At 41.3% G+C, this 144,179-nt stretch overlaps 5 protein-coding genes and 3 non-coding genes across 14 annotated transcripts; 2 read left to right on the top strand and 6 right to left on the bottom strand.

Annotated features, from left to right (window-relative positions):
• Positions 1 to 52,104: 52,104 nt before the first annotated feature.
• On the top strand, positions 52,105 to 61,214 carry LOC117397921 (TELO2-interacting protein 2-like). Its single transcript, XM_034917770.2, has 8 exons — positions 52,105 to 52,252; positions 52,860 to 53,553; positions 54,636 to 54,822; positions 56,451 to 56,543; positions 57,412 to 57,596; positions 59,192 to 59,335; positions 59,627 to 59,789; positions 60,922 to 61,214. Exons 2-8 carry the CDS (start codon positions 52,874 to 52,876, stop codon positions 61,033 to 61,035), a joined length of 1,566 nt encoding a protein of 521 aa, XP_034773661.2. The 5' UTR covers positions 52,105 to 52,252; positions 52,860 to 52,873; the 3' UTR covers positions 61,036 to 61,214.
• A 633-nt stretch (positions 61,215 to 61,847) lies between these two features.
• On the bottom strand, positions 61,848 to 70,526 carry LOC117397860 (protein MAK16 homolog). The gene is made up of 10 exons (XM_059008540.1): positions 70,297 to 70,526; positions 69,752 to 69,801; positions 68,531 to 68,640; positions 67,522 to 67,586; positions 66,851 to 67,002; positions 66,314 to 66,368; positions 66,031 to 66,105; positions 65,626 to 65,736; positions 63,072 to 63,137; positions 61,848 to 62,618 (listed from the first exon to the last, which is right to left on the bottom strand). The coding sequence occupies exons 1-10, from the start codon at positions 70,309 to 70,311 to the stop codon at positions 62,385 to 62,387; spliced, it is 933 nt and encodes a 310-aa protein (XP_058864523.1). The 5' UTR covers positions 70,312 to 70,526; the 3' UTR covers positions 61,848 to 62,384.
• An 877-nt stretch (positions 70,527 to 71,403) lies between these two features.
• On the bottom strand, positions 71,404 to 71,507 carry LOC117397982 (small nucleolar RNA U13). The gene has a single exon (XR_004543844.3). It is a non-coding gene; the product is annotated as a small nucleolar RNA U13 (small nucleolar RNA).
• Positions 71,508 to 73,436: 1,929 nt separating this feature from the next.
• On the top strand, positions 73,437 to 93,716 carry LOC117397923 (immunoglobulin superfamily member 11-like). Of its 3 annotated transcripts, none has more exons than XM_059008537.1 (7): positions 73,437 to 73,598; positions 81,356 to 81,513; positions 83,387 to 83,585; positions 83,770 to 83,925; positions 88,412 to 88,548; positions 89,057 to 89,219; positions 92,382 to 93,716. In XM_059008537.1, exons 1-7 carry the CDS (start codon positions 73,541 to 73,543, stop codon positions 92,492 to 92,494), a joined length of 984 nt encoding a protein of 327 aa, XP_058864520.1. In that variant the 5' UTR covers positions 73,437 to 73,540; the 3' UTR covers positions 92,495 to 93,716. The 3 variants fall into 3 exon arrangements, with proteins under 3 accessions (XP_058864520.1, XP_058864521.1, XP_058864522.1); XM_059008539.1 differs by having other exon boundaries at positions 73,439 to 73,598; positions 88,412 to 88,534; XM_059008538.1 differs by lacking the exon at positions 92,382 to 93,716 and having other exon boundaries at positions 88,412 to 88,534; positions 89,057 to 90,156.
• On the bottom strand, positions 74,170 to 74,272 carry LOC117397983 (small nucleolar RNA U13). Its single transcript, XR_004661629.1, has one exon. It is a non-coding gene; the product is annotated as a small nucleolar RNA U13 (small nucleolar RNA).
• Positions 76,479 to 76,582, bottom strand: LOC117397980 (small nucleolar RNA U13). The gene has a single exon (XR_004543842.3). It is a non-coding gene; the product is annotated as a small nucleolar RNA U13 (small nucleolar RNA).
• A 698-nt stretch (positions 93,717 to 94,414) lies between the features above and the next one.
• On the bottom strand, positions 94,415 to 110,272 carry LOC117397942 (zinc finger protein 391-like). Of its 5 annotated transcripts, none has more exons than XM_059008533.1 (3): positions 110,148 to 110,272; positions 101,177 to 101,615; positions 94,415 to 99,623 (listed from the first exon to the last, which is right to left on the bottom strand). In XM_059008533.1, exons 2-3 carry the CDS (start codon positions 101,592 to 101,594, stop codon positions 98,821 to 98,823), a joined length of 1,221 nt encoding a protein of 406 aa, XP_058864516.1. In that variant the 5' UTR covers positions 101,595 to 101,615; positions 110,148 to 110,272; the 3' UTR covers positions 94,415 to 98,820. The 5 variants fall into 5 exon arrangements, with proteins under 5 accessions (XP_058864516.1, XP_058864515.1, XP_058864517.1 ...); XM_059008532.1 differs by having other exon boundaries at positions 110,177 to 110,272; XM_059008534.1 differs by having other exon boundaries at positions 110,191 to 110,270.
• A 7,020-nt stretch (positions 110,273 to 117,292) lies between these two features.
• On the bottom strand, positions 117,293 to 134,664 carry LOC117962992 (myeloperoxidase-like). Its single transcript, XM_059008439.1, has 14 exons — positions 134,601 to 134,664; positions 134,356 to 134,449; positions 133,368 to 133,543; positions 129,655 to 129,787; positions 129,018 to 129,147; positions 128,705 to 128,911; positions 127,874 to 128,231; positions 126,588 to 126,748; positions 125,505 to 125,763; positions 124,984 to 125,154; positions 124,438 to 124,675; positions 122,740 to 122,945; positions 122,365 to 122,411; positions 117,293 to 120,776 (listed from the first exon to the last, which is right to left on the bottom strand). The coding sequence occupies exons 1-14, from the start codon at positions 134,662 to 134,664 to the stop codon at positions 120,294 to 120,296; spliced, it is 2,727 nt and encodes a 908-aa protein (XP_058864422.1). The 3' UTR covers positions 117,293 to 120,293.
• Between the last annotated feature and the right edge of the window lie 9,515 nt (positions 134,665 to 144,179).

Genomic DNA, 144,179 nt, shown 5'->3' with positions numbered 1-144,179 from the left:
ACGTTTACAAACGAGAGGAGGCCATTCGGCCCAGCGTGCTTGTTTTGTTGTTAGTAGCTTATTGATCCCAGAATCTCATCAAGCAGCTTCTTGAAGGATCCCAGGGTGTCAGCTTCAATAACATTGCTGGGGAGTTGGTTCCAGACTCCCACAACTCTCTGTGTAAAAAAGTGCCTCTTATTTTATGTTCTGAATGCCCCTTTATCTAAATCTCCATTTGTGACCCCTGGTCCTTCTTTTTTCAGGTCGAAAAAGTCCCTTGGTACGATATTGTCCATACCTTTTATAATTTTGAATGCTTGAATCAGATCGCTGCATAGTCTTCTTTCTTCAAGACTGAACAGATTCAATTCCATTAGCCTGTCTGCATATGACATGCCTTTTAAACTCAGAATAATTCTGGTCACTCTTCTTTGCACTCTTTCTAGAGCAACGTGACCAGAACTGAACACAATATTCTAGATGAAGTCTTATTAATGCATTGTAAAGTTTTAACATTACTTCCCTTGATTTAAATTCAACACTTTTCACTATATATATCCAAGCATTTTGTTGCCCTTTTTTATAACTTCCCCTCATTGTCTAGATGAAGACATTTCTGAGTCAACATAAACTCCTAGGTCTTTTTCATAGATTCCTTCTTCAGTTTCAGTACCTCCCATACAAAATTTATAATGGGCATTTTTACAATATTTATTATAGTTTCCATGAGTTTACATATAATCGAAGTCAGGCTTATTGGTCTGTGGAAGGTTAGTACAAATTACAAAGAACTGAAAAAAAACACCTTCGCGTTGTATTTGTTATGATTTCTATAAGATAGTTTGTGATATAAAAAGAGGATTGTTTCATATTGGTAGGACTGGTCCATTGTCAGATTTTCACCTTCTGTTTACGGTCGCTAATCGGCACTATTGTCACAGTATCGAGTGACGTCCGCAGCATTGTAATTTGAAAAGATAAATAAAGCTCCTTGGTTTCCGCCGGGCGCGGTGGCGCACGCCTGTAATCCCAGCTACCGGGAGGCTGAGGCTGGAGGATTGCTTGAGCTCAGGGGTTCTGAGCTGCAGTGGGCTATGCCGAGCGGGTGTCCGCACTAAGCTCGGTATCGATATGGTGCTCGCGGGGGAGCCCGGGACCACCAGGTCGCTTAAAGAGGGGTGAACAGGCCCAGGTCGGAAACGGAGCAGGTCAAAGCCCCCGTGCCGCTCAGTAGTGGGATCGCGCCCGTGAATAGACACGGCAGTGCAGCCTGAGTAATACAGTGGGACCCAGTCTTTTGCTGTATTTATGTTGTTTACATTATGCAAGCGTTTTGTAATATATCATATTATCAGCCAACACAGTTCAAATAAAATAAAGCAAAAATGCTATCCGTCTTGCTTTACTATAAGATTCGGTACCTTTTATTTACAAATGAACCCCTACAGTATAATGTTTAAAATGATAATTGGACAGTACTTTTACTGTATGTACTGTAACACGTTTTTAAATTGGTCAGTTTGTGTCATGCCTTTATTTTTGCAGTATTAGATTTGACAGTACCTCTGTAAACCAGCACACTGTATGATCCGGCACAATGTTCCAGTCCCAAACGATACCGGATTAGACAGGTTTTACTGTATAACTGACAAAGATTTGAATATAGAAAGGCTACATGGACAAGCAAGCAGGTCTGATGCATAGTAAGAGCTCGGTTGGCAGGTGTTTATGCACTGTTCACAAGTTACTAAAGTGACTTTTATTATCGCAACTTATTCAGTATTGTATGGCAAGAGAAATCTCTGTGCCGGTCTCTATTTATTGAGATTCCAAATCCTAGTATCCTTAAATCCTTAAACTAAAAAACACTTGATGCAAATTCACTAGAGGCAGCATAAAGTATACCTCTCCATCGCTAGTTTAAACCTTGTCTCGGATTGTTTCCTCTCAAAAGACGCATCTGCTTGTACTGTACACTCAATGTGCCTTGTAGTTATTAAAGCCTGCAGTAATATAGGCTAGATCAACAAAGTGTCTTTATACACCATCTAGTGCACAGCAGGGCACTGCCAGCAAAAATAAATGGAAATGTGTTTGTAAAGTGGCAGATCACTAGCCTTTATTATTATTTGTTTATTTAGCAGATGCCTTTATCCAATGCGACTTACAGAGACTAGGGTGTGTGAACTATGCATCAGCTGCAGAGTCACTTACAACTACATCTCACCTGAAAGACAGAGCACAAAAAGATTAAGCGACTTGCTTAGAGTCACACCATGAGTCAGTGGCTGATGTGGGATTTGAACTGGTGATCTCTTGGTTACAAGCCCTTTTCTTTAAACATTGCACCACACAGCCTCCTTATCCAGTGTCACTTATAATTGTTACAAGATATCACATAATTTTTACATACAATTACCCATTCATACAGCTGCTGCTTTTTTTTTTAACTCAAGCAATCTAGGTAAAGTACCTTGCTCAAGGGTACAGCAGCAGTGTCCCCCACCTGGGATTGAGCCCAAATCCTCCGGTCAAGAGTACAGAACCCTAACCACTACTCCACACTGCTGCCACAGCAGTTAAAAGTGTTTAGAAGAGTATGAAGCTTGTGATAAAAGACGTGTGCAGTTCACAGCTGATGGCCCTGGGATGCTTCATGAGGGTTGGAGCTCACAGCCATTAGGATGGGGCTAGGCATTTTGCGGTGTTATGTGAAAAAGATTTCTAGGCTGTTTTTGCTGATGGTTCAATGCTGCCCTCTGGTGGTACAATAAAGGAACTTAATTATTTTAACAAAACGATCAGTTTATTTTGTTGTTACTGCAGCTATAACATGAGATTATATATTGTAATAACTTGTTTGAAGAGATAGGAGATGACTGTATTTATTGTATGCATGTATGTATTTATAACAATGCTTTACTGAGCATTTGAGAATGTACAACAGTGAATGGAATAGAATACAATGGTGCTTACAGGTACCGTGCAAGTGCTGTGACAGTATACTTGGGAAAGAAGAATACTGTAGGTTAAGAACATAAGAACAAGAACATTTACAAACGAGAGGAGGCCATTCGGCCCAGCGTGCTTGTTTTCTTGTTAGTAGCTTATTGATCCCAGGATCTCATCAAGCAGCTTCTTGAAGGATCCCAGGGTGTCAGCTTCAATAACATTGCTGAGGAGTTGGTTGAAGACTCCCACAAGTCTCTGTGTAAAAAGTGCCTCCTATTTTATGTTCTGAATGCCCCTTTATCTAATCTCCATTTGTGACCCCTGGTCCTTGTTTCTTTTTTCAGGTCGAAAAAGTCCCTTGGTACGATATTGTCCATACCTTTTAGAATTTTGAATGCTTGAATCAGATTGCTGCATAGTCTTCTTTCTTCAAGACTGAACAGATTCATTTCCATTAGCCTGTCTGCATATGACATGCCTTTTAGACTCAGAATAATTCTGGTCACTCTTCTTTGCACTCTTTCTAGAGCAACGTGACCAGAACTGAACACAATATTCTAGATGAAGTCTTACTAATGCATTTTAAAGTTTTAACATTACTTCCCTTGAATTAAAATTCAACACTTTTCACTATATATATCCAAGCATTTTGTTGCCCTTTTTTATAACTTCCCCTCATTGTCTAGATGAAGACATTTCTGAGTCAACATAAACTCCTAGGTCTTTTTCATAGATTCCTTCTTCAGTTTCAGTACCTCCCATACAAAATTTATAATGGGCATTTTTACAATATTTATTATAGTTTCCATGAGTTTACATATAATAGAAGTCAGGCTTATTGGTCTGTGGAAGGTTAGCACAACTTACAAAGAACTGAAAAAAAAACACCTTCGTGTATTATTTGTTATGATTTCTATAAGGTAGTTTGTGATATAAAAAGAGCATTGTTTCATATTGGTACGACTGGTCCATTGTCAGATTTTCACCTTCTGTTTACGGTCGCTAATCGGCACTATTGTCACAGTATCGAGTGTGACGTCAACAGCATTGTAATTTGAAAAGATAAATAAAGCTCCTTGGTTTCCGCCGGGCGCGGTGGCGCACGCCTGTAATCCCAGCTACCGGGAGGCTGAGGCTGGAGGATTGCTTGAGCTCAGGGGTTCTGAGCTGCAGTGGGCTATGCCGAGCGGGTGTCCGCACTAAGATCGGTATCGATATGGTGCTCGCGGGGGAGCCCGGGACCACCAGGTCGCTTAAAGAGGGGTGAACCGGCCCAGGTCGGAAACGGAGCAGGTCAAAGCCCCCGTGCCGCTCAGTAGTGGGATCGCGCCCGTGAATAGACACGGCAGTGCAGCCTGAGTAATACAGTGGGACCCAGTCTTTTGCTGTATTTATGTTGTTTACATTATGCAAGCGTTTTGTAATATATCATATTATCAGCCAACACAGTTCAAATAAAATAAAGCAAAAATGCTATCCGTCTTGCTTTACTATACGATTCGGTGCCTTTTATTTACAAATGAACCCCTACTGTATAATGTTTAAAATGATAATTGGACAGTACTTTTACTGTATGTACTGTAACACGTTTTTAATTTGGTCAGTTTGTGTCATGCCTTTATTTTTGCAGTATTAGATTTGACAGTACCTCTGTAAACCAGCACACTGTATGATCCGGCACAATGTTCCAGTCCCAAACGATACCGGATTAGACAGATTTTACTGCATAACTGTCATAGATTTGAATATAGAAAGGCTACATGGACAAGCAAGCAGGTCTGACACATAGTAAGAGCTCGGTTGGCAGGTGTTTATGTACTGTTCACAAGTTACTAAAGTGACTTGTATAATCGCAGCTTATTCAGTATTATATGGCAAGAGAAATCTCTGTGCCGGTCTCTAATTATTGAGATTCCAAATCCTAGTATCCTTAAATCCTTGGCTCGTCTATAAAGAAACTGTGGCAGATCTAGCCTATGTTACATATATATATATATATATATATATATATATATATATATATATATATATATATATATATATATATATATATAGGGAAGGGTAGAACTTTAGAGAAGCTCCTGAACTCAGGTGAATACACCTCAAGCTTATAAGATATGTGCGTTACAGACATTATGCACTGAAACATTATTCCTGAATGTGTCAATTACCGCAGTACCCAACCATTGCACAGTTGATTGTGATACAATCTGATTGGCGCTGTGGTAATAGCCTTGCATTTGTTGCTGCCACAGTACTGTTATTATAATAGTAGCAGTTAAAGGTGTTTTGAAGGGTATGAAGCTTGTGATAAAAGACGTGTTTGGTTCACAGCTGACGGCCATGGGATGCTTCATGAGGGTTGGAGCTCACAGCCAATAGGATGGGGCTAGGCAGTTTGCGGTGTTATGAGAAAAAGATTTCTAGGCTGTTTTTACTTATGGTTCAATGCTGCCCTCTGGTGGTACAATAAATGAACTTAATTATGATACAAAACGATCAGTCTAATTTGTTGTTACTGCAGCTACAACATGAGATTATATATTGTAATGACTTCTTTGAAGAGAAAGGAGATGACTATTTATTGTATCCATGTATGTATTTATAAGAATGCTTTATTGAGCATTTGAGAATGTACAACAGTGAATGGAATAGAATACAATGGTGCTTATAGGTACCGTGCAAGTGCTGTGACAGTATACTTGGGAAAGAAGAATACTGTAGGTTAAGAACAAAAGAACAAGAACGTTTACAAACGAGAGGAGGCCATTCGGCCCAGCGTGCTTGTTTTGTTGTTAGTAGCTTATTGATCCCAGAATCTCATCAAGCAGCTTCTTGAAGGATCCCAGGGTGTCAGCTTCAATAACATTGCTGGGGAGTTGGTTCCAGACTCCCACAACTCTCTGTGTAAAAAAGTGCCTCTTATTTTATGTTCTGAATGCCCCTTTATCTAAATCTCCATTTGTGACCCCTGGTCCTTCTTTTTTCAGGTCGAAAAAGTCCCTTGGTACGATATTGTCCATACCTTTTATAATTTTGAATGCTTGAATCAGATCGCTGCATAGTCTTCTTTCTTCAAGACTGAACAGATTCAATTCCATTAGCCTGTCTGCATATGACATGCCTTTTAAACTCAGAATAATTCTGGTCACTCTTCTTTGCACTCTTTCTAGAGCAACGTGACCAGAACTGAACACAATATTCTAGATGAAGTCTTATTAATGCATTGTAAAGTTTTAACATTACTTCCCTTGATTTAAATTCAACACTTTTCACTATATATATCCAAGCATTTTGTTGCCCTTTTTTATAACTTCCCCTCATTGTCTAGATGAAGACATTTCTGAGTCAACATAAACTCCTAGGTCTTTTTCATAGATTCCTTCTTCAATTTCAGTACCTCCCATACAAAATTTATAATGGACATTTTTACAATATTTATTATAGTTTCCATGAGTTTACATATCATAGAAGTCAGGCTTATTGGTCTGTGGAAGGTTAGTACAACTTACAAAGAACTGAAATAAAACACCTTCGCGTATTATTTGTTATGATTTCTATAAGGTAGTTTGTGATATAAAAAGAGCATTGTTTCATATTGGTACGACTGGTCCATTGTCAGATTTTCACCTTCTGTTTACGGTCGCTAATCGGCACTATTGTCACAGTATCGAGTGTGACGTCAACAGCATTGTAATTTGAAAAGATAAATAAAGCTCCTTGGTTTCCGCCGGGCGCGGTGGCGCACGCCTGTAATCCCAGCTACCGGGAGGCTGAGGCTGGAGGATTGCTTGAGCTCAGGGGCTCTGAGCTGCAGTGGGCTATGCCGAGCGGGTGTCCGCACTAAGCTCGGTATCGATATGGTGCTCGCGGGGGAGCCCGGGACCACCAGGTCGCTTAAAGAGGGGTGAACCGGCCCAGGTCGGAAACGGAGCAGGTCAAAGCCCCCGTGCCGCTCAGTAGTGGGATCGCGCCCGTGAATAGACACGGCAGTGCAGCCTGAGTAATACAGTGGGACCCAGTCTTTTGCTGTATTTATGTTGTTTACATTATGCAAGCGTTTTGTAATATATCATATTATCAGCCAACACAGTTCAAATAAAATAAAGCAAAAATGCTATCCGTCTTGCTTTACTATAAGATTCGGTGCCTTTTATTTACAAATGAACCACTACAGTATAATGTTTAAAATGATAATTGGACAGTACTTTTACTGTATGTACTGTAACACGTTTTTAAATTGGTCAGTTTGTGTCATGCCTTTATTTTTGCAGTATTAGATTTGACAGTACCGCTGTAAACGAGCACACTGTATGATCCGGCACAATGTTCCAGTCCCAAACGATACCGGATTAGACAGGTTTTACTGCATAACTGTCATAGATTTGAATATAGAAAGTCTACATGGACAAGCAAGCAGGTCTGACACATAGTAAGAGCTCGGTTGGCAGGTGTTTATGTACTGTTCACAAATTGCTAAAGTGACTTTTATTATCGCAGCTTATTCAGTATTATATGGCAAGAGAAATCTCTGTGCCGGTCTCTATTTATTGAGATTCCAAATCCTAGTATCCTTAAATCCTTAAACTAAAAAACAATTTATGCAAATTCACTAGAGGCAGCATAAAGTATACCTCTCCATCGCTAGTATAAACCTTGTCTCGGATTGTATCCACTCAAAAGACGCATCTGCTTGTACTGTACACTCAATGTGCCCTGTAGTTATTAAAGCCTGCAGTAATATAGGCTAGATCAACAAAGTGTCTTTATACACCATCTAGTGCACAGCAGGGCATTGACAGCAAAAATAAATGGAAATGTGTTTGTAAAGTGGCAGATCACTAGCCTTTATTATTATTAGTTTATTTAGCAGATGCCTTTATCCAATGCGACTTACAAAGACTAGTGTGTGTGAACTATGCATCAGCTGCAGAGTCACTTACAACTACATCTCACCTGAAAGACAGAGCAGAAAAAGATTAAGCGACTTGCTTAGAGTCACACCATGAGTCAGTGGCTGATGTGGGATTTGAACTGGTGATCTCTTGGTTACAAGCCCTTTTCTTTAAACATTGCACCACACAGCCTCCTTATCCAGTGTGACTTATAATTGTTACAAGATATCACATAATTTTTACATACAATTACCCATTCATACAGCTGCTGCTTTTTTTTTAACTCAAGCAATCTAGGTAAAGTACCTTGCTCAAGGGTACAGCAGCAGTGTCCCCCACCTGGGATTGAGCCCAAATCCTCCGGTCAAGAGTACAGAACCCTAACCACTACTCCACACTGCTGCCACAGCAGTTAAAAGTGTTTAGAAGAGTATGAAGCTTGTGATAAAAAGACGTGTGCGGTTCACAGCTGATGGCCCTGGGATGCTTCATGAGGGTTGGAGCTCACAGCCATTAGGATGGGGCTAGGCATTTTGCGGTGTTATGTGAAAAAGATTTCTAGGCTGTTTTTGCTGATGGTTCAATGCTGCCCTCTGGTGGTACAATAAAGGAACTTAATTATTTTAACAAAACGATCAGTTTAATTTGTTGTTACTGCAGTAGAACATGAGATTATATATTGTAATAACTTGTTTGAAGAGAAAGGAGATGACTGTATTTATTGTATCCATGTATGTATTTATAACAATGCTTTACTGAGCATTTGAGAATCTACAACAGTGAATGGAATAGAATACAATGGTGCTTACAGATACCGTGCAAGTGCTTTGACAGTATACTTGGGAAAGAAGAATATTGTAGGTTAAGAACATAAGAACATAAGAAAGTTTAGAAACGAGAGGAGGCCATTCGGCCCAGCGTGCTTGCTTTGTTGTTAGTAGCTTATTGATCCCAGCATCTCATCAAGCAGCTTCTTGAAGGATCCCAGGGTGTCAGCTTCAACAACATTGCTGGGGAGTTGGTTCCAGACTCCCACAACTCTCTGTGTAAAAAAGTGCCTCCTATTTTATGATCTGGATGCCCCTTTATCTAATCTCCATTTGTGACCCCTGGTCCTTGTTTCTTTTTTCAGACCGGAAAAGTCCCTTGGTTCGATATTGTCAATACCTTTTCGAATTTTGAATGCTTGAATCAGATCTCTGCATAGTCTTCTTTGTTCAAGACTGAATAGATTCATTTCCTTTAGCCTGTCTGCATATGACATGCCTTTTAAACTCAGAATAATTCTGGTCACTCTTCTTTGCACTCTTTCTAGAGCAACGTGACCAGAACTGAACACAATAGTCTAGATGAAGTCTCACTAATCCATTGTAAAGTTTTAACATTACTTCCCTTGATTTAAATTCAACACTTTTCACTATATATATCAAAGCATTTTGTTGCCCTTTTTTATAGCTTCCCCTCATTGTCTAGATGAAGACATTTCTGAGTCAACATAAACTCCTAGGTCTTTTTCATAGAGTGCCGTTAAAAAGTATTTGCCCCCTGTCTGATTTTCTGCATTTTGCATATTTTTGACACTGAATGTTATCAGATCTTCAACCAAAACCTAATATTTGATAAAAGGGTCCCTGAGTGAAAAAATAACATAAAAATTTGATACATATTTCATTTATTTATTAAGAAAGTTATGCAACACCCAATGCCCCAGTGTGAAAAAGTAATCGCCCCCTTAGACTCAATAACTGGTTACGCCACCTTTAGCAGCAATAACTGCAACCAAACGCTTCCCGTAGTTATTGATTAGTCTCTCACAGCGCCGCTGAGGAATTTTGGCCCACTCCTACATGCATAACTGCTTCAACTCAGTGACATTTGTGGGTTTTTGAGCATGAACTGCTCATTTCAGGTTCTGCCACAACATCTCAATGGGGTTTAGGTCTGGACTTTGACTAGGCCATTTCAAAACTTTAAATTTCTTGTTCTTCAACCATTCTGATGTAGACTTGCTTGTGTGTTTCGGATCATTGTCTTGCTGCATGACCCAGTTGCGCTTCAGCTTCAGCTCACGGACGGATGGCCTGACATTCCCCTGTAGAATTCTCTGATACAGAGCAGAATTCATGGTTCCTTCAATGATGGCAAGGCGTCCAGGTCCTGATGCAGCAAAACATCCTCAAACCATGACACTACCACCACCATGCTTGACCGTTGGTATGAGGTCCTTACTGTGGAATGCAGTGATTGGTTTTCGCCAGACATAATGGGGCCCATGTCGGCCAAAAAGTTCCACTTTTGACTCATCTCTCCATAGAACATTGTTCCAGAACTCTTGAGGATCATCCAGGTGCTTTTTGGCAAACTTGAGACGAGCATTCATGTTCTTCTTAGTGAGCAATGGTTTCCGCCTTGCTACTCTGCCATGAATCCCATTTTTGCCCAGTGTCTTTCTGATGGTGGATTCATGTACACTGACCTTAGCCGAGGCAAAAGAGGCCTGCAGATCCTTGGATGTTGCTCTAGGGTTCTTTGTGACTTCCTGGACTATTTTATGCCTTGCTGTTGGAGAGATTTTGGCAGGACGGCCACTCCTGGGAAGATTCACTACTGTTCCAAACTTTCTCCATTTGGACAATATGGCTCTGACTGTGGTTCGGTGGAGCCCCAGAGCCTTACAAATTGCTTTGTAACCCTTTCCAGACTGACAGGCATCAACAATTTTTTTCCCGGAGGTCTTCAGGAACTTCTTTTGTTCGTGGCATGATGTGCCTCTAGAACCTGTGTGCTGACAACTTCACTCTGATGGTAAGGGCCAAAGTTAGTCAGATTTCTAGTGGGCAGGGCTGGTCCAAATCAGGCCTGGTTGTTAACCAAAGTACTCAAACAGCTGACCCTAATTATCCCTTTAATTGAGTTGAGTTAACTAGGGGGGGCAATAACTTTTTCACACCTGAAGATTGCATGTTTGATTACCTTGCACACCAAACAAATGAAAGAAGCACCAAACTTTGGTGTCATTTTTTCTCTCAGACTCTATATATACTACAACCCACAACAAAATCTGACCAAATACAACGTGAAAAATGTGCAAAAATGCAGAAAATCAAACAGGGGGCAAATACTTTTTCATGGCACTATCGATTCCTTCTTCATTTTCAGTACCTCCCATACAATATTTATAGTGGACATTTTTATTGCCTGCGTGCAGTACCTTACACTTTTTTCTATTAAATGTCATTTGCCATGTGTCTGCCCAGTTCTGAATGCTGTCTAGATCAGTTTGCTTACTATACCATAATCTAAGTCATTAATGTAGATTAGGAAGAGCAGATGACCTAATACTGATCCCTGTGGTACTCCACTGGTTACCTCGCTCCATTTTTGAGGTCCTCAGTACTTTCTGTTTTCTACATGTTAACCACTCCCTAATCCATGTGCATGCATTTCCTTGAATCCCTATTGCGTTCAATTTGAGAAGTAATCTTTTATGCAGCACTTTCTCAAAAGCTTTCTGGAAATCTGAATAAAACATGTCGTATGCTTTGCAATTATCCATTGTCGGTGTTGCATCCTCAAATAAATCAAGCAGGTCAGTTAGACACGATCTCCCTTTCCTAAAACCATGCTGACTGTCTCCCAGGATACTGTTACCATATAGGTAATTTTCCATTTTGGATCTTATTATAGTTTCCATGAGTTTACATATAATAGAAGTCAGGCTTATTGGTCTGTAGAAGGTTAGTACAATTACAATGAACTGAAAAAAAACGCCTTCGCGTATTATTTGTTATGATTTGTATAAGATAGTTTGTGATATAAAAAGAGGATTGTTTCATATTGGTACGACTGGTCCACTGTCAGATTTTCACCTTCTGTTTACGGTCGCTAATCGGCACTATTGTCACAGTATCGAGTGTGACGTCAACAGCATTGTAATTTGAAAAGATAAATAAAGCTCCTTGGTTTCCGCCGGGCGCGGTGGCGCACGCCTGTAATCCCAGCTACCGGGAGGCTGAGGCTGGAGGATTGCTTGAGCTCAGGGGCTCTGAGCTGCAGTGGGCTATGCCGAGCGGGTGTCCGCACTAAGCTCGGTATCGATATGGTGCTCGCGGGGGAGCCCGGGACCACCAGGTCGCTTAAAGAGGGGTGAACCGGCCCAGGTCGGAAACGGAGCAGGTCAAAGCCCCCGTGCCGCTCAGTAGTGGGATCGCGCCCGTGAATAGACACGGCAGTGCAGCCTGAGTAATACAGTGGGACCCAGTCTTTTGCTGTATTTATGTTGTTTACATTATGCAAGCGTTTTGTAATAGATCATATTATCAGCCAACACAGTTCAAATAAAATAAAGCAAAAATGCTATCCGTCTTGCTTTACTATAAGATTCGGTGCCTTTTATTTACAAATGAACCCCTACAGTATAATGTTTAAAATGATAATTGGACAGTACTTTTACTGTATGTACTGTAACACGTTTTTAAATTGGTCAGTTTGTGTCATGCCTTTATTTTTGCAGTATTAGATTTGACAGTACCTCTGTAAACCAGCACCCTGTATGATCCGGCACAATGTTCCAGTCCCAAACGATACCGGATTAGACAGGTTTTACTGCATAACTGTCATAGATTTGAATATAGAAAGTCTACATGGACAAGCAAGCAGGTGTAACACATAGTAAGAGCTCGGTTGGCAGGTGTTTATGTACTGTTCACAAGTTGCTAAAGTGACTTGTATAATCGCAGCTTATTCAGTATTATATGGCAAGAGAAATCTCTGCGCCGGTCACTTTTATTGAGATTCCAAATCCTAGTATCCTTAAATCCTTGGCTCCTCTATAAAGAAACTGTGGCAGATCTAGCCTATGTTACATATATATATATAGGGAAGGGTAGAACTTAAGAGAAGCTCCTGATCTCAGGTGAATACACCTCAAGCTTATAAGATATGTGCGTTACAGACATTATGCACTGAAATATTATTCCTGAATGTGTCAATTACCGCAGTACCCAACTATTGCGCAGTTGATTGTGATACAATCTGATTGCCGCTGTGGTAATAGCCTTGCATTTGTTGCTGCCACAGTACTGTTATTATAATAGTAGCAGTTAAAAGTGTTTTGAAGGGTATGAAGCTTGTGATAAATGACGTGTTCGGTTCACAGCTGATGGCCCTGGGATGCTTCATGAGGGTTGGAGCTCACAGCCATTAGGATGGGGCTAGGCATTTTGCAGTGTTATGTGAAAAAGATTTCTAGGCTGTTTTTACTGATGGTTCAATGCTGCCCTCTCGTGGTACAATAAAGGAACTTAATTATGTTAACAAAACGATCAGTCTAATTTGTTGTTACTGCAGCTAGAACATGAGATTATATATTGTAATAACTTCTTTGAAGAGAAAGGAGATGACTGTATTTATTGTATCCATGTATGTATTTATAACAATGCTTTACTGAGCATTTGAGAATGTACAACAGTGAATGGAATAGAATAAATTGGTGCTTACAGATACCGTGCAAGTGCTGTAACAGTATACTTGGGAAAGAAGAATACTGTAGGTTAAGAACATAAGAACAAGAATGTTTACAAACGAGAGGAGGCCATTCGGCCAGCTTGCTTGTTTTGTTGTTAGTAGCTTATTGATCCCAGAATCTCATCAAGCAGCTTCTTGAAGGATCCCAGGGTGTCAGCTTCAATAACATTGCTGGGGAGTTGGTTCCAGTCTCCCACAACTCTCTGTGTAAAAAAGTGTCTCTTATTTTATGTTCTGAATGCCCCTTTATCTAAATCTCCATTTGTGACCCCTGGTCCTTGTTTCTTTTTTCAGGTCGGAAAAGTCCCTTGGTTCGATATTGTCCATACCTTTTAGAATTTTGAATGCTTGAATCAGATCGCTACATAGTCTTCTTTGTTCAAGACTGAATAGATTCAATTCCTTTAACCAGTCTGCATATGACATTCCTTTTAAACTCAGAATAATTCTGGTCACAGCATTTTGTTGGCCTTTTTTATAGCTTTCCCCTCATAGTCAAGATGAAGACATTTCTGAGTCAACATAAACACCTAGGACTTTTTCATAGATTCCTTCTTCAATTTCAGTACCTCCCATACATGATTTCCAGTCCACGAGAGTAGATGTTAAAACTTCATGCTGATTTGAACTCGGCTCTTGCCAAGATAAGCACCAACTAAGACGTAGCTTTACAGTAAACTAATGTGATCCATAGGTGTCTCCATCCATTTGCGCTTCCTTCCATATGATGATGTAGATATCATTCTGCCTGGTGTTGATGGCTGAAGTGTAATGCTGGCTCCAGGGATCAGCTAATTTTGCCTCCCTAGTGCATCAGCACACACAACGGCTGCGATGCTGGCTCCAGGGATCAACCATGGTGCGGTCTCCCCAGCACATCAGCATGACAACCGTCTCAACCACCTCCACTGGGTAAACCCGGACTCTCCATCCTCGCTGTTCCGCTTCAGTGGCTATTTGAGCATACCGCAGTTTCTTCCTCTCATACGCCTCATCTACAGCATCCTCCCATGGCACTGTTAACTCTACCAGGGGAACAAGGCGTGCTGATCCAGACCACAAGACAATGTCTGGTCGAAGGTTAGTGGTGGCAATCTCAGGTGGAAAAATAAGCCGTTGACCAACATCTGCCAGCATTTTCCAGTCTCTAGCAGCTTCCAGTTGTCCTGGGCGAGGATTGGTTTTAACACCTTTTCTTGGCAGTTGCTCGCCAGAATTTCATCACGCAGCTTCTTGAAGGATCCCAGGGTGTCAGCTTCAATAACATTGCTGAGGAGTTGGTTTCAGACTCCCACAACTCTCTGTGTAAAAAAGTGCCTCCTATTTTATGATCTGGATGCCCCTTTATCTAATCTCCATTTGTGACCCCTGGTCCTTGTTTCTTTTTTCAGGTCGAAAAAGTCCCTTGGTACGATATTGTCAATACCTTTTAGAATTTTGAATGCTTGAATCCAATCGCTGCATAGTCTTCTTTGTTCAAGACTGAATAGATTCATTTCCTTTAGCCTGTCTGCATATGACATGCCTTTTAAACTCAGAATAATTCTGGTCACTCTTCTTTGCACTCTTTCTAGAGCAACGTGACCAGAACTGAACACAATAGTCTAGATGAAGTCTCACTAATCCATTGTAAAGTTTTAACATTACTTCCCTTGATTTAAATTCAACACTTTTCACTATATATATATCAAAGCATTTTCTGCCCTTTTTTATAGCTTCCCCTCATTGTCTAGATGAAGACATTTCTGAGTCAACATAAACTCCTAGGTCTTTTTCCTAGAGTGCCGTTAAAAAGTATTTGGCCCCTGTCTGATTTTCTGCATTTTTGCATATTTTTGACACTGAATGTTATCAGATCTTCAACCAAAGCCTAATATTAGATAAAAGGGACCCTGAGTGAACAAATAACATAAAAATTTGATACATATTTCATTTATTTATTAAGAAAGTTATGCAACACCCAATGCCCCCGTGTGAAAAAGTAATCGCCCCCTTAGACTCAATAACTGGTTACGCCACCTTTAGCAGCAATAACTGCAACCAAACGCTTCCTGTAGTTATTGCTTAGTCTCTCACAGCGCCGTGAAGGAATTTTGGCCCACTCTTCCATGCATAACTGCTTCAACTCAGTGACATTTGTGGGTTTTCGAGCATGAACTGCTCATTTCAGGTCCTGCCACAACATCTCAATGGGGTTTAGGTCTGGACTTTGACTAGGCCATTTCAAAACTTTAAATTTCTTGTTCTTCAACCATTCTGATGTAGACTTGCTTGTGTGTTTCGGATCATTGTCTTGCTGCATGACCCAGTTGCGCTTCAGCTTCAGCTCACGGACGGATGGCCTGACATTCTCCTGTAGAATTCTCTGATACAGAGCAGAATTCATGGTTCCTTCAATGATGGCAAGGCGTCCAGGTCCTGATGCAGCAAAACATCCTCAAACCATGACACTACCACCACCATGCTTGACCGTTGGTATGAGGTTCTTACTGTGGAATGCAGTGATTGGTTTTCGCCAGACATAACGGGGCCCATGTCAGCCAAAAAGTTCCACTTTTGACTCATCTCTCCATAGAACATTGTTCCAGAACTCTTGAGGATCATCCAGGTGCTTTTTGGCAAACTTGAGACGAGCATTCATGTTCTTCTTAGTGAGCAATGGTTTCCGCCTTGCTACTCTGCCATGAATCCCATTTTTGCCCAATGTCTTTCTGATGGTGGATTCATGTACACTGACCTTAGCCGAGGCAAAAGAGGCCTGCAGATCCTTGGATGTTGCTCTAGGGTTCTTTGTGACTTCCTGGACTATTTTATGCCTTGCTGTTGGAGAGATTTTGGCAGGACGGCCACTCCTGGGAAGATTCACTACTGTTCCAAACTTTCTCCATTTGGACAATATGGCTCTGACTGTGGTTCGGTGGAGCCCCAGAGCCTTACAAATTGCTTTGTAACCCTTTCCAGACTGACAGGCATCAACAATTTTTTTCCCGGAGGTCTTCAGGAACTTCTTTTGTTCGTGGCATGATGTGCCTCTAGAACAGGGGTGGGCAATCCTGGTCCTGGAGGGCCGGTGTCCCTCCTGGCTTTTGTTCCAACTGTGCTCTAAATTACTTAATTAGACCAATAATTGGTAATAATCAGTACAATTAAGTAATTTAGAGCACAGTTGGAACAAAAGCCAGGAGGGACACCGGCCCTCCAGGACCAGGATTGCCCACCCCTGCTCTAGAACCTGTGTGCTGACAACTTCACTCTGATGGTAAGGGCCAAAGTTAGTCAGATTTCTAGTGGGCAGGGCTGGTCCAAATCAGGCCTGGTTGTTAACCAAAGTACTCAAACAGCTGACCCTAATTATCCCTTTAATTGAGTTGAGTTAACTAGGGGGGGCAATAACTTTTTCACACCTGAAGATTGCATGTTTGATTACCTTGCACACCAAACAAATGAAAGAAGCACCAAACTTTGGTGTCATTTTTTCTCTCAGACTCTATATATACTACAACCCACAACAAAATCTGACCAAATACAACGTGAAAAATGTGCAAAAATGCAGAAAATCAAACAGGGGGCAAATACTTTTTCATGGCACTATCGATTCCTTCTTCATTTTCAGTACCTCCCATACAATATTTATAGTGGACATTTCTATTGCCTGCGTGCAGTACCTTACACTTTTTTCTATTAAATGTCATTTGCCATGTGTCTGCCCAGTTCTGAATGCTGTCTAGATCAGTTTGCTTACTATACCATAATCTAAGTCATTAATGTAGATTAGGAAGAGCAGATGACCTAATACTGATCCCTGTGGTACTCCACTGGTTACCTCGCTCCATTTTTGAGGTCCTCAGTACTTTCTGTTTTCTACATGTTAACCACTCCCTAATCCATGTGCATGCATTTCCTTGAATCCCTATTGCGTTCAATTTGAGAAGTAATCTTTTATGCAGCACTTTGTCAAAAGCTTTCTGGAAATCTGAATAAACCATGTCGTATGCTTTGCAATTATCCATTGTCGGTGTTGCATCCTCAAAAAAATCAAGCAGGTCAGTTAGACACGATCTCCCTTTCCTAAAACCATGCTGACTGTCTCCCAGGATACTGTTACCATATAGGTAATTTTCCATTTTGGATCTTATTATAGTTTCCATGAGTTTACATATAATAGAAGTCAGGCTTATTGGTCTGTAGAAGGTTAGTACAATTACAATGAACTGAAAAAAACGCCTTCGCGTATTATTTCTTATGATTTCTATAAGATAGTTTGTGATATAAAAAGAGGATTGTTTCATATCGGTACGACTGGTCCATTGTCAGATTTTCACCTTCTGTTTACGGTCGCTAATCGGCACTATTGTCACAGTATCGAGTGTGACGTCAGCAGCATTGTAATTTGAAAAGATAAATAAAGCTCCTTGGTTTCCGCCGGGCGCGGTGGCGCACGCCTGTAATCCCAGCTACCGGGAGGCTGAGGCTGGAGGATTGCTTGAGCTCAGGGGCTCTGAGCTGCAGTGGGCTATGCCGAGCGGGTGTCCGCACTAAGCTCGGTATCGATATGGTGCTCGCGGGGGAGCCCGGGACCACCAGGTCGCGTAAAGAGGGGTGAACCGGCGAAGGTCGGAAACGGAGCAGATCAAAGCCCCCGTGCCGCTCAGTAGTGGGATCGCGCCCGTGAATAGACACGGCAGTGCAGCCTGAGTAATACAGTGGGACCCAGTCTTTTGCTGTATTCATGTTGTTTACATTATGCAAGCGTTTTGTAATATATCATATTATTAGCTAACACAGTTCAAATAAAATAAAGCAAAAATGCTATCCGTCTTGCTTTACTATAAGATTCGGTGCCTTTTATTTACAAATGAACCCCTACAGTATAATGTTAAAAATGATAATTGGACAGTACTTTTACTGTATGTACTGTAACACGTTTTTAAATTGGTCAGTTTGTGTCATGCCTTTATTTTTGCAGTATTAGATTTGACAGTACCTCTGTAAACCAGCACACTGTATGATCCGGCACAATGTTCCAGTCCCAAACGATACCGGATTAGACAGGTTTTACTGCATAACTGTCATAGATTTGAATATAGAAAGTCTACATGGTCTACAGGTGCCCACTTGAAAACCCCAGAGATGTACCCTACTTAGCTCAATCCGCTGATGCGCTGGGGAGGCCGCACTTTGGTTGATCCCCGGAGCCAGCATCGCAGCCGTTGTGTGTGCTGATGCGCCAGGGAGGCAAAATAAGCTGATCCCTGGAGCCAGCATTACACTTCAGCCATTAACACCAGACAGAAGGATATCTACATCATCATATGGAAGGAAACGTAAATGGATGGAGACGCATATGGATCACATTAGTTTACTGTAAAGCTACGTCTTAGTTGGTGCTTATCTTGGCGAGAGCCGAGTTCAAATCAGCATGAAGTTTTAACATCTACTCTCGTGTAATGGAAATCATGAAGATCTGGATACGTCCAGTGACTGCTGTGAATAGTGCAGCTGGCAACAAGGGAAAGACCTTGTGACAGCCTGGAGAGACAGCTGACAGGAGGAAAGAGACCCCATTGGGGCTGGTAAGGGTTAGCTACCCTTGTCGGCAGTATCCAGCTCTGTGTTTACAGGATGCTGGAGACACCCGCCCAAGGCTTCTATGAAATTAAAGAGAAAAATACCCCTAGAGTCTGCGAGAGCGGGGGCGGAAGATGACTCAACGTTGGACAACACGGTTAACGACTTAGGAACGGAAACGGATATGAGTATGGAGAGTACTTCACAAAAGACTAGTTCAAGATCTGCAGTTAACAAAGACATGGAACTCCAGGTTTGTGTCTGCGGCTGGAGCAAGGCGACAACGGTCAGGGGTTTGAAGATTCATCAAGGGAGAATGAAATGCTTGAGGGAGAAGGGACAAGGGCCTCGCATTGATCAGTACTTCTTACGAAGTCAGTCAAGTCAGTCGAATGAAATCCAGCGACAGGAAGCAAACCACAGTTCGCAGGATATCAGCACCCCTGTCATAGATGTGAGGAGGACTTGCATGGACACAGTTAGTGATGAACCTAATGATCCTTGTGAACCCGGTCAGACAAACCAGCATAAGAGAGAAAAGAACCTCAACGGGCACAAGCCTGGAGTTAAATGGCCAAGAGCTTGTGAGAAAACTGCATGGGACACAGTAAACACAGATCTCTGCGTTGCATTGGAAAGATTAAGTGGAACAGTTGAAAAGAAGCTGGATAAATTTGGGGACATCATCTACGCATATGGAAGTGAGAGGTTTGGAGTTGAAAAAAGGAAGGAAAAAGTACAAACTATTCCTGGAAAGTCTAGACGGCAGCAGAAGATTGAACGCTTAGTTAGAGAAAGGAGACAGCTGAGGAACCAATGGAGAAGAGCAGAACAAAGTCAGAAGGAGGGACTCAATCTCTTACAAAGGGTCATAAAAGATAAGCTTGCAACATTGCGCAGAGCTGAGCGCCTACGGAAACGCTACAAAAAGAAGGAGCGTGCGAGAGCTAACTTTTATAAAGACCCATTCAAATTTGTAAAGAAGTTATTCACCAGTGAGAAGAATGGCACACTAAAAGCATCTAAGGTTGAGCTGGAGAGATATTTGGAGGAAACACATACAGATTCAAAAAGGCAGGAGCCTATGTCAATTCCGTCAGACATCCCACCTATCAATCCACCAGAATACCAAATGGAGGACTGTGCACCTAAGTGGAAAGAAATAGAGCAAGCTGTGAAAAAAGCAAGGGCTTCATCATCTCCAGGGCCTAATGGAGTTCCATACAGAGTGTACAAGAGTACTTCAGGAGTTCTACGAATTCTGTGGAAATTGATGAAAGTGGCATGGGAAAAACAGGTTGTACCAAGAGCATGGCGCCGAGCAGGTGGAGTCTTTATACCTAAAGAAAAAGATTCTACAAGCATCAGTCAGTTTCGTCCCATTTCCCTATTAAATGTAGAAGGCAAGATTTTCTTCAGCATTATTGCTCAGAGATTGTCAGCTTACCTATTAAAGAACTGCTTCATTGACACTTCAATACAAAAAGCGGGCATTCCAGGTTTCCCAGGTTGCTTAGAACACATCAATGTGATCTGGCAACAAATTCAATCAGCTAAAAAGGAGAGGAAGGAGCTCCATGTGACATTCCTGGATTTGGCTAATGCATATGGTTCAGTGCCACATGAACTACTTTGGGCAGCATTTGATTTTTTCAGTGTACCGATGACAATAACAAATTTAGTGAAAGCCTATTTTGGAGATTTGCAATTCAGTTTTTCAACTTCAGAATTCAGCACTACATGGCAATGCCTAGAGGTTGGAATAATGGCAGGATGCACCATTTCTCCACTGGCTTTTACCATGGCAATGGAAGTAATCATTAGGGCATCAAAATGGGTAGTAGGAGGAGAGCGCTTGGCTTCTGGAATGCAACTACCACCAATTCGAGCATACATGGATGACATGACAACCATGACTACAACAGTAGCCTGCACTAATCGATTATTGGGCAAATTAACCAATAACATTGAATGGGCACGAATGCAATTCAAGCCCACTAAATCAAGGAGCATCTCTATAATTAAAGGCAAAGTAGTAGATAAAACATTCTTCATTAATGGTGAGGCAATACCAACAGTGTCTGAGAAGCCAGTGAAGAGTCTTGGGAGATGGTACGACAGGGATCTAAAGGACACAGTTCGTGTGGGAGAAGTTAGACAACAAGCAGTGGAAGGGTTGAAGAGCATAGACAGCTGCGCTCTACCAGGTAAACTAAAACTCTGGTGCTTTCAGTTTGGTCTACTGCCGAGGTTGCTGTGGCCACTGACTGTGTACGAGGTTTCTTTGACAACAGTAGAGAAGCTGGAAGCTTTAATCAGTTCATACATCAGGAAATGGTTGGGAGTTCCACGCTGCCTCAGCAGAGTGGGACTTTATGGTAAAGGAATACTGCAGCTACCAGTCTCTGCTCTAACCGAGGAGTTTAAGTGCGCCAAGGTCAGACTGGAAATGACATTAGTAGAGTCACGCGATAAATGCGTAAGGGAGGCAGCACCTGTGTTGAAAACTGGAAGAAAGTGGGCGGCAAAGAAAGCTGTGGAAGATGCAAAGGCTGCCCTTCGAATTGGTGATATCATGGGGCAAGTTCAGCATGGAAGAGGGGGTCTTGGTTTCAGTTCAACTCCTCCTACATGGCACAAGGCGGCCCCAGCTCAAAGAAGGAAGCTGGTAGTCAACGAGGTGCAAAAGCAGGAGGAGAGGATGAGGTGTATAAAGGCCATTTCCCAGGCCAAACAGGGAGAATGGATGAGATGGGAGAGTGTGGAACAACGCAAGATTGGCTGGCAAGACCTATGGTCAATGGAACAGAGCAGGATCAGTTTCCTCATCAGGTCAACATATGATGTTCTCCCATCACCACAGAACCTAAACCTCTGGGTAGGAGAGGATCCCTCATGTCCTTTGTGTTCATCACCTGCAACATTAAGGCACATTTTGACAGGATGTAAGGTGGCTCTTAGCCAAGGACGGTTTACTTGGCGCCATGACCAGGTGCTGCGATGTTTGGCCTTAGCATTGGAAGACAAGCGTAACATGACCAATAAGTTGCCACCTGTTCCATCAAAACATTACACACAAAAGACAACATTCCTCCGCCCAGGAGAGCAACCACCAAGAAAAGGTGTTAAAACCAATCCTCGCCCAGGACAACTGGAAGCTGCTAGAGACTGGAATATGCTGGCAGATGTTGGTCAACGGCTTATTTTTCCACCTGAGATTGCCACCACTAACCTTCGACCAGATATTGTCTTGTGGTCTGGATCAGCACGCCTTGTTCACCTGGTAGAGTTAACAGTGCCATGGGAGGACGCTGTAGATGAGGCGTATGAGAGGAAGAAACTGCGGTATGCTCAACTAGCCACTGAAGCGGAACAGCGAGGATGGAGAGTTCGGGTTTACCCAGTGGAAGTGGGTTGTCGAGGATTTGTGGCACACTCTACAACCCGGTTTCTCAGAGACGTCGGATTCAGTGGCCAAGAGTTGCGTCACACAGTGAAGAACTTATCTGAAGCAGCAGAGAGGAGCAGCAACTGGCTGTGGTTGAGACGGAAAGATTCTGGCTGGGGACAGGTAAGTAAGCTGGGCTGAGTTGAGTGGGGGACGGAGGGGGGTGATGCTGGGACGCCAGAATCACCGTCGAGCCCTCTTGAGGTGTCGTGGGCTAGTCGACGAAACACTGAGGATGGAAGGTGCCCACTTGAAAACCCCAGAGATGTACCCTACTTAGCTCAATCCAGACGGTTGTCATGCTGATGCGCTGGGGAGGCCGCACTTTGGTTGATCCCCGGAGCCAGCATCGCAGCCGTTGTGTGTGCTGATGCGCCAGGGAGGCAAAATAAGCTGATCCCTAGAGCCAGCATTACACTTCAGCCATTAACACCAGACAGAAGGATATCTACATCATCATATGGAAGGAAACGTAAATGGATGGAGACGCATATGGATCACATTAGTTTACTGTAAAGCTACGTCTTAGTTGGTGCTTATCTTGGCGAGAGCCGAGTTCAAATCAGCATGAAGTTTTAACATCTACTCTCGTGTAATGGAAATCATGGACAAGCAAGCAGGTCTGACACATAGTAAGAACTCTTTTGGCAGGTGTTTATGTACTGTTCACAAGTTGCTAAAGTGACTTTTATTATCGCAGCTTATTCAGTATTATATGGCAAGAGAAATATCTGCGCCGGTCACTTTTATTGAGATTCCAAATCCTAGTATCCTTAAATCCTTGGCTCCTCTATAAAGAAACTGTGGCAGATCTAGCCTATGATACATCTATATATATATATATATATATATATATATATATATATATATATATATATATATATATATATAGGGAAGGGTAGAACTTAAGAGAAGCTCCTGAACTCAGGTGAATACACCTCAAGCTTATAAGATATGTGCGTTACAGACATTATGCACTGAAATATTATTCCTGAATGTGTCACTTACCGCAGTACCCAACCATTGCACAGTTGATTGTGATACAATCTGATTGCCGCTGTGGTAATAGCCTTGCATTTGTTGCTGCCACAGTACTGTTATTATAATAGTCGCAGTTAAAAGTGTTTTGAAGGGTATGAAGCTTGTGATAAAAGACGTGTTCGGTTCACAGCTGACGGCCCTGGGATGCTTCATGAGGGTTGGAGCTCACAGCCAATAGGATGGGGCTAGGCAGTTTGCGGTGTTATGTGAAAAAGATTTCTAGGCTGTTTTTACTTATGGTTCAATGCTGCCCTCTGGTGGTACAATAAAGGAACTTAATTAATATAATAAAACGATCAGTTTAATTTGTTGTTATTGCAGCTAGAACATGAGATTATATATTGTAATAACTTCTTTGAAGAGAAAGGAGATGACTGTATTTATTGTATGCATGTATGTATTTATAACAATGCTTTACTGAGCATTTGAGAATGTACAACAGTGAATGGAATAGAATACAATGGTGCTTACAGGTACCGTGCAAGTGCTGTGACAGTATACTTGGGAAAGAAGAATACTGTAGGTTAAGAACATAAGAACAAGAACGTTTACAAACGAGAGGAGGCCATTCGGCCCAGCGTGCTTGTTTTGTTGTTAGTAGCTTATTGATCCCAGAATCTCATCAAGCAGCTTCTTGAAGGATCCCAGGGTGTCAGCTTTAATAACATTGCTGGGGAGTTGGTTCCAGACTCCCACAACTCTCTGTGTAAAAAAGTGCCTCTTATTTTATGTTCTGAATGCCCCTTTATCTAATCTCCATTTGTGACCCCTGGTCCTTGTTTCTTTTTTCAGGTCGAAAAAGTCCCTTGGTACGATATTGTCCATACCTTTTAGAATTTTGAATGCTTGAATCAGATCGCTGCATAGTCGTCTTTGTTCAAGACTGAATAGATTCAATTCCATTAGCCTGTCTGCATATGACATGCCTTTTAAACTCAGAATAATTCTGGTCACTCTTCTTTGCACTCTTTCTAGAGCAACGTGACCAGAACTGAACACAATATTCTAGATGAAGTCTTATTAATGCATTGTAAAGTTTTAACATTACTTCCCTTGATTTAAATTCAACACTTTTCACTATATATATCCAAGCATTTTGTTGCCCTTATTTATAACTTCCCCTCATTGTCCAGATGAAGACATTTCTGAGTCAACATAAACTCCTAGGTCTTTTTCATAGATTCCTTCTTCAGTTTCAGTACCTCCCATACAAAATTTATAATGGGCATTTTTACAATATTTATTATAGTTTCCATGAGTTTACATATAATAGAAGTCAGGCTTATTGGTCTGTGGAAGGTTAGTACAAATTACAATGAACTGAAAAAAAACACCTTCGGGTATTATTTGTTATGATTTCTATAAGATAGTTTGTGATATAAAAAGAGCATTGTTTCATATTGGTACGACTGGTCCATTGTCAGATTTTCACCTTATGTTTACGGTCGCTAATCGGCACTATTGTCACAGTATCGAGTGTGACGTCAGCAGCATTGTAATTTGAAAAGATAAATAAAGCTCCTTGGTTTCCGCCGGGCGCGGTGGCGCACGCCTGTAATCCCAGCTACCGGGAGGCTGAGGCTGGAGGATTGCTTGAGCTCAGGGGCTCTGAGCTGCAGTGGGCTATGCCGAGCGGGTGTCCGCACTAAGCTCGGTATCGATATGGTGCTCGCGGGGGAGCCCGGGACCACCAGGTCGCTTAAAGAGGGGTGAACCGGCCCAGGTCGGAAACGGAGCAGGTCAAAGTCCCCGTGCCGCTCAGTAGTGGGATCGCGCCCGTGAATAGACACGGCAGTGCAGCCTGAGTAATACAGTGGGACCCAGTCTTTTGCTGTATTCATGTTGTTTACATTATGCAAGCGTTTTGTAATATATCATATTATCAGCCAACACAGTTAAAATAAAATAAAGCAAAATGCTATCCGTCTTGCTTTACTATAAGATTCGGTGCCTTTTATTTACAAATGAACCCCTACAGTATAATGTTTAAAATGATAATTGGACAGTACTTTTACTGTATGTACTGTAACACGTTTTTAAATTGGTCAGTTTGTGTCATGTCTTTATTTTTGCAGTATTAGATTTGACAGTACCTCTGTAAACCAGCACACTGTATGATCCGGCACAATGTTCCAGTCCCAAACGATACCGGATTAGACAGGTTTTACTGCATAACTGTCATAGATTTGAATATAGAAAGGCTACATGGACAAGCAAGCAGGTCTGACACATAGTAAGAGCTCGGTTGGCAGGTGTTTATGTACTGTTTACAAGTTGCTAAAGTGACTTTTATTATCGCAGCTTATTCAGTATTATATGGCAAGAGAAATCTCTGTGCCGGTCTCTATTTATTGAGATTCCAAATCCTAGTATCCTTAAATCCTTAAACTAAAAAACAATTTATGCAAATTCACTAGAGGCAGCATAAAGTATACCTCTCCATCGCTAGTATAAACCTTGTCTCGGATTGTATCCACTCAAAAGACGCACCTGCTTGTACTGTACACTCAATGTGCCCTGTAGTTATTAAAGCCTGCAGTAATATAGGCTAGATCAACAAAGTGTCTTTATACACCATCTAGTGCACAGCAGGGCATTGACAGCAAAAATAAATGGAAATGTGTTTGTAAAGTGGCAGATCACTAGCCTTTATTATTATTTGTTTATTTAGCAGATGCCTTTATCCAATGCGACTTACAGAGACTAGGGTGTGTGAACTATGCATCAGCTGCAGAGTCACTTACAACTACATCTCACCTGAAAGACAGAGCACAAAAAGATTAAGCGACTTGCTTAGAGTCACACCATGAGTCAGTGGCTGATGTGGGATTTGAACTGGTGATCTCTTGGTTACAAGCCCTTTTCTTTAAACATTGCACCACACAGCCTCCTTATCCAGAGTGACTTATAATTGTTACAAGATATCACATAATTTTTACATACAATTACCCATTCATACAGCTGCTGCTTTTTTTTTTAACTCAAGCAATTTAGGTAAACTACCTTGCTCAAGGGTACAGCAGCAGTGTCCCCCACCTGGGATTGAGCCCAAATCCTCCGGTCAAGAGTACAGAACCCTAACCACTACTCAACACTGCTGCCACAGCAGTTAAAAGTGTTTAGAAGAGTATGAAGCTTGTGATAAAAGACGTGTGCGGTTCACTGCTGACGGCCCTGGGATGCTTCATGAGGGTTGGAGCTCACAGCCATTAGGATGGGGCTAGGCATTTTGCGGTGTTATGTGAAAAAGATTTCTAGGCTGTTTTTACTTATGGTTCAATGCTGCCCTCTGGTGGTACAATAAAGGAACTTAATTATTTTAACAAAACAATCAGTTTAATTTGTTGTTACTGCAGCTACAACATGAGATTATATATTGTAATAACTTGTTTGAAGAGAAAGGAGATGACTGTATTTATTGTATGCATGTACGTAGTTATAACAATGCTTTACTGAGCATTTGAGAATGTACAACAGTGAATGGAATAGAATGCAATGGTGCTTACAGATACCGTGCAAGTGCTGTGACAGTATACTTGGGAAAGAAGAATATTGTAGGTTAAGAACATAAGAACAAGAAAGTTTACAAACGAGAGGAGGCCAATCGGCCCATCTTGCTTGCTTTGTTGTTAATAGCTTATATATCCCAGAATCTCATCAAGCAGCTTCTTGAAGGATCCCAGGGTGTCAGCTTCAATAACATTGCTGGGGAGTTGGTTCCAGACTCCCACAACTCTCTGTGTAAAAAAGTGCCTCCTATTTTATGATCTGGATGCCCCTTTATCTAAATCTCCATTTGTGACCCCTGGTCCTTGTTTCTTTTTTCAGGTCGGAAAAGTCCCTTGGTTCGATATTGTCAATACCTTTTAGAATTTTGAATGCTTGAATCAGATCGCTACATAGTCTTCTTTGTTCAAGACTGAATAGGTTCAATTCCTTTAGCCTGTCTGCATATGACATGCCTTTTAAACTCAGAATAATTCTGGTCACAGCATTTTGTTGGCCTTTTTTTATAGCTTTCCCCTCATTGTCTAGATGAAGACATTTCTGAGTCAACATAAACTCCTAGGTCTTTTTCATAGATTCCTTCTTCAATTTCAGTACCTCCCATACATGATTTCCAGTCCACGAGAGTAGATGTTAAAACTTCATGCTGATTTGAACTCGGCTCTTGCCAAGATAAGCACCAACTAAGACGTAGCTTTACAGTAAACTAATGTGATCCATAGGTGTCTCCATCCATTTGCGCTTCCTTCCATATGATGATGTAGATATCCTTCTGTCTGGTGTTGATGGCTGAAGTGTAATGCTGGCTCCAGGGATCAGCTTATTTTGCCTCCCTAGTGCATCAGCACACACAACGGCTGCGATGCTGGCTCCGGGGATCAACCAAAGTGCGGCCTCCCCAGCGCATCAGCATGACAACCGTCTGGATTGAGCTAAGTAGGGTACATCTCTGGGGTCTTCAAGTGGGCACCTTCTATCCTCTGTGTTTCGTCGACTAGCCCACGACACCTCAATAGGGCTTGACGGTGATTCTGGCATCCCAGAATCACCCTCCTCCGTCCCCCACTCAACTCAGCCCAGCTTACTTACCTGTACATCAACGTTTCTTTCTTTCTATTGTGCTTGAGATCCCCAGCAAGAATCTTTCCATCTCAACCACAGCCAGTTGCTGCTCCTCTCTGCTGCTTCAGATAAGTTCTTTACTGTGCGACGCAACTCTTGGCAACTGAATCCGACGTCTCTGAGAAACCGGGTTGTAGAGTGTGCCACAAATCCTCGACAACCCACCTCCACTGGGTAAACCCGGACTCTCCATCCTCGCTGTTCCGCTTCAGTGGCTAGTTGAGCATACCGCAGTTTCTTCCTCTCATACGCCTCATCTACAGCATCCTCCCATGGCACTGTTAACTCTACCAGGGGAACAAGGCGTGCTGATCCAGACCACAAGACAATATCTGGTCGAAGGTTAGTGGTGGCAATCTCAGGTGGGAAAATAAGCCGTTGACCAACATCTGCCAGCATTTTCCAGTCTCTAGCAGCTTCCAGTTGTCCTGGGCGAGGATTGGTTTTAACACCTTTTCTTGGTGGTTGCTCGCCAGAATCTCATCACGCAGCTTCTTGAAGGATCCCAGGGTGTCAGCTTCAATAACATTGCTGAGGAGTTGGTTGAAGACTCCCACAAGTCTCTGTGTAAAAAAGTGCCTCCTATTTTATGTTCTGAATGCCCCTTTATCTAATCTCCATTTGTGACCCCTGGTCCTTGTTTCTTTTTTCAGGTCGAAAAAGTCCCTTGGTACGATATTGTCCATACCTTTTAGAATTTTGAATGCTTGAATCAGATCGCTGCATAGTCTTCTTTGTTCAAGACTGAATAGATTCAATTCCATTAGCCTGTCTGCATATGACATGCCTTTTAAACTCAGAATAATTCTGGTCACTCTTCTTTGCACTCTTTCTAGAGCAACGTGACCAGAACTGAACACAATATTCTAGATGAAGTCTTATTAATGCATTGTAAAGTTTTAACATTACTTCCCTTGATTTAAATTCAACACTTTTCACTATATATATCCAAGCATTTTGTTGCCCTTTTTTATAACTTCCCCTCATTGTCCAGATGAAGACATTTCTGAGTCAACATAAACTCCTAGGTCTTTTTCATAGATTCCTTCTTCAGTTTCAGTACCTCCCATACAAAATTTATAATGGGCATTTTTACAATATTTATTATAGTTTCCATGAGTTTACATATAATAGAAGTCAGGCTTATTGGTCTGTGGAAGGTTAGTACAAATTACAATGAACTGAAAAAAAACACCTTCGCGTATTATTTGTTATGATTTCTATAAGATAGTTTGTGATATAAAAAGAGCATTGTTTCATATTGGTACGACTGGTCCATTGTCAGATTTTCACCTTATGTTTACGGTCGCTAATCGGCACTATTGTCACAGTATCGAGTGTGACGTCAGCAGCATTGTAATTTGAAAAGATAAATAAAGCTCCTTGGTTTCCGCCGGGCGCGGTGGCGCACGCCTGTAATCCCAGCTACCGGGAGGCTGAGGCTGGAGGATTGCTTGAGCTCAGGGGCTCTGAGCTGCAGTGGGCTATGCCGAGCGGGTGTCCGCACTAAGCTCGGTATCGATATGGTGCTCGCGGGGGAGCCCGGGACCACCAGGTCGCTTAAAGAGGGGTGAACCGGCCCAGGTCGGAAACGGAGCAGGTCAAAGCCCCCGTGCCGCTCAGTAGTGGGATCGCGCCCGTGAATAGACACGGCATTGCAGCCTGAGGAATACAGTGGGACCCAGTCTTTTGCTGTATTTATGTGTTTACATTATGCAAGCGTTTTGTAATATATCATATTATCAGCCAACACAGTTCAAATAAAATAAAGCAAAAATGCTATCCGTCTTGCTTTACTATAAGATTCGGTGCCTTTTATTTACAAATGAACCCCTACAGTATAATGTTTAAAATGATAATTGGACAGTACTTTTACTGTATGTACTGTAACACGTTTTTAAATTGGTCAGTTTGTGTCATGCCTTTATTTTTGCAGTATTAGATTTGACAGTACCTCTGTAAACCAGCACACTGTATGGTCCGGCACAATGTTCCAGTCCCAAACGATACCGGATTAGACAGGTTTTACTGCATAACTGTCATAGATTTGAATATAGAAAGGCTACATGGACACGCAAGCAGGTCTGACACATAGTAAGAGCTCGGTTGGCAGGTGTTTATGTACTGTTCACAAGTTACTAAAGTGACTTGTATAATCGCAGCTTATTCAGTATTATATGGCAAGAGAAATCTCTGCGCTGTCACTTTTATTGAGATTCCAAATCCTAGTATCCTTAAATCCTTGGCTCGTCTATAAAGAAACTGTGGCAGATCTAGCCTATGTTACATCTATATATATATATATATATATATATATATATATATATATATATATATATATATATATATATATATATATATAGGGAAGGGTAGAACTTAAGAGAAGCTCCTGAACTCAGGTGAATACACCTCAAGCTTATAACATATGTGCGTTACAGACATTATGCACTGAAACATTATTCCTGAATGTGTCAATTACCGCAGTACCCAACCATTGCACAGTTGATTGTGATACAATCTGATTGGCGCTGTGGTAATAGCCTTGCATTTGTTGCTGCCACAGTACTGTTATTATAATAGTAGCAGTTGAAAGTGTTTTGAAGGGTATGAAGCTTGTGATAAAAGACGTGTTCGGTTCACAGCTGACGGCCCTGGGATGCTTCATGAGGGTTGGAGCTCACAGCCAATAGGATGGGGCTAGGCGGTTTGCGGTGTTATGTGAAAAAGATTTCTAGGCTGTTTTTACTTATGGTTCAATGCTGCCCTCTGCTGGTACCATAAAGGAACTTAATTATGATAACAAAACGATCAGTCTAATTTGTTGTTACTGCAGCTACAACATGAGATTATATATTGTAATAACTTGTTTGAAGAGAAAGGAGATGACTGTATTTATTGTATCCATGTATGTAGTTATAACAATGCTTTACTGAGCATTTGAGAATGTACAACAGTGAATGGAATAGAATACAATGGTGCTTACAGGTACCGTGCAAGTGCTGTGACAGTATACTTGGGAAAGAAGAATACTGTAGGTTAAGAACATAAGAACAAGAACATTTACAAACGAGAGGAGGCCATTCGGCCCAGCGTGCTTGTTTTCTTGTTAGTAGCTTATTGATCCCAGGATCTCATCAAGCAGCTTCTTGAAGGATCCCAGGGTGTCAGCTTCAATAACATTGCTGAGGAGTTGGTTGAAGACTCCCACAAGTCTCTGTGTAAAAAGTGCCTCCTATTTTATGTTCTGAATGCCCCTTTATCTAATCTCCATTTGTGACCCCTGGTCCTTGTTTCTTTTTTCAGGTCGAAAAAGTCCCTTGGTACGATATTGTCCATACCTTTTAGAATTTTGAATGCTTGAATCAGATTGCTGCATAGTCTTCTTTCTTCAAGACTGAACAGATTCATTTCCATTAGCCTGTCTGCATATGACATGCCTTTTAAACTCAGAATAATTCTGGTCACTCTTCTTTGCACTCTTTCTAGAGCAACGTGACCAGAACTGAACACAATATTCTAGATGAAGTCTTACTAATGCATTTTAAAGTTTTAACATTACTTCCCTTGAATTAAAATTCAACACTTTTCACTATATATATCCAAGCATTTTGTTGCCCTTTTTTATAACTTCCCCTCATTGTCTAGATGAAGACATTTCTGAGTCAACATAAACTCCTAGGTCTTTTTCATAGATTCCTTCTTCAGTTTCAGTACCTCCCATACAAAATTTATAATGGGCATTTTTACAATATTTATTATAGTTTCCATGAGTTTACATATAATAGAAGTCAGGCTTATTGGTCTGTGGAAGGTTAGCACAACTTACAAAGAACTGAAAAAAAAACACCTTCGTGTATTATTTGTTATGATTTCTATAAGATAGTTTGTGATATAAAAAGAGCATTGTTTCATATTGGTACGACTGGTCCATTGTCAGATTTTCACCTTCTGTTTACGGTCGCTAATCGGCACTATTGTCACAGTATCGAGTGTGACGTCAACAGCATTGTAATTTGAAAAGATAAATAAAGCTCCTTGGTTTCCGCCGGGCGCGGTGGCGCACGCCTGTAATCCCAGCTACCGGGAGGCTGAGGCTGGAGGATTGCTTGAGCTCAGGGGCTCTGAGCTGCAGTGGGCTATGCCGAGCGGGTGTCCGCACTAAGATCGGTATCGATATGGTGCTCGCGGGGGAGCCCGGGACCACCAGGTCGCTTAAAGAGGGGTGAACCGGCCCAGGTCGGAAACGGAGCAGGTCAAAGTCCCCGTGCCGCTCAGTAGTGGGATCGCGCCCGTGAATAGACACGGCAGTGCAGCCTGAGTAATACAGTGGGACCCAGTCTTTTGCTGTATTTATGTTGTTTACATTATGCAAGCGTTTTGTAATATATCATATTATCAGCCAACACAGTTCAAATAAAATAAAGCAAAAATGCTATCCGTCTTGCTTTACTATACGATTCGGTGCCTTTTATTTACAAATGAACCCCTACTGTATAATGTTTAAAATGATAATTGGACAGTACTTTTACTGTATGTACTGTAACACGTTTTTAATTTGGTCAGTTTGTGTCATGCCTTTATTTTTGCAGTATTAGATTTGACAGTACCTCTGTAAACCAGCACACTGTATGATCCGGCACAATGTTCCAGTCCCAAACGATACCGGATTAGACAGATTTTACTGCATAACTGTCATAGATTTGAATATAGAAAGGCTACATGGACAAGCAAGCAGGTCTGACACATAGTAAGAGCTCGGTTGGCAGGTGTTTATGTACTGTTCACAAGTTACTAAAGTGACTTGTATAATCGCAGCTTATTCAGTATTATATGGCAAGAGAAATCTCTGTGCCGGTCTCTAATTATTGAGATTCCAAATCCTAGTATCCTTAAATCCTTGGCTCGTCTATAAAGAAACTATGGCAGATCTAGCCTATGTTACATATATATATATATATATATATATATATATATATATATATATATATATATATATATATATATATATATATATATATAGGGAAGGGTAGAACTTTAGAGAAGCTCCTGAACTCAGGTGAATACACCTCAAGCTTATAAGATATGTGCGTTACAGACATTATGCACTGAAACATTATTCCTGAATGTGTCAATTACCGCAGTACCCAACCATTGCACAGTTGATTGTGATACAATCTGATTGGCGCTGTGGTAATAGCCTTGCATTTGTTGCTGCCACAGTACTGTTATTATAATAGTAGCAGTTAAAGGTGTTTTGAAGGGTATGAAGCTTGTGATAAAAGACGTGTTTGGTTCACAGCTGACGGCCATGGGATGCTTCATGAGGGTTGGAGCTCACAGCCAATAGGATGGGGCTAGGCAGTTTGCGGTGTTATGAGAAAAAGATTTCTAGGCTGTTTTTACTTATGGTTCAATGCTGCCCTCTGGTGGTACAATAAATGAACTTAATTATGATACAAAACGATCAGTCTAATTTGTTGTTACTGCAGCTACAACATGAGATTATATATTGTAATGACTTCTTTGAAGAGAAAGGAGATGACTATTTATTGTATCCATGTATGTATTTATAAGAATGCTTTATTGAGCATTTGAGAATGTACAACAGTGAATGGAATAGAATACAATGGTGCTTATAGGTACCGTGCAAGTGCTGTGACAGTATACTTGGGAAAGAAGAATACTGTAGGTTAAGAACAAAAGAACAAGAACGTTTACAAACGAGAGGAGGCCATTCGGCCCAGCGTGCTTGTTTTGTTGTTAGTAGCTTATTGATCCCAGAATCTCATCAAGCAGCTTCTTGAAGGATCCCAGGGTGTCAGCTTCAATAACATTGCTGGGGAGTTGGTTCCAGACTCCCACAACTCTCTGTGTAAAAAAGTGCCTCTTATTTTATGTTCTGAATGCCCCTTTATCTAAATCTCCATTTGTGACCCCTGGTCCTTCTTTTTTCAGGTCGAAAAAGTCCCTTGGTACGATATTGTCCATACCTTTTATAATTTTGAATGCTTGAATCAGATCGCTGCATAGTCTTCTTTCTTCAAGACTGAACAGATTCAATTCCATTAGCCTGTCTGCATATGACATGCCTTTTAAACTCAGAATAATTCTGGTCACTCTTCTTTGCACTCTTTCTAGAGCAACGTGACCAGAACTGAACACAATATTCTAGATGAAGTCTTATTAATGCATTGTAAAGTTTTAACATTACTTCCCTTGATTTAAATTCAACACTTTTCACTATATATATCCAAGCATTTTGTTGCCCTTTTTTATAACTTCCCCTCATTGTCTAGATGAAGACATTTCTGAGTCAACATAAACTCCTAGGTCTTTTTCATAGATTCCTTCTTCAGTTTCAGTACCTCCCATACAAAATTTATAATGGGCATTTTTACAATATTTATTATAGTTTCCATGAGTTTACATATAATAGAAGTCAGGCTTATTGGTCTGTGGAAGGTTAGTACAACTTACAAAGAACTGAAAAAAAACACCTTCGTGTATTATTTGTTATGATTTCTATAAGGTAGTTTGTGATATAAAAAGAGCATTGTTTCATATTGGTACGACTGGTCCATTGTCAGATTTTCACCTTCTGTTTACGGTCGCTAATCGGCACTAGTCACAGTATCGAGTGTGACGTCAGCAGCATTGTAATTTGAAAAGATAAATAAAGCTCCTTGGTTTCCGCCGGGCGCGGTGGCGCACGCCTGTAATCCCAGCTACCGGGAGGCTGAGGCTGGAGGATTGCTTGAGCTCAGGGGCTCTGAGCTGCAGTGGGCTATGCCGAGCGGGTGTCCGCACTAAGCTCGGTATCGATATGGTGCTCGCGGGGGAGCCCGGGACCACCAGGTCGCTTAAAGAGGGGTGAACCGGCCCAGGTCGGAAACGGAGCAGGTCAAAGCCCCCGTGCCGCTCAGTAGTGGGATCGCGCCCGTGAATAGACACGGCAGTGCAGCCTGAGTAATACAGTGGGACCCAGTCTTTTGCTGTATTTATGTTGTTTACATTATGCAAGCGTTTTGTAATATATCATATTATCAGCCAACACAGTTCAAATAAAATAAAGCAAAAATGCTATCCGTCTTGCTTTACTATACGATTCGGTGCCTTTTATTTACAAATGAACCCCTACAGTATAATGTTTAAAATGATAATTGGACAGTACTTTTACTGTATGTACTGTAACACGTTTTTAAATTGGTCAGTTTGTGTCATGCCTTTATTTTTGCAGTATTAGATTTGACAGTACCTCTGTAAACCAGCACACTATGATCCGGCACAATGTTCCAGTCCCAAACGATACCGGATTAGACAGGTTTTACTGCATAACTGTCATAGATTTGAATATAGAAAGGCTACATGGACAAGCAAGCAGGTCTGACACATAGTAAGAGCTCGGTTGGCAGGTGTTTATGTACTGTTCACAAGTTGCTAAAGTGACTTGTATAATCGCAGCTTATTCAGTATTATATGGCAAGAGAAATCTCTGCGCCGGTCACTTTTATTGAGATTCCAAATCCTAGTATCCTTAAATCCTTGGCTCCTCTATAAAGAAACTGTGGCAGATCTAGCCGATGTTACATATATATATATATATATATATATATATATATATATATATATATATATATATATATATATATATATATATATATATATATATATATATATATATATATATGTATATATATATATATAGGGAAGGGTAGAACTTTAGAGAAGCTCCTGAACTCAGGTGAATACACCTCAAGCTTATAAGATATGTGCGTTGCAGACATTATGCACTGAAATATTATTCCTGAATGTGTCAATTACCGCAGTACCCAACCATTGCACAGTTGATTGTGATACAATCTGATTGGCGCTGTGGTAATAGCCTTGCATTTGTTGCTGCCACAGTACTGTTATTATAATAGTAACAGTTAAAAGTGTTTTGAAGGGTATGAAGCTTGTGATAAAAGACGTGTTCGGTTCACAGCTGACGGCCCTGGGATGCTTCATGAGGGTTGGAGCTCACAGCCAATAGGATGGGGGTAGGCAGTTTGCGGTGTTATGTGAAAAAGATTTCTAGGCTGTTTTTACTTATGGTTCAATGCTGCCCTCTGGTGGTAGAATAAAGGAACTTAATTATGATAACAAAACGATCAGTCTAATTTGTTGTTACTGCAGCTAGAACATGAGATTATATATTGTAATAACTTGTTTGAAGAGAAAGGAGATGACTGTATTTATTGTATCTATGTATGTATTTATAACAATGCTTTACTGAGCATTTGGGAATGTACAACAGTGAATGGAATAGAATACAATGGTGCTTACAGATACCTTGCAAGTGCTGTGACAGTATACTTGGGAAAGAAGAATACTGTAGGTTAAGAACATAAGAACAAGAACGTTTACAAACGAGAGGAGGCCATTCGGCCCAGCGTGCTTGTTTTGTTGTTAGTAGCTTATTGATCCCAGAATCTCATCAAGCAGCTTCTTGAAGGATCCCAGGGTGTCAGCTTCAATAACATTGCTGGGGAGTTGGTTCCAGACTCCCACAACTCTCTGTGTAAAAAAGTGCCTCTTATTTTATGTTCTGAATGCCCCTTTATCTAAATCTCCATTTGTGACCCCTGGTCCTTGTTTCTTTTTTCAGGTCGGAAAAGTCCCTTGGTTCGATATTGTCAATACCTTTTAGAATTTTGAATGCTAGAATCAGATCGCTGCATAGTCGTCTTTGTTCAAGACTGAATAGATTCATTTCTTTTAGCCTGTCTGCATATGACATGCCTTTTAAACTCAGAATAATTCTGGTCACTCTTCTTTGCACTCTTTCTAGAGCAACGTGACCAGAACTGAACACAATATTCTATATGAAGTCTTACTAATGCATTGTAAAGTTTTAACATTACTTCCCTTGATTTAAATTCAACACTTTTCACTATATATATCCAAGCATTTTGTTACCCTTTTTTATAACTTCCCCTCATTGTCAAGATTAAGACATTTCTGAGTCAACATAAACTCCGAGGTCATTTTCATAGATTCCTTCTTCAATTTCAGTACCTCCCATACAAAATTTATAATGGACATTTTTACAATATTTATTATAGTTTCCATGAGTTTACATATAATCGAAGTCAGGCTTATTGGTCTGTGGAAGGTTAGTACAAATTACAAAGAACTGAAAAAAAACACCTTCGCGTTGTATTTGTTATGATTTCTATAAGATAGTTTGTGATATAAAAAGAGGATTGTTTCATATTGGTAGGACTGGTCCATTGTCAGATTTTCACCTTCTGTTTACGGTCGCTAATCGGCACTATTGTCACAGTATCGAGTGACGTCCGCAGCATTGTAATTTGAAAAGATAAATAAAGCTCCTTGGTTTCCGCCGGGCGCGGTGGCGCACGCCTGTAATCCCAGCTACCGGGAGGCTGAGGCTGGAGGATTGCTTGAGCTCAGGGGCTCTGAGCTGCAGTGGGCTATGCCGAGCGGGTGTCCGCACTAAGCTCGGTATCGATATGGTGCTCGCGGGGGAGCCCGGGACCACCAGGTCGCTTAAAGAGGGGTGAACCGGCCCAGGTCGGAAACGGAGCAGGTCAAAGCCCCCGTGCCGCTCAGTAGTGGGATCGCGCCCGTGAATAGACACGGCAGTGCAGCCTGAGTAATACAGTGGGACCCAGTCTTTTGCTGTATTTATGTTGTTTACATTATGCAAGCGTTTTGTAATATATCATATTATCAGCCAACACAGTTCAAATAAAATAAAGCAAAAATGCTATCCGTCTTGCTTTACTATAAGATTCGGTACCTTTTATTTACAAATGAACCCCTACAGTATAATGTTTAAAATGATAATTGGACAGTACTTTTACTGTATGTACTGTAACACGTTTTTAAATTGGTCAGTTTGTGTCATGCCTTTATTTTTGCAGTATTAGATTTGACAGTACCTCTGTAAACCAGCACAAGCTTATTGATCCCAGAATCTCATCAAGCAGCTTCTTGAAGGATCCCAGGGTGTCAGCTTCAATAACATTACTGGGGAGTTGGTTCCAGACTCCCACAACTCTCTGTGTAAAAAAGTGCCTCCTATTTTATGATCTGGATGCCCCTTTATCTAATCTCCATTTGTGACCCCTGGTCCTTGTTTCTTTTTTCAGATCGGAAAAGTCCCTTGGTTCGATATTGTCAATACCTTTTAGAATTTTGAATGCTTGAATCAGATCGCTGCATAGTCTTCTTTGTTCAAGACTGAATAGATTCATTTCCTTTAGCCTGTCTGCATATGACATGCCTTTTAAACTCAGAATAATTCTGGTCACTCTTCTTTGCACTCTTTCTAGAGCAACGTGACCAGAACTGAACACAATAGTCTAGATGAAGTCTCACTAATCCATTGTAAAGTTTTAACATTACTTCCCTTGATTTAAATTCAACACTTTTCACTATATATATCAAAGCATTTTGTTGCCCTTTCTTATAGCTTCCCTTCATTGTCTAGATGAAGACATTTCTGAGTCAACATAAACTCCTAGGTCTTTTTCATAGAGTGCTGTTAAAAAGTATTTGCCCCCTGTCTGATTTTCTGCATTTTTGCATATTTTTGACACTGAATGTTATCAGATCTTCAACCAAAACCTAATATTAGATAAAAGGGACCCTGAGTGAAAAAATAACATAAAAATGTGATACATATTTCATTTATTTATTAAGAAAGTTATGCAACACCCAATGCCCCAGTGTGAAAAAGTAATCGCCCCCTTAGACTCAATAACTGGTTACGCCACCTTTAGCAGCAATAACTGCAACCAAACGCTTCCTGTAGTTATTGATTAGTCTCTCACAGCGCCGCTGAGGAATTTTGGCCCACTCCTACATGCATAACTGCTTCAACTCAGTGACATTTGTGGGTTTTTGAGCATGAACTGCTCATTTCAGGTCCTGCCACAACATCTCAATGGGGTTTAGGTCTGGACTTTGACTAGGCCATTTCAAAACTTTAAATTTCTTGTTTTTCAACCATTCTGATGTAGACTTGCTTGTGTGTTTCGGATCATTGTCTTGCTGCATGACCCAGTTGCGCTTCAGCTTCAGCTCACGGACGGATGGCCTGACATTCCCCTTTAGAATTCTCTGATACAGAGCAGAATTCATGGTTCCTTCAATGATGGCAAGGCGTCCAGGTCCTGATGCAGCAAAACATCCTCAAACCATGACACTACCACCACCATGCTTGACCGTTGGTATGAGGTTCTTACTGTGGAATGCAGTGATTGGTTTTGGCCAGACATAACGGGGCCCATGTCGGCCAAAAAGTTCCACTTTTGACTCATCTCTCCATAGAACATTGTTCCAGAACTCTTGAGGATCATCCAGGTGCTTTTTGGCAAACTTGAGACGAGCATTCATGTTCTTCTTAGTGAGCAATGGTTTCCGCCTTGCTACTCTGCCATGAATCCCATTTTTGCCCAGTGTCTTTCTGATGGTGCAGTCATGTACACTGACCTTAGCCGAGGCAAAAGAGGCCTGCAGATCCTTGGATGTTGTTCTAGGGTTCTTTGTGACTTCCTGGACGATTTTACGCCTTGCTGTTGGAGAGATTTTGGCAGGACGGCCACTCCTGGGAAGATTCACTACTGTCCCAAACTTTCTCCATTTGGACAATATGGCTCTGACTGTGGTTCGGTGGAGCCCCAGAGCCTTACAAATTGCTTTGTAACCCTTTCCAGACTGACAGGCATCAACAATTTTTTTCCCGGAGGTCTTCAGGAACTTCTTTTGTTCGTGGCATGATGTGCCTCTAGAACCTGTGTGCTGACAACTTCACTCTGATGGTAAGGGCCAAAGTTAGTCAGATTTCTAGTGGGCAGGGCTGGTCCAAATCAGGCCTGGTTGTTAACCAAAGTACTCAAACAGCTGACCCTAATTATCCCTTTAATTGAGTTGAGTTAACTAGGGGGGGCAATAACTTTTTCACACCTGAAGATTGCATGTTTGATTACCTTGCACACCAAACAAATGAAAGAAGCACCAAACTTTGGTGTCATTTTTTCTCTCAGACTCTATATATACTATAACCCACAAAAAAATCTGACCAAATACAACGTGAAAAATGTGCAAAAATGCAGAAAATCAGACAGGGGGCAAATACTTTTTCATGGCACTATCGATTCCTTCTTCAATTTCAGTACCTCCCATACAATATTTATAGTGGACATTTTTATTGCCTGCGTGCAGTACCTTACACTTTTTTCTATTAAATGTAATTTGCCATGTGTCTGCCCAGTTCTGAATGCTGTCTAGATCAGTTTGCTTACTATACCATAATCTAAGTCATTAATGTAGATTAGGAAGAGCGGATGACCTAATACTGATCCCTGTGGTACTCCACTGGTAACCTTGCTCCATTTTTGAGGTCCTCAGTACTTTCTGTTTTCTACATGTTAACCACTCCCTAATCCATGTGCATGCATTTCCTTGAATCCCTATTGCGTTCAATTTGAGAAATAATCTTTTATGCAGCACTTTGTCAAAAGCTTTCTGGAAATCTGAATAAACCATGTCGTATGCTTTGCAATTATCCATTGTCGGTGTTGCATCCTCAAAAAAATCAAGCAGGTCAGTTAGACACGATCTCCCTTTCCTAAAACCATGCTGACTGTCTCCCTGGATACTGTTACCATATAGGTAATTTTCCATTTTGGATCTTATTATAGTTTCCATGAGTTTACATATAATAGAAGTCAGGCTTATTGGTCTGTAGAAGGTTAGTACAATTACAATGAACTGAAAAAAAACGCCTTCGCGTATTATTTGTTATGATTTGTATAAGATAGTTTGTGATAAAAAAGAGGATTGTTTCATATTGGTACGACTGGTCCATTGTCAGATTTTCACCTTCTGTTTACGGTCGCTAATCGGCACTATTGTCACAGTATCGAGTGTGACGTCAGCAGCATTGTAATTTGAAAAGATAAATAAAGCTCCTTGGTTTCCGCCGGGCGCGGTGGCGCACGCCTGTAATCCCAGCTACCGGGAGGCTGAGGCTGGAGGATTGCTTGAGCTCAGGGGCTCTGAGCTGCAGTGGGCTATGCCGAGCGGGTGTCCGCACTAAGCTCGGTATCGATATGGTGCTCGCGGGGGAGCCCGGGACCACCAGGTCGCTTAAAGAGGGGTGAACCGGCCCAGGTCGGAAACGGAGCAGGTCAAAGCCCCCGTGCCGCTCAGTAGTGGGATCGCGCCCGTGAATAGACACGGCAGTGCAGCCTGAGTAATACAGTGGGACCCAGTCTTTTGCTGTATTTATGTTGTTTACATTATGCAAGCGTTTTGTAATATATCATATTATCAGCCAACACAGTTCAAATAAAATAAAGCAAAAATGCTATCCGTCTTGCTTTACTATACGATTCGGTGCCTTTTATTTACAAATGAACCCCTACAGTATAATGTTTAAAATGATAATTGGACAGTACTTTTACTGTATGTACTGTAACACGTTTTTAAATTGGTCAGTTTGTGTCATGCCTTTATTTTTGCAGTATTAGATTTGACAGTACCTCTGTAAACCAGCACACTATGATCCGGCACAATGTTCCAGTCCCAAACGATACCGGATTAGACAGGTTTTACTGCATAACTGTCATAGATTTGAATATAGAAAGGCTACATGGACAAGCAAGCAGGTCTGACACATAGTAAGAGCTCGGTTGGCAGGTGTTTATGTACTGTTCACAAGTTGCTAAAGTGACTTTTATTATCGCAGCTTATTCAGTATTATATGGCAAGAGAAATCTCTGCGCTGTCACTTTTATTGAGATTCCAAATCCTAGTATCCTTAAATCCTTGGCTCCTCTATAAAGAAACTGTGGCAGATCTAGCCTATGTTACATATATATATAGGGAGGGGTAGAACTTAAGAGAATCTCCTGAACTCAGGTGAATACACCTCAAGCTTATAAGATATGTGCGTTACAGACATTATGCACTGAAATATTATTCCTGAATGTGTCACTTACCGCAGTACCCAACCATTGCACAGTTGATTGTGATACAATCTGATTGGCACTGTGGTAATAGCCTTGCATTTGTTGCTGCCACAGTACTGTTATTATAATAGTAGCAGTTAAAAGTGTTTTGAAGGGTATGAAGCTTGTGATAAAAGACGTGTTCTGTTCACAGCTGACGGCCCTGGGATGCTTCATGAGGGTTGGCGCTCACAGCCAATAGGATGGGGCTAGGCAGTTTGCGGTGTTATGAGAAAAACATTTCTAGGCTGTTTTTACTGATGGTTCAATGCTGCCCTCTGGTGGTACAATAAAGGAACTTAATTATGATAACATAACGATCAGTCTAATTTGTTGTTACTGCAGCTAGAACATGAGATTATATATTGTAATAACTTCTTTGAAGAGAAAGGAGATGACTGTATTTATTTTATGCATGTATGTATTTATAATAATGCTTTATTGAGCATTTGAGAATGTACAACAGTGAATGGAATAGAATACAATGGTGCTTACAGGTACCGTGCAAGTGCTGTGACAGTATACTTGGGAAAGAAGAATACTGTAGGTTAGGAACATAAGAACAAGAACGTTTACAAACGAGAGGAAGCCATTCGGCCCAGCGTGCTTGTTTTGTTGTTAGTAGCTTATTGATCCCAGAATCTCATCAAGCAGCTTCTTGAAGGATCCCAGGGTGTCAGCTTCAATAACATTGCTGAGGAGTTGGTTGAAGACTCCCACAACTCTCTGTGTAAAAAGTGCCTCCTATTTTATGTTCTGAATGCCCCTTTATCTAATCTCCATTTGTGACCCCTGGTCCTTGTTTCTTTTTTCAGGTCGACAAAGTCCCTTGGTACGATATTGTCAATACCTTTTAGAATTTTGAATGCTTGAATCAGATCGCTGCATAGTCGTCTTTGTTCAAGACTGAATAGATTCAATTCCATTAGCCTGTCTGCATATGACATGCCTTTTAAACTCAGAATAATTCTGGTCACTCTTCTTTGCACTCTTTCTAGAGCAACGTGACCAGAACTGAACACAATATTCTAGATGAAGTCTTACTAATGCATTGTAAAGTTTTAATATTACTTCCCTCGATTTAAATTCAACACTTTTCACTATATATATCCAAGCATTTTGTTACCCTTTTTTATAACTTCCCCTCATTGTCAAGATGAAGACATTTCTGAGTCAACATAAACTCCGAGGTCATTTTCATAGATTCCTTGTTCAATTTCAGTACCTCCCATACAAAATTTATAATGGACATTTTTACAATATTTATTATAGTTTCCATGAGTTTACATATAATAGAAGTCAGGCTTATTGGTCTGTGGAAGGTTAGTACAACTTACAAAGAACTGAAATAAAACACCTTCGCGTATTATTTGTTATGATTTCTATAAGATAGTTTGTGATATAAAAAGAGCATTGTTTCATATTGGTACGACTGGTCCATTGTCAGATTTTCACCTTCTGTTTACGGTCGCTAATCGGCACTAGTCACAGTATCGAGTGTGACGTCAGCAGCATTGTAATTTGAAAAGATAAATAAAGCTCCTTGGTTTCCGCCGGGCGCGGTGGCGCACGCCTGTAATCCCAGCTACCGGGAGGCTGAGGCTGGAGGATTGCTTGAGCTCAGGGGCTCTGAGCTGCAGTGGGCTATGCCGAGCGGGTGTCCGCACTAAGCTCGGTATCGATATGGTGCTCGCGGGGGAGCCCGGGACCACCAGGTCGCTTAAAGAGGGGTGAACCGGCCCAGGTCGGAAACGGAGCAGGTCAAAGCCCCCGTGCCGCTCAGTAGTGGGATCGCGCCCGTGAATAGACACGGCAGTGCAGCCTGAGTAATACAGTGGGACCCAGTCTTTTGCTGTATTTATGTTGTTTACATTATGCAAGCGTTTTGTAATATATCATATTATCAGCCAACACAGTTCAAATAAAATAAAGCAAAAATGCTATCCGTCTTGCTTTACTATAAGATTCGGTGCCTTTTATTTACAAATGAACCCCTACAGTATAATGTTTAAAATGATAATTGGACAGTACTTTTACTGTATGTACTGTAACACGTTTTTAAATTGGTCAGTTTGTGTCATGCCTTTATTTTTGCAGTATTAGATTTGACAGTACCTCTGTAAACCAGCACACTGTATGATCCGGCACAATGTTCCAGTCCCAAACGATACCGGATTAGACAGGTTTTACTGCATAACTGTCATAGATTTGAATATAGAAAGTCTACATGGACAAGCAAGCAGGTCTGACACATAGTAAGAGCTCGGTTGGCAGGTGTTTATGTACTGTTCACAAGTTGCTAAAGTGACTTTTATTATCGCAGCTTATTCAGTATTATATGGCAAGAGAAATCTCTGCGCCGGTCACTTTTATTGAGATTCCAAATCCTAGTATCCTTAAATCCTTAAACTAAAAAACAATTTATGCAAATTCACTAGAGGCAGCATAAAGTATACCTCTCCATCTCTAGTATAAACCTTGTCTCGGATTGTATCCACTCAAAAGACGCATCTGCTTGTACTTTACACTCCATGTGCCCTGTAGTTATTAAAGCCTGCAGTAATATAGGCTAGATCAACAAAGTGTCTTTATACACCATCTAGTGCACAGCAGGGCATTGCCAACAAAAATAAATGGAAATGTGTTTGTAAAGTGGCAGATCACTAGCCTTTATTATTATTAGTTTATTTAGCAGATGCCTTTATCCAATGCGACTTACAAAGACTAGTGTGTGTGAACTATGCATCAGCTGCAGAGTCACTTACAACTACATCTCACCTGAAAGACAGAGCAGAAAAAGATTAAGCGACTTGCTTAGAGTCACACCATGAGTCAGTGGCTGATGTGGGATTTGAACTGGTGATCTCTTGGTTACAAGCCCTTTTCTTTAAACATTGCACCACACAGCCTCCTTATCCAGTGTGACTTATAATTGTTACAAGATATCACATAATTTTTACATACAATTACCCATTCATACAGCTGCTGCTTTTTTTTTAACTCAAGCAATCTAGGTAAAGTACCTTGCTCAAGGGTACAGCAGCAGTGTCCCCCACCTGGGATTGAGCCCAAATCCTCCGGTCAAGAGTACAGAACCCTAACCACTACTCCACACTGCTGCCACAGCAGTTAAAAGTGTTTAGAAGAGTATGAAGCTTGTGATAAAAGACGTGTGCAGTTCACAGCTGATGGCCCTGGGATGCTTCATGAGGGTTGGAGCTCACAGCCATTAGGATGGGGCTAGGCATTTTGCGGTGTTATGTGAAAAAGATTTCTAGGCTGTTTTTGCTGATGGTTCAATGCTGCCCTCTGGTGGTACAATAAAGGAACTTAATTATTTTAACAAAACGATCAGTTTAATTTGTTGTTACTGCAGCTATAACATGAGATTATATATTGTAATAACTTGTTTGAAGAGATAGGAGATGACTGTATTTATTGTATGCATGTATGTATTTATAACAATGCTTTACTGAGCATTTGAGAATGTACAACAGTGAATGGAATAGAATACAATGGTGCTTACAGATACCGTGCAAGTGCTGTGACAGTATACTTGGGAAAGAAGAATATTGTAGGTTAAGAACATAAGAACATAAGAAAGTTTAGAAACGAGAGGAGGCCATTCGGTCCATCTTGCTCGTTTGGTTGTTAGTAGCTTATTGATCCCAGAATCTCATCAAGCAGCTTCTTGAAGGATCCCAGGGTGTCAGCTTCAATAACATTACTGGGGAGTTGGTTCCAGACTCCCACAACTCTCTGTGTAAAAAAGTGCCTCCTATTTTATGATCTGGATGCCCCTTTATCTAATCTCCATTTGTGACCCCTGGTCCTTGTTTCTTTTTTCAGATCGGAAAAGTCCCTTGGTTCGATATTGTCAATACCTTTTAGAATTTTGAATGCTTGAATCAGATCGCTGCATAGTCTTCTTTGTTCAAGACTGAATAGATTCATTTCCTTTAGCCTGTCTGCATATGACATGCCTTTTAAACTCAGAATAATTCTGGTCACTCTTCTTTGCACTCTTTCTAGAGCAACGTGACCAGAACTGAACACAATAGTCTAGATGAAGTCTCACTAATCCATTGTAAAGTTTTAACATTACTTCCCTTGATTTAAATTCAACACTTTTCACTATATATATCAAAGCATTTTGTTGCCCTTTCTTATAGCTTCCCCTCATTGTCTAGATGAAGACATTTCTGAGTCAACATAAACTCCTAGGTCTTTTTCATAGAGTGCTGTTAAAAAGTATTTGCCCCCTGTCTGATTTTCTGCATTTTTGCATATTTTTGACACTGAATGTTATCAGATCTTCAACCAAAACCTAATATTAGATAAAAGGGACCCTGAGTGAAAAAATAACATAAAAATGTGATACATATTTCATTTATTTATTAAGAAAGTTATGCAACACCCAATGCCCCAGTGTGAAAAAGTAATCGCCCCCTTAGACTCAATAACTGGTTACGCCACCTTTAGCAGCAATAACTGCAACCAAACGCTTCCTGTAGTTATTGATTAGTCTCTCACAGCGCCGCTGAGGAATTTTGGCCCACTCCTACATGCATAACTGCTTCAACTCAGTGACATTTGTGGGTTTTTGAGCATGAACTGCTCATTTCAGGTCCTGCCACAACATCTCAATGGGGTTTAGGTCTGGACTTTGACTAGGCCATTTCAAAACTTTAAATTTCTTGTTTTTCAACCATTCTGATGTAGACTTGCTTGTGTGTTTCGGATCATTGTCTTGCTGCATGACCCAGTTGCGCTTCAGCTTCAGCTCACGGACGGATGGCCTGACATTCCCCTTTAGAATTCTCTGATACAGAGCAGAATTCATGGTTCCTTCAATGATGGCAAGGCGTCCAGGTCCTGATGCAGCAAAACATCCTCAAACCATGACACTACCACCACCATGCTTGACCGTTGGTATGAGGTTCTTACTGTGGAATGCAGTGATTGGTTTTGGCCAGACATAACGGGGCCCATGTCGGCCAAAAAGTTCCACTTTTGACTCATCTCTCCATAGAACATTGTTCCAGAACTCTTGAGGATCATCCAGGTGCTTTTTGGCAAACTTGAGACGAGCATTCATGTTCTTCTTAGTGAGCAATGGTTTCCGCCTTGCTACTCTGCCATGAATCCCATTTTTGCCCAGTGTCTTTCTGATGGTGGAGTCATGTACACTGACCTTAGCCGAGGCAAAAGAGGCCTGCAGATCCTTGGATGTTGTTCTAGGGTTCTTTGTGACTTCCTGGACGATTTTACGCCTTGCTGTTGGAGAGATTTTGGCAGGACGGCCACTCCTAGGAAGATTCACTACTGTCCCAAACTTTCTCCATTTGGACAATATGGCTCTGACTGTGGTTCGGTGGAGCCCCAGAGCCTTACAAATTGCTTTGTAACCCTTTCCAGACTGACAGGCATCAACAATTTTTTTCCCGGAGGTCTTCAGGAACTTCTTTTGTTCGTGGCATGATGTGCCTCTAGAACCTGTGTGCTGACAACTTCACTCTGATGGTAAGGGCCAAAGTTAGTCAGATTTCTAGTGGGCAGGGCTGGTCCAAATCAGGCCTGGTTGTTAACCAAAGTACTCAAACAGCTGACCCTAATTATCCCTTTAATTGAGTTGAGTTAACTAGGGGGGGCAATAACTTTTTCACACCTGAAGATTGCATGTTTGATTACCTTGCACACCAAACAAATGAAAGAAGCACCAAACTTTGGTGTCATTTTTTCTCTCAGACTCTATATATACTACAACCCACAAAAAAATCTGACCAAATACAACGTGAAAAATGTGCAAAAATGCAGAAAATCAGACAGGGGGCAAATACTTTTTCATGGCACTATCGATTCCTTCTTCAATTTCAGTACCTCCCATACAATATTTATAGTGGACATTTTTATTGCCTGCGTGCAGTACCTTACACTTTTTTCTATTAAATGTCATTTGCCATGTGTCTGCCCAGTTCTGAATGCTGTCTAGATCAGTTTGCTTACTATACCATAATCTAAGTCATTAATGTAGATTAGGAAGAGCAGATGACCTAATACTGATCCCTGTGGTACTCCACTGGTAACCTTGCTCCATTTTTGAGGTCCTCAGTACTTTCTGTTTTCTACATGTTAACCACTCCCTAATCCATGTGCATGCATTTCCTTGAATCCCTATTGCGTTCAATTTGAGAAGTAATCTTTTATGCAGCACTTTGTCAAAAGCTTTCTGGAAATCTGAATAAACCATGTCATATGCTTTGCAATTATCCATTGTCGGAGTTGCATCCTCAAAAAAATCAAGCAGGTCAGTTAGACACGATCTCCCTTTCCTAAAACCATGCTGACTGTCTCCCAGGATACTGTTACCATATAGGTAATTTTCCATTTTGGATCTTATTATAGTTTCCATGAGTTTACATATAATAGAAGTCAGGCTTATTGGTCTGTAGAAGGTTAGTACAATTTACAATGAACTGAAAAAAAACACCTTCGCGTATTATTTGTTATGATTTGTATAAGATAGTTTGTGATATAAAAAGAGGATTGTTTCATCTTGGTACGACTGGTCCATTGTCAGATTTTCACCTTCTGTTTACGGTCGCTAATCGGCACTATTGTCACAGTATCGAGTGTGACGTCAGCAGCATTGTATTTTGAAAAGATAAATAAAGCTCCTTGGTTTCCGCCGGGCGCGGTGGCGCACGCCTGTAATCCCAGCTACCGGGAGGCTGAGGCTGGAGGATTGCTTGAGCTCAGGGGCTCTGAGCTGCAGTGGGCTATGCCGAGCGGGTGTCCGCACTAAGCTCGGTATCGATATGGTGCTCGCGGGGGAGCCCGGGACCACCAGGTCGCTTAAAGAGGGGTGAACCGGCCCAGGTCGGAAACGGAGCAGGTCAAAGCCCCCGTGCCGCTCAGTAGTGGGATCGCGCCCGTGAATAGACACGGCAGTGCAGCCTGAGTAATACAGTGGGACCCAGTCTTTTGCTGTATTTATGTTGTTTACATTATGCAAGCGTTTTGTAATATATCATATTATCAGCCAACACAGTTCAAATAAAATAAAGCAAAAATGCTATCCGTCTTGCTTTACTATACGATTCGGTGCCTTTTATTTACAAATGAACCCCTACAGTATAATGTTTAAAATGATAATTGGACAGTACTTTTACTGTATGTACTGTAACACGTTTTTAAATTGGTCAGTTTGTGTCATGCCTTTATTTTTGCAGTATTAGATTTGACAGTACCTCTGTAAACCAGCACACTATGATCCGGCACAATGTTCCAGTCCCAAACGATACCGGATTAGACAGGTTTTACTGCATAACTGTCATAGATTTGAATATAGAAAGGCTACATGGACAAGCAAGCAGGTCTGACACATAGTAAGAGCTCGGTTGGCAGGTGTTTATGTACTGTTCACAAGTTGCTAAAGTGACTTTTATTATCGCAGCTTATTCAGTATTATATGGCAAGAGAAATCTCTGCGCTGTCACTTTTATTGAGATTCCAAATCCTAGTATCCTTAAATCCTTGGCTCCTCTATAAAGAAACTGTGGCAGATCTAGCCTATGTTACATATATATATAGGGAGGGGTAGAACTTAAGAGAATCTCCTGAACTCAGGTGAATACACCTCAAGCTTATAAGATATGTGCGTTACAGACATTATGCACTGAAATATTATTCCTGAATGTGTCACTTACCGCAGTACCCAACCATTGCACAGTTGATTGTGATACAATCTGATTGGCACTGTGGTAATAGCCTTGCATTTGTTGCTGCCACAGTACTGTTATTATAATAGTAGCAGTTAAAAGTGTTTTGAAGGGTATGAAGCTTGTGATAAAAGACGTGTTCTGTTCACAGCTGACGGCCCTGGGATGCTTCATGAGGGTTGGCGCTCACAGCCAATAGGATGGGGCTAGGCAGTTTGCGGTGTTATGAGAAAAACATTTCTAGGCTGTTTTTACTGATGGTTCAATGCTGCCCTCTGGTGGTACAATAAAGGAACTTAATTATGATAACATAACGATCAGTCTAATTTGTTGTTACTGCAGCTAGAACATGAGATTATATATTGTAATAACTTCTTTGAAGAGAAAGGAGATGACTGTATTTATTTTATGCATGTATGTATTTATAATAATGCTTTATTGAGCATTTGAGAATGTACAACAGTGAATGGAATAGAATACAATGGTGCTTACAGGTACCGTGCAAGTGCTGTGACAGTATACTTGGGAAAGAAGAATACTGTAGGTTAGGAACATAAGAACAAGAACGTTTACAAACGAGAGGAAGCCATTCGGCCCAGCGTGCTTGTTTTGTTGTTAGTAGCTTATTGATCCCAGAATCTCATCAAGCAGCTTCTTGAAGGATCCCAGGGTGTCAGCTTCAATAACATTGCTGAGGAGTTGGTTGAAGACTCCCACAACTCTCTGTGTAAAAAGTGCCTCCTATTTTATGTTCTGAATGCCCCTTTATCTAATCTCCATTTGTGACCCCTGGTCCTTGTTTCTTTTTTCAGGTCGACAAAGTCCCTTGGTACGATATTGTCAATACCTTTTAGAATTTTGAATGCTTGAATCAGATCGCTGCATAGTCGTCTTTGTTCAAGACTGAATAGATTCAATTCCATTAGCCTGTCTGCATATGACATGCCTTTTAAACTCAGAATAATTCTGGTCACTCTTCTTTGCACTCTTTCTAGAGCAACGTGACCAGAACTGAACACAATATTCTAGATGAAGTCTTACTAATGCATTGTAAAGTTTTAATATTACTTCCCTCGATTTAAATTCAACACTTTTCACTATATATATCCAAGCATTTTGTTACCCTTTTTTATAACTTCCCCTCATTGTCAAGATGAAGACATTTCTGAGTCAACATAAACTCCGAGGTCATTTTCATAGATTCCTTGTTCAATTTCAGTACCTCCCATACAAAATTTATAATGGACATTTTTACAATATTTATTATAGTTTCCATGAGTTTACATATAATAGAAGTCAGGCTTATTGGTCTGTGGAAGGTTAGTACAACTTACAAAGAACTGAAATAAAACACCTTCGCGTATTATTTGTTATGATTTCTATAAGATAGTTTGTGATATAAAAAGAGCATTGTTTCATATTGGTACGACTGGTCCATTGTCAGATTTTCACCTTCTGTTTACGGTCGCTAATCGGCACTAGTCACAGTATCGAGTGTGACGTCAGCAGCATTGTAATTTGAAAAGATAAATAAAGCTCCTTGGTTTCCGCCGGGCGCGGTGGCGCACGCCTGTAATCCCAGCTACCGGGAGGCTGAGGCTGGAGGATTGCTTGAGCTCAGGGGCTCTGAGCTGCAGTGGGCTATGCCGAGCGGGTGTCCGCACTAAGCTCGGTATCGATATGGTGCTCGCGGGGGAGCCCGGGACCACCAGGTCGCTTAAAGAGGGGTGAACCGGCCCAGGTCGGAAACGGAGCAGGTCAAAGCCCCCGTGCCGCTCAGTAGTGGGATCGCGCCCGTGAATAGACACGGCAGTGCAGCCTGAGTAATACAGTGGGACCCAGTCTTTTGCTGTATTTATATTATTCAAGCGTTTTGTAATATATCATATATTGTCTTTGCACTATTAACCACAAAGCAGAAATAAAATAAAGAAGAACCGGAAAGGCATTTTCACTGCATCCTTCCTAACAGTGCAGAACGTACAAAATATAATGTTAGTACAGAGTTTCCAACAGATGTCGCTGTTTACAAGCATAAACATATTACTTGAAGTTACATTATTTTATTTAATAGATTCAGCTCACCGGGTAATATTTCAGAGGTGGCCACAGAACAATTGATGTATAAGTCAGTTTCATATTGTACATTAATAAAGACAAGGTATAATATTTCAAAGTGCGCTGATTGATCAGGTTACATTGGTGAAATAGTCTGAGATTCAGGCTCATGCACCATAATAGGAGCATTGGAGCCAATATGGCGGAACAAGGATGCAGTTTCATAAAAAAAAAATCTATAAATAGCAAGGTTCTTGTGGTTTCATCGTTGTTTCCAGTGGGGAATCATTAAAAAGTTGCACATCCTGTCCAAGTCATGTGTAGTAATCTTGCTGCATGATAAACACGTTTAAATGTATGTTATTTACGTGAAACATACTGACGCCGCATAACAGCTAAGACACTGAGGTAAACAATTTGTGCTTTCTAATGATTTTACTTGTAGAACATGTGTGCCACTAATTTATTACGCTAGAACTAGCTCGCTGGTCTAACGTGTTGTGTTGTGTAAAAAAATAAAAAAAAAATACTCGTACGTTGATGCTCAAACCGATGTTTTTATTTTAATGATGTGTCTAACCCTTTAAAAAACACACACACTACAACTTCTTATTAGACGCTGTGACTTTTAGTACGGCCACATGCGCACAGTTCACTGCATTGAACTACATCCAGAAACATTGCAACACATATTGCAGAAATGTTGCAGTATTTAAAGGAATGTTTACAGCTATTAGGTGATCGTCAAGTTGTAATTACGATGACGTTAAATATTAATTAATGTCGGTATTTTATGCCAAGGCTTTTGAGAAATATGAACTGTTAACAACTGTGGCACTAATATATATATATATATATATATATATATATATATATATATATATATATATATATATATGTTTATTTGCTTATTTGATTTTTGTTTTGACGTTTCATTTACCTTTTCATTTTTAAATGTAATGTTACATTTCTACATGTACTGTAACTAATGCAAAACCCCTTCTGTATGTTGCAGATTACTGCTTAACAATGGATCTGCCTGAAATACTGAACAGGCTCCAAATCTCAGGTGAGACAGAAGCCCCAAGTCCCAGCCTGCTCCCGGGACCCCCTGTGGCCACAGTTTTATCCCAGATTCAGGAGTTACTCCAAGCCGGGAAGTCCTCCAAAACCAAAGAAGATATTCTACAGGACGTCATGCGCTTATTCGAAACCGCAGATAGCCTTTGGCTTTTCTCCAGCTGCTGCCACAGTGAAGGTCCTGACTTGGGTAAAGTGTACGTGGGTTTTACTGGCACGCTTGTCCAGTATGCTGCACTTCCACACTGTGAGACAGACAGCGGGGAGTTGTGTGAGAGCTGGTATAGCTCAGTCCCTGGAAAGGCTTGCACTGTGGCTGGCGTGCTTCTCCGGCTGGTGAGGAGGCTTGGAGCCTCTAATGTTGTACTGCCCTGCGGAAGCACAGCAGCTCCTGTAAGGTCGCTTGTACGCAAGCTGCTGCCCCCTGTCTTTGTGTTTTCTGCTGCACACGTGCAGGGTCTTCCCTGGACCGATGCGCAGTCAGAGCTTGCTGCACGGGAGCTCCTGGCTGCTTCAGTGCAGACTGCGGGCTGTGAGACTCTAACTGAACTGCTTTGTGGAAAGACAAGCGGTGACGATGAAGGGATTTTGGGGCCTGTCTTGGAACTCCTGAAGCCAGAGATGCAGAAGTGAGTAGGACTTATTTTTAAAGGTTCTTTGTTTTGGAAGTAACTTGTGTTTTGTTTAGTTTTCCTGTGATTTTTTGTTTCAAATGGAAAGTTTCATGTGAAACCACACGGTGGTAATTGAACCAAAATATATTCAGACAGTTGCCGTTTCTAATTTTCATTTCCTATTCCAGCAAGAAATTGCTTCTGAAAGTACATCATGAGTGAGGTGGGGAACAATATCACTGTTGCACAGGCTTTGGTACAAATTCTTCATTTATGGGCTTCAGTGCACAGGCAGGGTTCTCCCCAAGCATTTTCAGCAGGGTGGGCTGCCCCACTTGCAAGCACGGTGAAAAATAAATCTCGGAACCACATGACAGCTCTGAGACAACTCCCCGCTGTCTGTCTCACAGTGTGCTGCTGTGTTACATCTTGACACTGCATTTAATCAATCAGAGTTGAAGGCGGGGGGAGGGGGGTAGAAATGGCTTTTTTTACAGCAAGGAATTGGGTGGTATGATGTGCAAGCTCTGGCAGAAACACAAACAAGATCGCAAAGGATCAGGGGGTAAATGGAGCAGTGTAGCCTGGGTATGAATCAGGGTGGATTATTATTCAATTTCTTATTATTATTCAAATTATTTGTCTTATTATAAATTTAAGGTAAGGCCATTTTATTTTGCTGTTTAAAAGTGCTCCCGGCTATACAGAATTCCCAGACAGGATAACACTAATATCCTTTCCCACTACAAAGAGGACTTGAAACTCACACTAGCCCTGCACCCAGCCCCTGGTTTCAGAACTTTCTTCCTTTAGGTATATTATTGAAATGATGCCAGGATTTTAAATAATTAGGCCCCTGGTGAATCTGTAAGTTCTTCATGCAGCTATAAAGAAGGAAGAATTTATCAAACTCATGACTGATTTAAATGTACTTAATTCAGGGTAGTTGTGAAAACCAGGATTGTTTATTTACAAAATAAAAATAAAAAGATCCTGTTTGCTACGAAAGAACTTCAGTTCCACTTGCATGTGTTTCCAGGATTTAAAGATTCAATTTGGTTCAGTTAGAGGATTCTCTATTCTCAACATTCTTTCAGAGAGACCTGGAAGCTGAACCAAGCCACCAAGCACGTGTTCTCGTGGACCCTGATTCAGGTGAGCCGGCCCTGGCTCTGCTCTTACCTGGACTGGGTCTTTCCCCCGTCGCTGCTCATCTCTGACGACTACCGCACTGAGAACAAGGTCCTGGGGGTGCACTGCCTGCACCACATCGTCCTCAATGTCGTGAGTTCAAACTTCACCACCACCAGTGCCATCTACCTACGGGGGTCATTTTCAAGCAAACAAACCCTTAGCTGATTCGGGCAGCAAATTTGGGGTGCATTTTTGCTGTCGGCAGACTCCCTCTTCAAAACTCAGGAAGCATAAGAGCCCTTGTGTTTAAGCAATGCTATGCATTAGTCTTAGATAAATCTTCTTAAATTGATTGAAAAACTGCACTTATTTGAGCAATCTTAGCGTTATGTTATGTTGTTGGTTACTTGATGTTTTACTAAGCTTACAACAATGCACTTGACCTTTCCTTCATGTGCAGTAGTTATTAGGGCCCTGTGGTCCTAGACTGCAAGTGTCCATACAGTTAGAGTAGGGCTGTCAGTTAAGCCTCAAAATAGCAATCGATTATTTGGCCACACAAAATATAATCGTTTGAGTAAATATCGATGATTGTACCGTACATGTTCAGTGCACTCCTCTTCCTGCGGCGTTGTTATTTTAATATCAGTGCTGTTTAGTAAAAGCTTGTGCACAACAATTGAATGCGAGGGGTAATCACGCCTTGGTAGCGTCAAGAGAAGAAAAAAAACAACAACATTCACAAGCCTAAAGCAAGTTTAACATACTACAGGAGTGTTACTAAAATATTTATTCCAAACAGATTACAGTACTTGTATGTAGTCTATATAAACTAGACACGAGTTTATGAAAAACATTTTTTTTTTTTTTTATTCAGCGACAGCTGCAGCATCACGCATTGCATCTTGTTAATACTGTACCACCTAACCTTCACTATCTGTGAAACACACTGCGGAAATCCCTGCCAATAATAATAATAATAATAATAATAATAATGTACAACGCAGCACGCTTTTTTGTGTGTTTGTTTATATAGTGAAAATACAGAGGGGCGTGCTTACAAAGCATTTTCAAAACTGATTCGCTGGTAGGATGGGACCAGCAAATCAGAAGCTTGTTAACACAAGCAGAAAAAGAAGAGCACGCCCACTGCTTGTCTGGCAGAAATACTGTAAATAGCAAGGCAGGGCGTTCGGTGCAGTGTCGTTGATAAACTTAAATAACGTTATTATGCGTGTTACAAAAATGTAATTATTGAATCGATTATCCAGTATCTATATCGATGTATATAATGAGGAATGGAATCGATCAAAGAATCGATTTTCGATTTAATTGCAGCAGCCGTAAGTTATAGTCACTGTGTCATCCTTTATCACCAATGGCGTACATCAATAACTTTTCACAGAGTAAACAGTTCCAGAACTCAATTGAAAAGTTATTAGAATTACAGAACAACATGTTATTGGCATTTTGATCAGTAGCTAATAATTTTAGCTAAACACCTTAAAGTTAAGAATTGTCATTTTTTTGTACGGTCCCCTTGCCTTTGTATGATGTTTGTAATCCTCATGAGAACAATTGCAAACATCATATAGATGTGAGGGAATAGTGAGTAAAAACAAAAACAATACAGTATCCTTTTACTGAGCTACTACTGTAGAGGTTCTATTGGGAGGCGTTTCAGTTTTAAAGCAATGTTTTAAAGCAAACTAACTTTGTAGCCTTTCCTAATAAGAGTGCTTTAATGAGCACATGAGTGATTTCCACCTTTGTTTCAGCCTGCAGCTGCTCTGCGGCAGTTCAACAGAGCCCAGGTGCTGTATCACGCACTCTTCAACCACCTCTACACACCGGAGGCACAGCTCATACAGGTACAGCAGGCATGTGTGGCTACCATTCGCCGTGCACAATGCAATCCTTTTAATAAGTAATATGACCCCAGTGAATTTCACTGTCTTTTTCTGTGGCGTTGACAAACACGGCCATTAGCCAAACTGGTTTTCTTAATAGGGTCCATCCAGGATTGATACCCCCTCATTGTTCACAGTGAGGATCACATCCAATATAACAGAGCAGTGCTGCCCAAACCCAGTCCTGGAGAGCCCCTATCCAGCAGGTTTTATAGGTAACCTTTAATCATCAATTTCTTAACACCTGGAACAATTTCACTGTGATCAATTAAGCAGGTGATTTATTAAATTCATTTATTAAAGTCATTTTGAGATCATTTGGTACAAAAAATGAACTACCCTTTTCAGCCCTCAATGGCCTGGATTACATGCTGGGAAAATGTCATGACTTATCTGTCTACTGTCATGACTTATTTAAGGCGGTACAGCTGAATTATTTTAGATAATTTTGGTTTGTTTAATTTAACAATTCCTGCTTTGAAACTTCATGTTGTATTTGATTTTTGTATAATGTATTACATTTGTATTCAAACATAAACCAAAACTAACTAAAATTGTAATCCAGACCGTACCACCTTAAATAAGTCATGACAGTAAACAAGTCATGACATTTTCCCAGTATGTAAACTGGCCCAATGACCAGAGTTCCCTTAATTGAACAAGTTACTTGCTTAATTGATCAGTAACATCCATGTGTTCCCAGTCTTTAGAAATTAGCAATTTAGGGTGACCTACAAAACTTCCTGGATAGGGGCTCTCCAGGACTGTGTTTGGGCAGCACTGTAATAGACTGTCTTTAATATTAAATTGCCTCTCTGCCCCACCCCAGGCTGTTCTTCCCTGTCTCTTAGACCTGCTCTCTGTGCTAGAAAAGCCCCCCCAGAAAGCAGGGGATCCAAGGAAAGCCACCCGCTATGATGAGGTCCTGAGGCTGGTTCTGACTCACATGGAGATGGAGCACAAGATCCCCCTGCGGAGGGTCTACGCCAGGAACATCCCGCCCTTCATAGACAGGTGAGCAGCAGAACTAACCCTAACCCAGCCCAAACCCTAACCCAGCCTAAACCCTAACCCAGAGCTAACCCTAACCTAGCCCAAACCCTAACCCAGAGCTAACCCTAACCCAGCACTAACCCTAACCCAGCCGAAACCCATCCCAAACCCTATCCCAGCCCAAACCCTATCCCAGCCTAAACCCTATCCCAGCCCAAACCCTGACCCAGAGCTAACCCTAACCTAGCCCAAACCCTAACCCTAACCCAACCTAAACCCTAACCCAGCCTAAACCCTAACCCAGCCCAAACCCTAACCCAGAGCTAACCCTAACCCAGCCCAAACCCTAACCCAGAGCTAACCCTAACCTAGCCTAAACCCTAACCCAGAGCTAACCCTAACCCAGCCCAAACCCTAACCCAGCCCAAACCCTAACCCAGCCCAAACCCTAACCCAGCCCAAACCCTATCCCAGCCTAAACCCTATCCCAGCCCAAACCCTAACCCAGAGCTAACCCTAACCCAGAGCTAACCCTAACCCAGCCCTAACCCTAACCCAGCCCAAACCCAGCCCAAACCCTATCCCAGCCCAAACCGTAACCCAGCCCAAACCCTAACACCCTGTCCTTCATAGAGAGGTGAGCAGCAGAACTAACCCTGACCTCCCACTCTTCATAGAGTGAACAGCAGAACTAACCCTAACCCACCCTTCATAGAGAGGTGAAAACTACAGTTGCACATTTACTTTATATTAAGCCTGCTGCTGTTTGCTCTCAAGGTGTATCAACCCCTAATTAGCATTGCAATTCAATAAAAATGTGTGAAATACTGTGAATTCAGGAATTTTAAACACATTAATTAGCTTAAATGCAGTTGGATGCATGTTCACGAAGATCACTATATAAATGAAATCAGCATGGTATTGTATAATATTGCATCTCGGTCAGCTTACTCTCTGGCTTACCCTGGGCAGGTCACTGCGCGAGTCTTGGAGATCATCGGAGGCCGGAGACCGACTGACTCAGCCAGTCTAAATGAAATGAATAGTGCGCTTTATTAACAGAATAAAACCACAATAATACAGGGTTGTAGTCAGCACTGCAGGGCCTGTCCCTGTGACTAGGGCCCTCCGTGTAGTACACTCCAATGGCTGCACAGTCCAGCAGTACCTCTCCCTACCGCAGCTGGGGACTCGGAGAACGCGGACACTCCCGCGCCGGGTTTTTACAGCAGGGCTCCGTCCCGCCAAAAAAATGTAACAATTTAAGACTGAGGAGGGAGAGCTTGGAGTTTTCAACACAAAAACACAACCAATAGATAAATCGACAATACAAACACAGGAGACTATTCAAAAACACTAGACCCCTCTAGTATGACAATATCAAGGTGATTTTGATACACAAATCCTCTATTTATTTATAAATCAGTGCAGATTTGTTGCATCCATTATGAAACTGAGAATGACTATATGGTTTCACATTTTGAAAATGTATTTTTCGTTGCAGCATTAAGCTAAAATAATCAGAGGACCCATTTATATTTCTATGTTCTTCTAAATACTCTCCACATGTTTGTTACAATTATATATTTAACAATATCACTGTTCACACTTGCCAGACTGGGAATTTTGATTGTTCGTCATCTGAAACGGCTGGAGAGGGTGATTGTGGGATACCTGGAAGTTTATGACGGACCAGAGGAAGTGGCAAGACTTTACACACTGCAGGCTCTAGAAAACACAATACAACATGCCTGGCCTAGGTACAGAACAACTATGTGTGATTGTAAATATTGGGAAAATATATTATTGCACTGCATGTGTAATTCTCAGGAAAAACATTGAGTTGAGGGACTTTTACTAGAAAAAAAAGATTCTGATCAAGTGCACGAAAGAGTGAAGTTTTTAGTGTAAAACTCAACAGGATTGTGGGACACCGGAACTTTAAAAGAGGCAGCTTTGACAACTGGCTACTTTTATCTTCCATTTACAAATGGCTAAAGTTTTGGTTCCAGATGCTTTTTAATCCTACCATTGCAATTCTTTCTGTACAGAATGGCTTCCAGGTTGGATGTGCTTGTGAAGTCCCTGTTGAGGCTGATTTACGATGTGTGCACAGACTGCAGCCCCACCCCACAGGCAGTGAAAGAGGACCTGCTGCAGCGAGCAGCGCACTGTCTCATTCTGCTGCACCGCTGCTGCGACCACGAGCTGCAGGTATCAGCTACCTTACACAGACACACAGGATAAATGTGCATGCAGCGCTCCAGATGAGCTGCGTCCCTGCCGGTGTTACGCATTAGAAAATCCGAGATACGCACTCAATTTAAATTTAATGCGTACAAATACGCAGACCAATTTTGCTGCTCAGCTTGTCTGCCTCCCCTCCCGTCTCCCACTAACAACTACATCTCCCAGAATACAATGTCTTCAGTAACTAGGAAACTACACCAGACAAACCAACCCAACAAACATGATCTAATCTCTGGCTAGCCCTGTTGTCTTTGCAGCCAATCACAGTAAGAATAAGGAACATTTCAAGTTACACAGGTTGAAGTCCAGCTACAAATCCAACTGGAACCATCATCAGGCAACCACTAAAAAAAGGTGCCTATAATATTAAACAAATTGTTTTATAACTTATTAATGCATTTCCTTATTTATCTGTATGGATTTATACAGAAGTTAATATGTTCACTGAGTTCAAGAATGTAATGTTAAAATGTAAGTTATTTTTCTGTGCTTATATATATATATATATATATATATATATATATATATATATATATATATATATATATATATAATCATATTGGCAGTGGTCAATAAATGCCTACCCCATTATCATTAAAGATTGTACAGTATTTATCAAGATTACTCATGACTTCAAGGTAATGTTGCATTTTACTCGCTCAAAAATTTGTGGTTAAGTTACTCCCATACCCAAAACCTTATGTGGAGCACTGTGTGCACATCTACAAAAACTCATTGAAACTTGCTGTCATATTTAGTGCTTATGCAAAGTTTGTTGTCCATGCGGACATCGGGACGAGCTTGAGATTCTTTGCCCTACTGTGCAGCTGCACTGCACCACACCGTTTAAAACTGACATAGTTCAGGTTTATAAACCCATGTTGAAAATCCCACATCTAATAGTATTAGTTTAACAAAAAACAAAACAAGCAAGTTCCTTACAGCTCCTAACTGCACTCATTGGTGGTTTAAAGTAACAGTATACACAGGGCTGATCGATGGAAGAACATGTTCACCAGTAACAATAAATTATCATTTAGTGTGAACTTGAGTGTGGGGGCACTGCAGCTTTAATAAGAGATGTTTCTCTTTTCAGACGGTTCTTGCAGGAGTTCACAGCACCTGCCCTGAAGCAAGAGTGTTGGAATGCATTGAGAAAATTCAGCAGGATGTTCGAAGACAAGAAGCAAATGTGGAATGGTCTAACTGAACTGTAATGTGAATTAATGTCTAACCCAGTAGACAGAATGTCATTTCTGTGAAATGGAAACAACTGTAATTGCACTTAAAAATATCTGCTCAGTGATGTACAGTAGCATGTGTATCTCGAGTGCGGAGGACTTGTAACACAAATATTGTTGACCTGATCAACAAAATAAAAATGCTTTGACAGAATGTGTTTCATTTTTGCAGTTATCAGCCTGCCATTTCTATTCTGTGCAAACTGTCTAATAAACAGGGTACTTCTGTATAGATCCTAACCAAAGCTTTACAAATGCAGGGCAGCATCTCAGAACAAATTCCCATGCAAAGCTTCATGAAAATCTGAGTGGAGCCATGCAGCATCTTCTTATTTTTCATTTTATCAGGTTTCCAATTAAACTCCAGAACTCATACATAAGTTAAATCTCGACTATGACTAATTCTGATTCTAGAACTACAGCATCTATGTGAATGCAACATGCAGGAGCTTTACCACTCTCTCCCCGTCGGGGAATGACAAAATAAGATGATACTGATCACAGTGTTGGTATTCTATGTGCACACACAGACATGAGGGTTTATCAATTGTTTCCAAAAATCAATCATTCATGTTAACAGGAAAATTCACATCAGCTCTGTTTCGTTTACTCGGACACCCGCATGCAAAAATGAACTAACCAGTCCAACTTATTTTAGGGTTACAAAAACAGAATGTTTTGGATAAATGAAAATATAAACCATCGTAACACATTTATGACTGTTCACTTTTCACAATATGGGATCTCAATTATGAGTGGGATGTATGAATATACCAAAATATTTTCAGATAAAGAAGTGTGTTTTATTTAGTCACCTTCGGAAACAGGGAGCCTTCCACATGCTGGGGAACCGAAGACAGAAAACCAGTACTGAAATAACGAGCTCAGTGTGAACCTGAACACATCTGTAGCACCTTTTTGCAATTTATTTTTTTTTAACTGCTATGGTTTTGGAAAATAACTTGGTTGTTAATAACATCTTAAATGAAGCAATCAGCAAAAATAGACATTGCACAATAATTGTTATTGCTAAGATTTAGCAAAAGAAACGCCAAGTTTTTTTTTCAAGGTCGACATGTAAATAATACATGCAACTAAACAGGTGCAGCCCACTCTGAAAGTTTTCATACTGGTACTGTGTCGACAGAACAAAAATTATAAAAGGGCTTGAATACCAAATGAAAAAAAAGCAGAGGCTGGCCGCATTATTAAATGAGTATGATGTAATTCTACCATGGAGTCTAAGAGCCCAGTGATATCCTGTGGGTCCGGGAGGCAGTGTGACTGGATACACAGGACAGGATGTGCACACAGTGCATTATGAAGCTTTCTCTTTGGCAGGCGGTTCAGTCTCTTTCTCGTATTCGATCTCCACGTACGCTCGCTTCTTCCTGATCCCTCCTTTCAGAGGTGCCTTGCCCTTGGACTTCTTGCCCTTTGCAGACTCGCCCTCCATCTCCACTTCCTCCTCGCTCGCAATCTCCATTTCAGACTCCTCATCGCTGGATTTCTCCTCCTCTTCATCACTGCTGCCCTTCAGTTTATTCATTTCCTGAAAGAAACGTTGTTTTCAGTTTGGAATGCCTGGCCACTGAGAATACACCCTACCCATCACTCAGCCACATATGTTTCATGCACTCCATAGAGTTTATACATATTTATTTATCTTATTTTTTATTAAAAACAAAGAAACAACCTGTAAAGACAGTTTCTCCCAGTTTAGTTTTCAATACATAAACCCAAAACAGAAAACATTACCTTAATACCAGCAAACTGGTGAGCAGAAATAAATATTAAAAATATACACTAAAATCTCAACAATAGAAACATAAGTAGGCAGCATACAGTACAAAAATACAATAAACATGCTGTCATAATACTACCAAAAGACACACAAACAGTGTCCTGTCAGTTATTACCTTAAACTTCAACTGCTTTTGATATAGGTGTTTCTCCAGTATCAAACCAGACCCAGTTTTATTAAGATAATGATGTTTCTTTTTACCTCAAAATCACTTAGGTCGCTCTCATCTACATCGTCATCTTCCACAAACTCCCTCTGCCCAACATCCTGCAGAGAAGAGGGGAGAGTCAGAACGTGCTGTAAAACAGTACCTTCCGAAGAGCTCTTCAGGGTGTATGTGCTCGACGAGAAACACATTTATGAAATAGTTAAAGAAATGGATCTTAACATTTCAGTATGCCTATCCCCCTCCCAAGAAATGTGTTTTCTAAATATTAAAAAAACATTTCTTCATTCACATTTAGAACATTTTATAACAATGTTATATAGATCCAGTTTTGCAGTCACTCGGCTCATAAGTAAGGCTACGATTTTGGCACGGTCATTTTCAGTAAATTTCACGGGCGAGGTGCGGCAAAAAAACAAGAATTCGCGGAAAGGTCACCAAATACATGTAGTTTTAGCTACATCAACATACAAAAGAGCTTTCAAATAGTACAAATAGTACACAGAAACCAATAATATAAAGACTGTTGCTTTTGACTACTGCCAAGTTTAAATGTTACAAAACTTACAGTACACACTTCAGACTCGAGGGTCTCTGATACTGTGCAACAAGTAGGACTTGCAGTCTTAACAGATCGTCAAACCTTTCACTTGTCATTCTAAAATACCTAAAATATCTCTCACTGTCACATACCAACATCTGTCTAATTAATGTCTGAAATTCCCCCTTTCGGGTTCTCTCTTGGTTGAGAGGATGGATGTACCAACGACGTCGCTTTTGAGGTACAAACTTACTCAGCACATCTAATTAAATGTCAAATGTATCCAATTTCGTGAATGTAGTATAAAGTATGAACAGCAGCTGCAACCACTCTGCGCAGTCCAAAGAACCGAGACACGATGCGTCCCTCATACAGCAATCAGTGAAGCTGCACAGCTTTTATACCTGTCTGCGACTGATGTATCGCATTCATAAGAACATAAGAAAGTTTACAAACGAGAGGAGGCCATTCAGCCCATCTTGCTCGTTTGGTTGTTAGTAGCTTATTGAACCCAGAATCTCATCAAGCAGCTTCTTGAAGGATCCCAGGGTTTCAGCTTCAACAACATTACTGGGGAGTTGGTTCCAGACCCTCACAATTCTCTGTGTAAAAAAGTGCCTCCTATTTTCTGTTCTGAATGCCCCTTTATCTAATCTCCATTTGTGACCCCTGGTCCTTGTTTCTTTTTTCAGGTCAAAAAAGTCTCCTGGGTCGACATTGTCTATACCTTTTAGGATTTTGAATGCTTGAATCAGATCACCGCGTAGTCTTCTTTGTTCAAGACTGAATAGATTCAATTCTTTTAGCCTGTCTGCATACGACATGCCTTTTAAACCCGGGATAATTCTGGTTGCTCTTCTTTGCACTCTTTCTAGAGCAGCAATATCCTTTTTGTAACGAGGTGACCAGAACTGAACACAATATTCTAGGTGAGGTCTTACTAATGCATTGTAAAGTTTTAACATTACTTCCCTTGATTTAAATTCAACACTTCTCACAATATATCCAAGCATCTTCTTGGCCTTTTTTATAGCTTCCCCACATTGTCTAGATGAAGACATTTCTAAGTCAACATAAACTCCTAGGTCTTTCATAGTTCCCTTCTTCAATTTCAGTATCTCCCAAATGATATTTATAATGCACATTTTTATTGCCTGCATGCAATACTTTACACTTTTCTCTATTAAATTTCATTTGCTGAAGTATATCTCTTTCATACTTCAGCTGCGACAGAAGTATGAACCAGGCTTTAGTTGTCCACGATTTTGAAAGAAACAGCATGTTGTAAAGAAAGCCTGTAGACAGACAGGCGCGGCACGCAAGGCATTTTGCCGCCTGTATCGCTGCCATTGCTTTAATATGGAGATGGACAGATCAGCGCGGCACGATACCTTCCTGTAGCCAATCTGATACTGTGTCCCAGGCTTAAGTCGGTTAACTTCTGTTCTCCGATGCATTTGTTCTTCTGTCTTTACAGAAAACGGTTCACTCACACTTTGTTGTATTTTAGCTGTCATGCTTGCTCGCTCATCTGTCTCATTCGCTGACCTACATCACTCCACCTAAATGCCGTGTGCATACGCAACCAAACAATTTACAGATACTCGCAGACTTGGATTTTCAGTGCATGACATTCTGCATTGTTTAAAAGAAATAAAGGAAGCCCCTAATCAAATGTGTTTTTACATCCATTTCCAAGATTTCACGGACTTTATTCAAATTTCCGATTTCTGTGACAAAATCACAGCCTTACTCATAAGCCTTTATAAGCTTTTAATATTACTAACATATATTGGCAAAAGAACACCACATCCTAAATTATCATGGCAATCTATCCCAAGGATTATTTAAATTATGCTATTCTAAATGCAGTTTTTAAAAATAACAAAATATAAACAACTATGATTACTGTGTGCCAGACACGGCATAAAATGCCAAACCATCAGTTATCTTTATTGCAGTTGTTAGTTTTGTTATTTGGTACTTTTAATGAAGTGTTGATTTGATTATTCCCACACTTGGTGGCAGTACTGGATTCTCACACTCACCTCATCATCCTCCTCCTCTTCTTCCTCAGATGAATCTGTTTCAATGTCTGCGTCCTGCTGCTCCAAGGCCTTGTCGAATGCATGGCTTGGGAAATTGTAGATATCTCCATACTGAAACCCACAAAACAAACACAATGTCACGCCCGCTGATTAGCTACAGGCAACATGAACCTCACTGCACTGCACCGCAGCTCTGGTGATTAGAACAAATGAAAGGACTGGAGAGCCGTCAGCCAAACTTCAAATACACAATACTTCACTTGACAGCACGGGCAACTGCCATAACCATGTAGCATGATGTGAAACCAAAACAGAAAATATCGAAACAAAATCCAAAAATGAGAAAAACAGGGTTACAAGGGTGTCCTTATTGTGTCCTGTTTGAATGCAAGGTGCTGTCCTTACCGTGCCCTGTTTCAATCGCTCAAGCAGTTCCTTCTCAATCGCATTGTCCAGCTGAGCTGCAATAAGAGCCTTTTCCTAAAACAACAGAGAAATACCAACAAGTAGTATTGAATACATAATATACCAGCATGTGGTATTGAATACACAATATAATCTCTAAAATGGCAACAATTAGTCCAGTGGTACAGTTATGAAACAGATAATACATTACTTAAGAACATTCCCTTTATTCCAACCTATACCTAAATAATACAAAAATCACAATCATCATCATCATACATACCTCTCTTCTTTTCTCTCTTCTTTCCACTTTCCTGCTCAGAGGAACAATTTTTCTCCTAGAAAAGGACATATGCCAATACATTAGGTTCTATTGTGCACTTTGATTTTTAGCTATGGCCACAAGTTTTGCATCACCTAGAATTTTAGGATTGAGACATAGGACTACAAAATGACATCGCAAAAGTCTACTGGAAGCCATAATAGTAGTACAGTATTTCATGTTAGATTTCAAAATGTCACATTTTTCAATTTGTCCGTTTTTCGTTAAGTATATGGAAAACTACAAAGCGGTGTGTAATTCAATATGTTAACGTAACATTATTCAGCAGGTTAACATTCTACTTTATGAAGCAAAATGTGTTAATTCTATAGGGCAATGCAAGACTTTTGGCCATAGCTGTAGATATATTTCAAATTTCAAAGCCTGAAGAAAAGGCATCTAGACAAAACATGTGTCACTGAAGTTTCTTTTAGTATTCCTACATTCAGCACTATCGAGTTTGTAAATGCAATGGAAGCAGGTCGTTGTCGTACTCACTGTCGTTTCAGGGTGAGCTTGCGGATTCGGATGAGGTACTGTGTGATCTTGGTGAAGCGCTGTTTACACTTGTGTCTGAGGAAGCGAGGCCAGTAGATGAGATTTATATCTATCTGTTCCAAAGCCTTCTCGTAATTCTTGCTCAGCTTTACCTAGAAAGGGAAAACAGTATGTGTAGCCACACTGTGGTTAGACCACTAAACGAGCACTAAAATGGTATTCATCATTTTGTGTGTCTTGATTATTTATTGTAATTCTGGTCACCTAAAATGAAAGCATAAGCACCCTTTTTACTGAGATGTAATGTTCCTTTCTCGAACTTCATTTGCTTTCTTTTGCAATAATCTCAGAGCTGCAAAGGGATGGGCTTTGAAGAAGGTTGTGAGAACTGAATTTATTTAGCCTAGATCAAACAAGAATTAAGGATGGACTTAATGGAGTCTTGAAAAATGTATCAAGAGCTGACAAAGTTAACCCCAGCCATTTAAACGCAGAACAAATATTAGGACCAGAGGACACAGTTCGAAATTAAGTGGAGACAGACTTAGGACAGAGCGTAAGAGACACTTCTTTACACAGTGGTAAGGGTATTAGGGTTTTAACAGAAACATTTACTTGTACTTCTAATTAAGACATTATAGTGCCAGTGTAGGAACAGCATCAAAACTTACCCTTTCCCACATTCTTGCTGGAAAAGCAGCTCTTTCTATGACCTTCATATATAAGAAGCACTGGCCTGGAAATAAAACATGTTTAAAAACGATTAACACAATCCCATGTGTATACTACACTGCAGCATCTGAATAGTGTAATGAATGTAATCAATACATGACGGTGAAACTACCAAACGAAGATCTTCAATGCTTTGCTAGTAGAGTATTCCAAGTTACCTGGGAATTTTTGCATTTCAACCCCAAATTCCAAGTCAATGCCATTATAAATTTACAAACAATACCACATCTGACCATTTTGCAGACTCCCTAAACTGATATATGTGTGTAATATCTTACAAAAAAATAAAGATTTCATATGAGCAGTTGTGAGAGATGCACATGTTATAGCAAACATATATGTGCTTTTAAAGAAGGTGTATCTGGTATGATCCTAAGCTCTCAGTTCCCATGCCTGACTCTCAGCCAGTCTGTTCCACTTGCTCTTCAGGTTATTTCACCGGGTGTCTGAGTTCTATGCATGTCAATCATAAGGGGAAAAAGCTGGAGGGTTACTGACAGGAAAGAAGGCAATGAAGGGGTGGAAAACCAGAGCAGGTGAAATACACAGATAGTCTATTATACTCTCACTTCATTGAAGAAATGCATGCAAACTGGGACAGGATGCAGGTACGACTCCTATTGCATAGCAGTTTCGCACATTCCAGGTTTTACTATTAGCTTAATTATCAGTGTATAGGTAGCAAGCTCAGGAATGTCTTAATAAACTCATAGTAAAATCTGGAATGGATCAAACTGCTATACAGTGGGAGTCTTATTTCCATCCCAGTGAGAGCTTTGCATAACCTTGAATGGTACCAAATGGTATCAAATGAAGACACGTGTTTGCTGTAACATGCTTCTTTGAAAGCTGATGGAGGTGCAGAACAGGTAGTACATATGGAATGATGTATTTAGCTCGAATCCCTGGACAGTTCATTATATAAGAAGTGCCAGCAGCAGTGCTTACCTTTCTCCTCTTTGATTGTGGCATACTGGCTGTTAGCCAGGGGACACGATGATCGGTTACACAGGCCTGTGATGTTGTATTCATTCCGACAAAAGTTCTGATTTTTTGTTCTAAAATGAGGAAAATAATAATTAAGAACTTGGATTATCATGTTGCCTATAAATATATAATTAATATTATTTGTTTTATTGCTTTTGTATTCTTTATATCATTAATGTTTATTTGATAATTAATTAATTACGTTATACTCAAGACTTGTTACCATTTGGCTCCATCACCACTGATGTTTGTCTACATAGTTTTTACATATTTTTTGTAAATTAATATCAGTGTTAATTTTTATTATTGTGGCTTCAGTAGATCTATATGAATTGAAATAGTCTAATCAATAGATTAGAATTCAATAATTAACAATATGATGTATTCCTGCCATTATCGTTGCTATTTTTCTGTAACTTGTCCTATAATTCAACTATATAATAGTATTTAGCAATACATTCCCTCTAATGTCTATCAACATATTAACATATTAATTGGTCTGGGTACATGTTGTTTTGTCTTTAATTGAACCCCTGTTGTTTTGTCTTTAATTGAATTAAGATCTTAAATACTCCGGTGTTCTCCATTCGGGAGCACGGAGGATGGTCACGTGACCAAAACGTTTGCACTGAGCACTTTTCGCACCAGATCAATTTTTTTACCTGTTATGATGACAGTTTTTCCATCTTCAAATAGCAGTGTACGGATCATTTTGGAATTTTAATTATTTTTTATTATTTGTTTATTTAGCAGAGACTAGGGTGTGTGAACTATGCATCAGCTGCAGAGTCACTTATAACTACGTCTCATCCGAAAGACGGCGCACAAGGAGGTTAAGTGACTTGCTCAGGGTCACACAATGAGTCAGTGGCTGAGGTGGGATTTGAACCGGGGACCTCCTGGTTACAAGCCCTTTTCTTTAACCACTGGACCACACAGCCTTAAAGACTTAAAAACAATACACACCCTGAATACTCCAAACTGACATTAACATCACAGTCACATATCTTCTGGAATTTCAAACATTCTGATTCTTGTAATTTTGAAGAAATACTACCGTTGTGTCCCTACAGCTAATAACATGTATATGATATAAACGAACAGGACTGTTAACGAATTTCATTTCTCACGCGGGTCGGTCGCTGTAGCTTTACACAAGTCTAATCAGACAGGTACACTTACTTGACTTTGAACGAGCAGAACTGTCTGTTTCCAACGATATCCCAGATGACCTGCAGAACAGTGACACGGCATCAGAGATGTAAACAGCTTGATTGAAACAATACCAAATTATAAAATAAATACAACATCACTTTCAACATTGAATCGTCTGGCAAACAAAGACCTCAAACGTATACAAAAAGAATAATTCCCGTTTGATTTGTGGTAAACAAACACTTTTTTCCCTCGTGTGCTTACGTTTGCTACTCATGCATTAGTTCATCATTTTACCAATACAGATCAAATCTAACATTCAAAATCAAATACCAAAAACTCAGGCAGCCACATTACTACGAGTCACCGCGAATCTGTGCGTAAACCGGCACTATTAAGAAGTTAGCAGCATTTGCTTTCCAAGCTTACAATTTAATACCCGCGAGTTTTTAAAACATGTGTTAAGCGGCTAAGTCGCTAAAAACACAGAAGAATTATAATTATATTAACTAAGTCTGTAGCCCGACTAAACTTAACGTGTTAACACCACTCGCACTCAAACCGGTACTTACATCGTCGTGCTGCATTTTCTTGGTCTATGCGAAAAGATAGATATATATATAAATAAGATGTCGTGAAGTTGATTCGGTGTATTTCAATATCGTGAATTTGATCAGTACAGTGTTTGAAAAAGCTTCCTAACTTTCTGCTCTGAATTTCTACACGTGTAATCAGGAGGCAGCCATGTTGGTTAGGGCACATAATCTCGTGAGAGTTCAACAAAGGGACTCACATCTCGCGCTACCTGAGACTGGAGAAAAACGAGAACGCGAGAAGAAATAGCAGAACGTCTTTAGGCTGAGATTCACGTGTGTTAATAAATAGATTTTAGAATGTTCCATACACGAGCGTTAATGTAACCAACAGTATTTCTATTTTATTACAGAACCCCCCCCCCCGGTTGAATTTTGTATTGCACTAACCTCGTCGTCCAACAGATGGCGTGTGTTTATTATGCATTAAAACCGAAGCCCGTTCTCTCTCTTTTTTGTGTCAGACTTTTACTGTATAAATAAAAGCGTTTCTAATGCATTGCAATATACAGTCATTTGGTGTGAGTTTGTCAACACGAATGCAATACTAACACATAAACATCATCATCATCATCATCATCATCATCATCATCATCATCATCATCATCATCATCATCATAATAATAATAATAATAATAATAATAATAATAATAATAATAATAATAATAATAATATCTTTATTTTTATATAGCGCCTTTCATAGTGGATCACCATCAGAGGTAGGCTGTGAACGGTTGGACACGTTATATTAAAACTACGTGAAGTGTATATCTCTCGTATCTATAAACCGACATTTCCCATTAAGTTAGAATACAGTTATATATCAATTTATTACAGAAGTACATACATAGAACTACACAAGAAACTGAAGAATGGTGTACGCCTACTGATTGAATAAAGCGTGTTTCTCATTATCTAGCCCTCAATCAATACAATAAAAAAAAAACAATAGTATAACCGGTATGACACTTAAAAGCACAGACAAATAATAAACTTATGGTCACAGGCAATAACTAGTGAATGTCAATTCATAAGAAAAAACAAACTTCCTCTATCTTTTTTTACAATACTCGTCCCATGGTTCAGAATCAGAAGGGTGCTGTGCCAGTCGTAACAAGATTAGAAGGCGGCACACGTCACGCAGCAATCACGTGATTAACCCATTCATCACTTCACTGAACCAGAAGGATCGACATGTGAGCGTCACGCCAACGTTACCCAACTACGACTGTCACTTTTCAAGTGGCGGTGACCGGATTTGAATTTTATTATAATAAGTTCAGAAAGATACAGCACGTTAATAAAAACAGTACACTAGTCATCTGTATCAAATATGCAGCATTTTGATATAATTAACTCGAAATCCTGATAACAATTAGACCAGGACATCGCCTGTGATAATATATTCATACTGGTGGGTTCTGGGAGATTCATACTTTGAACGTCTATTAAAGGGAATACATCAGTAAAAACGTTTATTTTGTCTATTTTTTCATGACATAACAAAAAAAAGTATATTCGTTTCTTGATAAAACTTCCTGTTTTGATTTTGCTTTAAACTAAAACTGTTCTCATGCGAAAATTGGTAGACCGGGGGAAAAGTAGATTTCTGCGCATGCGCGAATTGCTGCAAAAAGGGAAACTACGTTTACCAGGTTTTTAGCAAAACAATAAATACAGAATTTTTTTTATTTTTTTTTAAACGTCTTTTTTTGTTGGAATATATATCTGTGTGTGGATTAAATCAGTCCTTGCACGTTTACTCTTTGCTGAGAAATGACGTTGCTGTCACATACTGTAAGCAAATATTTAATTGATGTAGGCTCCCTTAAATTAAGTTACCAAGGCACATTTTCACGTTGATTTTATGTCATACAATACATGTAATGCATATATTAACACTAATCATTTTTTTAAATGCGCTTTCAATATTGATATATAGACTATATTACAACTTATAAATATAGGTGGAAAGGGGTCATACAAGGATGATAGGATGATTACATGTAATAAATAAATAGGCTACTATAAGATGACACTAAAAAAAAACTTTTGACAGAAAATGCAGAACAAGAAGTATGTGATATAAATCATATTTTATACAGCTTTTAATGGGAAGATGGGTAAAACACGTCTTTATACGGAATATTGTTATTGGAAAATCAAATCTACATGTGGGACTGGCCCAAACCTGTTGTTTTACTATACAGAATGGTGTTTTTCTCCATTTTTAGTGGGAAGGTGGTATTTAAAGAAGTCGCTATATGAGAAGATCGCAAAACAAATACCGTTACTGGGATTACGTCCACGCTCCAAAATATACGCAGTGAATCTCAAATCATTATGAACACAATGGGAAGAATTGTAGTCGATACATTTGTAATTTGATTTATTAGGGTTTTTTTTAGTATTTCTAAATTCACTATAAAATGTGAATGTATTATTGCAAAGAAAAAAAGAATAAACTGACACGTTACATTAAAAAACTTCACTGCTGCCATAAAAGCCTCTGCATGCGAATGCCATCACATTAGGACAGTCCTGCGTGCAGAGGTCCTGCTTGAGGGAGGGTTGAGATTCGGTCAGACAGGTAGGCTGGTTGATGGTAAAATAACTTAAATCAGTATTATAGTAATAAGCACATTTTTTCAAATGATCTTACTAACTATGTATCATTTGAATTATCGCTGCGCTATCTTAACAGGTGGCTTTTAAAAAGTACCAAATAATCAAAACTGTGCAATTATTTATGCTATCGGTGCATAAAATAACCCCAAACCATAAGTCATTTATAATATTTTTTATCATAGTTGATGTTTTTATGTTTGTTGCTGCTACAAGTATAGCAGCACGCTTATTAAAATTCAACCCTACAGTAAGCTTCGTTAGCAGGGTATACTGCTAGCTGCTGAAGAAGCAGACACAGCCAGGCAGTACTAATGAGGGAGGGAGAGAGAGAGAGAGAGAGAGAGAGAGAGAGAGAGAGAGAGAGAGAGAGAGAGAGAGAGAGAGAGAGAGAGAGAGAGAGAGAGAGAGAGAGGAGAGAGAGAGAGAGAGAGATGAGAGAGAGATAGAGAGAGAGAGAGAGAGAGAGAGAGAGAGAGAGAGAGAGAGAGAGAGAGAGAGGGTCACTCAATAGTTTAATTAAGTTAGGGGGGTCAGTGTGTTTGCAGAGAGGGGGGAGGACACAGTCACACAACTGAATGCGAAGGAGACTGAAACAATGGAAGGACTGGGGCTGTGTGTGATCACCTTACTGATAAGCAGTGCATTTCAAAAGGGTGAGTAACAGTGTAGAAAACAAAAAAATCTAGTAATTAATCACACAGTAAAGGCAGTTGAGTTGTTGTTTTTGCAACGTGTTTTTTTTTTAAATACATCCAAGTTACTGTTCTTATTATTAGTAGCTTCTTACAACGGTCTGGAAGCATGATCAGTATCACATTATTGTATTCGGGGTCTCTTGTTGTGAAGTCTGGTATGCATCGGACTTCACTGCAGACAGTACAGACATGGAAAAAGTACCCTTACAAGAATGTCACGATTGAAAATGCCTAATGACTGGCCTTCATATTGGATTTATTCAACTAGGTCACCTATTTGTATATCCTAAATCATTTTTGTCTTACTTGTGGCTGTCCGCTTAAATTAAAACACAATTTTTAAAAAAACGTAATAAGAAATACGGAATACTGAAAAGTACCTACAGATGTAATACTGAGCATTTTCACAGTTATGTGCAGAAATTAATTAACGATCATTCTAAACAGATATTTAAGTGCTACTATAAACATATGACTTTTTTCCTTCAGCTTCTTTTATTAAAAAAAAAAAATCTTTCCTAAAGTTCAGAATCAGAGGGTGTTGTACCAATCGTAACAAGATTGAAAGGCGGCACACGTCACGCAGCAATCACGTGATCAACCCATTCATCACTTGTCTGAACCAGAAGGATCAACAAAATAGTTTCACTCCAACGTTACCCAATTACGTCTGTCACTTTGAAGATGGCGGTGTCTAAACATTTTATTTTAAATATAATAATAAAGGACATAGAGCTGTATGCATCACACCCTGTACTGACTGCAGGCAGTAATAGAGACATGGAAAAAAAACCCTTACCAGAATGTCACGATTGAAAATGCCATATATATAGATATGCAGCAAAATATGCAAATTAGTAATCCCTGATTACTTTTAAATTCATTTCTTTTTTGTATTTGTGGCAGGGCAGAGGCCTTGCATGTAGATATTGTGAGTGTTTTGTTGCAAATAAAATGAGTTTGCTTTGAATGTAAATTTGGCATGAATAGCAGACATGGAGTGGAAAACTGCAGTTCAGCAGGGCGGTGCACTTCTATTAACCAATTAAACAACTGCATCCAAGCTGGGCTATCATAGAGACAGCGAGCGCAACCTGCTGCTCCCAGTCCTTTCCCTTTACCAGAAACCCTCAACAAAGGATCTGGATTCTATACCATGTGGCCAGTGATGGTTGATCATCAATCAATGAACACCTGGGTTCACATTTTGCACATGGAGCAGTTAGAATTTATAGTAAATATTTGCTTATATGAGTAAAGTCCATGAAGAAAACGTAGTAAGTTTGATAAATGGATGATAGTGATTTCAGATAAGAGCAATTACAAACAACGTGAATACGGTTACCTATAAGAGTAAAATCAAATACAAGATACAGTAAGTAGCTATAGTTAGCAGCAGTAACTGAATGTGGCAAGGTATGGACAGGTCAGTGCAAGCTGGTGCAAGTACTGATATAATTGGGTGCCATATAACCCAGTATAATTGAGAGTGGTGATGTTTACAGAGGCTCTCTGAACAGGTGTGTCTGAAGGCGCCGGAAGGTGGTCAGGGACTGGGCAGTCCTGATATCCGTGGGTAACTCGTTCCATGCAAATGCAGTCGAAGGTAAATCAAAAAGAATAAATCTGGATTTGTTTATTTATTTATTTATTTTTTTAAGTCTGTGGCTGATCCAGATTTAATATTTTTGACTTACCTTTGCCTGCATGCGCAGCGCATATGCAAATTAGTAGCCCCGATTGTTTCTGGATTTACAAAATAATTCTAGATTTTAGAATAAACGCACTTTTTTAGTTTGTAAGATAAGATCGTGTTTTCAAAACAAAAATATTAACGCAGGATTTTCTAAAAGTAAAAAGACAAATGTTTTGTGTGCGTGGTAAAGATGTAAAGCAACGGTGTACTCGTAGTTTTCTGTTACCGTAACGACGCACCACAGGGTTTATTGTTTTTGTAAAACAATAGACTAAGTATTATAGTGGAATATTCTCTCGGTTCATTTAAGCAATATAAGACACACTGTTCTCTCTCTCTCTCTCTCTCTCTCTCTCTCGTTTGAGTTGATCTGTCACTCCTAATTAATGACAGGCAGAGGTGATTGTTTCACACAGATCCAGTGAACCGCAGGGTGCTAATGATGGAGTAATTAATGAGTGTGGGACAAGAGGGTGGGTAGAATAGATAAAGAGAGAGGGAGATGTAGAAATCAGAATCATTTATTTTACATTTCATACTTTAAAAGGGAAGAAAATGCGAACCCTGTTCACTAGTTTCTCAGTGTTATTAAAGTGCACACTAAACCAATGCTTTTACCCACTTCATTGATCAAATAAGAGTGTTTTAGAGGTTGTAAAGCCTGTATGGATTTCACAGGGAGCCCTAATTTATTATTAACGGAACTCTGTCAAGTCCATCATCAGTCTGGTTTGTCACAAACAGTCCTGACCATGCAGAAGGAAATGATGGCAGATGCTGTTGTACAATGTGCAATTTTAGTAGCAGAAGATATAGACCTATTTTCAACCACTACCTGTCTTTTTTTACTGCATTGAAGTTCACCAATCTGTATGATTTTATTAACAGTATTATTTATATATAAAGTAATGGAAGAGGCTTACATCTGTGTAATGTAAAACAGGAATGTAAGAAAGAGCTTACACAAATGTGTTTAGAATTACTGATTTAAGTACAGAAGGCTAATTGATTGTAGTATCAATTTAAGAATTATAGTTCACAAACAATTATGTGCTGAGATACAAAGTGGATAATTGTTAACTTTATTTGAAGTATGGACACACTGAAAACTTCATAAGTAAAAACAAACATCCTAGGTTCAGAATCAGAAGGGTGTTGTGCCAGTCGTAACAAGATTGAAAGGCAGCACATGTCACGCAGCAATCACATGATCAACCCATTCATCACTTATCTGAACCAGAAGGATCAATGAGGCTGCATCGCTCCAACGCTACCCAACTACGTCTGCCACTTTTCAAGTGGCGGTGTCTAAAATGTTTAGTTTCATTTAATAAGTTACGACAGCACATTAATAAAAATATGCCAGTCCTTTGTGTCAAATATGCAACCTTCTGTTATAATTAACTCAAAATCCTAATAAAGTTAGACCAGGACATTGCCTGTGATAATGTATTCATACTGGTGGCTTCTGGGTGATTCATTCTTAGTATTTCTATTAAAAGAAATACATCAGTAAAAACTTTTATTTGGTCTATTTTTACATAAAATAACAAAAAACATATAACCATTTCCTAATAGCCTTTCCATTTGTATTGTATGCTCAATTCAAACCGGTCTTGTTAAACTGAAAATAAAGCTATGCAACTTGGACCATTACGTACATTATACCACTGTACACGTAATGCAGCTTGTACTATTTAGTCTGATATTAAAATAATTCATCATAGTGTAAATCAGATTTGTGTTGCATTAAAACAACAACAACGAATGGGTTCAGAAAGTCTGCTGTCCTAGAAAATAATTGTGGACGGAAGCCCATTCTAGGAGGTCCACTAGACACTGTCCTCAGGGCATCAGATGATTCTAGGGCATTTGTCTAGCACGCCAACCTTTCACTTCCCGAGGTCTGCACCTCTCCGACATCAGCCCGCCCTGACCCTAACCCAACCCCAACCCTAAAACCTAACCCCAACCGTAATCCTAACCCTTTAGAATCAACTGATGCCCTGAGGACAGCTTCAAGTGGATATTCCTTTGTTCTGCGGCCCGCAGCCTGAAATGAGTTCTAGAAGGTTAGCTGCAGAGAGCAGGTATCCCCCTCCGAGCGGGCAGCATTCTCACACAGTGCCCCTCCGAGCGGGCAGCATTCTCACACAGCGGCCCTCCGAGCGGACAGCATTCTCACACAGCTCCCCCTCCGAGCGGGCAGCATTCTCACACAGCTCCCCCTCCGAGCGGGCAGCATTCTCACACAGCGCCCCTCCGAGCAGACAGCATTCTCACACAGCTCCCCCTCCGAGCGGGCAGCATTCTCACACAGTGCCCCTCCGAGCGGACAGCATTCTCACACAGCTCCCCCTCCGAGCGGACAGCATTCTCACACAGCGCCCCTCCGAGCAGACAGCATTCTCACACAGCTCCCCCTCCGAGCGGGCAGCATTCTCACACAGTGCCCCTCCGAGCGGACAGCATTCTCACACAGCTCCCCCTCCGAGCGGACAGCATTCTCACGCAGCGCCCCTCCGAGCAGACAGCATTCTCACACAGCTCCCCCTCCGAGCGGGCAGCATTCTCACACAGCTCCCCCTCCGAGCAGACAGCATTCTCACACAGCTCCCCCTCCGAGCGGGCAGCATTCTCACACAGCTCCCCCTCCGAGCGGACAGCATTCTCACGCAGCGCCCCTCCGAGCGGACAGCATTCTCACACAGCTCCCCCTCCGAGCGGACAGCATTCTCACACAGCTCCCCCTCCGAGCGGACAGCATTCTCACACAGCTCCCCCTCCGAGCGGGCAGCATTCTCACGCAGTGCCCCTCCGAGCGGACAGCATTCTCACACAGCTCCCCCTCCGAGCAGACAGCATTCTCACACAACTCCCCCTCCGAGCGGACAGCATTCTCACACAGCTCCCCCTCCGAGCGGACAGCATTCTCACAGAGCTCCCCCTCCGAGCGGACAGCATTCTCACACAGCGCCCCTCCGAGCGGACAGCATTCTCACAGAGCTCCCCCTCCGAGCGGACAGCATTCTCACACAGCGCCCCTCCGAGCGGGCAGCATTCTCACACAGCGCCCCTCCGAGCGGACAGCATTCTCACGCAGTGCCCCTCCGAGTGGACAGCATTCTCACGCAGTGCCCCTCCGAGCGGACAGCATTCTCACGTAGTGCCCCCTCCGAGCAGGCAGCATTCTCACACAGCTCCCCTCCGAGCGGGCAGCATTCTCACACAGCTCCCCCTCCGAGCGGGCAGCATTCTCACGTAGTGCCCCCTCCGAGCAGGCAGCATTCTCACACAGCGCCTCTCCAAGCAGACAGCATTCTCACACAGCTCCCCCTCCGAGCAGACAGCATTCTCACGCAGTGCCCCCGCCGAGCAGGCAGCATTCTCACACAGCTCCCCTCCGAGCAGACAGCATTCTCACGCAGTGCCCCCGCCGAGCAGGCAGCATTCTCACACAGCGCCCCTCCGAGCGGACAGCATTCTCACACAGCTCCCCCTCCGAGCGGACAGCATTCTCACGCAGTGCCCCTCCGAGCGGGCAGCATTCTCACACAGCTCCCCCTCCGAGCGGGCAGCATTCTCACACAGTGCCCCTCCGAGCGGACAGCATTCTCACACAGCTCCCCCTCCGAGCGGGCAGCATTCTCACACAGCGCCCCTCCGAGCGGACAGCATTCTCACACAGCTCCCCCTCCGAGCGGACAGCATTCTCACGCAGTGCCCCTCCGAGCGGGCAGCATTCTCACACAGCTCCCCCTCCGAGCGGACAGCATTCTCACACAGCTCCCCCTCCGAGCGGACAGCATTCTCACACAGCTCCCCCTCCGAGCGGGCAGCATTCTCACGCAGTGCCCCTCCGAGCGGACAGCATTCTCACACAGCTCCCCCTCCGAGCAGACAGCATTCTCACACAACTCCCCCTCCGAGCGGACAGCATTCTCACACAGCTCCCCCTCCGAGCGGACAGCATTCTCACAGAGCTCCCCCTCCGAGCGGACAGCATTCTCACACAGCGCCCCTCCGAGCGGACAGCATTCTCACAGAGCTCCCCCTCCGAGCGGACAGCATTCTCACACAGCGCCCCTCCGAGCGGGCAGCATTCTCACACAGCGCCCCTCCGAGCGGACAGCATTCTCACGCAGTGCCCCTCCGAGTGGACAGCATTCTCACGCAGTGCCCCTCCGAGCGGACAGCATTCTCACGTAGTGCCCCCTCCGAGCAGGCAGCATTCTCACACAGCTCCCCTCCGAGCGGGCAGCATTCTCACACAGCTCCCCCTCCGAGCGGGCAGCATTCTCACGTAGTGCCCCCTCCGAGCAGGCAGCATTCTCACACAGCGCCTCTCCAAGCAGACAGCATTCTCACACAGCTCCCCCTCCGAGCAGACAGCATTCTCACGCAGTGCCCCCGCCGAGCAGGCAGCATTCTCACACAGCTCCCCTCCGAGCAGACAGCATTCTCACGCAGTGCCCCCGCCGAGCAGGCAGCATTCTCACACAGCGCCCCTCCGAGCGGACAGCATTCTCACACAGCTCCCCCTCCGAGCGGACAGCATTCTCACGCAGTGCCCCTCCGAGCGGGCAGCATTCTCACACAGCTCCCCCTCCGAGCGGGCAGCATTCTCACACAGTGCCCCTCCGAGCGGACAGCATTCTCACACAGCTCCCCCTCCGAGCGGGCAGCATTCTCACACAGCGCCCCTCCGAGCGGACAGCATTCTCACACAGCTCCCCCTCCGAGCGGACAGCATTCTCACGCAGTGCCCCTCCGAGCGGGCAGCATTCTCACACAGCTCCCCCTCCGAGCGGGCAGCATTCTCACACAGTGCCCCTCCGAGCGGACAGCATTCTCACACAGCTCCCCCTCCGAGCGGACAGCATTCTCACACAGCGCCCCTCCGAGCAGACAGCATTCTCACACAGCTCCCCCTCCGAGCGGGCAGCATTCTCACACAGTGCCCCTCCGAGCGGACAGCATTCTCACACAGCTCCCCCTCCGAGCGGACAGCATTCTCACGCAGCGCCCCTCCGAGCAGACAGCATTCTCACACAGCTCCCCCTCCGAGCAGGCAGCATTCTCACACAGCTCCCCCTCCGAGCAGACAGCATTCTCACACAGCTCCCCCTCCGAGCGGGCAGCATTCTCACACAGCTCCCCCTCCGAGCGGACAGCATTCTCACGCAGCGCCCCTCCGAGCGGACAGCATTCTCACACAGCTCCCCCTCCGAGCGGACAGCATTCTCACACAGCTCCCCCTCCGAGCGTACAGCATTCTCACACAGCGCCCCTCCGAGCGGACAGCATTCTCACGCAGTGCCCCTCCGAGCGGACAGCATTCTCACGCAGTGCCCCTCCGAGCGGACAGCAAACCGCCTCCTCTGAAACACTTGAATGTAATCACCACAAAAACCAGCATTAAAATGAAAATAACTTTAAAACTACAAATTCAATCAAATTCTAACCACTGTAGGAAACTGAGTGAGCAGAGACCGCTACTGGCACAGAGTACTATAGCTGTAGCTATTAGAGATTCTTCTCTAACAGTCTAACAGTAACATGCTGATGTGCTATTAGAGATTTTTCTCTAACACTAACATGCTGTAATGTGCCAGAAACAAAGCAGACAGATATAGCTGTTTTTCCAGTTTCAAATTTCCCCATTTCCCCAAAAAGTCATCGTAAACTAAAAATCATCCAGTTTATATTTTTGAATTATTAAAAGCTTGTATCCATTTTAGAAAGTGTTACAAACTTCATACTGTCCCAATATCCCAAGGGAGAAAAAATAAATGTACTGGTTGTATAGCTTCAATAACAACATTTTAGACAAGGACAAGGTCATTGTTGTAAACTCTACCTGGTGTCTAAAATCTATGTAGTGTGTGGGGGGCCAAGTTAGTATCAATTGTGTCTTGTTTTAATTTGGAAACTGTCTCACTTTTATTGGGCAGACCACAGATAGATAGAGATGCTAATGGATATCTTTATTGATTCCCTCTTTCCGTCTCTTCCCCAGCCCATCCAGTGAGGGTGACAGTCAGAGAGACGAGTGTGCAGGTCCTGCGTGGAGACTCTGTTCTGCTGCCGTGCTCTTTCGTTACCATGGCTACACTGTCCCGCCTCAATATCATCTGGACCGTCACTCCGCTGTCTGAACCCAGCTCCCCTTCACAGGTGTGGGTCCCGCCCTCCGTCACCACTATACAGCATCTCACACATTCCTTTTCTATCTCTCAGTATGAAGACAGGTTGAGGGAACGCCTTTGTAGACTAGAAGACAGCTTCTGTGTTATTGGCTAAAGACGGCATCTGTTCCATCAAAGGAGAGCGACGTTTTTTTAATGTTTAATGGTGTCAACAAAGCCACTATTTCTAAGAGCAGCACGAAGCTCAGAGGTTGGAAAGTGAATCGAGGCAGACTTGGGTCAGAGGGTAGGATACCCTGTTTTATACAAGGTGTGCAGAGTGCATGGATCAGAGGGTAGGATACCCTGTTTATACAAGGTGTGCAGAGTGCATGGATCAGAGGGTAGGGTACCCTGTTTATACAAGGTGTGCAAAGTGCATGGATCAGAGGGTAGGGTACCCTGTTTATACAAGGTGTGCAAAGTGCATGGATCAGAGGGTAGGGTACCCTGTTTATACAAGGTGTGCAAAGTGCATGGATCAGAGGGTAGGGTACCCTGTTTATACAAGGTGTGCAGAGTGCATGGATCAGAGGGTAGGGTACCCTGTTTATACAAGGTGTGCAAAGTGCATGGATCAGAGGGTAGGATACCCTGTTTATACAAGGTGTGCAGAGTGCATGGATCAGAGGGTAGGGTACCCTGTTTATACAAGGTGTGCAGAGTGCATGGATCAGAGGGTAGGGTACCCTGTTTATACAAGGTGTGCAGAGTGCATGGATCAGAGGGTAGGGTACCCTGTTTATACAAGGTGTGCAGAGTGCATGGATCAGAGGGTAGGGAACCCTGTTTATACAAGGTGTGCAGAGTGCATGGATCAGAGGGTAGGATACCCTGTTTATACAAGGTGTGCAGAGTGCATGGATCAGAGGGTAGGCTACCCTATTTTATACAAGGTGTGCACAATGCATGGATCAGAGGGTAGGATACCCTGTTTATACAAGGTGTGCAGAGTGCATGGATCAGAAGGTAGGGTACCCTGTTTATACAAGGTGTGCAGAGTGCATGGATCAGAGGGTAGGGTACCCTGTTTATACAAGGTGCATGGGTCACCATGCAGTAGCTGCTGAGTCAGGAGCTCAGCCTTACTGTATAGGTCAGAAGTCCTGCAAGTGACGGGCAGACATTGCAAAGCAGCACAAGTGTAATATATTCAGAAGGACTGGTTAGGGTTAACATCCTGGCAACAGCGTTTGAAACCAATTGAAGCCCGGATAGAGCCTGGTTTAAAAAGAGTAATCAGTTTATGGGGAAACAAGATGGTTTGATCTGTTGTTACGAAGGGTAAAGAATAATGTCTTGCAGACATGCGAGCCTTGAAGTTAAGCTGTTTTTTTAACCAGTGGAGGACTGGAGTTTATGTCCCTCAGGGGTTAGATCAAGGGGTACAGAATTAAGTTGTAGTTATTAACATCCACATTTAGATTTCAGTAAAGCAGTCAGAGCCAGGTCAGTGAGACAGCATTGTCCGTTTTCAAGAAAAGGTATAGCAATGCAATCCCAGTTTTATAATGACAGACTCACGTATCAGTAACATGTAGATATTTAACAGTGACTATTAATGCTAACTACAGGGGAGGTATGGTTTGAACCAAGAGCACTCAGTGCCTGACACACAGATTTACTGTTGGAATGTATCAAACGCAGCACTAAGATCGATAAGCATAAGAATGGACAGAAAAAAGGGCCTTTGCTAATCTCACAAGTGCTGTCTCACTCCCTCTCTTCAGGCATCTATTTTTCAGTTTCCATTTAGTAAAAGGGGTGGTGGGCTGTAGTCTTTTCTTTATTTCTTTTTTACAAAATCTCTCAGATTGTGACTGGTCTTTGTTCATGATGTGAAATATCTTTCTGCCTCTTAGGTGATAGTGTATGATCGTGGTCAGGTGATAGAGAGTCCCTCTCTGATTGGCCGTGTCAGTTTTAGATCTGTTCCGCTGAGTGCCGACATCGTCCTCAACTCAACGCGCTTGTCTGACGCCGGGACGTATCGCTGTGTAGTGAACAACCCTCCCGAACCCGGTGCGCCAGGGATAGGGGAGCTGAGCCTAACTATCCTCGGTAAACCAACTGTCTGTCCATGTCAACAGCCCTGCTGTAGCAGGGAATCTAGAGATTGGGGATATGAACCTCACTGCCCTTAGTAAACTTCTGCCTGTCTTACATAGTGTGTCAGGCCTGCAATTCACAAGAGAATCGGTGCATTACCACTCTTGTCTCTCTTCCACTCTGCTTCTTTCTGCAGCTCCCCCTTCCTCCCCTCTCTGTTTGTGGGATGGCCAGGCAGATGAGGGGGGCAGCATCTCTCTGTCCTGCTCAGTGGAAGAGGGGGTCCCAGTACCGGAGCTGCACTGGGACAAACTGGAACCAGATCAGATCGCCCTGCCTGTGAACAAGGAGGGTATGAACTGCTTTACCACCATTTATCTCACTTACAATATATCAATATATCTTTCACTAGGAAAAAGTTGTTAGGATAATTACATTTTTAAAAATTGCATTCAACTGTGGCTACAATATCAGTTTCAATCAATACAGCTCTTCCACAAAAACAGTTATTAACAGTTAATTAAAAAATTAAGTGGATACAAACAGTCCCACTGAGAGAAATTTGGGGCCTTGGTACATCTGACTTTACCAGATGTACCACCACCTCCCAGCCCCGCTGTCGCCTAATGGTTATATTAAATGATTAAAATAATTATAATGATTATATTAAAATACCATCACAATGGTGGTGCACAGGGGGGAGTCACACAGCACAGGTTTGCATCCTGGCTGTGCAAAGTAGGTGGTCTTCACTGGAGACTCCAAAGGGAGCGTCGCATTGGCCCAGGCTCTCACGTGGGTTAGGGAGGTAAAACCAGTAGGGACTGTTTCTCCTCATGGCTCTACAGCGAACCCTACTGGCCAGGTGCCCAGTGAGCTCAGAGCAGACACCTGCAGGGCTGGCCTTTGTCCTCCAGAGGTGAGTAGCTCGCTGACATCAACTCTCAAGTTCCTGGGTGAAAAAAGAAGTTGGCTTGATCATGGGATCAGAGGATGCCCTCTGAATCTTCGGGTCTCCTGAGCCATATGGGGAATTGCTGCGGTGAGGAGAAAAGCGATTGGGCATTCCAAATTGGAAGAAAATTGGGGGGAAAAATTATAATTGGACACACTAAATTAAAAAATAAATAAAATAACATCACCGTTCAAATAAAAAAGTGAACCTGTGCTGCACTGTTTTATTAAAATAACAAATCGCAGACTTGGTAGTACAATACGTGCCTCTAAGAACACCGTCTCTCAAAACGCGTAGGGGTCATTTTTAAAGGGCAATGTTTTGTTTACAACTTATCAAAATATGATCAATAAATTATTTTGTTAAAGTAAATTAATTTGTCTCTTAATAAGTAAGTGCAACACTATAAATCCTATATTATTTTTACTAATATGTATTTGGAGGTTACAAACACAAATGTTACTTTTTTTTTTCCTTCTCGATTTCTCAATTTGACTGACAAATAGATCAACTGACATAAATAGATCGCTTTATAATTGTGCGTCACCTGTCATTATTATTTATTTCTTAGTGGACGCCCTTATCCAGGGCGACTTACAATTGTTACAAGATATCACATTATTTCCCATTATACAGATATCACATTATTTTTTTTTACATACAATTACCCATTTATACAGTTGGGTTTTTACTGGAGTAATCTAGGTAAAGTACCTTGCTCAAGGGTTACAGCAGCAGTGTCCCCCACCTGGGATTGAACCCACAACCCTCCGGTCAAGAGTCCAGAGCCCTAGCTCGCTCTCATGGCAATCTGGAGAGCCCATCAGCATTCTGTGAAGTGCAGCCTTTTTTATTCAGTGTTGTATGTGTGGGCTGACAGCAAAAGAGCCCAGTGTTGCTAGTGATGGGATGCCCTTCTTAGGACCAAAATTATGGTGAGAGGGCAATGGTCAGTGATGAGGGTAAATTCATGCCCATATAGGTACTGGTGGAACTTGCAGACCCCACACACTATTCCCAGGGCCTCCCTCTCAATTTGTGCATAGTTTTGTTCAGCCTTGCTAAGAGTCCTGGCTGCTAAAGCAATTGACATTTCATCACCATTTTGCACAACATGGGAAATGACTGCACCCACGCCATACAGTGATGCATCACAAGCAAGCCTGATTGGAAGATTTGAGTCAAACTGTGTAAGCATGTCTTGTGACATCAGCTGCTCTGTGGCCCTCTTAAATGCTTCCTCACAGTCCTCAGACCAATACCATGGCTTGCCCTTGCCCTGCAAAACATTAAGTGGATTCAGGATAGTTGCAAGACTTGATATGAATCTGCTTTTATAATTGAACAGACCCAAGAATGAACGCAATTGACTCTCATTGCCTGGTGCTGGTGCGTCCATAATCACTGCTACTTTCGTAGTGATTTATGCAGGACTTTTTGCATCAATTGCCTTGACACGCAGACCGAAGTCCTCCAGACGCTGCAAAACCATGTCAAGGTTCTTGAGATGTTCAGCACCATTCCTCCCAGTCACTAGAACGTCGTCCAGATAACAGTGTACATTGGGCAGGCCCTGTAACACCCGATCCATAACCTTTTGGAACAAAGCTGAAGCTGAGGCAATACCAAAGGGTAAACGATTCTGTGGTGATAGTCAGGTATTTTCCACCCTCATTTGTAGGTAAGCATGGGACAAATCTAGTTTGGTAAAGCGCTGACCTCCCACTAGAGAAGCAAACAGATCCTCAATGCTTGGAATCTGGTATTGCTCTACACACAGGGCAGGGTTTATCGTTACTTTAAAATCCCCACATATCCTTACAGAGCCATCTTTCTTCACAGCAGGTACAATAGGTGTGGCCAAATCATTAAACTCCATAGGTGACAAAATTCCAGCTTCCACTGAACGAATCAATTCTGCATCCACTTTTGGTCTGATTGCATATGGTACTGGCCGTAGATGACAAAATGTTGGTCTATGTTCTGGCTTCTGGGACACATTTGCTTCAATGCCCCTTAAAGTGCCTGGTATGATATTGACAGTTCCAGTGGTACATAACATAAATTAGACACACTTACTGTTGAACAGAATCCATTTGATTTCACTCTTAACCAGTTTGCACATACGTATATGCTCAGTTCAAACATAACACTGTACCGCTGTTTGTTTCATTGTGTTGCAAGTTGTTGGAAACTGACTGGGCTGTGTCTGGTGTTAGTCTCCATTCTGCAGGGCTCTGCTGAGGGGGTCTTGTGTACAGGCCTGCAATGAGTTATCACATCGTCAACACAAGCCAACTTCCAAGATTTTGCTCCCCCCTCATTTGTCGCATCTCTGAGCACAAGAGCTGTTTTTGCAACGAGCACGGAGCTTGCTGCCCTGGCCCGAGTGTTGACCCCATCAACCATTGTCTGAAGTTACCTGAGTTACCTGAAGTTACCCCCTTACTGAGGCTGGAGCGTGTGGCTTCTCTCAGACTAGAGCCCTTACTGAGGCTGGAGCGTGTGGCTTCTCTCAGACTGGAGCCCTTACTGAGGCTGGAGCGTGTGGCTTCTCTCAGACTGGAGCCCTTACTGAGGCTGGAGCGTGTGGCTTCTCTCAGACTGGAGCCCTTACTGAGGCTGGAGCGTGTGGCTTCTCTCAGACTGGAGCCCTTACTGAGGCTGGAGCGTGTGGCTTCTCTCAGACTGGAGCCCTTACTGAGGCTGGAGCGTGTGGCTTCTCTCAGACTGGAGCCCTTACTGAGGCTGGAGCGTGTGGCTTCTCTCAGACTGGAGCCCTTACTGAGGCTGGAGCGTGTGGCTTCTCTCAGACTGGAGCCCTTACTGAGGCTGGAGCGTGTGGCTTCTCTCAGACTGGAGCCCTTACTGAGGCTGGAGCGTGTGGCTTCTCTCAGACTGGAGCCCTTTCTCAGGGCCTGTTCTAGCAATTTTGGGGGCCTCTGTGAAAAAAAAGGCCCCCCCCACTGCCACCATTCACTGTTTGAAAGTGGAGCTTCATAGCTTTGTGGACTCAAGGACTGGCAGATGTCCTGTTCAATTGAGATTTCTGCAAGGCCATTTAGCCTTTCAAGGTTCATGTTTGATCGAAAATAAGTTGATTATTTTCAATTTTGACAAGCTGCGCTCAGCTGTAGCTACACTAACAGGCAAATTTGTAAGTTGCAGTTTATCTGTAGAAAACTTAATAAAAATGGAAAACCTGCTGATGTTTCTAACAATGTGGTAATAGATTATATGAACACATACAGCTTGATTTTTAAAAGGGGCAAAATAAGAGGGAGGCCTAGATCTAAAAGTGATTTGGTCACTAAAGAATTAGCTTTCCAATAGTTTATATAAATCACATTGTGTATCCACTTTTATAACCTTTAAAATATTGAAATAAAGTGATAAGGTTTCATTAATCGGGCTTTAAAAAGCATTAAAAAAAAACTAGTAGTTCTTATTTTGACCCTTTTGAAAATCATGCTAATACTGTACACATATAAGCAGAGACACACATACCTGATTAATACAAACAATTCATACAGCACACAAAAAACTCAAAATGTATTATTCAGCAGGTTGCATAAAAAGATAGATCATATGTGGTGATCCTAACACACTTAATAACTTAATACAATAATTAAGGTTTTAGAGACACTGATAAGCAGTAATCTTGGACTACTTACTGTTAATTTAGATAGCTAGAACTAATGCAAATCATTCAAGTACACTGTAACTCCTGCTGCCCTGTCCTCTCTCTATGTCCTGTCCCATACTCCGCGTCTCACTGGACAGGGAGGTGAGACTGGTCTTCTCCTTTCTCCCTCCGTACTCTTTTCTGTCCCCTCTGACCTCTCCTCCCCCAATCTCTCTCTCGGTCTGTCCTCCACTCCAGGCTCTCTCAAAGGGACTGTCCGGATTCTGAACATTTCTGCGCAGAATTCAGGACTCTATCGCTGCACTGTGTCCAATCCTCTGGGAACAGAGGCCTGCTCTGTGGCTCTCTCAGTCTACAGCAGTGAGTATTCAAAGGTCTGTTTGTCTGCTTTGTCCTCTCCTCTGTCTCTCTCTCTCTCTCTACTAGTTAAGCAGGTTTCCCCAGGGTATGTATTCTGTATTCACTAACATAGAAATGATAATATTTCAGTAAGAACCCAGGCAAGTTATGTTTCAACACACTGGGACAACACTGGTCACTAATCATGAGTGACACACTATTGACTTCTAGTGTAAACAGTAAAATAAATAAATAAAGCAATGTTTCCAACATGCACAACTAACCAATAATAAAAACGTTATTCAGTGGAACAAATTGGGTGTAATCTCTGATACATGGGTTAAGATGTGAGTAGACCGTAACAGCTTACTGCTGTTCATTTGGGAAATTATTGGGCTCCAATAAGTCCAATATTCCATGTTGCAAATTGTTTCCTCATTCAACAAGGGGTGTTATATTTTATCTCAGCGTGTTTCAAATTACTCAAACGTGAAGTACTGTGTTCTGTGTGTACAGGTTATTTTTACCCTCGCTCCCTTACAGCAAGCCACGGTGCAGCAGGTATTCTCCAGGCTGTCTCTCTCACTCTCTGCATGGCTCTGGTTCTCCTGGCTCTGCTGGCTCTGGTCCTGTGGTTCCATCGCTCGGGACATGACAGGAAGTGGAGGGAAGAGGGGGAAGAAGAAGAGTGCTACAATGAGATCAGGTACACCCCTGAACTCCTGCGGAAATCATTTGTTTAGCACTCCCTCACTCCCTCACACACACGCACAGTAAGGAGAAAACACTGTAATACCGTACTGTTTTACAGACAGACTAGTTGACGCACAAGTAGACAGCTAGATAAAAGTGACTGAGATCCCTGGTCTAGGGCGTGAGCCTCTTAAAAACCAAAGCAGAGTGCAGGTGACCGTTCTTAACTAGGACCTGGTCTCAATTGTGATGATTTCTAAATACAACTTGATATTTTAACTAAAGTCTTCTTCTGGTATCATGTTCTGTTTCAGTCATCACACCCTGGAGACTGTTAAAACTGACCTTTGGCCTCAATAGAGTGTAATGGTTACAGTATCAGAGTGCAAACAATCACCTGGTTGTGACGTTCAGTATATTGGTATTGCCCCTTTAAGAGTTAAAAACTGACCCTTTGTTGGGAATAGAGGTTTCTATGGAAAGTGAAAAAGGGGGGTTCAGTGCTTGTTCAGTGGAGTACAGAAACACTGCAATTTGCAATACATATTTATAAGTTATACCCAATTAAAACGTACTTTATAAGGCACGTGACACTGGCTATCGATGTGTCCACTGAAACAGGCTTCATCTTCTGGTCCAGTAGTATGTACAGACTAATAGAACTCATCTTCAATGCTTCTATGCAATAACTGGAATATTACCCATTAAGCAGAATAATTAGAACAAATGTGCAGGATGCTAATGGAATATATTCTGTATGAAAATTTCATTCACTTAATCTTAGGCATTTTTTATATTACTATCCATTTCCCTCTCTCTAAACTTAAAGCCAATAAAATACCGATATTAAAATGTCTTCAGTCCTGATGTCAATCAGTGAAACCCAAGCCAAACTGCACAGTGTTGCAGGGGGGACACGTTCATGGTTACATTCAGGGGTACCAGTTGTACCTGGAGGGTAAATGACTCTGTGGACTCTTTTGAAGTCACAGGGGTGCCTGAAACATATTTTAAAAGGTTACCAGGATGTGATGACTGAAATAGAAAAGCCTACTGTTAGTCTACGCAACAATAAGAATGAGACAATGCTATTTTTAATACTAGGCTGTTAACCTAATTAACCAGTGATTCAATTAAGTGGTTTTCACTGTAATAACTATTTAAACAAGGCTAAAAAAAAAAATTAAAAAAAAAAGACTAGGGGCGATGTAAATACCAGTGTGTTTCCAATAAGACCAAGGGGCTGATTTGATCAACCTACTGTATTGTACAGCTCTGGCCAAAGGTTTTGTGTCACCCTGTAGAATTAACTCATTTTGCTTCATAAAGTCGGATGAAACCAGCTGAATAATGTTACGTTAACATATTGAATTACACACCGCTTTGCAGTTTTCCATCTACTTAATGAAAAACTGACATACTGTACTACTGTTCTGGCTTCCGGCAGACTTTTGCGATATCATTTGGTAGATTCTAAAAGATCTAAATTATAGTCTGTTGTTATAGTATTATAGTTTTTTGTTTTTTTTTTCAATCCTAAAATTCTAGGTGATGCAAAACTTTTGGCCAGAGATGTATACCCCATAATCCACAATTGATTTTAACAACCATCTATACATGGATATCCCGGATTATCTAAAAACTCCAGCTACGGTTTATCAAATTACCCCCACCATCAATTATAAATTAAAAACAGATAACTTTTTGTCATCAAATAATATTCATGTGGAATGTATTTTTTATTCCAAACACATAATTAATCTCCTACCCAAATGGTACAAAATTAATTATGTTTGTTTTCAAAATTATAAAATATATGCAAAAAATAAACCACAATTCTTTTTGTTGTTCGTATTAAGATTTAGGTTAATTTAGGCTTGTGAAGAGACCAATACCTTAACACACAAAACACTGGTAAATTAGGGATGTGCCAGGAACAAATTATGTATATCTGTATTAATTTAAATACAGATTTAATTTAAAAAGGAGATATTCATTGGGCAATCAATAAACCCCGAGGTTAGAACACTCATCTGAATATGAAAACTTTGGTGTGTGTGACTGTCCATGAACAGTGTGTAAAGATGTATTAGTCATGTGGTTTTTGTATGAATGTTCAATGGGTCTGCAAGTGAACTGTGAAGGTATTTTGCAATAAAAAATTATTGTTGTAAGTACGTTGAAGACTTCCCATATAAGTATTGCCATTTTAGTAATAATTATATTTAGCTTTAATCATTTGAAATTGGTTATCTATCACTAAAATACCCAGTAAATAACCCAGTATCATTTTTGTCTTGAATAAATGAACAGTTCAGCTTTGCCGTGCCTATCTGTTTGTTTCTTGAATGCATCCTCTCCCCTCTTCCTCGGGTGGATTCTGATGCTCCTGTATCACTGATATCATACCACCGTCACTATGCACAGCGCTAAAAACATTGCTGCACTTCCATTCTCGCACTGTTCCACAAAATCTTATCTCATATCTGAAATGTCTTTGTTGATAGCTTCTACAATATAATTTAGCATTAGTTTATTTTCGTTGATGTCTAATTAGTTGTCGGTACTTCAGGCTTGCAGTGTATAACTTTGCACCAGTCACCCAAGTGATTAGCTCATACACACTGGATCATGCATCCATCATGTTGAAAGGTCGTTGCATTCAGAGCGGAATATGGGTGCAGTAAACACCTGAGCGGCTCAGTAATGAAGCCATGCATTGTGCATTGCAGCACGGAGCACAATATAAACATTCTCCACGTGGAAAGTAGGTGGTTTTTCAAGATCTGAAAAAGTAACTAACGAATGGACAACCCAGACCTTGGAACTAGTCATTCAATGCATGTGTTAGTGCTTTATTATCCTTGACTGCATCGCCGCTGTCCTTCAGGCTCATGACTTCTTCCTTCTGTTCCTTTAAGGACTGTTTGGTTTTGTTTATATCTGAAGCAATGTGGAATTCTGTTGGTTGCTTGGTTGGTGTTTTTACACATACAGAAATCCAAGATTACTGTTCAGGTCATTTGGCAACTCATTATTTCCTTATATAGTACTTTAGTAACACCAATGATGGATTAGCATGAAGAATACACAATCACTTGCTCTTTTCACAAATTTCCCACTTAATAACTATCCATTCCCCTCTCGCTCTCTCTCCCTCCCTCTCCTCTCACAGAGGCAACACTCTCTCCCAGTAATCTCCTTGAACCCTCGGCCGGGATCCTATCTGTGCCAACAGGACAAGCTCTCCCTCCCCATTTTTTTTTTACCACTGGACATGATGTCTGACCCCTCAGGATCTACCCCCATTCTTCATGGTGTTATGAGAACATAAGAACATTTACGAACGAGAGGAGGCCATTCGGCCCATCTAAGCTCGTCCGGCTCCTGATCTCAGAACTCTGTTAAGTCGGTTCTTAAAGGATCCAAGTGATTCTGCTTCAAACAACAGGACTACTGTAGGTGGCCTATTCCATCCCCTCACCACTCTCTGTGTGAAGATGTGTCTCCTTCCCTCTGTCCTAAGTCTATCTCCACTTCATTTTCCACAAAATATAAGTAGAACAGTCCATGATCTTGAACACCAGTGAGCTATTAGGTCAACAAGAGTTTGTTTTCTGTTTGATGGTTATACAGTAGTAATTACAAAAAAATAAAAATTAGATGTAATTAAAGGACGAACTTCATGGATTTAATATTTGTCCTTTTTTAAATACACTTTTAGTATCATGTTTGTGTTTGTTCACCACTACATACTAATTTCATTTTAAATGTGAGTTTGCAGACTGCACTGACTGTCTCTGATCGTTCACTCTGTTTCTGACTCTTCCCAAACATGCTTTTCATTCAGACCCTTCAAATCTTTAATCGGGTTGCAAATAACTTGCTTCTTACTTTGTCCCTAAATGTGTCTGTTAATGTTTTCTTTGACAGCCAGTCAATGTGTTGCTGCATACAACAAGGGCAGTGAATGTGCGACTGCAAGCATCCCACAGGTCTAAAACGTGATTGTGGCAAAGTGCCCCCCCTGTGTATGTTATATGTTACGTGTTGTGTGTAAATGTTGGTGTATAGGCATTGGTACACGGGATATAAGCGGTCTGTGTTTCACGTGTGTGTAAATTGTATATTTGTATTTAGGCACGGGGATGGCACATCACATCACGTGCAAGTAAAAAGTAATATGTGAGCACGGGTAATTGCACTTTAATTAATTCACGTGCAGTTGTACCGAGATTCCAATTGAATGATTGACTAGCAATCGAATCTCGGTACAACTGCATAAAAGCTGCATGTTTTCACTCACTGGGGGTTGGTGTTCGGTGAGTGGAGAACGGGTTAGGAGACGGAGGGTATTGTAAAAGTAATAATAGTAAAAGAAGCTCACCGTGTTTGTCTGTGTAGTTCGTTTTGTTTGTCTGTTTATTTTGGCTCAAGTGCCTTGTCCTGTGTTTTGTTGCAAGCCGTTTATTTTCTGTATTAAATGCTGAGCGCAATCACGCGCTCAGCTTAACCAAAATCCAAATCTCTGTCTGTTTGTTGTGTTCCTGTTTCTGGTCTGACGCCACCCACTCCGGCCGTCTTTGTGACAGTGATGAACAGCCATTGCACAGAATCACAAAAACAACTTCACTTTCTCATTGAGTATTTATTAATATTGTTTTAATGTGTTTTCAAGGGGAAGGGGGAGAACATTTCAGAATTAATATTTCAAAATATACATAACTTTAAACAATTAGCGAACACCCCAAAACTTCCGCAATTCTCACTACTGGCATCTGCTTTTTTGTAAGATGCAATTGTTTTGGTATTTGTATGGATTGCTTGGCATAGCTGTAGATGTCGCTGACCGGTGTATTGAAATGTGGTCTATAATCCTGAATAACCATTTTTAAGTCATAGATTTGATATAGTAAAAAAAATCTGCCTAATCCAGCATCTTTGGGGATCAAAGAAAACAGTGTGCCGACTACAGAGGTATTGTAAACATTAATACTGCACCTACAAAACCTAAAGGTTTAAGTAAACTTTTTAAACATACTTTACAGAACATGCAGGCACTGTCCAGGCATACCCTGTATTGATTGTAATTGTATTTTCTCCATTGTGTTTGGATTTGACTGTGTGTGTACCGTACCCACAGGACATACCCTGCATGCAGGCACTGTCCAGGCATACCCTGTATTGATTGTAATTGTATTTTCTCCATTGTGTTTGGATTTGACTGTGTGTGTACCGTACCCACAGGACATACCCTGCATGCCGGTTGTAGAAGGGCTGTATTAGACAGGTTTTATTTATTTTGCAACAAGATTTAACACATAGGAACTAGCACCAGTATGAGTGCTGACAAAGTCAATGGGTGTTCTGTAATTTAATTTTTCTGGTTAGAATTCAACTAAAAGAGTTATTTTTTAATTACATCTTAAGGAAAAGAGTGAGATTACAGATGAGGCCTCCACTGTGTGAGAGAAAAGGGGAGAGAGATAGAGGTTACTGCACCGTTCACATTTAGACAGTAATTCAGTAATTACCCTTTCTGTTTTTAACATGATCCAGAACGCCCTGCAGTGTTCACAAGAAACACATTACTTCCCTTTGCTGTATTTGTTGTTCTCCAGATCTAAGCCAATTTTGAATTCTCTTCAAAACATTCCTGGTAGTTTTGATATTTTTTTATTCACACATCCTAGGTCATTTAAGAAGAATTCATTTTACTCAGGAATGTTCACCAGCAGAAAGAGATTTTTTTTCTTCTGAACACCGCAGTGTATCCAGTTCATGCTCCTTCCTGCAACAGTGCCTGTGCACTGATTGAAATGAGAGGTGCATGATGAGGTATATGCATACTTCGGCATGTTGCTGATTTTACAGCTGAGTTCTGCATAAGAGACAGTCCCTGGCAGCGCTTCAGGCTGCTGTCATCTTTCATCAGGTAAGAGTTTATCAGAGTGATTGAATTATGCAAATAAACAGCATATTCCTTTTGCATGTAATTAAAAGAAACTGGAAGGTGCAAAGCTCCTCCCAGTACACAATATTTGAGATCTATGAGGAGAGGTTGAAAGAATGCCATCTCCTCAGTCCTAAAGTAAGGGGTATTTGTTTGAAAAATGTATGTTATAGAAGGTGCCACGGCTGGAAAGTCAAAATGAGAGCTATCAGTAGAATACAGACCATGCCATATATTCTCAGTATGTATAGAGTAGTAAAGAATAAGAATTAGCAACAGACTGTTTCAATTTGATAAGCGGTTCTCCAGATGCAAGCAGAAAAGTGTGACATACAGATGTACGACAGAAACCCCTCGAGGATATGATATTCTCAACAACTTAAAGCTAAATAACGTTTATACCAAGACTTCTGACAACTGGATAAGCAGTTCTTCAGACAGAGGCAAACATAAGTGTGACGGACAGACAGACAGACAGACACCCCAATCTCTACATGACCCCGACCTCCTGCTCTCTCAAAAGGCAAAACAGTGCGCTAACAATAAAAACTACACATACTTCTGGCTAAAGCGAAACTCAATAAAGCACATTTGCTTGTGGTATTTATTTTACATGAAATCAACATGTATAGCAGGGGTTCTCAAACTGGGGTCCGCGGACCCCTGGGGGTCCTTAGAGACTGCCCAGGGGGTCCGCAAAATATTAGGGGAAAAAAAATCTCACCGCACGTATGCAATCCCTACCGGAACAGACGCATATAATCATAATTACTTAGTGGTGCAGAAACATAGTACAGTAAGAGTTACTAACATTGAGGAGAATAGTACCCCAGTCACCGCTGGGGAGACAGAATGGGATTTTAATGTTACCCTTAACTGAAATAAAGTATCGTGTAAATTAAGCATTACACCTGCGTAACTCCGTACACAGCAATAATAATAATTAAAATGATTAAATGTTTTTTTTCATTCATGTTTTTTTTGCAGTGTCAACTGTCTCTTTTTACATTCTATTAATAATTAATATTGCCCTAATAATATGCACTCCCGATCAAATCAGAAAAATTAATCAGCAAGATTAATTAAACTTTACATATTAACAAAGGCGTAATACTTACAGATAAAAACATATTGCAGTTTAAAGGCAACTTCAAAATGTTCTCAAATCTCGCCGGTTAATATGAAAACTATGGTAAGCCTACTAATAAGCGTCAAATGCAGAAATGCTTACGACAAGAGCTCAGTGATGTCAGTCTGAGACGTATTTGGCAGGTGGAAGTGAAAGATATCAGTGAGAGAGAAAATAAATAGTGAGTGAGCAAACATTAAGAAAAATGGATAAGTATTTAAAACGTCCATGTACTGCTAGTTGTGCTGAAGGCAGTGACAATGCCGAGTCCAGTAAAAAGCAAAAGAAGAGAAAGTTTGATGACAGTTACATTGATTTTGGTTTTATGGAATTCAGTGATGGGCGGCCGCAATGCGTTGCATGCTTACAAATTCTGTCAAATGAAGCAATGAAACCTGCAAAGCTGAAACGACATCTTACTACAAGGCACCCGGAATACAAAGATAAATCCAGAGACTTTTTTAAAAGAAAGAAAGAATACAATCAACAGAAAACTAAAATGACAAACATAACAACGGTTCCAGAAAAGGCTCTGAAAGCACCCTTCTTAACAGCGCTTCGGATTGCAAAGAGTAAAAAGGCCCATACTATTGGAGAAGAACTGATTCTTCCAGCTGCTGTAGAAATGTGCGAAGTGATGGTTAGCGAAGATGCAGCGAAGAAACTGAAGGCCATACCACTTTCTAATGACACAGTAAGTAGGAGAATTGAAGAGCTTTCAAGTGATTTGAAATGCCGGCTCACCGAAAGGCTACGTACGTGTGAGCAGTTTGCAGTTCAGCTTGATGAGACAACAGATGTTGGTAATGCCGCACAATTGTTAGTTTATGTTCGTTATGTTTGGTTGGGGTAAATTGTGGAAGATTTTGTTTTTTTGTCAGGAGTTACCAGAACGTACAACAGGTGAAGACATTTTAAAATGATTGGATGATTTCATGAAAGCTGAATCTCTAAACTGGGAGAAGTGTGTTGCTGTTTGTACAGACGTCACGGTCACGGCCGCTATGACAGGCAACAGGAATGGTGTTGTAGCAAGAATACAAGCTATAAACCCAAACGTAATTGTCACACACTGTATGCTGCATCGCCAGGCCCTTGCATCAAAGAAAATGGAACCCGAATTACATGCTGTTACAGTTGTGAATTTTCTGAAGTCCAGGCCTTTGAATTCACGCCTGTTTTCAAAGTTGTGTTCCGAAATGGGTGCTGAATATGACAAATTATTGTTTCACACGGAGGTGCGTTGGTTATCTCGCGGCAGAGTGTTGGAACAAGTTTTCAAACTTCGCAAAGAACTGCTGGGCTTTCTTTCTGTGCATAATCCTACACTTGCCAAAAACTTTTCTGACACGCTATGGATCACAAAGCTTGCATACCTCGCAGATATGTTTAACTTGTTGAATGCCCTGAACCTGTCCACACCAGGGGGCAATACAACCATACTTGAGGTGAGTGACAAGATTGCATCATTTACGAAGAAACTAGACATTTGGAAAACAAGAGTGAGCAATGGAATCTCCAAAATGTTTCCGCAACTGACAGAATTCCTGGATACGAACAGCATGACAGTTGACTGTGTGACACTATCGTTGCTCACCTTTCAACTTTGGCAGAGTACTTCGGAGTTTACTTTAAAAATTTATACATGGAGGAATACGATTGGGTTCGAGATCCATTTTCAACTTTTGCTACGTCAACCTGTCGCTTGAGTGGAAAAGCAGAACAAGAGCTGGTCGAACTCTCCTGTGACCGCACGCTGAAAATTAAGTTTCAGGAACAAGCCCCTTACCAGTTTTGGCCAACTGTTGCAGTGGAGTACCCAGTCTTAGTAAAAGAAGCCATGAAAGTGCTGCTACCTTTCCCAACAACATATATATGTGAAGCATCGTTCTCTGCTTTGGCAGCTATGAAGACAAAGCTCAGGTCCCGATTAGAAGTGGAGAATGATTTGCGAGTTTGCTTGTCAACCATCACACCAAGGATAGACAGACTCTGCAGTAAGAAGCAGGCCCACCCATCTCACTGACATCTGCAGTATCTGTAAGTGCTGTGTACTTTTTTTCTTTAAGCATTATTAACAGTATGTGTTTATAAGTACATTTTATATACTTTTGTCAGTCAGTTTCTCAGTAGGGGGTCCGTGATTAATGTTACATGTGAAAATGGGTCCGTCAACAAAAAAAGTTTGAGAACTCCTGATGTACAGGACAGACAGTAGCAAGAGACATAAAGAGCATTTTACTGCCTGTGACTCACATGTGCCATCTTGTGGTTTAGGAGAAGCAGAACAGCTATAATATTTGTCATATTTGAAAAATGGCAATATTGTTCCCTGACTTAGTCAGCACTGAACAAAAGAGTTCTGCTAGCACACGTCATTGTAAAACACTTGCTGAACTGGCTACCGTTTGACAGGCGTATCTGCTGTATAGATTCAGTGGAATGTACAATGTGACCCTGAATGAATCTAGAATTCACTCTCTTTAGGTCAATTATTACAAATGATCCGCTACATATTGCAGGGGTTTATTTTCATACACAAGCGCAGCTGTGAATTTTCAGCTGGTACAGATAAGTAAATCTCTTCCCACATTCAGTACAGTAATATGGCTTCTCTCCTGTGTGAATGCGCTTGTGTTTTTTGAGATCTCCCGAGATTCTGAAGTTCTTCCCACACACAGAGCAGTGATACGGCGCCTCCCCTGTGTGAATGCGGTGATGCTGTTTAAGGTTCCCTGATCGATTGAAACTCTTCCCACACACGGTGCAGGAGTAGGGGGTCTCTCCAGAGTGAACGCGCTGGTGCGCTTTGAGAGTAGTGGAGTGACTGAAGAACGTCCCACACTCCGAGCAGCAATACGGGGTCTCTCCTGTGTGAATCCGCTTGTGAACTTTCAGGGTCTCCAAGCGACTGAAGCTGCGCTCGCAGTCAGTGCAGTGGTAGGGTGTTTCTCCTGTGTGAATCCGCTGGTGTTTTTTAAGGTTTCCTAACACACGAAAACTCCTCCCACACTCGCTGCAGCTGTACGGCGACTCTCCTGTGTGAATTCGCTGGTGCGTTTTAAGGTTTCCTAACTGACTGAAACCCTTCCCACACTCAGTACAGTGATACAGCATTTCTCCTGTGTGAATTCTCTGGTGTGCTTTGAGGTTTCCAGACTTACTGAATGTCTTCCCACAGACAGTGCAGTGGTGGCAGACCTGGGAAGACGGAGCTCTCAGCATCTGCACATACTCCTCTTGGTGTGTGCCCTTGATATGCTTCTCCAGGTACTGTTTCCGAGTGAATGAGATTTCACAGTGAGGACATGAATGGGCTTGACGTTCTGCACCCACTGTGAGAGAGAGAGAGAGAGAGAGAGAGAGAGAGAGAGAGAGAGAGAGAGAGAGAGAGAGAGAGAGAGAGAGAGAGAGAGAGAGAGAGAGAGAGAGAGAGAGAGAGAGGTTACTGCACAGTTCACATTTAGACAGTAATTTACTAATTACTTTTTTCATTTTTAACATGAATATCATTTAGCAGACGCTTTTATCCAAAGCGACTTAGAGACTCAACAACTGCTGCTGCAGAGTCCCTTACAATAGGACCTCGGTTTTACGTCTCATCTGAAGGACAAGATCCAGAACCCCTTGCAGTTTATTCTTTATTCACACATCATATGCAATTAAAGAAGGGAATTACTTTTACTCAGGAATGTTCACCAGGAGAAAGAGTATTTCTTCTGAACATCGCAGTGTATCCAGTTCATGCTCCTTCCTGCAACAGTGCCTGTGCTCTGATTGAAATGAGAGGTGCATGATGAGGTATATGCATACTTCAGCATGTTGCTGATTTTACAGATGAGTTCTGCATGAAAGACACGACAGTGCTTCAGGCTGCTGTCATCATTCTTGAAGAGCTGTATCCTTCCTGTAAACGTTAGTACATGCCAAAGGACCAGCAAGAAATGGCATCAAAATGAGCTGGTGGACTGTGAGGCTGGGGACCTCTGCACTGTGGATATGTATTTAAGGAAGGTGGATGCACTGTGGATATGTATTTAAGGGAGGTGGATGCACTGTGGATATGTATTTAAGGGAGGTGGATGCACTGTGGATATGTATTTAAGGAATATCTTTGGCAATGCCTTATTTTAAAACAGGAAGCAACATCACCACTGAAAGCTGTCTGAGTAAAAAACTAATGCTGAATTACTGCAGAGTAATGATTGTCATATTCATGAATTGATGTAGTGCTCCCAAACCCATGAAGGGATGGTGTTACCTGTGCAACAGAGAGAGGGGGAGAAAGATCAGGGCCAGATGCAGCACCTGCAAGTAGGTAACCTGCATGGAGCACTGCATGAAGCCACGTTACTCCACAAAGTAAATAAAAAAAATAAAAAATGTTGCAGTTATTTAAAAAATGATGGATTTGATATAGTGGAATGATGTTCTGGATTTGTACCCATTTTCTTTCCAAATCTTTTTTGGGTGTCCAATTATACCCCATTACTGCTGCATGTCTATAATGTTCTTTTGCTGCTGATGGAAGGTTAAACCAAGACAATGACGTCTTTTACCCTAAATAAATTTGACATCCCTAAAACACAAAAAGCATCCAATTCTCAGTGTTATCACCACACTGACGTGTTAAACAGGGGCTGATGTATAAAGTCCACTGCTTCCGAGTGCAGGACTGTCATGCAGTACTTGGGAATGATCTGTGGACCTACAGTAGCATGCAGGAATTAACAGTAGGAACATGATGAAAGGCACTAGTACAAGGATGCTTTCGAGCAACAGTCCAGGAAACACACTGGTATTTTACATAAAAGGGGTAAATAAATTATAAACAACAACAACATAGTCCATACCAAATTCACTACGTCTGTTACACGGTTATACTTACATGTTTTGCAGCGAGTAGAAGGAACTTCCTCCTCTTCATTGCTTGTCGTTTGTTCTGCTGGGTTTTCTTCTTTCACATCAACTATTTCTACTTGAACAATCTGGAGAGATTCCAGTGGAGAGGTGCGATGCTCCTCCTGCACGGACTCCAGATCTTGGCCCTCCTCTTCAGCAGAAGAGCAGGTATCCTGTTCTTTAATGTGCACACTGCCCAGTAGAGCAGAATCGTCGCTGCACTGCTCAGACTCAGGGTCTAGCTCCGGGGCCTCCTCTTTAATATGGACAGCTCTCAGTTCAGGGTCTTCCTCTCGTACAGACGTCTGCTCTGTTACCCGCTTCGGAATGCAAAAGCACTCTTCCTCTATAACCTCTTCTTTAATGTAAACAGGTTCCATCTTCATACTTTCCTTCGTATCCATGACAACCAATATTTCGTCAGTCTGTGTTAAAAAAAAAGACAAATGTACAATTAGGATAGGAAGGCCCTCTCTGATATCTTCCTGGATTCGGGTCAGTTCATTTGGAATGTAAGTGATTGTGACAAGGATGACCGAGGTTGAGGCTCAGAGACAGTTTAAAGTTCAAAATAAAGCTTTTTAATAAACAAAAAATACAAAATAAACAGGCACGAGGGCCAAACAAAAAGGTTTCAAACACAAAATAAAAAAATAAACACAAAACTAAACTTACAAATAAAGTTTCCAGGCTGGGCGTTGCCTTCACTGGATCAAAACTAACAAAATAGCATACACAGACAAATACTTCTTCCTCTCCTTCTGGAACTCTCTCCTCCAAATGGGAGGCTGAGGCCTCCTTTTATGCCAGGTGGCTGAGTCCTTAATTGAATGATTAATGGGTTGATTGCTCCCACCTGACGCAATCAACCTGGGCAGGGAGAAGAATTTAACTCCTTCCCTGCCAGTATTTCTAAGGGCAGAGCCCTGCTCTGCCACAGTGATGTATTTAACAGAACGGTCAGTGCATTGCACAGCTCAGCACTTTCAGGAATTCTGGACATTAAAAGCAAGTTACAGCTCTGAACATGACCGTCTATTTGCTGTTTACCTCGAGTATGTAGCACTGCACGTCTACTCAGAACCTATTTCATTTGACGTACATTAAAGTGCTACAGAAGCTCCTGCAATGTTTGCAAGAAACACATCACTTTACCTTTGCTGTATCCCATGTTGTCCATATCGCAGGATTATTATGTGTTTAAACATATTCCCCGATTGTTTTTTTTTTTTTTTTTTCACACATCATAGGTAAATCAACTAGGGGATTACTTGTATTCAACCAGGGTTCATACACTTATGCAAGTGTCATTTCCAGCCATTTCTAGGCCCACCACACAAATCGAAAAATACATTAAAAAAATAGTGTATTGCACATAAATTCAAAACACAGGACTCAAAACACAGTACTAAATTTTAAGTATGCACATTCCAGTTAAGCCAATTAAAATACCCCATCCAAATCAATGCAATCCAAAAATGTACATTAATTCGAGATGTTGTAGGATTTAACAATTAGCTTCTGCATGTATATTTTACACCGAAGTTCAGCCGGATATTGCCACTTTATGTGTTAATTATGTGTTAAATATGGCTGGTAGTACAGAGGAATTTATATATTCACCCGGGTACCATGATAAAGAGGCTTGCGTTTCTACACAGGTAAGCTTGTGAAATGAACATGAGTGCAGTATTCCAATCACAATACTGCACAGTTCTGTAGGTAACAGATACAAATAATGCCTGTTTATGTCAATGCATATACTATAAGCTAACTCAGTCAAACTTACCTAGCTACAGTATTACTTACCGATGATACAAAAGCATACAAGTGAAAATAGGGTATTAAAATAATGCATTCATAAAAGAATAATCAATTAAAAAATACTAAACTGTATAAATATAGATAATAAAAAAATATTGTTATTAAAGAATGTTTAAAAAAAAAGTAAAATCTGAAAGATTTCATTTTACAAAAGGAAGTTGCTTATAACCATATACAACCAGTTAAGTGCTGTTGATTTATTAATCCAACACAAGGGAAAGCATTTAAATAAATAAACAAACTACCATACTTCCAGCACTTTTGTGATGCAGCATGTGCACATGTAAAACAAGTCAAATAAAATAAACTGACAGAATTCATGCACAGACATTGCATGCAAGTCTCCATCTAGATTACAGATATAATGAGAATACTTTTCATAGCAAGACGCAACTTTGTTCCACAATTGTCAAGGCTTATCCAGGCCAATCCAAAAAAACAATTAAAATGTAAGGCTTTTCAAGACCTTGAATATTACCAGGAGAAAATCAAGACTTTTCAAATTTTTCCAAGTCCTGTATTAACCCTGTTCAACGTTCGCCAGGAGAAAGAATATTTCTTCTAAATGTTGCAGTGCATCCAGTTCTGCTCCCTCCTGCAACAGTGCCTGTGCTCGGATTGAAATGAGTGGTGTATTGTGGGAACAAAAAACAAGCATCGTTGCAGGAGGGAGCGTGATGGGGATACACTATGATTCTTAGAACATTTTTATTTTCTCCTAGCGAACGCTCACGAGTAAATGTTGAGAAATGTATTGCCAGTTCATTTATGAGCCTGCTGTCTTCTCTTAATTTTCGCTGTGTTCTCTGCTCCTGGTCTCTGTTCTGTGCTTAAAACATTAGAGTTTTAAGACTTCCCTAACCCTTTTCTTCTGGATAAAGAGATTCAGCTCTCTATTCACAACTCATACCTTTAGCCCTGGGGTTGTTCTAGCTGCTCTTCACCGGACTCTCTCCGTGTTGTTTTTGTAATACACAACCTTGTCCTAACCCTCCCATGATCTGTACTTTACACTTTTGACTACGCAGCCAAGCATTCTGTTTACTGTGTTGATTGCCTCCCACACTGCCTAGCTGACAGTGCAGAGTACCACAACACCAAGGTCTTTCCTGTGACAATGCTTTAATTTGTCATGTTTCAGCCCAGTTCTATGCAGTCTAAATACCTTTGATTTCCAGGACCGCCTCATACGTATTACCCACTCCCCCAGCTCTGTGCTATCTGCACATCCCACTCCCCCAGCTCTGCGCTGTCTGCACATCCCACTCCCGCAGCTCTGCGCTGTCTGCACATCCCACTCCCCCAGCTCTGCGCTGTCTGCACATCCCACTCCCGCAGCTCTGCGCTATCTGCACATCCCACTCCCGCAGCTCTGCGCTGTCTGCACATCCCACTCCCGCAGCTCTGCGCTGTCTGCACATCCCACTCCCGCAGCTCTGCGCTGTCTGCACATCCCACTCCCGCAGCTCTGCGCTATCTGCACATCCCACTCCCGCAGCTCTGCGCTATCTGCACATCCCACTCCCGCAGCTCTGCGCTGTCTGCACATCCCACTCCCCCAGCTCTGCGCTGTCTGCACATCCCACTCCCGCAGCTCTGCGCTGTCTGCACATCCCACTCCCGCAGCTCTGCGCTGTCTGCACATCCCACTCCCGCAGCTCTGCGCTGTCTGCACATCCCACTCCCGCAGCTCTGCGCTATCTGCACATCCCACTCCCGCAGCTCTGCGCTATCTGCACATCCCACTCCCGCAGCTCTGCGCTGTCTGCACATCCCACTCCCGCAGCTCTGCGCTGTCTGCACATCCCACTCCCGCAGCTCTGCGCTGTCTGCACATCCCACTTCCGCAGCTCTGCGCTGTCTGCACATCCCACTCCCGCAGCTCTGCGCTGTCTGCACATCCCACTCCCGCAGCTCTGCGCTGTCTGCACATCCCACTCCCGCAGCTCTGCGCTGTCTGCACATCCCACTCCCCCAGCTCTGCGCTGTCTGCACATCCCACTCCCCCAGCTCTGCGCTGTCTGCACATCCCACTCCCCCAGCTCTGCGCTATCTGCACATCCCACTCCCGCAGCTCTGCGCTATCTGCACATCCCACTCCCGCAGCTCTGCGCTGTCTGCACATCCCACTCCCGCAGCTCTGCGCTGTCTGCACATCCCAGTCCCGCAGCTCTGCGCTATCTGCACACCCCACTCCCGCAGCTCTGTGCTATCTGCACATCCCACTCCCGCAGCTCTGTGCTATCTGCACATCCCACTCCAGCAGCTCTGTGCTATCTGCACATCCCACTCCCGCAGCTCTTTGCTATCTGCACATCCCACTCCCGCAGCTCTGCGCTATCTGCACATCCCAGTCCCGCAGCTCTGTGCTATCTGCACACCCCACTCCCGCAGCTCTGTGCTATCTGCACATCCCACTCCCGCAGCTCTGTGCTATCTGCACATCCCACTCCCGCAGCTCTGTGCTATCTGCACATCCCACTCCCCCAGCTCTTTGCTATCTGCACATCCCACTCCCGCAGCTCTGTGCTATCTACACATCCCACTCCCGCAGCTCTGTGCTGTCTGCACATCCCACTCCCGCAGCTGTGCTGTCTGCACATCCCACTCCCGCAGCTCTGTGCTGTCTGCACATCCCACTCCCGCAGCTATGTGCTATCTGCACATCCCAATCCCCCAGCTCTGTGCTGTCTGCACATCCCACTCCCCCAGCTCTGTGCTGTCTGCACATCCCACTCCCGCAGCTCTGCGCTGTCTGCACATCCCACTCCTGCAGCTCTGTGCTATCTGCACATCCCACTCCTGCAGCACCGTGCTATCTGCACATCCCACTCCCGCAGCTCTGCGCTGTCTGCACATCCCACTCCTGCAGCTCTGTGCTATCTGCACATCCCACTCCTGCAGCACCGTGCTATCTGCACATCCCACTCCCGCAGCTCTGTGCTGTCTGCACATCCCATTCCCCCAGCTCTGTGCTATCTTCAAAACCCACTCCCGCAGCTCTGTGCTATCTGCACAATTTAAAAGACTGCTGGTTATCTCCCTATTTAGGACATTTATGTACTGTAGATAATAAGGGGTCCCAGCACTGAGCCCATGGTCCCAAATAAAAGTTACTCCCCATAAGCACTCCATGTCCTATGTTTTAACTACCACCATAATCTAAAAATGGGCAGGGAAGAGTGGGAGTAGTTGAGCACATTTCTTTCATTCCAACATTGTGGTCACAGAAATTGTCTGAACATAAAACTTCAGGTGAGACAGCAAAAATGCTTGCCAGCCCCGGTGTTTATTCTGGGCCAGTGCTTACGATAAACAGCCACAACATCGGAGAAGACGTTATTAGCAGGCATGCTGTGTTACTACTTATCATGGGAGCGGGTGCCTAGAGAATACGCTGTTAAAGAGTAAGTAGTGATTTCCAAAAGATATAGTGTTCCACGTCACCATGTGCCGCTACAACTGTTTAAATAACGTACCTGTCATTTCTCTTTTCATTATTCACATCCTGACAACTTTACATGTATGTTTAAAAAAAAAAAAACATAAGTGCTCTGTCTTTTCTGTTCCATACCATATACCATAATGGATCATTATTGCTGTGTTACCTGTTTGACAATGTGGGTACTAATCCTTACACTAGAGCGGACATTTTGGAAAGCGCTTTGAAACAGACTGTGGCAAGATGGCTTGCGGGTGACGTCAGATCAGGGAGGAGACACACAGTACTGGGGTATGGAAGTGCTGAAGCGCATGTTTAATAATTAATGAAGATTTAAACAAACCAAACAAAACACTTATACAAAACAAAACGGCACAGTGGCCACAACTAACAGACATGGAACAAAACAAGTATCGTGCTGGTCTAAACTAACAGACAAACAGACACGGCACAAATCAAGCATTGTGCTGGTCTAAACCAACAAGAGCAGCAGTTGTTGTATTTCTGGTTTCTTTTGCTTTACCTCCTGACTCTCGTTCCACCTCTGAACACACTCACCCCGTTCAGCCAAAGCTGCTTGTTTTTATATTGTGGTTGAGGGATTAACTGGCTATCAATTACCTAGTTTATCCCTTGACCACATTCAGCACAGAGTTTCTCATATATGCTTGGTCAACAGCCAGTTTGTCAATAATCACTTGCTGTTGACCACGCATTCTCTGATTTTATCTGGATATGGCATTTTAACCCCATACAGGCTGTAAACAATAATAACAAAACATTGTGTTTATAACACACCAAACCATACAGTAAAACACTAATATAAAATAATACAAAATACACACAGGGGCAGGGTGTACTCCGTCACACAGACTTTAAAGTTGTAAGTGTAAAGTTGTCAGGATATTAATAGTGAAAAGAAAAATGACAGGCAACTTACTTAAACAGTTGTAGCAACACGTGGGGACGTGGAACACTATTTTTCGGAGCCCCGTTACTTACTCTTTAAAGCCTGCATTAACACTAAACAGAAGGAACAGCACCCTACCGAAGTGCTGTGCACAGTATGAACTGTATTTAGATAAACCTCCAGCAGCAGCACATTCAAAAAACCTTCTTTTAACTTTAACGTTTTGAAATTCCTGAAAATCTCTGGGTCTTATATTTAAAAAAAAATTTACTTTTTAATGTCATCTGCAAACTACAGTAAGTGATGATCCGGCAATGATTACATATTAAAGCTGGGTTTATAGTTGCCAGTAGTGTTATTAAAATACCACTAATCATTTCTGATTGCATATTTTACACTACTGACATTGCCTCTTCTAAAAACAAATTCTTTAGGACAAGAAAAAAACCCTACTGGCTCATTCACAAACAGTTTGAATGCTGACATAACAGAGTTCTCAAGTACAAACATTTGGCAAATGAAGCAGGTCCTGGTCTATCATTCACTACACTGTGTTCAGCAGTGTGTCCTTGACTCTGCCCTGCAATATCTACACATTCACGCTGTACCATCAGAAGCTGTTTCAGTGAATAGAAGCCAGCATATTCACAGGTTCCCTTCTGCTGTCTTGCACTATAGCAGAGGGTCCTGCTAAATGTCCTGGAGTGGGACCATTTGATTTCATTTTCATTTTGTACGTACCATATGTCATGGTGGAATCTTTATTAATGCTTGAATTACAAACAGAATAATGAAATGATTCTAAAGAATGCTGCTAATTTGATTTATGTATACCTAAACCTTCTCTTATATATTCAATAAATAAATAGTCTGGGATCTGAAAGGCAAGGACTGCAATAAGTATGACAGAAGCAAGCACAGATCAAAACTTACAACTACAAATCAAACGGCAAACAGGTTTTAAAGGGGGAGGAAGCTTGTGTCACTAATCATTCAGTAAAAGGGAGATGTAAACAAACCGGACAGTAAACAAGGCTTTTGATACATGAATATGGAATCTCGTACCTGTATGAATTACATTTAGGTGTGAACAAGATACTCAAGTACAGTGCATTGTACTTCTACTTAAACTACTGTTTAACAGATATGTATATGGATGTACATGGATACATCAGTCACACACAATGTTAAGAGTCATATTGGAGAATGAATATTATTTTTGTAAAGAAACAGCCAGCCACCAGTGACAGCATTACAATGCAAACGTATCTTTGCAACAGTGCAGGGTCTATGCAGCTACAGAGCAGTTTAGATGAAGGACTAATAAGAAAAGGTCAAAAGACCATAGCAAACCCACAGCAATGGAATGCCAGGAAGGAAAGCATGCAGCTGCAAAAACTGTAAAATCATTTCAAGACTGAGAATTCATGCAAGTAGAGTTGCAGGAAAAATATATAACTACAGTTTATCTCGGGACAGAAAGTAGGATTTGACTGCTACTACCACCGGGTACCAGACCAAGGTGAGAGCTACAACAAAACATCTCACGTCAATATTCAAGGCAGCAGAGTCCGGGTCTGCAACTAACATTACCTGGGCTGTAGATATCAGCCAGGAACCAGTGTGCAATGACACCAGAAAACTCCAACAACCGGGACTCCAGAACTAGAGAGAAGAGGCAAACACCCCAAAAGAGATGCACCAGAAGCACTGACAGATAAAGCCAGGGCTCCTTTCAAGTGCTGGAATCGCACTACTCCAGGGAACAACTGAATCTTTTACATCACATTTAAAAACAGATTTGTTTGAGTTGGCTTATTTGTGAGCAGGACTGATTGGCCAATGGCATTTTGAGTTTTTATTGTAAAGTGCCACGGGATGCTCTACATGAAGAAGGCTATACAGAAGCAGCTGGATTGTTTAAAAGAAAGAATATCTCCTTCATTCAGTAACAGGCATTCTAACTGTAATTAACGTGGAACCGCAACATTTTTATAATACTGAAAAAGAAATCTTGAAGGCTATCACGAAAGTGTCATGGACAGGAGAGGACATTTGTTTTTTTAATTGTTTTTAAATTAATTAAAACAAAAATGCATAATGAATGAAATTATTTTTTGATGTACTGCTTATGTTCTGATCAGTTCTGTTTAATTTTTAAAATAGTTATTAAAATGTCAGATGACATTATGTACCTCAAAAGATACTGACTCTATTAAGTTACAAAAGCACCCCTCAAAAAAATCCCCCCCCCCCCCCCCCCCAAATGAATGGTGGGCCCAAGGTTATCTGACTATGAGTTGCCTTTCAGGTGATGAACACACAGGGCTAGAGCAGACAAATATATTACTAAACAGCATTCAGATGTGGTCTGTGAACATTTTACAAACTCGAACCCGAACCGAACACGCTAACCAGTGGAAGCAGAGCGAGTGGAATCTGCTGAAGCGAAGAACAGGACACAGCGCCTGCAATATTATACACAGCATAAAGAAAACACGCATGAAATAAAAGCAAAGTCGACTGGTGGCTTTGGAAAGAGGTTCTAAATGACACAGAAAGCAATGTGTAGCTCCATTAGAACAAGATATTTTGCTAAGGAAGACTTACTCCACTTTATATACCTGCTGCAGTACAGTTTGTCATCGTTGAAAAACACACTGATTTCACATTATCGGAATTGTGTATACTTTAAAAAAAAATCACCATTTTATAACACGGTAGATTAAAACCGACAAGCTGTTGCGTAGGTTTGCAGCAATTGCTAAAATAAATGTTTACCTTAATAAACAGACAAAAAAAACCCAAACCTTTTTCAACGTACACAGCGGTTCACTTCTAGAGATCGCTGACACTAGACTAGGAATATGACCAACCCACTGTATATGCGCATGCGCCGAACTGTGACCGTGTGTACTCCTTAGCATTATCAAGTTCTGGAAGCCTATTAGCTGAAAGTTTCTGGCGAAAGGAATCCGATTGGCTGAGCACCCGCCAGTCTCAGTAAGGTAGGTTGCAGCGGATTGTTGGCGGTACATTTATTAACTCCTTCAACACTGCAGTTTACAAACCAATCTATCTGACAAAGATATAGTTTTGAATGTGCCTAAAAAATAGAATACTCATCACAGACAATGGAAGCGTGTTTGTTTTCATTATCAGTCTGTGTACTTTGATTTTGTTCAGTTTGAAGATGATGGTAGCGTCAGGAAAATGTGTTTCATGCACTGTTTTAATTTTGCCACAGAAAACCCCATTGGAATTGTTTTATGTTTGCCATAAAAATAGAAGCATAGTGGACATCTGAACCAGGGGACACCCCCTTTTAATGTACTATTTTAGTTTTCAATATCAGTCTATGTACTTTCTGTACGCTCAGTTTTTTTCTTTTTTTAAGTTTTATTTATGTGTAAAAGTTATCAAAATCCCATTGGAATGGATTGAATTGTTAGATTTTCCTGTTATTGAAGCACCACGGCAGACAAATAAGCACACTGACCCCACGTGTTTGTTTTACTGTTTATTTTAGTCCAAATGGGTCAGTGCAGTGTACCGAATGCAGTCCATCGATGCGCCCAGCAGGGAGATTAAGTGAGTTTGATCCACTTGCTTGAAATACCTTTGCTAATCCCAATTGTAGTATGCATACCAAAAATGTATTCGATCCATAGGCGGCACGAGAGTCTGTTCCACACTTTCCCTCCTGCCGTAAATTTTCGAATATCTATATGGGGCTCAGATCGGCGGGAAGACCGGACGTAAACCAGCCAAGCATTGTCTCCTTGAATGACAGTGAAATGCAACTAAATCCTGTATTAAGAACATAAGAAAGTTTACAAACGAGAGGAGGCCATTCAGCCCATCTTGCTCATTTGGTTGTTAGTAGCTTATTGATCCCAGAATCATATCAAGCAGCTTCTTGAAGGATCCCAGGGTGTCAGCTTCAACAACATTACGGGGAGTTGGTTCCAGACCCTCACAATTCTCTGTGTAAAAATTGCCTCCTATTTTCTGTTCTGAATGCCCCTTTATCTAATCTCCATTTGTGACCCCTGGTCCTTGTTTCTTTTTTCAAAAAAGTCCCCTGGGTCGACATTGTCTATACCTTTTAGGATTTTGAATGCTTGAATCAGATCACTGCGTAGTCTTCTTTGTTCAAGACTGAATAGATTCAATTCTTTTAGCCTGTCTGCATACGACATGCCTTTTAAACCTGGGATAATTCTGGTTGCTCTTCTTTGCACTCTTTCTAGAGCAGCAATATCCTTTTTGTAACGAGGTGACCGGAAATGAACACAATATTCTAGGTGAGGTCTTACTAATGCATTGTAAAGTTTTAACATTACTTCCCTTGATTTAAATTCAACACTTCTCACAATATATCCGAGCATCTTGTTAGCCTTTTTTTATAGCTTCCCCACATTGTCTAGATGAAGACATTTCTGAGTCAACATAAACTCCTTGGTCTTTTTCATATATCCCTTCTTCAATTTCAGTATCTCCCATATGATATTTATAATGCACATTTTTATTGCCTGCGTGCAATACTTTACACTTTTCTCTATAAATTGTCATTTGCCATGTGTTTGCCCAGTTCTGAATGCTGTCTAGATCATTTTGAATTACCTTTGCTGCTGCAGCAGTGTTTGCCACTCCTCCTATTTTTGTGTTGTCTGCAAATTTAACAAGTTTGCTTATTATACCAGAATCTAAATCATTAATGTAGATTAGGAATAGCAGAGGACCTAATACTGATCCCTGTGGTACACCACTGGTTACCTCGCTCCATTTTGAGGTTTCTCCTCTAATCAGTACTTTCTGTTTTCTACATGTTAACCACTCCCTAATCCATGTGCATGCATTTCCTTGAATCCCTATTGCGTTCAATTTGAGAAGTAATCTTTTATGCGGCACTTTGTCAAAAGCTTTCTGGAAATCTAAATAAACCATGTCATATGCTTTGCAATTATCCATTGTCGGTGTTGCATCCTCAAAAAAATCAAGCAGGTCAGTTAGACATGATCTCCCTTTCCTAAAATCATACTAACTGTCTCCCAGGATACTGTTAATATATAGGTAATTTTCCATTTTGGATCTTATTATAGTTTCCATGAGTTTACATATAATAGAAGTCTGGCTTATTGGTCTGTAGAAGGTTAGTACAACTTACAATGAATTGAAAAAAAACACCTTTGCATATTATTTGTTATGATTTCTATAAGTTTGGAAAAACATTTTGGAATTGGTTTTAGCCCCCTTAGCAATGTTTATTTCTATCGCTCTCTCTTGGCCTTTCTAACTTCCTTTTTGACTTGCGTTTGCAGTTCCAAGTGCTTTGTTTTTGGTCCCTTTTAAACACTCTGTAAAGTGCCTTTTTTCGCTGAATATTTTTTTTAATTGATCTATTAAACCATTTTGGCCATTTTGTTTTAGATTTAGATTTGTCTACTTTTGGGATGTAATTGTTTTGCACCTCTAGTACTACATTTTTAAAAAAACAGCCACTCTTTCTGTGGATGTTTTCTGTATTTTACTCCTTCATAGTTTGCTTTTCTAAAATTGTAAACCTTAGCTTTAGTCATTACTTTTTGGATTTTAAAAATCACTTCAAATGAGACCATGTTGTGGTCTGAGTTTGCCAATGGCTCTCTGACCTCTGTTTTAGTTATTCTGTCTTTGTTATTTGAAAAGACTAAATCAAGGCATGCCTCCCCTCTAGTCGGTGCCTTGACAAATTGCATTAGGAAGCAGTCATTTGTCATTTCCACCATTTCAATTTCGTCCGTCGTGCTCCCCACCGGTTTTCCCATATGGGGGGAAGTTGAAATCCCCCATTAGTATGGCTTCTCCTTTTCTACACACATTCCTAATGTCATTGTATAACAGATTATTTTGCTCAGCATCTGAATTTGGCGGTCTATAGCATGCTCCTATTATTATGCCCTTTGAATTTCTGTCCATTATTCTGACCCATATTGATTCGGCGTTGTTTTCTTCGTCCAGATTTAACACCTGGGCTTCAGGACTATTTCTTATGTAAACTTAATTTATTTGGCCTCCTTATGTTGGAAAAAAAAACAATGTCAAATGTATATGTAGCGTCCCTGAGTGGTTTTGAGGTCTGTTTTGTGCTGTAAACTATTATACAGGACAAGTTCTCAAAAAAAAGACGCAGGAGAATTAATCTGGTTTACAACTTTTATTTGTGACCATAAGTCCGACTATTTTTCAAACTCAACACAATGAATGAAACTTAGTATTCAGGCTCACTAGTAACAGAGTAATAAAAAAAATAATGCAAGTCTTAATTAGATCAGATCATTGGAAAGAATTGACGTTAAACCAGCCACACATTGTTTCCTCCAATGACATTGAAATGCAACTAAATCCTGTATCTGTACTACAGTGTTGATTTTGATATCCCAGCTGCCCTAGCGGTCTGGCGGTTGTGCAGTAGGAAAACGAGAAATATGTTTGTTAGACCTGCTTTGCGCGTTTGCGGGAAAAAAAATGGATCTTCTTCTCTGACAAATATGTTTTCTGTTGGTCAGAACAATTTCTTGTGAGGGTTGGGCAATTTATTTTGGGGAGGCTTAGCCTCCCTAAGCCTCTTATGATTCGATCACTGGGATCATCAGAGTTAAACTAGATCAAGTTCAATGCTGATTACAGCATACTGAACCAGATCCTCGTGGCCACAAAAAAGATCCACGCTAAGATAATCCATATAAAAGAGTGGGGGAAGTCATGTGTTCTAATTATACTGTATTTGCACTACAGCATGCAGAAAATGTTCCTTCAAATCGTCAAAAATTCTGGGTTATATTTTCTATATACTGGACTATAGGTTCGTTCCCATGATAATCAGTCTAACTTGGTCCACTTGATCAGATCAGCTAAACTAATTAGCTGGATCTTCTGTTTAGTACGCTACAATTGGTACTAATTTTGTTCAGTTCCTGGGGGTTTTCTAGTCCTGAAGCCAGTCTGCTTGAAGTGGACTGAACCACTGGTGTAGGAGGCATTTTTAAGGAAAAGTTGGTACACATCTTTCTACATAATTTGGATGTGCTGAATTCAAATATGGTTTTTACTAAGATGTATTTTGAGATTTTGACTCAGTAAATTACCAGTAACAGATGGTTTGATAAGATCACTGCTGTGAAACAATTCAAGCCTTTATAGAAACTCTGTAATATTTACAGCCAGTCAAACAAAAATGAACTTGAGCTCAATGAAGCCTCAGCAGAGGTAGGGTCCCAGATTGCACGCAGTGGGCGAATCTTGCATGAACAATGGGTGTCTGGTAGGGTTAGGACTGTACGAGCTGTATGGGTGTCCCTGGGGCCCTTTGTAGGCATTTTGAAAATGCTTCTGATGCACTAAGAAAGCACATGGAAAGGCAGAGATATCGGGGCTTAGCAGCCCATGAGCCAGCCCTGATTCCTCTGACCTGGTGATGTGCTCTACAAGCTTCAGGCTCATTCTATGAGCATTCCCGGCACTGCACACTTAGTGAAACACTTAGCCTCCTTCAAGGACTCACTAGGGGACACATGTGAGCAGACTTTGAAAGCCAAGAATTCAGATCAATTACTGTGAAGCCAAATCCAAAGCCGAATTGTATTAATGTTGGGCAGCTTCTTCATCAAAGTCTTGTTAAAAATATGGAAAAGCGCCTCACAAAAAGAGATGACGTCTTGGCAGATCTCAGCATCTTGGATTCCAGTAGAAGGCCATTGAACCCAAGCATTCACTACAGGTGAGGAACAAGTGAGAAGACTGTGTCAATGCGTCAGTTTGAATAGCAAACAAGATTTAAATGGAATGAGAGACTGTGTAGGAAACTCTAACAGCTCTCTGCACAGCTGTGTGATTCAGTGAGTATACTGCAGCGGATAGGCCCTCCTCCTTCCCCCAGGTTACATCTCTATCTCTAGACTGGAGATTTTAGTTTTGCTGACCCTAAGCAGAGCCACGGTGATCACGTGTTAATTGACCCCTTAGCAATCAGATGGACGTGCACAAAAATCAGGCACCCTAGAGATTATTGACAGACAGAGAGGCGAAACACCCCTTTAATCATATAAAGGCCTTCTGCAGCAGCCTGTGCTTCTAAAAAATCCTTATATTTAAAATTCTAAATGAGTTTATAAAAACGTAGGATCACACAGGCAACAGTAGATCAATACAGAGTATCACACAGGCAACAGTATATCAATACAGAGTATCACACAGGCAACAGTATATCAATACAGAGTATCACACAGGCAACAGTATATCAATACAGAGTATCACACAGGCAACAGTATATCAATACAGAGTATCACACAGGCAACAGTATATCAATACAGAGTATCACACAGGCAACAGTATATCAATACAGAGTATCACACAGGCAACAGTATATCAATACAGAGTATCACACAGGCAACAGTATATCAATACAGAGTATCACACAGGCAACAGTAGATCAATACAGGGTATCACACAGGCAACAGTATATCAATACAGAGTATCACACAGGCAACAGTAGATCAATACAGGGTATCACACAGGCAACAGTATATCAATACAGAGTATCACACAGGCAACAGTATATCAACACAGAGTATCACACAGGCAACAGTATATCAATACAGAGTATCACACAGGCAACAGTATATCAATACAGAGTATCACACAGGTCTCTGGTACTTGAGTTTTGTGCATGGCCATCTGATCGCTAAGGGGTCAGTTTACACGGGGTCACGGTGGCTCTGCTTGGGGTCAGCAAAACATTATGTCAGAGTAAGAAACATTGTACAGCCATGTTTGATGGGGAGATGCTTAAAATAATTTCATGTTAAAACTGCATATACTGTACAAGCCTAAATAAATCAATGGGAATGGGACTAATAAAGAAAAGGAAGGTAAGCTCTGTTCTGTTAAACTTCCACGCCTGTATCTGTAATGTGATACTTCACGGCTTTTAAACATGCTTCAATGTGTAAACCAAGATTCTCTTATACATTATATATTTAATTTTACACCTATGAGGGTAGACTGCCATCCTGTGGCGATTATTGGACAGTGCATCTGATATAATGCACTAGGTGGAATTTATTTAATGAGACTAGTTTAAAAAGGACCGTTACTCCCCTACCCCTCCCCTCCAGAAACAGTGACTTCGTCAAATAATGATATTGCAAAATTACTGCTAAGCATCCCTAGTGATCATTTTTATACTGCTCTCATTGCAGAAATTCCACCTTGTTCAGGCAGTACCAAAAGTTGACTTTTTTAAACATGCAAAATAGACATTTTTTCTCTGTCTGGCAACACAGAATGTGCTGCATATGAAAAATTGTGAGGCTTTATTAAACAAATTATAATATAGAGGTGTGGCTAAGCATTGTATCAGGTGTGATCCAGAAATGGGCGTTACAGGGTTATTATCATGTGATAATAAACTATATATAATAAACTATAGATAGATAGATAGATAGATAGATAGATAGATAGATAGATAGATTCAAATTGAGATGTACTGTATACAATATTGGTTTAATTTAGATATTACAATCACAACTGAAAGCTTTTTTTTAGAAAATATATGTGCCTGTTGTGCTCCCATATACAGCAGCGAAACTAACATTCACTACACTGGTAAAAGAACTACATCTGAAAACAAACCGTTACTTATAAACCAAGAAATGTATGTAAAACATGTCGAGGGAAAAACAATAATGTAAACCCACAGATTTAGTGTACATTTGGCTCACATGCTGTGAATTTTTCATTTCATGCAGTGAATCCAATTTTTCCTTCATATTTTTTAATGTGTTTGAATTTATAGATGCATGCTCTATATTTCTGATTAATAAAATCAATTTAAGAAACTGTTTCTGTTAAATTATGACACATCACTTTATTTAGTGTGGTAATATACTTTATTAATGAAAAACAAATGCTTCAAAATGCTCCTTCATTTAATTTTTTGCCGATTTTAATTTTCAACATGCATTAATAAACAATTTAACAAATAAGTGTTATAATCTCACATCATTAAGAAGATTACTGACAGCAGCATCATAAACGAGAATACATGACAGCCCTCAAATATAAAAAGTTTCCTTGAATCTTCCGGAGTTAAGGCTTCCATGCACACATCCTGTCAAATTACAGTGTTTTTAAAGTGAAAGCAAGCAAAATTGTTACGGAGTAAGAAAACTGAATTCCTATATTCCAAATTCCGTATGAACTTTAAGAACTGAGAAATGTAGAACATTCTGAGATCTAAGATTCTAAGTGCTACTAGAGGTAATTAACATTGTATTGATCAATACTAATGCCCAGGTTGTTAATCTAAAGTGTAAACAAGACTGGTCTGAGTACAGATCCCTGAGGAACTCCTTTTCTAATTCAATTCTCTCTGAAATTAATCCATCTGCTTTTATACTTTGGGTTTGATTTCTAAAATAATTAACCATGCAACCGCCTTCTCATCTATATCCACAAGCCTTTGAGTCAGAAGCCCATGATCCACTGTGTCAAAAGCTGTAGAAAGCTCAGTGATCACAGATGCACACACTTCATTCTTATCCAGGGAAAAGGTAATATCGCCCATACCTTTGAGGATTGCTGTCACTGTACCACGATTAGACCCAAACCAGACTGCATTTCACTAAGAATGCTAATAGAATTCAAGTAGCACTTTAACTGTACATTGAGTAGTGACTCAAGCACTGTAGCCAGAACAGGCACATTGGAAATAGGTCTATAGTTATTCACATCAGATTCATCTCCACTTCAGTTTTATTTTGTAAAATGCCACCTATTTCTGTTTCATGTTCAGGAACCCTACAAGACCAAGAAGTACTAAGACATTTTTGTGATGCAAATGCATACAGCCGAAGCATCAAGTAAACCAGATTGCCAATATTAATACAGCTGTCAACTCCAAACCCAGACAACCATCAAATAATGCAATTTAAATGTCAGTGCAATATACAATAACTAATGTAATCCTAAGTATGTGATTTTACAGTATAAATCCCAATATCAATGTGTTTTCCATCCATCCATATTTCTCCTTTTGTAAAAGTATTATTAATGTTCACAATTCAATATTGTAATCTAATCATGCAAATTTAATTTAATAGTGCAAGAATAGCACATTCTCCTGCAATATATAATGATGTTAGGCTGAATCAGGTTGCAGGTATAATTTCTAATATTGCATTATGTAAAATAAATACTATAGTAAACTGTCTTTGATATAAAATATGTAAAGCCAATTTAATATGTTTAAAAAAAACTGTAAAAAGAGAGCCAGTGATAAAATGTGTCTTTACTTGGGATAGACACCAAAAGTTTCTATTGTGTGGCTGCAAATAAGGGACTGGGTTAGAAGCATCGGGTTTTACTGCTGAATTGACAAGCAAAATTTTGTATTTCTTTCTTTGTATTTCACCTAATTAAAAAATGGCTTAGGGATCTATGTACTAATATTACTTACGTGTTAGTAAATACTGTGAATTTGTAGCCTCTGTCCTTCGTAGAATTTTTGCCTGCGATGTATTAACAGCTCTTTTTCGTGAAGAACTATTGTCACCACAAGTTTTCGAACAGCATCAATTACTGCTTATTATATAGAATTTGCATCTCATTATAAATAAATTTGCAACACCAAAATCAAGATTTATAACTTCCATCTGGCAAAGACAAATGAGTGGTATAGTAAACAGAAAGTAGTAGGCAAATGTACTAGGATCGAGCTATGGCTTCTGAAGACTGCAACCATGGCACAGGGCAAAAAGAAAAGGAAAACAAATTTCTACAAAGACGACATTTACCTGTTAGTTAGTGAAATGCAAATCAAGAACTATTATTTAACACTTCGCAGGGCCAAAAAACATTAAGAAAAGAAACATGGAAAGAAATAACTAACAAAATACATTTACTGGGACACTGTAAGCGACAGACACCTGACCTTAAAAAAAATGGCATGACCTAGGAGGATTACAAAAAAGAAAGCAGCAGAAAATAAAAAAAACAAACAGGATAAACTGAATGTGAGGTGAACGTAGCGCAGACCCTGGCACAGCGAAAACAAACCAACACGTAGATCTAAAAGAATGGGTCCCCAAAAACCGAAAGCATATAGAACTAAGCTTGTTTCTATATCGTTTACCATGGGAAATTTGCTCGGTAATTCTCCAGTTTACCAAGTTTGTACTCGTCTGTACCCTGACCATGCTTCCCTTTCAGTGCTTTAAATTTAAGAATATCGCAGAAAATATCGCAGTGCATACAGTAGGCTACGCAGTAAATAGTTTTCATAGATTTTTTGTTGTCTATGCACTACATAATTAATTACTGAGAAGAAAAGATTTTAGTTTGTGTTTAATTAAAGACCTCTGCAATGATTTGTTTCCGTGATTCCCTTCATTATTAATGTGAAATTTAAAATAAAGCACCTTAAAATATAAAAGAAACCAAAACAAAATGTATTTATTGCCATTGTTATTTAATATAGACTAGGTATTAATAATTTTTTTAATATATTTTAAGGTGCTTTATTTGAAAGTACAATAACTAAAAGCCTGTAAACGTTTAAACGTTTCACATACGAACCGCTAGTTGAATCTATGCCAGTGAGAGGCATGCGGCACAAACCCGAACGATAGTACATCAAGGGTAAGCACAGAACCATTATAATGAGATTTGTACATTTGCATACGGAAGTAGTTTGAAACAAACAGTCGTAATTAAACTACCGCAGCAGGGATGAAGTTACGGTAGTGATAATGGCTTTAATACATTGCGGGTTAGTCTACCAAGTCACAAAAACCTATGAAAAGTCAAGATACAAAAGAACAATCAACGATACACAGAGCCCTTAGATTTTAAACAGGAGCTGTCCTGAAAATTAAGTAGCAGTTGTCAAGTCAAACTGATAAACACCAGCTCCTGTGTCTGGATTAAAACTTTTTTGCCCATTATAAATGATTTCTTTAAATGCAATGGCTTTTCCAACTGCAGGATAGCTACAGCCAAGAGTAAAAGCAAAGGCTGGTTACTGCTCAGAACCGGAACTGGATCCAGGAGGTCCTGGAGGTCCTGGAGGTCCAGAAGGTCCTGGAGGTCTAGCAGGTTCTGGAGGTCCTGGAGGTCCAGAAGATCCTGGAGGTCCAGAAGGTCCTGGAGGTCTAGAAGGTCCTGGAGGTCCAGAAGGTCCTGGAGGTCTAGAAGGTTCTGGAGGTCCAGAAGGTCCTGGAGGTCTAGAAGGTTCTGGAGGTCCAGAAGGTCCTGGAGGTCTAGAAGATTCTGTAGGTCCTGCAGGTCCGCTGTCTCCTTTCTCACCTTTTGGTCCTTGGGGAGCTGAGGAAGCTGACCCTCCTGTTTGCTCAGGGTGCTCTGTGGTTCCTGAAAACACATTGTATACTTAGTATATCTTCATGCATACAATGGCTCCTCATACTGGATATGGTGAGCCTATTGGAAGTGCAGTGATGGCCTTGACTTTACTCCTGTTGGAATTCACCAATAATTCAAATGATCAAGAGCTGCGATCTCTGTGACAGCTGAATACAATATGTAATCATTCATATTATAAGATTTCATCAATTCATTTAATTTTTTTTAATTAGGAATAATTTGCTTACACCTGTGATTTTTTTCAACCTAAGTTCTTAATCGATTGTCACATACGCATTTAATTGAGAATAATCGATGCATCAGCATTTTATTATTCAAAATCAAGAATAAACATTAGGGTGTTTAATCAGAAGATCCAATAACTGAATACACTGTTGTGCTTAATAGTTAAACAGAAAGGCACAACTTACATTCAAATAAGAACTGAAAAAGTATGCATGTGTCTGCAGCATATCTCTAGACTTTAATGGTTATGGTACACTTAACTCACGCACAGAACATTATTATTATTTATTTCTTAGCAGACGCCCTTATCCAGGGTGACTTACAATTGTTACAAGATATCACATTATTTACATACAATTACATAATTTTTTTTACATACAATTACCCATTTATACAGCTGGATTTTTACTGGAGCAATCTAATACAGCAGCAGTGTCTACCAGCTGGGATTGAACCTACGACCCTCCATTCAAAAGTCCAGAGCCCTAACCACTACTCCACACTGCTGCCCAATTTGTTGTTGTTAAACTTTAATGGGTCATTTTCAGAAAAATAAAGTGAGGAAAATACAGAAATTATTAATTTATTTATGAAATATAGGCCAAAATATGACTGCATATTACAGTACTGTGAATTACCTTTCAGTTCAGGCGGAGAACGTTGGATGTAGTTGCCACTAAAGGCTGCTAGTTGGTGCAAAAAAACTGTTAAAATAATAGTAACAGTTCATTTTGACAGAGTTAGGGTTAGGGGTTAGGTTTAGGGGTAGAGGTTAGGTTTAGGGGTAGGGGTTAGGGTTAGGGGTAGGGATTAAGTTTAGGGGTAGAGGTCAGGTTTATGGGTAGGGATAGGTTTAGGGGTAGAGGTTAGGTTTAGGGGTAGAGGTCAGGTTTATGGGTAGGGATAGGTTTAGGGGTAGAGGTTAGGCTGCTTTTAATATTGCTGATCGTATACCATGGTAGCAAAAGCATGTCTAAAAGATATTTTATTTTTGAACCGCAATATAAAATGAAGTGCAAGTATATACAAGTGCTGTATATGTTTTGCTTGGGTTTTTGTTTGTTAGTTTGAAGACCTCTGCCTACCGTACAAGCATTAATATAAGCATATAATTACATAATCAATGTTTTAATATAATTACATAATCAAGTTTTAATGCAAACTGGCAATGGGAGACTTTAAACTGCACTCTAATTTGATGCATTGATTCACCAATATGTAATTGAAGCTCAGGAAACTTAAGGATGGATGATCAATAATCAATGCAAGGATTCATTGTTGTATCTCTAATGTTATTGATTATTTTGATTTGTTTGACTGATTGATGATTTGTTTGAGACTGTAACCTGACCTGTTGTCCCTGGGACTCATTGAAAACAACAGGGTTATTCCTTGTGGCTGAAATTTTAAATAAAATAATATTACACACAGTTGGTAAGATATTGGTTCATATATTACTGGTAAGTAGTAAGAGCAAGCAGACTAATATATAGACTAACAGGGTGGCAGGGGGTGGAAATGTGAACAGCTATCTTTGCAGAAAGACTAAACTATGTCCATGTGGTAGACTGACACTCAGAGCTCAGAGAATATATTTTAGTAAAATATTCCTCATATTTATGGGACACTGATGTATTAAGACACTGCTTCCAACACTGCAGTAACATATATATTGTTCTGAAATGTTTTAATTTTTTTTTTTACCAGTTGAAAACTCTAAACTTACCTGATGTATTTTCCTGCCAGGGGCTTAGGTCAAAACTGGGAATCTGTGAGCATCTGGAATAGCTTTGACTGTACGGTCTGTATTGGAATACATTTTCAGGAACTTCTTGAATCTTGGTGTTGTCACAGATAATCCGAGAGAGGCTCACTGTTCTTAGGGAGTTTCGCTGGCTTTCAGTGAAGGTGCCACTCTTTTCCCACCAGAATCTTGAAAAGAAATCACACAGTTATTTACATATTTCCATGTATAGTATATTAAAGACTGGACACTACAGTCATACAGGGACTGCGGTCGAATCAACATAGCTGCTGTAGACAAGATCCCAGAGATTTGTTTAATTCTTGGAATCCCCTTTGTTATTATCTGTATGTAGATACTTACAGCACCTTACAGGTACACACCTACTATAGTTAACTGTCATGTGAAAAGCCACTTCTTGTTCATTCCAGACTGATAAAATAAGAAAATAAGAAATGATCCCATTACCACAGCAATAAAACAAACATGTGATATTTTATAATGCGATACTTTGTACTGTGATATTTTGTAACAATTGTAAGTCACCCTGGATAAGGGCATCTGCTAAGAAATAAACAATAATAATAATAATAATAATAATAATAATAATAATAATAATAATAATAATAATCCCATTCCCCACTTTGTGTGCAGTACTCCTATTCCTGAATCCTCACTCAATCTCCCAATGTGTCCTCAGGTCCTGATTCTGGTCTATGTTTGTGTTACTGATTGGAGTTGACTTTATTCATCCCTTTTGTGGGGGCTTAAAGCTCTCCCAAGCATCCTGTAACACTTCCAGGCTGAATGTATTCAGTACCCTGAACCCAGGGGATTTGTCTAAGGCTATTTTCTTTTTTGTTTTGTTTTTAATTTAGTTGTTGCCAATTGATTTTTACCCTGTTTTTCTCCCAATTTGAAATAGCCAATTATTTTAGGCTCAGCTCACCGCTACCATCCCCGCGCTGACTCGGGAGCGGTGAAGACGAACACACGCTGTCCTCCCAGAGCTACATCATCAGAGGACAACACAGCTCACAGGCAAGCTCGCAGGTGCCTGACCAGTCTACAGGGGTCGCTGGTGCGCAGTGAGCCGAGGACACCCTGTCCGACCTAAGCCCTCCCCACCCGGGCGACGCTCGGCCAATTGTGCCCCGCCCCTTGGGAGCTCTCGTCCACGGTCGGCAGTGGAATAGCCTAGACTTGAACCGGTGACCACCAGGCTATAGGGCACACGTGGAGCGCCTTTTCTGAAATCTTGCCATAATCTCATTTCTAGTATTATGGATACCTAAACTGAGCACAGTATTCTGTATGTGTGGTCTCACCAGGGAGTTACACAACCATCTACATCTGTACATTGCCAGGCATTCTGTGAGCCTTTTCAAATGCTTCCCCACATTGCCTGAATGCTAACACTTTTTGTTGTGGGCCTGTTCTAATTCAGTACCATCCATTTGGCATTTGTTCCTTACATGTTTGTGTATATAAAACCTTTGCCTATCTAATACAGATCTCAGCACCGAAAAAAAGAATTAATTAATTAGATAAAACATGCTGGTTTGATCACTGAAACAACACAGTAATGACCAGCAAGTACACATTTAAATAATTGTATTTGTGATTGCAGATGGATATATTGTACAAATAATACAGCCCCTTACAAAAACATCCTCTTACCTGTCTCCATTTCTTATCTTTTGAAACTGTGTTGCTATCAGACAGGCGAATAGTGGCCCTACTCTAGCGTTGCTGGCAAAGGGTTCGGAGATCCCGCCCATCCAGATGTCAATGTTGTCAGGAGACCCATACAGTCCGAGCAGCTTCACAGCCAGGTTTCTGTTACTGAGGACTTCAGCCAGCTCATTAACAGTCTTGGGCTCAAAAAGACCACAGAAACGCCTCCAGTCATTGTACCCTAGACAAAACACGAGAAAAAAGGGTTTATATCATGCCATGGAAAGCTGATGTGGCCAGATCATTCTTTTTACCTTGTCAAATTTAATTACATTGTAGGTGTACTATCATTCAAAACAAGTGTACAGGTTGATATTCACAAACAGTAACTAGTAGATAAGTATTAATGTATGACAATATCAATAATCACATTACGATCAATTCTAATAATGTTACTTTGGTATTGTTACAAGCGATTAAGAAACAGCTAAGGGTATTATAGGTTCTCCTAATTGCACCTGCCGTACTGGTTCATTATAATGTCTTTACCTGGTAGCCCATGGTCTCGGCTGCGCTGAATATTCAGAGAGCCCAGGTCCAGTGCAAGGTGGCTGGTTAGCTTGAACAGCCGTTCACGCAGCTCCTCGTGCATCATCTTATCTTGCGTATTCAACTTGGCAGGCTTTCCAATCAAACCCCGAAGGATCGGATCAACTCCACCTGAAAGAAAGAAAAAACAATATGTCAGCAAACTGACCTGTTAGAAGGGCAGCAGTGGAGCAGAACAAACTGCACATTCCAGACCTGTACAGTGAATGAAAGTGCAAGGAACAAAACATTTATTACATCTTTTTTTTTTTTAGCTACAACCACTTTCAATACTTTAAAACTAAAATGTTATTACATTGCACTTATGGACTATATATTTGTAGTGAAGACCCCGATTAATGTGGTTTTACACCCCAATAATCCACAAAAAACACTGTCATCACATCAGAAACTATTGTTTAAATTCAGTAGCAGCAAAGCGGTTCCATTGACAGAACCAGAAAACGTGTTTCTAGTCTTACCTTCAAAGACAAGCCTCCAAGGGGTGAAGAAGGCTTTATGAAGGAGTACGCTGGGATACTCAGGATGCTCCTGATAGGTCTCGTTCAGGCGGAACATGAACGGCTGGATGGTAAGATGTGCAAACCGGAAAGCAGCTGTAGAAAATACATTGGCAACTCCAGGGTCCACAGACTCATCGTAACCACTGTATGTCTTGAGATACGTGTCAACAGCCTCTCTTCCGACGATCCGAGGCAGGTACTCTCTGTAGATCAAAATCTAGACAAAGCGTGAAAAACTGCTTTTAATATCAAATCATGGGTGCATTTCTGAAACAGAGCAAACAATGCATGGTACCAATCAGCCAGATCTCCAATTAAAAACAGATGCATTTTTTTCTTTGTTTTAAACGAGTACCTGCCTGTATTCGTCAGTGGGAAACTGGACTGGAAAACCACACCTCAGAGTTTTTGGAATATGACATATTTTGTTTAGTTACCAATACATGTGTTTAAAAAATATGAGCCTCTTTGGATTTGAATTTAAAGCAACTCAATGTTTAAAATATAATAAATCAGTGCTTGGTTTGGAAATAATTCATACCAGTGATTTTCTTTAACTCCGTTACCGTTACATGCCAAGTACTCGGATCATACATTACAATCTGTCCACTTTTTTTTTTTAACATGATTTTTTTAATATAATTTTAGAAGGATACACAGTAAATGGTCATTGGCCCACATTGTAAACACTGTAAAACGTTGGTCATTCCAGGCCAGCTATGTTCAAAATTAACTTAACAAAATAAACCTCAATCCAGGCTCTAAATTAGTTAATTATTTCATTTTACTTATTAAACCTGGAGTAGAATGGCCCTCGAGGATGGAAATTGGACAAGCACATTTCTATTGTAAAGCGCCCTGGAATGCTCTGCATGAAGAACGCTATATAAAAGCAAACTGTATTGTATTGTATTGTATTGTATTGTATTGTACAGCATGAAGATAACATATTTAAACCTATCAGAGAGTTAAATGTAAACATGGAGTCTGATTAAATTAGCCCCTTAAATCACAACCACAGGGCCCAGTTGTCTGCAGTACCTGGTGATACGCCCCCATGATTTTCCGGGCCTCCTGGAAGAGGATTTCTCCATTCCAGTGTGGGTTCAGTTTTTTCAGTTCTCTTGCCAGGCGGTTATGCTCTCTGACAAACAAAGTATGGATTGCTGTCAGCCCAATGTTTTCATTGACTCGTGCATCACCTGCAAGAAAGGAGTGTGTTCATTCAACCTTCCAGATCAGGTGCAGTACAGTGCCATTGTCGTGCCACTGCTAGGAGAGCCAAAGAACATGGAGCTGTCTGCAGTTACTCACAAGAATCCCTACACAGCCAACACATGTTCTGTCTATTGCTACAAACCAACAACATATGTGTCCACCAAATTAATATTAATATTGAAAAATATAGAAACAATTCATGTGAATGAAGATTTTCAAAAGAATATATTGTTTATATGTTTAATCTCTTCTCATGCTGTACTACCATTTGCTACTTGTGTTGGGCGACTCAGTTCTGGTATCAGTAAAATACCAGTCGATACCACAATATCAATACTGATTAAGATTTTTTTTTAAATCTCATATAGTCATTTGAAAAACACATTTTGTGCAAATGTGCACAAAACAGCATTAATTAAAGATACATGGTTTGGCCCCACAGTATTTATCTTATCTCTTATGAGTCTACACCCCTTCATGCAACCTTCGCTCAACTGGTCTTTGATTGTTATGTGTTCCCTCTGTTCACCTACATTCTATGAGCGACAGGGCTTTTTGCTGTTATGCCTCAAAACTTTGGAACACCATTTCAAAAGAGATCAGGGACTCTGCCACTCTTAATGCTTTTAAATCTAGCTTAAAGACCTACTTTTATAGAAAGGCATTTTTATGACTTTTTATTTTCTGTTCTGTTTGTTTGTAAAGCGCTTTGAGATGCTGCTTTTAAAGGCGCTATATAAAATAAAGTTTATTATTATTATTATTATTATTATTATTATTATTATTATTATTATTATTATTATTATTATTATTACCTTTATTTTTCCCCCCAATGAATTATTTGTTTGGTATTTTAGAACTACAAAAAAAATGAAAGTATGGTTCATACTGATACAGAGTATTGGTTTCATAATTAAATCAGATTGATATCAAAACCTTTTTAGAATTGAATTGTCAACGCTTGTTTCCTACTGGTAAAAAATAAGGTTTTTCTTCGTCTGGTTTCTGGGAGTCTAGGAGATGACTGCAGGGGCAATTTCAGTGAGCATTGCTCTTGTAATACGGTATCATTTTAAAAAGAAGCCGTTTAATAAGTATGTGAATAATACCTGCATGGAAACATTCAACTTCGCTCAGAGACTGGTCACTCGTAGCACTCCTCCTCGTAGCGCACATGTTCATCTCCATTTTGTTGAACGGTAGGAACTCCAGTCCATCGTCTCTGAATTCATCATTGACAGCCATCAGACCAAGATCGCTTTTTAGGTTCCTCAGTTTTCTTGATAAAGGCTCCTCTGAACCATAAACCATGCTGGCGTCAACAAACGAGGTGAGGGCGTTTATCTGCTCACGGGTGTTGGCATTTCCAAACATGTACCCTGTGGTTCCAGTGCCACAGGCTGGAGCCGACCGAAAGAAAGGGATGCAGCTGTCAGTGTCGTGAATTCTGGTGTCGTTGGGAGGAATCTGGTGATAAAACAGGGAAAGTATTTCATTTTGCAGCATTGCTGGTGCAGATGCAGATCGTTCATTCATCTGTAAAAATTGCCCCGGAAGAAGCATTTACACATCACCTGTACACCACATGGGCCTGTATTTATGAACACTGGTATGTGTATTGAATACTTGAGTGATGTAAACTTTCGTTTTGTAGATCAATCACATAGCTTTAATAACTAGACAGACAGAATTTTTTTTCTTTTTTAAACTTGGTAAGTGCTCTTTTAACATAATTAAGTAAAGTACATTTACATTGGATGGTAGAGTTGACATAGACTGTTTATACTTAAATGAAAGTGGAAGCTCCTGTGACTTCTCAGTGGGCAATCTGATTGTGAGACGCATAATTATGCCACTTGAGAGAGCATCATCTCTGCAGAGGCAGCCATGAGTGTAGGATTTAGTGTTGAGAGTGGGTCCGTCACAGAAAAAGCTTCTACCTTAATCGGGAAGCATGGAGATGCTTGGTCACAGCTTTCGTCACAGTGAATGCCTTTATTGAACGATCGCACACTCGGAGACGTAGGAGTGATGCCAAGATCATGATCTGTCCATTGGCCGAACAGCACCAGCATGTAGGCAAAATCATTATCTTGGGTCAGGTTGTCATTTGGGGTGTGAAGAATATGGTTGGACACCGCCCTGGCCTAAAATGAACAACAATTATTGGTATTTATGTTCATCACAGAAGAAATGGTTTGAATTGTTGTATTTTTTGTTATATAATATATATATATATATATATAGCGTTACCAGAGGGAGGTGGAATCCTGAATACAGTCTGTTGGGATCCCAGCCTTTGGGGAGATGAATTCCATCTTCATACTGCGAAGGCAGCCAGCGGCTGAGCGGGGTGTTTGATGCTCCTAGCCGAGGGTTTCTCCTACCATTTCCAAAAACAAGGGGGCACATTTCACTAACAAGTTCCCTCATTTTGTAATTCACTTCAGAGTTCAATTCAGAAGACTAAGTCAAATGACTAGGTTTATAATATATTTCTTAAGAGAGCATTTTAGAGCTCATTCATTTTGTTGAATTATGTAAAGTTCCTTAGGATGTTTGTACCTGCAGAATGCTATATAAAGGACTGGTACACTATGATACAGTATCAAAATACCATTTTGACCATCTTATTCTGACCTCTTCAGCCACCCAGATCTTTTAAGTGATCATACAAAACATATAAATGTAATATGCATGCTTTTATTTACATACACCAAATAAATGAGTATACAACATGTATCTAAAAGGAATTACTTAGTAATGGATAGTTTGAATTGTTAATATCTTTTTTTATTAGTCTTTCAGTAACTTTGTCCCTGATGTACAAACAACTATTTCCACCACTGTGATCTCTCGATATCGGGATCATTAAAAGTATTCGACTTACTTGTTGTTGCACACACTGGTGATGGTCCTGTATTTGTCTACAAGGGCATTAGTGTTACAGGAAGGCACTGTGATCCGGGCTTCACAGCCTGTGAGCCGAGCAATCACTGACAAGTCTTCTGGAGTTAAAATATCTTAAAGGCAAAAAAACAGATTGTTGTCATGCCCTAGATTTGACTTATTTAGGAAACTGTTTTATAAGAAATATTAATACTGTAAACATCAGGGCCATGCCAAGCAATGAGTACAACCGAATATGAGTAATACACAAGTAATTTTGCTATTACTCATTATTCTGGGAATACAGATAGGGCAGTGAAGACTGTCAAGCTCGTCTAGAGATAGATGGAGGGATGAGGCGTGGGCAGGAGAGACCATCAGCACAGGAGTGTTTGAGCGACACATCCTCCATTACTCTTTCAGAGGAGTGCTGCTGTCAGTGAATTCCTACATACATCCACTTTGAAGAAAGGACTTCCTAAGGATATACTTTCCAAAAGCACACATTATTTCAAAAGATGTTTTAGTTCACATTAGGTTAATTTTAACCTTTGTTCAAAGTTATTTGTTATCTCTGTGTGCACATGTCCGTGAAACTAAGTTTGTTTTCATTTATCAAAAAAAAAAAAAATAGCATAGATTTTTTTTAAAGGTGGTTTTGTGTTTTTTCAGGGACTGTGGGTTATAGCATTCTATTACTCTGTCTTATAGCATTACTATTACTCTGTCTTACAGCATTACTATTACTCTGTCTTATAGCATTCTATTCCTCTGTCTTATAGCATTCTATTCCTCTGTCTTATAGCATTCTATTACTCTGTCATATAACATTACTATTCCTCTGTCTTACAGCATTACTATTACTCTGTCTTTGTCTAGACAAAAGAATGACTGCTACTGCATGCTTTCAAAGCATTTTGTTAAAAGCAATAGTACATCATGTCCCTCCTATGAGGACAGTGCTTCTATGTTAACAAATGTAAGATATTTAAGTTTCTTGCTGCTAAAAAATCTGTATTTTCTCTTTCTTTGTTGTGAGATAAAAGCTACACTACTGATTTTTAAAGACAGTATATTGTCCTGTAAGAGGACAGGGCTATTTATCTTAGTAATGGTAAGCTATGTTTTGAGTTACTAAGCTTTTTTTTTATTTCTTGTGCCGCAATGTTTTCAAATACAGTCTCCCTTTCCTTGTTTTAGGTAAACCAAAAATAATCTTTAGCATTAGAAAAAAATAACCATTTTCAAGGAAGTTTTTTTTTTTGTGGCTGTATTTTTTTTTTTTCTTTTCCTTGTTATGCTCTGGTGTACTATTGTGTAATGTTGTACAGTAGTTCATACAGACAAACCTTAATAACCTGCATGCTTGTAAAATAACTAATAACTACTTTTCAATGACTTTGCACACTCTTGCTATTGTTTGTTTGGTTGAAAAGCATTAGCTTTAGCTGGAGCTCAATGGTAACCGTGTCAACTGACAACAAAACATTTACAAAGAACCCTTTTCAGAGGACGATAAACTGGTCTGCTTCAGTAACCTTAAATTGTTACAGAAAAGTGTTCCTTCTGGTGAACTTTCCTGAGTAAAAGTTGAAAAACAAGTAATGCGCTAGTTTTTTTGTGTGTGTGTGAATAAAGCACATCTCAAAACTATCATAAGAACATAAGAACATAAGAAAGTTTACAAACGAGAGGAGGCAATTCAGCCCATCTTGCTCGTTTGGTTGTTAGTAGCTTATTGATCCCAGAACCTCATCAAGCAGCTTCTTGAAGGATCCCAGGGTGTCAGCTTCAACAACATTACTGGGGAGTTTGTTTCAGACCCTCACAATTCTCTGTGTAAAAAAGTGCCTCCTATTTTCTGTTCTGAATGCCCCTTTATCTAATCTCCATTTGTGACCATTGGTCCTTGTTTCTTGAATGACCTTTGCTGCTGCAACAGTGTTTGCCACTCCTCCTATTTTTGTGTCGTCTGCAAATTTAACAAGTTTGCTTACTATACCAGAATCTAAATCATTAATGTAGATTAGGAATAGCAGAGGACCTAATATTGATCCCTATCGATTCTTAGGGGGTGGCACACAATTGGCAGAGCGCCGCCTGGGTAGGGAGGGCTTACGTCGGCAGGGCAATCCACGGTTCGCCACGCACCAGTGACCCCTGTGGCTGATAGGGCGCTTGCGGGTCTGCAGTGGAGCCATTCAGATCTGTGTTGTCTTCCAGCACTATAGGTCTGGTGGTGTGAAAAATGACGGATTGACAGGAACACATTTCGGAGGGCACGTGTTTCAGCCTCTGTTTCCCGAGTCACCGGGGTGTTGCAGCGGCGAACCGGGATAAAAATAATAATTGGGCATTCCAAATTGTGTAGAAAACCGGGGTAAAAACCATTGGCGATGACTAAATTTATATATAAAAAAAAAAATTATAAAACTATCGGATATATGTTGAATAAAAATGCTGTGATATGGTAATATCTTGCTTGTGAACACTGCAGTGTGTTCTGTAACACTTTAAAATGAATGTAAACATTTACACAATCCCGTCATTTAACTGCATTTAAGTCACTTTAGAGATACTGTGTTAACCCTTTCATGCAAGGTCAACCTCATATGGGGACAGATAAAAAAAAACACTCTTCTACTCTTTATATGGGGACATGTGGAAGATGCAAATGCATGACAGCCTCATAGGAGGCTAGGAGATAGTGTGTAATTGCAAATGCATGACAGCCTCATAGGAGGCTAGGAGATAGTGTGTAATTGCAAATGCATGACAGCCTCATAGGAGGCTAGGAGATAGTGTGTAATTGCAAATGCATGACAGCCTCATAGGAGGCTAGGAGATAGTGTGTAATTGCAAATGCATGACAGCCTCATAGGAGGCTAGGAGATAGTGTGTAATTGCAAATGCATGACAGCCTCATAGGAGGCTAGGAGATAGTGTGTAATTGCAAATGCATGACAGCCTCATAGGAGGCTAGGAGATAGTGTGTAATTGGGAAAAAAAGAGATTTCAGCTATTTTCAATATTTCATGCATAGGTTGAAGGGTACATAAGGACCTTTTTATTGTATTGTGTTACATGTTCCCATGTGTTGCTACAGCTGTTTAAGTAAGGTGTGTGTATTGTTTTAATTAATATTTTTTTTACATCTTGACCACTTTTTTTCACTTTTAAATTGCAGTGCTCTGTGGCTGTTTCTATTATAGCTCCAAGATGGCCTCTCATGTATTTCTCAGAATGACATTTCCCATCATCCTCCTGCTCACTGGTAAATCCATCTCAGTTACATATGTGAGCAGGAGGATGATGGGAAATGTAGTTTGAGTTGTCCATGCAGGTCCATGTGAAGCCATCTTGGAGGCAGTGGAATGCAATTTAAAAGTTTAAAAAAGTGGTCAAAATGTTAAAAAAAACAAAACAACAACAACAAAAAAAACTACAATATACACACCTTACTTAAACAGTTGTAGCAACACATGGGAACAAGTAACACAATAAAATGAAAAGGTCCTTATGTGCCCTTTAAGAGGGCAGTACCCCCCTGGTGGCTAGGTGGTGCAGAACGGAGAGTCATTCCTGTTGCCTCTGCAGGCCTGGGTTAAAAGTCCATCGTTAGTGCTATGGGTCCTCCCATTTCACAAGCATTCCTTTCACACATGTTACAGAAAGCACACTGTACAAAGCGCGTGTATGAATGTGTGAAGGTACCTGTTGCATTCAGAGAGCGTCTGTGTATCCTGTGCACTCTCTGTGTGATGAGGCTCAGGGTGATCTCCATGTATTCTGCAGCTCGGACTGCAGACCTGGTATCTGCTGCAGGCTGCTTAAAGAAGGACAGCAGATCTGATGGGCTGAGGGATCTCCTTTTATACTTAGTTTTAGAACTGATGAAAAGAGAAGAAAACACAAACCTCAGTGTTAGTCAATAGAAGAACATACAGGACTAATAATGTAAAGTGTTATTGCATCAGACTCACTGTTAGTCAATGGAAGAACATACAGGACTAATAATGTAAAGTGTTATTGCATCAGACTCACTGTTAGTCAATGGAAGAACATACAGGACTAATGTAAAGTGTTATTGTATTGGATGGTTATGTTGGCATTTTTGGTTTATGTATATATATATATATATATTTTTTCTTTCTAGAAAATAATAAATTGATACAAAATACACAAACTGTAAGATTTGTATTTTAGAACTCCAGAGCCGACACACAGCTCTAGTATTATGGAGCTAGTGAAAGAACAGGTGCTGGATATTTTGGGTAGGATACACTAAACCAGAAAATGTAAACAGTAAATTACACGAGCAATAAAACAAATAGACAAAACATTTCCTTCTACTCTATTTTGGTACAGGCTGTGAAAAAACAAATCCAGTCCAATTGTTTGTACCATTTTATTTACTAACTACACACATTTTAAAACCTGTAAGATGTTTGCGTCTCATAAGGTTTTGATAATACAGTGCAATACTGGCATTTTCAGCAACATAAAGTAATCTAAGCTTCTTTGGTTCCTAGTAGCTGATTGATATTAATTTTGTCAAGTTGGGTCTTAAAGGACGGCATGCCTAGGTAGCCCATTTCATACCCTCACCACTACTGTTGCAGATGCTCATTTTGTGTTTCTTAATTATGTGTGTGTAGTTCCCAAAATATGTTTTGTTACCTTGTGTTAATGAGGTACTTACAGATCTCTGGTGTACTTGTATGCTTGGTCCACCCTACTCTTTGCTTCTGCTAAAGCACTGCTGATAAATGGCCGTCCCAAGGTTTCATCTGAAACTGTACCACAAACAATCGATTCACTTAGCAAGAAAGAATTGGGACTGCAGTTGAGCTGACGAAACTTTATCGTGTTTTAAGGCACATTATAAAAAATAAAGAAAAATTGTAAAAAAAACAAAAAAACTTCTGTTTAAATTGTACTGCTTACCCCCAACAACATTCTCCAGCGTTACGAACAGCACAGCAGCAAGCACTAACGCCAGGGTCTTCATTTCTAAAAAAAATCAATACAATAAAATGAACCAAACATAATGTAAAATGAATATCAAAAGGTTTCAATGCATCCTGTCCGTCGAAGCTCATAACCCAGTCTTGAGAAGGAAACCCTGAAGAAGCAGCAGCAACGTGGTAACCCATTCCAGAAACCATCTGTGTGAAAACGTGCCTCCTACCCTTTCTCCTAAATACGTCCCTACTCACTGCCCACTGTGTCCTTTCATTATTCGTTTCTTTGCTAAGTTTGGAGTAGTCCCTGGGGTTGTTCATCCCTTATAGCACTTCTCTCCCCAAATACCCGTCAGTCCTCGAATTAGTAACATTTTATGTGAGACTTCAGTGTGTTCATGTTTGTTTGAGGCATGTTTCTATGAGTAGATATTAGAACTGAGATCTAGCAATTCTGCAAATTGATAAATCCACTTAACATGAAGGATTACATTTCCAACAACGTATAAGAAAAATCAGAGAAAATTTGATTAGATATACTGTTGCCTTTAACAGAACCTTGGAAAAGTCTCATGACCTACATTCATGGCATGTGGAAAAACATATTGTGAAAATGGTCTATGCAAAATCTTATCAATATTAGATTGATAAGATACACAGCTTCATCACAATTAGATTTATTTTTAAAAGTTGTGTTTCCCCTTGTGCAAATCAGTTGCAGTCGTAAAGGTCTAAACAAAAGATCTGTCAGATTTTGATAGAGGGCTGAGGAAAAGTAATTTTAATAGCCCTCCAGAACAATTTTAACAACTTGCCATATGGAATATGTGCTGCCCTTGGAAGCCCAGCAGGGTACCTCACCTATTGGCATAGCTGAAACCTAATGACTTCTTAGCAACTTAAAACCATTTTAAAAATAGGTGGGTGGTACTCACCTACAATGTAGAGGTTCTCCCTGAAAAAGTTTTCAAATCTGTCTTTTTATAACCCCTAACCCCTCCTACCTTATAGAACAAATGTGATCTAATCAACATTAAGATGCTGGTTACATCAATCAGCTTGTGTAAAACGATTTCCTTGTTCCTTGTACATTGAAATTGACCACCTTATTACTTATGGGTGCATCTCTTACCAGACTGAAAGTTTTCCCCAGGAAATGAAAAGAAGAAAGAACACGGAACATTTTCTGTTTTTATTACCGTATCTTAAAGTCATTCATCAACACGGATTGACTCATCTGAATTCATTTGAATTCAGTTATACATAACGATTGTAATAAAGTGTGTCCAACATAAAATACTTTATTTTTCATTATAAATCAAATGTAGAATAAGAAGATAAGTAGATAAATGCAATCATTTCTTTACTCAGTTTTTCCAAACTAACATGTAAAAATGTGGCTGTTTTGCTTAATTTTTTGATCCTCTGGGCTGGCAGATTATTTGCATTTTGTTTTTGGTTTAGTAAACGGGTCCGAGATCAGTTTTAAGTGTAACTCAGAACACCAGCTTCTGAAATCACTGTTAATTTAGGTAAGGGATTGGGAGTCTAGAATTGGTAATCAGGTTTGTGAAACCCAGAGGGTTTTTCTGTACTACCCTCAACTGTGTCGAAGTACTATAAATGGATACTGTACAAAGTATACAATATATAACATATTTTTTATTTAGCGCCAGTTTAATTCAAGTAGCACATGATATGATCGGAATTTGGTGTCCGTTCTGTTCTTGTCAGTGTTGCACTCCACAGCTAGACATGCACAGCAGTGTCCAAGCCAAGTGATCTCAATTGGAGTTGCATGAAATACTGAAGACCCCCTGTGGCCAAGTGGTTAACAGTGTGCAGGTGCAGGTGATCAATAAACAGACAGACAATTATAATCCAGGTGCAATGTTGTTTAATGGTTCTATTTCGTAATACAATAGTAAATAATAACAAATAGCAGTGAATAATAACAAAGTGAACAACAGTAAATAATAACAATGTCAATGAAAAGCAACACAGCGGCGTGTATTGCTTATCTGTAATCCACAGGTTGGCCCCGAAATAATAACAGTCCTGTTTTAATTCACCCACCCAAACACAAACATCCGTCCGCAGTGCGTGCTCTAGTGCTCGTGGTGAAAATACAGTACTTTAGTGTAAACAAAGTGAAGTGTTGTCCAGGTTCGTGCTGGTCTTTTGCGACAGCTCCTGGATCATGTTTAGCCGTCTAAATAATCACACAAGTATAATTCAGACATGACAATAAACAAACAGTGCTAATGGTCCTGTGCAGGTTTGATCACAATTGGACTTTAAAACAAGACAACCGCTTAAGTGACTCTGCAGCTATAACCTAGTCTCAGTAAGTCACCTTGGATAAAGGTGTCTGCTAAATAAACAAATTATATAATATATATATATATATATATATATATACAGTGGCTCTCAAAGGTATTTACCTCCCCCCCCCCCCCCCCCTTGGACTTTTCCACATTTTATTGTGTTACAACATGGAATCAAAATGGATTTAACTAGGAGCCACTGATCAACACAAACAAGACCAAAATGTCAAAGTGAAAAATAAAATCTACAAATTCTTCTAAATTAATTGCAAAAACAAAACAGAAAATAATTGATTGCATAAGTATTCACCCCCTTTGCTATGACACACCTAAATAAGCTCAGATGCAACAAATTGTCTTTAGAAGTCACATAATTAGTTGAATGGAGTCCACCTGTGTGCAATTAAGGTATTTCACATGATTTCAGGTTAAATACACATGTCTCTGAGAGGTCCCACAGTTGGTTAGTACATTTCCTAACAAAAACTATATCATGAAGATGAATGAACATTTAAAGCAAATCCAGAATAATGTTCTTCAAAAGCACCAGGGGTAGGATATAAGAACATTTCGAAGGCATTGAATTGTGGCTTCGACCACAATTTCTCCTGCCGCGAAAGAGCGGCTGGGGGAGCTGGTCTCCTGACCTCCCCCCCCTTCTTCGTGGCCAGCAGCTCCCCTCCGTGGGGCTCCGGCCAGCCAATTTCCGGCAGCAAAACTGCTGCGGGAGAGCTGGTCTCCTGACCTCCCCCCCTTCTTCGTGGCCGGCAGCTTTCCGTCACGGTGCTCCAGCCACATTATTTCCTGCCGCATGGCAGGACTGGTAGCGACCCCAGGCGAAGCAGGACCCTCGACGACCCCAGGCGACGGCAGCAGTAGCGGACCCTCGGGAGGCGACAGCAGCAGCAGGGGACCCTCGGGAGGCGACGGCAGCAGCACCGGACCCTCGGGAGGCGACGGCAGCAGCAGCGGACCCTCGGGAGGCGACCTCGGGAGGGGAGCCCCTGGCCATGGAGACGGCAGCGGGAGCTCCACTTCTCCCTGGTACCCTGTAACTGGTGCGGAACAGCAGGCAGCCCCAGGCGATGCAGAGCAGCTGGCAGCCCCAGGTGATGCGGAGCAGCAGGCAGCTCCAGGCGATGCGGAGCAGCAGGCAGCCCCAGGCGATGTGGAGCAGCAGGCAGCCCCAGGCGATGCGGAGCAGCAGGCAGCCCCAGGAGGTGGAGGTGGGACCAGCAGCTACTCTCCCTCTTCTGGCGGAGGTGGGAGCGACACATAGTCCTCTCACGGTGGTGGAGGTGGAACCAGCAGGAACTCTCCCTCTGCTGGTGGAGGTGGGAGCGACACGCAGTCCTCCCGCAGAGGTGGAAGTGGAACTAGCAGGTATTCTCCCTCTTCTGGTGGAGGTGGGAGCGACACGCAGTCCTCCCACGGAGGTGGAAGTGGAACTAGCAGGTATTCTCCCTCTTCTGGTGGAGGTGGGAGCGACTCGCAGTCCTCCCACGGAGGTGGAAGTGGAACCAGCAGGTATTCTCCTTCTGCTGGTGGGTACCTGGGTTGTGGACATTCGGCCTTCCCCCTCTTGGGCTGTGGACGCACCGACTCCCCCCTCTTGGGCTGTGGACGTACCGACTCCCCCCCTTGGGCTGTGGACGCACCGACTCCCACCTCTACCTACCTCCCGTACCTCATGCAGTTGGTGCACCACTCCTTTTCCTCTCATTCCATCTTTCCTCTCTGCCTTATCCTCACCTCTGTCCGTGTCTCTTCCTCCTGCCATATGGGGAAGGTGCCAGGGGAAATGTGCCATGGCTCCCCACAATTAAAGCACCACTCCTCCCCCGACAGGCAGGTAAAGCAGGCTTGCTGTGGCTGTTGCTGCTGCAGTGGCTGCTGTCTCCTGATATTCCTCTTTCCTTTCATCCTCCTTCCTCACTCTCCTTTCACTCCACACACAATTAGAAAAAAAAAAGAGGAGGAGAATTCATTAAACACCACAAAACTGCACACTGTTAACTCCTTAAATGAACCACCTAAAATGCTTGTTACAAGTTTTGTAAGAAGCTTCATTTCACGTTGTGACAGAAAGACCTCCAAAATGCAGATTATTTTTCCCGGGAGGGGGGAGTAATGGGAATGGTAGATTCAGCCAAGTGTTCCTTCGGCTCCACTCTGAGCGGTGGGATATGTGACAAAAAGACAATGATTCTTGGCCTGACACTTTGTTCCGAGGGTTATAAGGAAGTCGGTCATGTAGAAAAGAGACGGCGCTTCGGTACATTAACTCATTGACACAGAAGGGAAATGATGCTGCATCCGCAGACTGGAGGAACGGCTGCAATTGTATACCAAGGGATCATGAGTGACGGTATAAATAGGGGTCGAAGCAATGTTATCTGTTCCTTCGTTTTGGTTATTAAGAAGTGACCCGGAAGGACCTGTATTGTTCTGAATAATCGTTTGTTTTGTTCTGTCTATTTGTTTGCTTGTAACCACTAGACAGCTAACAGGAGGAGGCTGTGTGGTCCAGTGGTTAAAGAAAAGGGCTTGTAACCAGGAGGTCCCTGGTTCAAATCCCACCTCAGCCACTGACTCATTGTGTGACCCTGAGCAAGTCACTTAACCTCCTTGTGCTCCCTCTTTTGGGTGAGATGTAGTTGTAAGTGACTCTGCAGCTGATGCATAGTTCACACGCCCTAGTCTCTGTAAGTCGCCTTGGATAAAGGCGTCTGCTAAATAAACAAATAATAATAATAACACATTCCGGAGCTGTCGCCAGAGGCCAGCACAAACCCGGAACAGCACTTCACTCATAACACTATAAACTGTATCTGTACCACAATGACTAATTCATGCACTAACCGGACTTGTGTATGTGTTTTGTGTTTAATGTGGGAATACAATAACGGGACTATTATTTCGGGACTAACCAGGGGATTATAACTTAAGTAATACACACCGCTGTATTACTTACCAGCATTATTATTTACTGTTTGTTTGCCGTCAGGCACTGGACATAAAAGAAATAAAAACAAATCTTTGCACCTGGATTACAATTGTCTGTCTATTCTTTGATCACCCGCACCTGCACACTATTAACCATTTTGCCACACGTGGTGTCAGTGTGGGATTATGGATCACGCAGCACTTTCAGCGTTGCTGCAGACACTGGACAGCAGACAGGAGGCTGCGGAGAGATGGAGAGAGGAGCAGTACACGGCGTTGGCGGAGAAGGTCGGTCTGGCGGTCCAGATCGCCGTACCAACGGCACCCGTGATGATGGCCCCAAGGGCACGGGCAATGAAAATGATGGCGGAGGATGACCCCTAGGCTTACCTGGTCACTTTCGAGCGGCTGACTACCACTGCGTCATGGCCCAGAATGTACTGGGTGAGTCAGCTGGGCTCCTGCTTGATCAGGGAGGCTCAGGCAGCATATCAAGCCATGACAGACACCGAAGCCACCGACTACGACCTGGTAAAGCCAGCCATCCTACGCCGGCTCAACATCACGGGGCAAAACACAAAGGGTACGATTCCAGGAGTACCGAAGATCCCCAGAGACACGCCCCAGGGTGGTTGCGCAGCAGTTGTGTGACCACATGGTGCACTGGCTAAGTCCCGCCCAGAAAACGGGTCTGCAAATGGGCGAAGCCATAGCAGTGGAGCAATTCTGCCATGTGGTCGTCGCCAAAACCCAGGTATGGATACGGCTCCACAACCCCGCCACCCTGGAAGCAGCAATAAAACTGGCGGAGGATTTTGAGGACTCCCTGGTCTAAGCCCACACCAACCTGTCCACAGTTCCCGTCCACCGGAGCAGCTGCACACCACCTCCTCTCTCTGCTCCACCTACAACACTGGGACCGAGACCTCCTAGATCTCCGGCCCCAATGGGCAACCTTGCCTCCTCTTCATAGAGGTCAAGGTTGACTCCCAGCGGGGGTAAAGCTGCTACCCCGGCCCCGTTGCCATACCAGCAACGAGGCAAATGTGTAACCAATGTTCCCTCCTTCTGCCCTTTCTGTTTTAGATGCAACCAACAGGGGCACCAGCGGCAATGGAGTGTGACGTAGCAGAATGCAATTGGTCATCTGGAACGGGTAAGCGCTGGGAAAATGGTCGTGAGGGGCCTTGTATTGTTAATGCAGTTTTAGGCAAGGTGACAACCCACGCATTAGTGGACACCGGGTGTGAGCAGACCTTAATTAAACCACCTCTCTTGGGCGGTGTGTCGTGGCAGCCACAAGGCCAGGTGGAGATCTCTTGCGTCCATGGAGATAAGGCGGCATACCCCACCCTAAAAGTATATTTATCGGTAGGACCAATAAAATGCCACCCAGTAGTTGGGGGGACGGAAAGGCTACCACACCCAATAATTCCTGGTCAAGACTGGCCAAATTATAGAGAATTGGTTAAATTAATGTCAGTCTCGACCGCACACGTAAACATGGCAGACAAAAAGAAAAAGGATCAAATTGGCGATGTGTTTCCTTTTCAAGCCGTAATGTTTTCTCCTATTTTCCGTCCTAAAAAAACGAATAAAGAGAGAAGGACCGCAAACTGGGAGGGAGCCTCACTAAGACAAGGATGGGGTCTGGTGGGAGATTGCTCAGATGGTAACAAATGCCAGTCAAAGGGAGTCGGAATGCAGTGTGACCAAGACGGCGAGATTACTGGGCCATCTAGGGCAGATGCTACTCCAGCACCTCTCAATATACCGGACATGTGGTACTCAAGCACGGACATAGTGTGGGGCCAACATAATGACCCGTCACTAGTGCAGGCTTGGGGACAGGTCCGGTCTATTGAAGGTAGGGATGTTGACGGCGCTGGGGCACTAGTATTTCCGCACTTCAGTATCAAGGGGCAATTACTGTATAGTGCAAATCTAGCCGCGGGCACAGGGCAGCCTGTAACACAATTATATTGGTTCCCCTGTCTTGTCGCACCGAGGTCATGAGGGTGGCGCATGATATCCCTTTTGCGGGGCACCTCGGAGCTGACAAAACAAGGGAACAGATATTGGCTCGATTCTATTGGCTCGGTCTTCATACTGATGTGTCGAAATATGTAGCCACATGCCCAGACTGCCAGCGAGTAGCGCTGGGTCGAGTGTGCCCTGCCCCTTTGGTTTCACTGTTGATTATTTCCACCCCCTTTGAACGCATTGCAATGGTCATAGTGGGCCCTTTGCTACCTTCTGATTCCGGGTATATGCATATATTAGTGGTGGTAGATTATGCAACGTGATACACGGAGGCAGTTCCATTGAGGTCCACTAGTGCAGCTGTAATTGCCAAAGAATTAGTGCAGCTGTAATTGCCAAATAATTAGTGCAGATGGCTAGAGTAGGGATCCCCAAGGAGATTTTGACTGATCATGGAACCAGCTTTCTGTCTAACACGCTACAGCAAGTGTATAAAATATAAAAAATATGTCCCATCAGGACATCTGTTTATCATGCACAGACGGATGGTTTAGTGGAACATTTAATCAGACCCTAAAGCACATGCTGAGATGCTTTGTAACCCAAGAGCAAAAACATTGGGGCATCACTTCTTCCCTACCGCTTCTTCCCTACCTCCTTTTTGCATCCCTGATCTGTTGAGAGAGGGGTGGGAGGAGCACAAAGGCTTGTCCAAAAATGTAGTGCAGCATGTGCTCCTACTGAGAGATCACCTGGATTTGGACGGTCTTTTGGCCCAGGACAATCTCAAATCGGCTCAGCACTGGCAACAGCAGCATTACAACAAAAATGCATTAATACGAACCTTTCGACCAGGAGACAAGGTAATGCTGCTGCTTCCCTCCTCAGAATCAAAATTATGTGCTAAATGGCAGGGGCCATATGAAGTGATTCGGGCTATAGGAAAGGTGAATTATGAAATTAGACAGGCCGATAACCGTAATGAACGTGAAATTTACCATGTAAATTTATTAAAGCCCTGGCAGGAAAGAGAGGTCTTATTTATAGCCCCAGGCAATGTATAGGATGGTTTAAGCCCCTCAGCAACGGGAGCTGCGTAAGCTTATTGAGGAGTTCAGCAATGTTTTTTCTGACGTGCCCGACAGGACTAACTCAGTTGAATGTGACATTATCTCTCCCTGAGGTGTTACTGTACGAGAGACCTCGCTGGATCCCGGAAAGTCGACAAAGTGGCGTTCGCGAAGAGGTATGGGACATGCTCGAACTTGGGGTGATTCTGCCTTCCAGGAGCAAGTGGTGCAGTCCAATTGTCATAGTGGCCAAGAACGACAGCACCAATTGCTTCTGTGTGGACTTCCAGAAGGTAAACGCTGTTGCCAAGTTTGATGCGTACCCTATGCCTTCTAGATAGACTGGGAAAGACGATATTGGCAGATCCCCTTAACCCGCAGTTCTAGAGAGAAAACCGCATTTTCAACACCAGAGGGGCTGTTTCATTTTAAAACCATGCCGTTTGGGCTACATGGTGCACCTGCTGCCTTTCAGAGACTGGTGGACCAGGTTTTATGCCCACATCATGAATATGCAGCAGCGTATATTGATGATGTGGTGATTTACAGCTCCACCTGGCGAGAGCATTTGGCTAGGATTACAGCCGGCCTTCAGTCTCTAAGGGCAGCCCATTGACAGCTAACTTGAGAAAATGTGCGTTTGCCAAGACGGTGAGACCCGTGGTCACCAAAATCCAGGCTTTGGTCGACGCGGCGATCTCCAAAACCAAGACAGATGAGGTCACTACTGGGATTAGCCGATTACCACCGCCGCTTTATCCCCGAATATGCCACAGTGGTTAACCCTTTAGTTGACCTCACCAAAAAGAGTGCTCCAAATTCTATCAAATGGTCAGCTGAGTGTCAGGGGGCGTTTGATACTATTAAGCGTAAACTTTGTTAGGCCCCCACTCTTATCATACCGGATTTCACCAAGATTCATCCTCCACACCAATGTGTCGGACGTGGGTTTGGGTGCGGTCTTGTCCCAAAAGGTAGACAGAGTAGAACACCCAATACTGTATCTTAGCAAAAAGATGCTACCTCGGGAGAGCAACTACTCTGTAGTTGAAAAGGAGTGTTTGGCCATTAAATGGCTTACTTACTCCTTATGATATTACCTGCTGGGACATTCATTTGATCTTGTCACAGACCACCCCCCAATCAAGTGGTTAAGCACAATGAAGGATAGCAATACCCGGATAACTCGGTGGTAACTGGCATTGCAACCCTTCATGTACCACATGGTACACCGTG

This window comes from Acipenser ruthenus, chromosome 37, assembly GCF_902713425.1.
Source record: "Acipenser ruthenus chromosome 37, fAciRut3.2 maternal haplotype, whole genome shotgun sequence".
Taxonomy (NCBI): domain Eukaryota; kingdom Metazoa; phylum Chordata; class Actinopteri; order Acipenseriformes; family Acipenseridae; genus Acipenser; species Acipenser ruthenus.
The sequence above is the reverse complement of the archived record's forward strand: the minus strand, read 5'-3'. Positions and strand labels throughout refer to the sequence as shown.

Excerpts from the sequence above, each read along its gene's own strand:
- LOC117397921 (XM_034917770.2), top strand. The coding sequence starts at position 52,874 with ATGGATCTGCCTGAAATACTGAACAGGCTCCAAATCTCAGGTGAGACA. Across the intron at positions 54,823-56,450 it reads ACCACATCGTCCTCAATGTC|CCTGCAGCTGCTCTGCGGCA; the intron begins GTGAGTTCAAAC and ends CCTTTGTTTCAG. Across the intron at positions 59,336-59,626 it reads ATACAACATGCCTGGCCTAG|AATGGCTTCCAGGTTGGATG; the intron begins GTACAGAACAAC and ends CTTTCTGTACAG.
- LOC117397860 (XM_059008540.1), bottom strand. Across the intron at positions 68,641-69,751 it reads TTCTGCTCGTTCAAAGTCAA|AACAAAAAATCAGAACTTTT; the intron begins GTAAGTGTACCT and ends TCCTCATTTTAG. Across the intron at positions 67,003-67,521 it reads CAGCAAGAATGTGGGAAAGG|GTAAAGCTGAGCAAGAATTA; the intron begins GTAAGTTTTGAT and ends TTCCCTTTCTAG.
- LOC117397923 (XM_059008537.1), top strand. The coding sequence starts at position 73,541 with ATGGAAGGACTGGGGCTGTGTGTGATCACCTTACTGATAAGCAGTGCA. Across the intron at positions 73,599-81,355 it reads AAGCAGTGCATTTCAAAAGG|CCCATCCAGTGAGGGTGACA; the intron begins GTGAGTAACAGT and ends TCTCTTCCCCAG. Across the intron at positions 83,586-83,769 it reads GCTGAGCCTAACTATCCTCG|CTCCCCCTTCCTCCCCTCTC; the intron begins GTAAACCAACTG and ends TTCTTTCTGCAG.
- LOC117397942 (XM_059008533.1), bottom strand. The coding sequence starts at position 101,594 with ATGGATACGAAGGAAAGTATGAAGATGGAACCTGTTTACATTAAAGAA. Across the intron at positions 99,624-101,176 it reads TTCTACTCGCTGCAAAACAT|TGGGTGCAGAACGTCAAGCC; the intron begins GTAAGTATAACC and ends TCTCTCTCACAG.
- LOC117962992 (XM_059008439.1), bottom strand. The coding sequence starts at position 134,664 with ATGAAGACCCTGGCGTTAGTGCTTGCTGCTGTGCTGTTCGTAACGCTG. Across the intron at positions 129,148-129,654 it reads ACCAGTGTGTGCAACAACAA|GAGAAACCCTCGGCTAGGAG; the intron begins GTAAGTCGAATA and ends TGGAAATGGTAG. Across the intron at positions 126,749-127,873 it reads AGTTGAATGTTTCCATGCAG|GTGATGCACGAGTCAATGAA; the intron begins GTATTATTCACA and ends CCTTTCTTGCAG.